At 40.8% G+C, this 121,896-nt stretch overlaps 6 protein-coding genes and 1 long non-coding RNA gene across 10 annotated transcripts; 3 read left to right on the forward strand and 4 right to left on the reverse strand.

Annotated features, from left to right (window-relative positions):
* Positions 1-16,075: 16,075 nt before the first annotated feature.
* Positions 16,076-19,512, reverse strand: irf2bp2b (interferon regulatory factor 2 binding protein 2b). Of its 3 annotated transcripts, none has more exons than XM_058401536.1 (3): positions 19,208-19,512; positions 17,784-18,938; positions 16,076-17,357 (listed from the first exon to the last, which is right to left on the reverse strand). In XM_058401536.1, the coding sequence occupies exons 2-3, from the start codon at positions 18,553-18,555 to the stop codon at positions 16,573-16,575; spliced, it is 1,557 nt and encodes a 518-aa protein (XP_058257519.1). In that variant the 5' UTR covers positions 18,556-18,938; positions 19,208-19,512; the 3' UTR covers positions 16,076-16,572. The 3 variants fall into 3 exon arrangements, with proteins under 3 accessions (XP_058257519.1, XP_058257517.1, XP_058257516.1); XM_058401534.1 differs by having other exon boundaries at positions 17,784-19,001; XM_058401533.1 differs by having other exon boundaries at positions 17,784-19,512.
* Positions 19,513-41,005: 21,493 nt separating this feature from the next.
* LOC131360797 (uncharacterized) lies at positions 41,006-52,414 on the forward strand. The gene is made up of 3 exons (XR_009205912.1): positions 41,006-41,191; positions 48,446-48,537; positions 49,160-52,414. It is a non-coding gene; the product is annotated as an uncharacterized LOC131360797 (long non-coding RNA).
* An 8,296-nt stretch (positions 52,415-60,710) lies between these two features.
* Positions 60,711-64,345, reverse strand: si:dkey-56d12.4 (uncharacterized protein LOC799220 homolog). Of its 2 annotated transcripts, none has more exons than XM_058401531.1 (2): positions 63,803-64,345; positions 60,711-62,475 (listed from the first exon to the last, which is right to left on the reverse strand). In XM_058401531.1, exons 1-2 carry the CDS (start codon positions 64,152-64,154, stop codon positions 61,217-61,219), a joined length of 1,611 nt encoding a protein of 536 aa, XP_058257514.1. In that variant the 5' UTR covers positions 64,155-64,345; the 3' UTR covers positions 60,711-61,216. The 2 variants fall into 2 exon arrangements, with proteins under 2 accessions (XP_058257514.1, XP_058257513.1); XM_058401530.1 differs by having other exon boundaries at positions 63,797-64,345.
* Positions 64,346-64,484: 139 nt separating this feature from the next.
* tomm20b (translocase of outer mitochondrial membrane 20b) lies at positions 64,485-72,527 on the forward strand. The gene is made up of 5 exons (XM_058401539.1): positions 64,485-64,734; positions 67,789-67,835; positions 67,946-68,027; positions 69,992-70,134; positions 70,956-72,527. Exons 1-5 carry the CDS (start codon positions 64,611-64,613, stop codon positions 70,998-71,000), a joined length of 441 nt encoding a protein of 146 aa, XP_058257522.1. The 5' UTR covers positions 64,485-64,610; the 3' UTR covers positions 71,001-72,527.
* Positions 71,268-80,426, reverse strand: rbm34 (RNA binding motif protein 34). The gene is made up of 11 exons (XM_058401537.1): positions 80,180-80,426; positions 79,299-79,455; positions 77,114-77,229; positions 76,821-77,031; positions 76,666-76,725; positions 76,542-76,585; positions 76,382-76,465; positions 75,261-75,324; positions 75,114-75,156; positions 73,090-73,208; positions 71,268-72,988 (listed from the first exon to the last, which is right to left on the reverse strand). Exons 1-11 carry the CDS (start codon positions 80,203-80,205, stop codon positions 72,605-72,607), a joined length of 1,308 nt encoding a protein of 435 aa, XP_058257520.1. The 5' UTR covers positions 80,206-80,426; the 3' UTR covers positions 71,268-72,604.
* Positions 80,427-80,551: 125 nt separating this feature from the next.
* On the forward strand, positions 80,552-89,825 carry tbce (tubulin folding cofactor E). Its single transcript, XM_058401532.1, has 17 exons — positions 80,552-80,707; positions 81,833-81,965; positions 82,281-82,365; positions 83,026-83,202; positions 83,334-83,419; positions 84,434-84,533; positions 85,220-85,322; positions 85,461-85,537; positions 85,699-85,791; positions 85,904-85,968; positions 86,991-87,055; positions 87,149-87,301; positions 87,592-87,745; positions 87,873-87,941; positions 88,030-88,089; positions 88,166-88,257; positions 89,104-89,825. Exons 2-17 carry the CDS (start codon positions 81,839-81,841, stop codon positions 89,197-89,199), a joined length of 1,602 nt encoding a protein of 533 aa, XP_058257515.1. The 5' UTR covers positions 80,552-80,707; positions 81,833-81,838; the 3' UTR covers positions 89,200-89,825.
* Positions 89,826-91,469: 1,644 nt separating this feature from the next.
* nid1a (nidogen 1a) lies at positions 91,470-121,676 on the reverse strand. Its single transcript, XM_058401528.1, has 20 exons — positions 121,377-121,676; positions 112,133-112,435; positions 111,744-111,973; positions 111,199-111,638; positions 110,935-111,072; positions 110,593-110,844; positions 109,140-109,340; positions 108,793-109,023; positions 105,606-105,743; positions 102,854-102,982; positions 102,548-102,691; positions 101,003-101,128; positions 98,536-98,760; positions 97,981-98,141; positions 96,098-96,224; positions 95,254-95,425; positions 94,913-95,070; positions 94,705-94,828; positions 93,930-94,042; positions 91,470-93,384 (listed from the first exon to the last, which is right to left on the reverse strand). Exons 1-20 carry the CDS (start codon positions 121,584-121,586, stop codon positions 93,263-93,265), a joined length of 3,744 nt encoding a protein of 1,247 aa, XP_058257511.1. The 5' UTR covers positions 121,587-121,676; the 3' UTR covers positions 91,470-93,262.
* Positions 121,677-121,896: the final 220 nt, after the last annotated feature.

Consider the following 121,896-nt stretch of genomic DNA (forward strand, 5'->3'; position numbering starts at 1 on the left):
TTAAACTCTTTCTTAATTACAGAATCAAGCCAGAGTTGAAATATTTTTGTTGATCGAACATTAGTTGAGGTGATGTAGGGCTTCTAAATTGGCGGAAGAATTGGTGGCAGAAACCCAGAAACCAGGGGACTGTAGCAGAAAGATGTATGAGCTAAGATCTCTCTCTCTCTCTCTCTCTCTACCTGTTATCTCTCCTCAAACATTTCATCATGAAAAGCCCTGGATTTCCAACATTAATCCTCTTTGTAGCTTCAAAAAGCCATAATGAGAAGTTGAGGCCTCTCCTCCCTCCTTTTCATTACAGTAATGGTGGCAGAAGGCTACGTGCTCTGCTTGTGTCTCGGGTAGGTGACGTCGGCTTGGCAACCACGTTTCCACTCTGAAAATCACAGCCACCCAATGAAGAGGTCTTTCTGTCTGTTGACTAGGATGTTAATTATACAGCACATTAGGCGTGGGGAGAGAGATCAGGCTTATATACTGATACAGAGTGAAATGGAGTTGAATTACTGGAAAATTATAATCCAGTAGAGCAGACCTATTCAACAAGTAGCTCAGTGTTAGTTTACTAGCTAGCTAAGGTGCAGTTGACCTACATTATATAACGCTGCACCGTTTTCTAATGGATGTTGTTTTGTTGTTTTATTGGTTAAACCTTAGCAACAGGTTCTTTTTGTAATAACTTACTTTGCTTACTAACTTACTTTTACTTATTTTGGAAAGTATTCGACACAGGGTTATTTAAATTAACAGTGGAGAAATGGAAGGACAGACAGACAGACAGACAGACAGACAGACAGACAGACAGACAGACAGACAGACAGATAGATAGATAGATAGATAGATAGATAGATAGATAGATAGATAGATAGATAGATAGATAGATAGATAGATAGATAGATCAAGCAAACAACCCAAGACGTGAGGCAAGATCAGAGTCAGGACCAGGCAATCGACAGTATAATATATGTAATAATAAAATGTATAATAATGTATAAATAGAGATACACACAACAAAAACAATAAGCTGATAAACATATAGTTATATAGATAGATAGATAGATAGATAGATAGATAGATAGATAGATAGATAGATAGATAGATAGATAGATAGATAGATAGATAGATAGATAGATAGATAGATAGATACTTTATTGATCCCGGAGGAAATTCAAGAATCATGCAAAGTACGTTTATGAATGATTCCCTGAGCAAATATTTTTGACTTGGCCCAACTGTTGAAAAGTTGAATCAAGTTGAGGCATAACTGATTCTATATCATAAATTTCAGTGTAGTATCTGTTCAAACAAAAGTAGATTCGTGTACAGGCTGGGGGGGGGGGAGTTGAAGTAAGAATTATCCCATTCATGGGAACTGATTACATAAATGAATGCCACAGAAGGGAGGGGTAGCATGAGTATCAGTGCAACAATAAATTTTCCCTTCTTACATGCAGACACATGCAGGCTGGAGTGTGTGTGTACACACGCACACAACGACACACACTCTGATCAATCACAGGATGGGAGTTTAACAACATTGCGAGATTCCTCCCACTTCCCCTTTCAGTTCTGCTGGGAATGACATCATGGTTGAGGAAACGACGCAGTTGTGTTTTGTTTTGTATTAAATCTGGCTTTGCTCTCTCATAGAGGACAAATGACAAGTCATCTTCAACATGACATCTATCTATCTATCTCTATCTATCTATCTATCTATCTATCTATCTATCTATCTATCTATCTATCTATCTATCTATCTATCTATCTATGTCTATTGATGCATGTGGCAATAATTTTGGAGCTATAATATATGTGTATATATATATATATATATATATATATATATATATATATATATATATATATATTGGCACCCTACAAAAGAATGGGAAACCATGATTCTGCCCAATACCAAACAAGTCCAGAAACTACTTACCTTTCCATTAATAATACATATTACTCATTACCTCTCTCGAAATATGTGTGTGGAAAAAATGATTGACATCTCAAACGTAATTAACTGCAAACAAATCCTTTGGGGACAAAAATGACCATGTTGTTTCCCTAGAGTATAAACATGTGGTTGATCACACGCAAAATCCTTTGTCATTCATCAACTACAAGAGAAAAAGACTGTACTATATCCCTTTTTGTGTCAAATATTTTTTAAAAATCATGTTTTATTTCATTTATATATTAATTTTTGATACTTCTGAGCAGGCTGTGTATATTACAGATGAGATAAAGAGAAGAGACCCATTTCGAAGATGTATTCTGGCATTTGTATTGTTTTAAAGGTGTTTTATTTTTAAGTCTATATAATGTACTGTGTGTGTGTGTGTGTGTCTGCACTCAGACACATGAGGGCTGCTGAGCTGGCAGACAGACAGTTTTTCCTGTTAGAACACGACAGGATGTTTCCAGGAACCCAGATCTCCCCCACTTCCCCCCTCTCTCTGTCTCCGTCTCTCTTTCTTTCCATGAGTCTCTGTCAAAACTCAGCTAGCTTTAGCCAGGTGAAACGTTCCTCCAAAGCGTCTGACTGCCAAACACTGCAGGGAGCGGGAGAGGAGCAGATCTGTGTGTGCTCAGGACATACTGCACATACAGAGGAAAAGATTTGGAATATAAACAAACTTAAGGCAGTAAAGCGTCTGGGATGCAGAAAGGAGAGGAACAGACACTGATGTAATTGAAGGATATTGTATCCACTGAAGCATCATAACATTAATGAAGATTGTGTGTGTGTATACGTGTGTGGATGTGTGTGAAAAGGGCAAGTCACTGATCCTTCATGTCAAGGCCAGTGCTAAACACTGCCCACTCCACTGCTTAGTCAACGCATTGCCTGTAGCTGTGGTCCAGAGTCTCGTCTCGAGTTTCCCCTGCTTCTGCCTCGCCCTCGGGTTCAGGTCACAAGTCTCAAAGTCGAATGAAGCGTCCCTGATGGCTTCAGCAGACGCCGGGACACCTGATCCACTTCTATAAATCACCGCCTTCTGGGGAAATGAAGTGGTCCAGTGAGCCCGAGCTCAGCTTGTGAAATGTGACGCTGCGCCGGAGCCCGCACACTCGGGTCAGATGCCACAGCACTCTGACAGGCCCACAACAGCTAAATATAACGCACTCACCAAGGACACTGGGTAATGAGAACAGAGCCAGTGCATTTCTGAACACCTCCCATACACATTTCCAACAATAACAAGTCCCTTTGGGACAAAAAGGAGATATATACATCTCAGTCAGTCGCCTTAAAACAATAACCAGGCTTAGGTGTAGCTTAAGGATGTAGAGCGTTCATGTATACATGGAAGGAGAAATAAAGTAGGGTCAATCCTAGTGAAATGAAATCAATCAGATTTTAGATGTGAATCATAGACTGTCATATAATCAATGATCACCAGGTGAATATTAAAATCGGATCACTGTTGAATCCACGTCAGGGATTCGCAGGGATGACGGATGCAAGCGCAGAATTTTTTGTGTAAAAGCGAGATTCTAAACTAAAACAGCTAAACATATAGCAACAAACATTACAGTCTGATGTGTGACATGTGCAGTGTGACATACACTATATTGCCAAAAGTATTTGCTCACCTGCCTTGACTCACATATGAACTTAAGTGACATCCCATTCTTAATCCATAGGGTTCAATATGACGTCGGTCCACCCTTTGCAGCTATAACAGCTTCAATTCTTCTGGGAAGACTGTCCACAAGGTTTAGGAGTGTGTTTATGGGAATTTTTGACCATTCTTCCAGAAGCGCATTTGTGAGGTCACACACTGATGTTGGACGAGAAGGTCTGGCTCTCAGTCTCCACTCTAATTCATCCCAAAGGTGTTCTATCAGGTTGAGGTCAGGACTCTGTGCAGGCCAGTCAAGTTCATCCACACCAGACTCTGTCATCCATGTCTTTATGGACCTTGCTTTGGTCACTGGTGCACAGTCATGTTGGAAGAGGAAGGGGCCAGCTCCAAACTGTTCCCACAAAGTTGGGAGCATGGAATTGTCCAAAATGTCTTGGTATGCTGAAGCATTCAGAGTTCCTTTCACTGGAACTAAGGGGCCAAGCCCAGCTTCTGAAAAACAACCCCACACCATAATCCCCCCTCCACCAAACTTTACACTTGGCACAATGCAGTCAGACAAGTACCGTTCTCCTGGCAACCGCCAAACCCAGACTCGTCCATCAGATTGCCAGATGGAGAAGCGCGATTCGTCACTCCAGAGAACGCGTCTCCACTGCTCTAGAGTCCAGTGGCGGCGTGCTTTACACCACTGCATCCGACGCTTTGCATTGCACTTGGTGATGTATGGCTTGGATGCAGCTGCTCGGCCATGGAAACCCATTCCATGAAGCTCTCTGCACACTGTTCTTGAGCTAATCTGAAGGCCACATGAAGTTTGGAGGTCTGTAGCGATTGACTCTGCAGAAAGTTGGCGACCTCTTCGCACTATGCACCTCAGCATCCGCTGACCCCGCTCCGTCAGTTTACGTGGCCTACCACTTCGTGGCTGAGTTGCTGTCGTTCCCAAACACTTCCACGTTCTTATAATACAGCTGACAGTTGACTGTGGAATATTTAGGAGTGAGGAAATTTCACGACTGGATTTGTTGCACAGGTGGCATCCTATCACAGTTCCACGCTGGAATTCACTGAGCTCCTGAGAGCGACCCATTCTTTCACAAATGTTTGTAAAAACAGTCTGCATGCCTAGGTGCTTGATTTTATACACCTGTGGCCATGGAAGTGATTGGAACACCTGATTCTGATTATTTGGATGGGTGAGCGAATACTTTTGGCAATATAGTGTATGATTCATGTTACATACAGGGGCTAATGGGTAACGTAGTCAAGAGAAAATTCGGCATAACTGTGACACATACAGAAAGAGCAGTCTGATTAAAGACTGCTTGCTGGTGTATAAAACTGTTCAAAACTGTTATATATATATTTATGACACATAAATCCATCACCATGTATGGACATTTGGAATAAAATTTGCTGAGGCTGGCATAATCGAAACAAATACTCCAGCATATTTTTTTCACCTGTACTGAGAAAAACAAAAGAAAATAAATTATATCATAATATAATTCCATGGTCAGTTATTGGTCAGTCAAAAAAAAAAATGTTTATGTACATCACATTTTTGTAGAACGCTTTCAGGATTGATTTTGTCAGAAGTATTTGAAAATGAAACTCTGCATTCTCCTATCAGCAATTTGTCTTTTCTGAAAGGGAACTTTTCAGCTGGAAGAAATTGTGGTTATATTTTACCAACCCAGTCAGCAAGCATAGTCCTTCCTTGGAAATGCCTTCATTTCTGCCTGACGCTGTGTTATTACCACAAAAAGGGAAAGCACTAGGAACGAGAATCACTTTTACTAAGAATTAATATTGCTCAAATGTTGGAAAGTTGGATAAATCTACGCAAGGACGTGTTTTAGTTCCATTGCACGACGTTTATACCTAATGGTCGTCTGTTCTTCTTACCCAAATACAGACAAATTTGAAATAGGAAATTCCTATTTTTGGTCATCACACGTGCTACAGATGCAGTAGAACGAAATCTGTTTTGAGAATAGCTGGAATATGCCTAACTATTAATAGTTAAAAACAAGTAAGGCAGTTAAATAATCGTTTGGTGAGCTAACACCCTGAGCTAATTTTATGAACTTGTTGCGTAGGTCTCTCAAATGTCATAAGTAATATAAAGATATTCAGCAGAAATTCAGCACAGGCTCAGAACATGTTTTGCATGTAAACATGGCCACTGGCTCAAGTTCAAAATATCAAGCTCTTCCCAACCATGAACATTTTGTGACACTCTTACGCCAACATAACTAAGGTGAAGCATCCTGATAGACAGCTCTTAAAATACCAGCACACTCCGTGACTCTATTTGAAGCCGAGTGCTTCAGACCGGCTCTAAAGGCCACGGGGATAACAGATGTGATGATGTGCTTCTAAACCCTTCCTCGATATCTGACACCGCGGAGCAGAGCAGACATTACGGCAACGCCAAACTGACCACTCAGACTACAGTGTTGAACTAAAGATGGGTATTATTTCCAGCAGGGACTGCTCAGTGCTAAGGGATATGTCATGATGGGTTTAGTGACGTTGGTGTGACATCCTGCTTACAGTGACAGTTCATGCCCGTGTCCTTGATAGGGAAGTAAGTAAATCTTGCACGATTAAACTGTACGTGTGTGTGTGTGGAGCCAAAATAGCATTTCCAAACCTTAAGGCAGGGGGTAGTAGTGGTGGTGGTGGTGGTGGTGGTAGTGCAGCGGTAGTGGGGGTTGGATAGCCCCTAGCTTCTAGCTCCAAAACACTCACACAAACATAATACCCTCATCCCTGCAGCTATATTTAACCTCATTCCACACTAGAACATACCACCCACATCTCCCTCCACATAGGGAAGCACATTGGCCTTCCTTATCACTCCGCAGTAACTGACACATAAGCCAGAGGTTCACATGCTGCTACGAGGGCAGGCATTCTTTTCCTAATGTCACCGTCACACCGTCATCACCGGCTTATATTTCTGCCCTCGGTATGCTGCAGATGTCACACCCAATTATTCTGAGGCAATGAATTCAGTCATTGTGTTGTGGATGTTTTTTTTTTTTTTAATGATCCTAATTACCTTGTGAGAAGACTCCTCCCTCTACATAACAGGGTTTTATGGGCTTTGTCAAGGCAGGAGGACGGATTAAAAAAGAAAGAAAGAAAGAAAGAAAGAAAGAAAGAAAGAAAGAAAGAAAGAAAGAAAGAAAGAAAGAAAGAAAGAAAGAAAGAAAGAAAGAAAGAAAAAAAAACACACGCCTTCCTCATGCCTGTTCTATAATTTGAACCTGCCATTCACAACGCTGTCTTGTTCCTGCCCTGCCCAGTGTGTGGGTACATGTGTACGTGAGTAAGAGTGCTGGCTCACAGCTACATTCCTGCACTGACAACGCTGTCATTCCGTCAATATCTGGCATTCCGAAATCTCAGCGGATCAGACAGCTAAACTTTCCAGAAGCAGGTGCTACCAAAACTTCTGTAAGCTATCCACCCTGAAACCGTGCCAGTTATGAAAATATCTCAATAACACTCACACGCACGCACACACACACACACACACACAAGTACACTCATAATCTCATACACTCAGAGACTCTCTCTTGCTCTTGGCAGGGTGCCTGCTGGATTTCAACGTTCCCTTGTGCAGAAATGCCCCCTCCCATTCCAGCATATCCTGCTTGGCTTGGCCAACAACTTTCCATGCAGCATGACACCGGATCGTTTTCTTCCCACACACTCCTGCCCGCCTGCTAGCAGGGGGGAGGAGAAACCTTGCTTTTTCTACCAGTACTATTACTGAATCCCAGATGTGCGCACAAACAAAGAGAAGGGGGGGGGGATTCACATGTTCCCTGTACCCTTCGTCAGCAGTATGTTATTAACATTTCTCTTTGTTTGGGAACATGAGAGGAGGCGCGCACCACGTGTTTCGGGACTCGGTCCAGCACATTCTTCTGAGAAATAGTCAGTCTGTATGCGGCTGGATGTGGACAGGATGTTAGACACACCACATTTTTCATGCATAGCTTTGTTCCAAGTCTGGGTTTGGAGTGAAATAAGGAATGGTGAATTGAGACTTTTGTATTATTCGCTCAAATTAAAGCCGATTAAAGCTCATGAAAAATAAAACTGTAGTGTTACCAGTATGTAGCATCCAAATAAGGAATGAACGATAGATGGAAACAGAATAATACTACAACGCTTAGCACACCATGCCTAAGTATATGAAGCCCAGAAAGAAAAGAAAAGAGGAGGAGTGAGCGAAACAGAGACACTGTTTGATCTTTTGGGATACAGCAAGCACATTATTCACCGTGGCACGGTTATATAACACGGGTGATGACTGAGTTATGAGTCTGTGCTGCGAACTCAGTCACTTTATCTGTTATCCCTTTTTCCTCGTCTCTCTTTCTTCTCCTTCTTCCTTTCTCTCGAACCACTGTGCAGCGTTGAATAGCACAGTGCTCTAACTGGAGGACATGTTTTCCATGGCTAAACGAGGAGAGGCTCATATTTGTACTGTATGTGGTTGCGTGCCAGGAAAATCATCCAACTCTAATTGCTCCCAGATCGAAACTGTGGAAAACAGGCCAGCTTTGCGGAGCCAACATGAAGGAGGCAAAGAAATCTCCGCTTGCAAATGTGCAGAGACAGAAAACGTGTCAAGTTGAGACTTGTCGGAAATGCAGTTGGCAACAATACTCTGGGCTGGCAGCATTGAGCTGAAGAACGAACTGTAATAAAGCCAAAAGGCTGGCCGCAGCTGCAGCTGGTTGGGTTCATGTCAAAACCTGACGTTCTCTCCTGTCTGCCTTTGTGCTGTGTGCAGAGAAGCCGCCTTTTTTCCTTTATCACATCAGCTCATCAGCTGATCCCAATCCCTTCTCTCCCTCAGCAATGGCTGTCTTGCACACAAAAGCCTCTTCTGTCTGCTCCCCCCCCTTCTCCTCCCCTCTCCACCCCCCGTCCTCTCTCTCCCTCGCTCCCTTCTTTTTTTTTTCTGTCGAGATCTGTTTTTGTGCTCTTTTGTTTTTGTTCCTCTTCGCCTCGTCTCGTTTTTCTCTCCCTCCCTTTGCCGCTGCTTACTGCTCGCTCCAGTTTTTTTTTTTTTTCAGCACATTTGACAGCGATCCAGCACCTGAAAGAAAACATTCCGATGATGGCGAGCGCTAGCTGTCTCGTTTTTCACGTTGAGGACAAAAAAAGGAATGCTCATTTCCATTTCTGAGAAAGAAAGAAAGAAAGAAAGAAAGAAAGAAAGAAAGAAAGAAAGAAAGAAAGAGAAGAAAAGAAAAGAAAAAAGAAAGTGTGGGTGTGGAAGAAAAAAAAGACAGAGACTGTACTTTGTGATGATTTCATCCATCATATGAATTGCAGCCTACTGCGATTCCTGCAGGCCCCTTTTTGACACTGCACGCTAAAAATAGAGCAGTGTGGCTCCGTGGCAGGACGAGAGGGCATTAATCATGCAAGAGAAGAATACATTCCTCTGGTTACTTCTCAATCAGCCTCTCTCTACCCTCCCCTGCTCTGGAAACCCTCAGGACTCCATCAGAAGGAAAGGAGGGGGTAAGAAACGGGTTCTTATGTCTGCCAGTCTGAGATTGCAAAAAGAGAAATCAATCAAACAACGGTCACACGTTTCACAGCAAACGGATCAAACTGTGCCGAGCTGACCTTCACGAGTGAGGCCTGTTTCTCAGAAGTGAGCGTGTAAGTGGTTGTGAAGGCCGGAGGAAACAAGGTCCCTTCCCCGCCTGGGATAACAAGGGTGCTGGGCTTCATCTGTGTCCTATTAAACTGAACATTTGGATCCCCGTGAGATCAAAGATGGAGCCTGTGGGGTCCGGACAGAGAGATAGATATGAAGGCTTCAATTGAGATCAGCTGTTGCATGCCTATTGCACTAGCTAGAGAGAAAGAGAGAGAGAGAGATTGCACAGTTTTTGAAATATATATGAAGATGATCCCATAGACCTGCAGGGCATGAATGAATGTTGAATACAAACAGAGAAAACCCAGCCTTTCTTCTTGAAAGACTAGAAACTCATCCCTAAAAATCGATAGTTAAGAGCTCTGGTTAGAGATAAGACACTATAATAAGACACAGGGGCATAACTGCATCGCTGTCTTCAATAAACTGTCTCTTTTATGGTAGTAAATTTCTAAAGGCTACTTTTGCACATAAAGGACAAAAGGTAATTCAAACCAGATGCAACTGTGTTTTAATTAAAGGTTTCTTTATAGGACAGTTTGGCCAAGGGCTCAATCTGACCAGGACTCTCAAGGAGGAACAATGCCACTAATGTTAGAAACCTCATGACTCCAACCAAAATAGCACTAACCATAAATCCCGTTCTGCATTCCTTTCTTTTTTTTGGTTTTAGAAAAAGCCCTTGTCCTTGTTCCCAATCAGCAGTGACCTGCTTTTGCCTTTATGTTACAGCTTTCCATTAGCCTACTGCCTGTTGGAGAGAAAGGGAGCAAAACAGAGAACTAAAGAAAGACTAATGACAGGGGAGTGAAAATAGATAGTCACCTAAATAAGGTGTCATGCAGAGTTATATATAGAGAGCTCTGCTGCGAGTGAGAAAGTGCAAAAGTGAGAAAAAAGGGAGCGCGCGAGAGAGAGAGAGGGAGAGAGAGAGAGAGAGAGAGAGAGAGAGAGAAAGAGAGAGAAAGCAATTCTCTTTCTTTATAGACTCGTAGAATTAACGTCTTAATCAGTCCTGAATTATCATCTTAATCAGCCTCCAGCCCATCCCTCTGTCTCTTGCTTTCTTTCTCACCAAAAGCTGATTACATTCATTCTCCATTCCAACTCATTTGACATGTATACAGCCTCCCCCATCCACGTTCTTAATCTCTTTTCCCCTCTGGCTTCACCTGACATGTATTCATGTCACACATGTGCGCTCACAGCACAACACACCTTTGGCCTAGAGGCCTTGCAATACTGCTACAATGGTGTGTTTCACCTTCTGTAAAGCAGAAACACGCCTTGTATTTGTATTCTTCTTTTAATGAAACAGTGTTTGAACCCTTTTGAACCTAGCTAGTGGTTCACTGAAAGGGTTGAGCTTGATAAGATTGTGCTGAACGCCTATTCACCCTTCTCAGCTTAAGCATATGCCTTGAGCCTCTCCATATGGACAGTGGACTTTGCCTCCATAACAACCCATTTATATCACAGGCAGCTGCCTTTGTTGACCAATGTCCAGAGGCTATTCCATGCCTGGCTTGGAGTTTGTGTTCTTACCGAGTGATCAGCAAGGTCAAAAGTCGAGTGGTTGTGTCAATAGGCCTTGTGTGAAATGGTAAAACGAGCTAGAAAATTGGGTTTCGAGACATCCAAAGCTAATTAATTCACTCGCTTCCCTTTCACTAACAATGGAGTGCCATTGTGTGGCTTAAAATAACATGAATTTGTTTTGAGTCCACCGGTTAAAGATCTCTCTAAAGAAAGACTTGATCGTTCAGTAGCAATTCTTTCGAGGTCTTTATAAAGGTCTACATATGAGAAGAGGGCTCCATTTTGAGAGACTGATTTCCACAGCAGGCGCAGAAACGTGGTAAGTGGCATGAAAGCCAATTTATAAACAACAAATAAAGTTCAGTCTTGAAACTGCTCTTAAAAGATCAGGAAGATCAAGTCATTTGATGAAAACAGAAATGCATGAGAATTTTAGACAGCCTCCATGTTTTTATTTTTCCTTTTAAAAAGATCTGAAGATGTAATTAAAAAATGTATGTTTAATAGTTCTATTTTAATAGACCGACGTAGGCAGATGGGTCAAAACATGGAAATGGCTGTGACATCCAATTTATAAAGCGACGTATCAAAAAATATCAATCCTGAATCAGTTCCTAAAAAAATTACAAGTCGATTTGATCCTGAGTGTCGATAGCTATGCTTAATTTTCAACCACTTCAAACCACACCTTGTCTTGTCCTGCCGATTTAAAAAGCAAATCTTATGAGGGAAAAATCTGAAAAACAAAGCAATGAAAAAGCCTAGGCAGGAAAAGCACTCCAAGCAAATAGTAAGAAAGTGGGATAGTTTGTGAGTTTGTTCATGCCAAAGCTGACCATTTACAGAGGCTTCAAACTGCCAAACCACCACACCCATGGCGGCACAGAAAAGAGGCAGCCAGAGTGCAAAGGACCGCTCTGCTTTTGAAAAACACAAGAGATTGTGCAACAGTTGTCAAACAGAACCCACAGAAAGGCCTGTTACACATTAACAAATGAGGTCAAGAAGCAGTTCCTCTGCTCCCCCCTCCCACCCACATCTTCCCTTCTCTTCTCTCATACTTGATCCTTTGGTCTGTGCTTCCTCCCACCCATTCCTCCCCCATGTAGCAAAAACTCGTGCTGGGTGGGATATTTCATTACAAAGCATTCATTTTACACATCTAAGAAAGACCCTGTAAGTCCCCACTCGCAGTATGATGGAAAGCCCTGCGCCACGTGCACCAGAAAACCCCATCATAAAAGCCTTTCAAAAAAAAAAAAAAAAAGCACTCATACAAAGAGTCAGAAAGGATGCAAGGGATCCACTTTGAAGAGCAAATCTCTAAAATCAGGCTTCCTGAAATGGGAGACTGTTTTCAAAATTACTTCCAGAGAAATGAGACTGGATTTAAAATTGTTCACGGGGAAGAATTTCACCGCTGAGTCCAAAAAAAAAAAAACTTAGCCCATATTCTGAAGTATGGGGAGGTTTTTTTTTTTTCTTCTTCTTCTTCTATTTTTTGAAAATGATTAATTAGGACTTTTATCCCAAAGACAGCTCACAGGGGAACATGGGGAAGTGAGCATGGAACTGTGTCAATTTGGTGTGAAGAAGAAGAAGAAGAAGAAGAAGAAGAAGAAGAAGAAGAAGAAAAAAAAAAAGGACAACCACCATAACCATGATTACATGGGCTGGGAGATGTGTGACTAAAAAGAACATTTTATGAAGAAGAAACTCAACACTTGAAGGGAAGCTCTAGTTAATTATGTATTGTTTTTCCCTCTGGACTTTTTGTTAAGAAGTTCACTTCAGCTTGTGTCTATTTCACATCTGATTTTTTTTTTTTTTTTATCATCGGCTTTGACTAGGACTTAGAACTCTTTCAAGCTGATTTATTTATTTGCAAAGACATTTATTTCTTATGTCTTTGTTTCAGCCATCCAAACTCTTAACAGTTACTCTCCAGAACAACACACACACACACCACATGATGATAAAGGCTCTTTTTTATCTCAGTACCTTAAACCTTTCGAGTATATACTTTAATTCCTTACTCTATCCATTTATAAATCATATTATAATCCCTTTACTCTTAAAACACTGATTATCGCAGATTTGCCCAAATCCAACATCACTTCTGTTTGACACTAATAAAGGGCCATTCCCCGAGCCTGGTTCCCCCACGTCTGCTAACTGACGTGGCACCTCCATATTCCCTCCTGTGTTTACCCATGCAACAGGTAACCAGGCAACGGAGGCCCCCTTTTACGACACACACCAGCTTGGCGAGGGTGTGATCTCTATATTTGGTGCGACATAAAAACCTTTCCTCCAGATAAAGGCTTCCAGTCAACAGGATGCATGTTCCTTTCTTGGTGCTGCCGTGTCTGTGATTGATGGCAGGAGGGCTTCGCCTGTTTTCTGTCTAATTATAGTCAGTGCAACTGCTGGATATGTCTGCCCCCCACTCCCCCCACTGTTTGCCTCTTACCCCAGCCCTCTGCCTGTCTCCCATTCCTTCCTCGCTACCTTTTACATTCCCTGCTTTCTTTTTTCCCCTTGGAATAGCAAAGGCTCTGGAATGTGAGCTGGGCTGTTTGCCCTGCAACTCCCCCCACCCCTTCAGTTCCCCCCCTTTTAGCCCCTCCTGTCTGTGTATGTGTGTGTGCATGTGTGCATATGTGTGTGTGCTGCTGCATAAAGCAGACAGTAAGACCCTTACAGGATTTCCACAGATCCCCAAGGCAGACTAGCTTAAAAGTGCTGACGTGGCAAACACACATCTCTGGCTTGTCCAGGCCATGCAGGCCCACGGCGTACTTGTTGACCTTCGGAGTTGGGTTTGAATCTGAAACCTCCAATCGGAGCAGTCTGTTCCAAACCCAAAGCGAAACAGTCTCTCAGACCACCCCTACATGCTTGAACAGAAAAATGTCTGAAGTACACGTCAGGGCTTACTCACAGCTGCACATAGTCTACAACAACAGCAGTGCACTTCAAACACAGATCAGGTTTTTGAACATTAGTAAATTAACGTGCATGCACACTCAGATATAGGGGCACTAAACTGTAGCTGCTCTTGCTGCCTTCAGTATGTCTCCTCTACCTAGAAATGTCATGTAGTGAACGTTTCAAGCTTTGAAATGAATTCCACCTTAAAACGTTTCTTAAAGATATTCTATTTCCATATTTCTGGGTAGAAGTGTTATATTAAGTACACAGTATATACCACTGAGGGTTCCACCTCATCGACACAGAACTAAGTGTTATACACTATTAATATAAAACAGATTGATTTTTATTACCTGACAGTTAAATGTGGGGTTACAGGCATGTCACTATAATAATAATATATAGTCTAATGACTATGACGGCTAATCACAACATCTAATATGTATGATCATAATAGCACTAATGTAAGTATTAGGGCAGTAAATAATTTGTTTATGACTGTGAATTGAATCCAAATGTCCTGTTTTAGAAATACGAGTTTGCAATAAAAGCAGGACGCGTTGATGTCAACCTGTTTTGACTGAAGCTTTACATCTGTGACAGGGGGAAAGAGAGGAAAAGTCACAGCCTATAAAGCCTGATGGCTCAAAAAACAACAGCAAAAAAAATGCACGCGCCTATGCAATTGTATATAAAGAAATGAAAGGAAAAAAAATACAAGGGCCGTTTTTTCCCGCTCTACAAATTTTCTATATATATATATATATTATTTAGACTCGACACTAAACGGATAGGGGTGGGACGGCTGTGTAAACAAAACACTTTCACGTCGAGTTTCGGTGTGACGGAAGAACATAAACAAGTCTGACAACACACGAGCACGAGCGCGGACGCGCACACGTCACCGCCCGGTCAGCTCAGAACGCGCGCGGGTGTGAACAGTGCGCGCGGTGCACGTCGGGAAGTGGCAGTCTGGCCATGTTCACTAAATACTAAAAACATTAGTGAAATATTATTCATAGTATCAAAGATGTCTGTGTATTTATAACTGATTTAATTAAACGGAAGAATGTAATACGTACAGCACGGATTTTGGAAGTGGTTTTGCTGTTTGTTTTATTTTAAAACATTACTGTAAATTCTTTTCCTTCAAATGAACAAGACAAGATTTGGAAAATAAGCTCTGTAGTCTGTTCATTTATAAGTATTAAGACTGTATTTGTCATTAATATGATGTACTTTAATACGGGTATTATAACCTGAATAAGTCATATAGGTATTATAATTATTATTTATGGATCCTTTTTAGGATATGTGAATGCCAGAAGAAAACAAGAAGAAGGTAGTTACCAGGCTGGGTTATGAAAGGGTTAAGTGCAGTCTTGCTGCTCCGCTGAATGGCAAGTGCATGTGAATTCTGGGCGGAACAGAGGCCTCCATTCACTTCTGTAAGCTTAGTGTGTGCAATCAGCCTTAACAGTAGCAGGCGTGTTGGCCTCCAAGGAGCCCCAGACTGAGGAGACGGAGGACGGTGACTCAGGAATTCCACCGTAGGGGGCGAAAACCACGTGGTCAGGGAACATTTCATTAGGGCTCAAAACTATGGTGCGGGGCCACACTCTCCTAACGTGGCTAAAATTGTTCAGAAGTCAAATAACTGCTCCAGACTTGGTCAAGAAGCAGCTTCGGACTTGACCTTCTCATTTACTCACTCCTAGCAGTAGACTCCAGGTTTGTATACACAAGCTAGAAACTTAAACATTAAATGGACGAGAATTATTAAAAAGTTCAAACAAAATCCCCGACATTTACTGAACGTTAGAGATGTCATGTCTATGGCATGGTGATATTGTTGAGGTTTGGTTTACCGAAAAAGGCCAAAGGAAAGAGTGTTTACGAGCCCCGAACATATGGCAAGTGGGAGTAAAAATAGACATCTAGAGGGTCAGATTGCATGCCGCATTAAGGTACTCCACACGAGTTAAAAAAAAAAAAATGTTAAATACAATTCACAACCAGATAACACAGTCTGAAAATATCCGGTCTTACCAACTGAGGTATTCTTGAGAAGTTAATTAGTTAATAAGGCCCATATTAAAGCACTGGATTGTCAGCACATACACAGCAAGTAATATCACGTTTCTCCCTTTGTCTCATCTGCTCTTCTTTTCTCTCAATCCCCCCCCCCCAGTCCCATTTTCTTTGCACGGGTTGTTGCATCATCCCTCTACAGTGTGATTCACGGGAGGAAGAGACTGCCTCAAAAATAATGGACAAGAAGCAGAGCATGGACACTTTAGGCTGTTATTACAAGGTCAAAAATTGTATTTGGCAATTTTAAACAAGTGCATACAAGTTACATCTAGAAGCATTTCAGTTTGCCAAGTGCTCATAGAGTAGTTTTAGTCACATTCTATGTTTAAACATGGACTGCCACCAGTTCTAATAGTACACTGATAATTGGCGTTGAACAACAACTGAAAAAGGGAGGGGGGGGGGGGGTGAAAGTAGTCTGTTAGAATGTGTACATACCTTTTCATCTTCAAAAAATATAGAAACAATGTATTCAAAAAAGGGAAAATCAAAAAAATTTATACAGCCATGTTTATGAAGTGTACACTTCCCTTGAGTCCATATGTACATGTCCGATAATTTCTGTTTGGATGGTATGCAATTTGATTTATTTATAGTCATCTGAAATTGTGTATGTGTGTGTGTGCCATTTGTTGTTTTTGAATGTTTTGCAAGAAAAAACAAACGTAACAAAAAAAAAGAGGAAAACAGAATAGTCTGGAAAAATCAAGGGTCTCTCTCCTTTTTTACTTTCACGTCTCCAGCCAAGATGGTCGCTATTTCCCCCTGCATGAATGCCCAGGGCACGTTGGAGCCCACCAGTGGGCATTTCTCACCGCTGGGGCAGTACACTTCACCCGTGGCACCCTGCTGTTTGATGCTCTCACGTGAGCAGGGGAAGCAGAACTTGTGTGACGGCACTGATGGGCACTGCACGAAATGTGTGTCCTCAAGCCGCTCGTGACACAAGGTGCAGCACAGGGGAACGCTGCCAGGAGGCACCGACGAGTCCGGAATGCTCTGTGGGTGACCACCCTGAGGGTCTACTACACCTGGGACATGGCTGGCACCTGTGCCCGCAGCAGCCGTGCCTGCCACCCCTGGGCCCATCACGTCCCTTTGGGTGAGCCGCCGTTGGCCGGCTGAGGAAGGAGAGAGCGGGCTGCCGCTGTTCCTCCTTGCTGTAGTGGAGTGCACCTGGTTGGCGTCTTTAGGCGAGCCGGTGCCCGCGCTGCCTGCGTTGTCCGCTGCCTGGATGAGGGCAGCCATGGGAGACTGGCCGTTCTGCACAGCCAAAGCAGCCTCAGGCGGTGTGGTGCGTGGGTGTGGAGAGATGGTGGAAGGAGGTCCAGTGGTATAGCCTGGCAGAGCTGCAGAAGGCAGCTTTGGCACTTCAGATGTGCAGGAAGACCAAGGCAACCCGTCGCCGTTCAGCTTTGTGCCTGCACCCTCACCCTCGGGCTCCGGGGAGGCTTTCCTCTTCATGCTGCTTCGAGGTTGCTTGCCTCGATCTGTAAAGGGAGGGGGAGGATTGGAAGGGTTGGGGTGGGGAAGTGGTTTAAACAGTTAGAAAGGAAGGAAAAAACAGACATTAGGCAAAAAATGGAGTCCTTTCATTCTTCAAAAACTCTAAGCATGACCTGTTGTTGGCACTGTTTGACAATTTCTTTGACGCACAAAAACAGCCATGCCATATAAAGACAGCAAGAGACAAATGTGCACTGAACTTTCCAAATCAGAAGTCATTTCCAAGCAATTCTTTTCACATGATTTTTTAATACAAATGGTAATATAACAAGCCTAAATGTGTATTTTTCAGAGTTCAGAGCTAATTTAATCGATTACTTTCACATAAACTTGTGTAGTATTGAGTGAAGAGTGAATCTGAAGTGCTTAGGTGAAAAATGTTGATTTTTAAACAATGCCTATATTTGTACCTGTTTTTGAAGAAGCTGAAGTCTCGTAGCCCATCCGATGCTGCATGGCGTGCTCCTTTTTGAACCTGCCGTCCAGAGTATGCAGGGCCATAAGGTCGCGGACCGTCTTGCCTTTGCCCATCCAGTCGTCGCGCTTGTGACTCTCGCCCAGGTCAGACACGCTATCCGGTCGGTGTTTGTCCTTCGCGTCGTCCGACCGCTTCCCGTGATCGACCGTTAACGCGCCCGGGATCCCCATGGGAGGTGGCCGTCCGTTGAGCGCGTTCCCAGGCAGAGACCCGTTAGCGGTCACCAAAGGCACGAGGCTCGGTGGGACCGCGCTCGCCCTGCGTGGATTGGGGCTCTGGCGGTTCAGCTCCGGTGGCTCGTCTGGTTTGGGGAATCCATTCGGAACGGGGAGGCCGTTCGCCTGCCTGGCACCGGGCTGATACTCGGGCCCGAGGCGAGGCGGTCTGTCCGAAGAGAGGGAGTAGCGGTCCAGGGTCTGCGGCGGCGGCGCCCGCGAGCCACCGTCTCCAGCCGCGTGGTTCACAGACTGAATGTCCTTGGCCGACTTGCCTGCTCCAGGCGACCTGCCTTCCTGGAAGCCGTGAGCCCTCTTCAGCTGCCGCGCGGTCTCGATCACAAACTCGATGCGATCAGCGCCCTCGTAGTTTACGCACCCCCTGCACACTGGCTCCGTGAAATCCCAAATCATCGCCCACGGCATGCGGGGCAAGTCGCACAGATAGCACGACTGCCTGCGCGAGGCAGCAACCGCCGCGGAGGACATGACTTTGGGGAAGGAAGAAGAAAAGAACGAATATGACTAATTCTCCAAACACCCGTCTGTTGTTTTGTTTTTTTAGTTCTGTTAACGGGGGAAAAAAATGCAGAAAAAATCGTTGTAGTTTCCCGCACCAGTCCGTCGGCGACAAAAACAGCGAAGTTTACACTCCGAAGTTCATGGCAGTGCGTGCTTTACTACAGCGCGCCTCTATCTATCTCGCGCACTACTACTCAGCCAGCCAGCTCTGTGTGGCGCGATGACGTCACTAAAGTTCAGCTTCCAGCGTTTCAGCTCCGATTCTATTTACTTCGATTCTTCGACAACCGCCTCCTGCGCATGCGCCGCGTTTCCCCCTCGCCCTCGGCGCTCCAGCTGGGCTGTTGGATCTGAAACCACATTTGTTTCCAACGTCTAGATGTGTTTTCTCAGTACTATTTGCCTTCTTATTTCTGTTGATTCACAGGAACGTAATATTTACACTACAAAGAGGAAGTCAGAGCATCTATTTTTCAGCAGCGTGCAATAGTACACTACTATAAAAGAAAAAATCTAAATAATATCATCATATATTTTAATGAATGAGACTACAAAACAATGCCACTTTTCCATAGCGTACACAAAGGAGAACAAATCTAAACGTGCGTTTTATACTTACATTAGATCTTACAGGCTGTAGTAAAATATTGTCAAAATCATCACTAAACCGTTTTGCGCATTGTTATGCAATCCACACATCTTGGCTTGGATCGTGCAAACGACAGCGCTGTTAAAACTTGCACCACTGACCCGTAAGCCAAAAATATTGCCTAGAGCGCCAGCCCATAATTCCGCATTCCGGTCGCCCTGGCAACGCGGGTGACCGACTTTATGTCTGAGCTGCAGCGCACATTTTAAGTGCGGTAATATTTAACTCCTCGCTTTAATATACACACAAGCTGTTAGATCATGTAAACCACCGTGCACCAAACAGACAATTAGCAGTGTGTCATTTCTGATGTATTTTGGTTATGATCGCATAAAACCTCCCCTTCCTTCTTGAGGGGATGCATGCTCTGTTGCCAGATTGGGGTTTTGTGCACCTTTTTTTCTAAAAAATAAATAAACAAACTCCAGGTCTGTGTATCAGACAGCAGTACTTAAATTGTATACTCGGTCATTATAAATGATATAATTTAGTTCAAATATAAACGTCATGGACACTTAATCCGCGCACTGAACCGAAAACCTGGCAACCCTGAGAGCATGTGACAGCAACGTGGGTAATGCATTTAGCTTCAGGGAAGTGGACTTTGTTCAGACTTGAAGCTGATCAGATTGACTCATGTAGACCAAGCCCATGTGATTCAGCAAAGCTACCACTGGCACGCATTCAGGTTTAGCACAAAGTGGAAAGCCCCATGTCAAAGACAAGTCTAACCATGTGCGCTTCCTTATTGTTGTTTTTATGAGCACCCAGGCGTGAATCATAGCTTTAACCAGCCCCAGACACATAGTTTCTAATGGGAACAGATATGTGACGGGTGAGCCATAAAGCGTCCGGTTTGAGGAATCACTTTGATTTGAGTAAAGGATTATTAAATGCCATTTAAAAGGAAAAAAGAAACTTCTTTAGATGAATGATGACGGCTAAAGCTTTTGTAGCCAATTGACAAAGAGCTTTTCCTTTTACCCTCACTAACTCTTACTCACTCAGAATGCTGAACAAAGCAAACAAGAAACAATTTAAGAACCAGTTCCATCAATTAAAATTTATTTTATTAATTTAATAAGGTTTAGTCAGATTAATAAATTCTGTCCTCGGCTGAGTGAGTACTTCGGTGCAATGGTGCAGTGCTTCACATATCCAGGGTCTCTGGCTTGAACCGGAGTTCACAAAACTTTAAGTTTAACATGTTGTCCCTGTGTCTGTGTGGGTTTCCTCACCCATGTCCCCAAAACATGCCAGCTATGCAAAAGTGCATGGTGTTCTATCAGGGGATGTGTTTCTGGAATTGGCACCAAATCCACCGCAACCCTGACCAGAATAAAGCTGTGAATGAATATAGTAATCCTTCGCTAGCTACAGCTGTCTAGCAAATCCCATCGGATGGGATAAAGCCAAAGGTGACAGCTATTTTTGACTATATTTGATGCCATATTTGCTGTACCAACTTTCTACTCATGGTGACTCCATCACCGTGTCAAAACGTCTTGAAATGTTTTCTTAAAATGTTTTGAGATGAAACAAGGGAACCTTCAATCGAAATAGAATAGTCTAGTTCATTTAAAGCACTTGTAACAATTTGAGTGAACAGCTTAGGGTTTTACATTGATATTGATATATATTTCAGATGTTTTTAGTTTTTCACCATTTTTCACATGACTCTTTATTCCCAAAATTCTAACAATTACCCAGACAACCCAGGAAGCTATACTTACTAAAATTTTTCCCATTGTCTCCCAATTTGGTTATTTTCCAAATCCCAGCTACTCAGGAGTGGTGATGCAAGTGCTTCCTTGTATAACATGTAAAACCAGCCACCTGTTGTGTCAAGTCAAGTCAAGATTGACTGCATCATCATGATTTGAGCTCACAGTCCTCCAATGTGGCAGCACTGGAGAGCCCATGTATATATTTGTTTTAATGTTTACATAGGATTTCATTAGTTAAATTGTATTAGACGTGAGTCAACTTGCTCATCACTCACTTAAGTAAAAGGGAAACAATAGATTGTCTGATGGATGGATGGACAGATGGATGGATAGATAGAGATGTGTTTATGTAAAGATTCCATATGATATTCAGTACTTGTGAAGCGCCAAGACATTTTTTTGCTACATCAATACTTTTTTTGGAGTTGATACTTTGTGTAATTACACTGTAATTTTAGTCGCATTAGTCATATTAGTAATTTTAGCAATTTTCCTACACACGTGAGGGAGATGGTGTAATTTCTGAATTGCAGGTGGTGCACATACCTCAGCATGACGCGTGCAGTTCAGGTCTCAGTGACAACCTTGTTTGCTATTTGGGAAGACGTAACATGGCCTCGTAAAAATTTGCAATTTGAACCTGTCAGTGTTGCAAGAAAGCGCACGTTGTTGGTATTGCTTTATTTAATCTACTCATGATCCATGTAATCAACAGTTCAGCTCATGATTTTCCTGACATGATTAATCAATGTTAGGCTACCTTTTGTATTGCACAATGAACTGCAGTCAGCCAATGACTAGGAACTTGTCTAAAGCTGTAAAAACTGGAATGTTCCAAACATTCATTTAACCGTGAATGATGTTGAAGCGTCTTCGCAATTAGCAGATGAGCTACGGTCTTGGGATGCAATTGTGACATGTTTTGTCAGCATTAGCTGGATACCTGGGTGCTAGTCTGGGATGGTTTTTGTCTTGTTTTTGCTGTCACCTTCTATAAAAGCTTTGGCTAATTGGTCATAAGCTGAATTGTTAGCTGCAGTCTTAGCTAGGTTATGCTCAGCATCGGCTTGTTTCCCAGCAGCCTAGCAACATTGTGCACATGACTTTCTTGAACATTTAGTTTATTGTGTGTGGGTGTGTGTGTTTGCCGCATTTACAAGCTACACCTAAAAGCAAAAACAGCACACATGACTTCATTTGAATGAGGAAGCGAGATGTTAATCAGACGTCATCAAACAGCTCACCACCAGCTCTTTTCTGGCTACACAGCAATGTGCCACTTTCTCCAGACCTCAGATATTTACCCATGCCATCTCGAAATTACAATATTAATTAACGTTGAAATCGATCAGCATCTAGACATTAATCATATAGAGGAGTTCTATTATCTATTGTCTTGTCAGCTTTTGGTGTTTTATGAGGCAAAGCAGATTTCGCATCGACATTAGTCAGTAATTCGGATCAGATCTGCCTCTTACATAAGCATTTTCGCTGCTCTCATTTCAGCCCCAGCTGACTAAACGAAGCTGCAGCTCTCTGTAGAGTAGAATTACGACATGCAGTTCACTTCCGCCTCAAATGCACTAGTCAGCAGCGACACACACACACACACACACATGGCCACGTCGCTGAACAGTGTGTTCCGTTTCTGTACAGCCGCAGGCAAAACAGTCAAATAAAGCGACAGACTACATGTTTTGCATACTGTACAAAGTACACTCTGCTCACGGCCAACATTTTGTGGCAAATGCCAAGGACTCTTTTTTTGTGAAACAAATATCTGTAGCAGAGATACAAAGAATGCTTTATTGCTATTTGTAAGTAAATACTTTGGAAATTGGGGGTGGAGTACTATCAAGGGTTCAAAAGATCATTACAAGAAAACAGTTAAAAATAGATCAAATTAAAAACAAAAAGATTATTAAGAATGAAGTGAAACTGGATAAACCTCACAATATCAACAATATCAAATATACATATTCAGGAGCTTAAGAACGACAGAAACACTATCACTAATAATAATAATACTATAATGTTATAATACAAAAATAATCTAGGACCGAGTAGTGTGATGCAACCAAGCAGAAAGAGTTCCTGTTACCTCCCTGAAGTTGATTTATTGTTCTATTCCTCTTATGCCACAGCTATTTAAAGAAGCCTACGATTTATTAACGAACAACACGTCACAATGGTCACATTTGATTTTGTGAATTGTCAGCAAAACAAGTTAGTTCCTCTTATGACTTGATGTTTTAACAGCTATTAGCAGTCATTCCCTCAGTAGCCTCGGCTTGTCATCTTACCAGGGAAGAAGAAAGTACAAAGCCCCCTGTCCTGAAGACTCTCATGTGGCAGAAAACCTTCTGACTTTCGACTGAAAGTGCTGACACTGGAGATTCCTTCCATAAATATGAATAAACCATTCCTTATTTGAATCACAGCCAGTACTATGGTGAGAGCTGTGGTTCTGGAAAATGAATCAATGAATCTTCTGACTAATCACATTTAAGAATTTTCACACCATAGTGTCTGTCAATTATATGGTATTATACGTATAATGTTATATATTGTAGCATAGTATAGTATAGAATTAAATCCTGACACAGTTTCCTGACACTCTGCACAGTAAACATGCCACATTAGCCACCGGCATGCACAGTAGCGCACAATGCATACTAGTTCACTATAGTGATTCAAGCACATATTTGCTTACACCCACAATTCTGCTTAGTGAAGTCCTTTATGGTGGCTTTGCCCTAGTATAATGCCATTGAGTCTACAAGGGTAAACCCCTAGTCAGATGGTTAGATACGGCTGCTCAGTAGTGTGGGGACATCCCTAACCCATGACAGATTTGTTTCGAGTAAACTTACCTCAACCATTATGCGTCTCAGTCATGGAAGCTGTTGTTCTATTTATGACTATTTTCACTCTGTTAAAGAACTAGGTACAAGCCAGTCTTGTACACATGAGGAGATTAAGACAGCTCTGGCTGAGACATTACTTCCCTTTCTTTTCTGAAAGAATAAAGTCAGTTCACTTCAAAATATATATATGTGTGTGTATATATATATATATATATATATATATATATATATATATATATATATATATATATGTATATTTTTTTTTTATATATATATATTATATGTAATTATATAGATTTTTTTTTTTTACAAGGGGCGTGGCCGATATTGTAACGGTAAAGGCGATCATCTTGAATTTGCTGATGATTGTTGTTGTACTTGAATGAGCAGCTCGAACGCCCTTCTGTTCCACCAAAAATAAAAACAGGGCACTCCACAAAAAGGAAAAGCAGTGCAGTGGTTTGAATGAACACTTAATTCAAGGTTCCATGCTTTACCATGCGCCGGCCCCCTTAGGAAGCTTCCTGGAATTGTTGGCCAGACAAACAGTTTGCACACACACGGCCCGACGAGCCGCCCGACTATCTGGCTTAGCTGATTCACATGGGAGGAAGTCCACCAGTCCACTACTGGGCAGGGTGGGGTTATAGTGGTGTTAGGAAACGGTCAGGTGATCACAGCCAGTCTGTCTATATCCGCTTCCAAGTATGAATGAAGACCTAACGTTGATTAGTTTAATGCCAGCCACATCCACGTGCTGTTTACTCCACTTCTGTTCACCATATGTTTATTGGATTGTAATGCAGCACCAGATTGCTCCTCCCAGCTGCCTGCTTGCTGCTTACACATGTATCGGTTTTAAAGACCACATTCTGAGGCTTTTTTTTTGAGAGAGAGAGCCTTCCTGGAATAAGATGCAATCTGAAATGAGTAATCTGATCTGAGCAGGCGTAACGTGGGACTACAGGAAGCAGGTATAGCGCCTGCACTGTTTCACTCTTTCTCTTTGCCGACTCGGGACGACTCACGCTGCTTTTTCTTTAATAATTGAACAAATAGCTTTGTAGTGCATGCCTTTGATGTGTTCGAGCCATTTAATTTTTAATGACACACATCTTTAATTAAGAATTCTGAACATGACACACAGCTTTGATGTTCCAGAGGCTGAAAAGCAGCTCGCAAGTTGTCTGAAGTGTCTGCTGCAAATGACTCAACAGCAGTATGGCAACATACAAGCCCATCTATGACATGATGTCATTTTTAGAAGTGATCAAGCAAAAGCTAAACAAACATGCCACACACTCTCCAGCGAGCTGCCAGCGGTGGTGCAGACCCGCGTACGAACATTATATTAAAGAGCTAAGAAGTAAATCTAGACACAGATACGAGTGATGTAATCTTTCGGAGAGCCCTTCTTGCCCAGCATGAGTCACTTTTCTCATCGGCCTACTCCTTCCACCGGAAAGCGTCGCTATGGCAACCACAGCCTTATCAGGATAGCCTGTGTGACTAACCGCTTCCTGTTTACAACATTATGATTGCTTTCCGCGTTCAGCTCTGCAGACCTCCAGCAAAGTAGCACACACACACACACACACAAACACTACTGCTAGAGTGTCAGGCAACAACACCAGGGGTCTTTTCCACAGAGCATAAAAAATAAAGTGCAACATCCTGCTACATACTTAACCATATGAAGCCCTTGTCCAGCTAATGGACCTAGTTTTATTTACTCACTCAAAGCAAAAATCCACAAGGCAGAGTGTGTGATTTAAGGTGATTGGAAAGCATGCGCCACATTTCAGCCTGGCTGGCTCCAGCTGCTGAGTGGGCAAGCACTAAATCGCAGCGTCACCTCCACTCTAGGGCACCGAAGGACAGAGCTGAGTGAAATACTCTTCTCCCAGCGAGCAGCACAGGGAGAATATATGACTATTGGCAGATCACGACACCCTGTAAACAGATCAATGCAGAGAAGAAATGGATGTCGAACCCAAACAGGAGCATCTGGTTTGCAAGAAGAAATCTATGTAGCTGTAGAGTTAGTCTGTGTGTTTCTGTTCGTTGTGATGCATGCAACAAGGTAGTGGTATCGAGCTGCACTAATCAACAGAAAGGTTGAGTTCAAATCATAGGACTGCCTCTTAGCCACTGCTGGGCCTTGAACAAGAACCTTTACCTGTAAATGCGCTAGGTTTGGATTGGACTTGGATACATATTTACATAATAAATACCGAATAAAATTGAAGAAACCTTTCCACATTAAAGCAAAACTAATTAAAATTAGTTTGTTTTGAATTAACGAAACTGAGATGGTGACTAGGATTAAGGCTGAAAAGATTACGTGGGAGAAAGGAAAATCTGACAAACAACCCGATCAGAAGAAGCAACAGTGCTTCTACAGCCAACAGCCATGCAGCCCTGCAAGATGCCTCTCGAGAGGAAGAGACAGGGGATCTTTTGATTATTATCTTGAGGTTATTATTCAACGCAGCATACAACAAAAAAATAAAAAATATTAAAAAAACATCATAATATTGTATAGTAGTAGCAGATTTCCCTTTTATTAGGGGCATGGATGAGCCTGGCATTTTTCAAAACAGTGGCCTCAGAAAAAGACTAGGAGAGGCACACCCAAAAGTCTGGAATAGGCACGCCCAAAAACACCCCCCCAACACACACACACACACACAGAGCATTTAGGAGATGAAAAGAGCCAGATATAAAATGGTGCACTTTGTGGAGGAACGAGCGTTGAATAGCTTTCCACTCGAGACTGAAGAGGAGGAGGTGATGTCACATAAAATCTCTCTCTCTCTCTCTCTCTCTCTCTTTCCCAATCCTCTTTGCAGGCCTGGAAAGGAGAGCGGCAAGCTGCCAAGGCAAAGGCTGCTGGGAAAGGGTGGATGCTGCCAAGCGGGGCCTCAGTCGCCGGCGTCAGAAGCACACATCTTTGTTCTCTGAGACCTGGTGTTCTGCCACGGGCCTCATTTCAGCCTCCGCATTATGGCTGCCCTGGACATGGGCCAGACTACTGAGAGCTCGCTACCTCTCCCACTTTTTTGCTCTCTCTGTTTTTCCATCTCTCTCTCTCTCTCTCTCTCTCTCTCTCTTCTGCTCTCCCTTATTCATCAGGCCATTTACGGCTCGCTGCCAAACATTCTGCTGTTGCCATGGCAGCCTGGAGAGCGGAACGTTGGAGAAGTGCCGCAAAAGCAAGTCTTTCCTGGATCCAGATGTGCCACATCTGCAGGCACTGGAAGAGCAGACAGCAATAGCTAGGAAAAAAAAAAAAATAATAATAATAATAAAAAACATCATCCGTTGCAAAATCCTCTAAGGTCGAAATGAGAAAATGAGAGGATAGGATAGTGTGGGTTTTTTTAGGAAGAGTGTACTGTGGGACTGTAAACACTGTAGTGGGTTTTGCCTTGAGCAACACATTTATTCTAGGATTGTGAGAAGGTTGTTTCCAGCTCCAGTCGGAAGGCAGCTAGCGAGGTAGGCAGCAGGCTCCTTAGATAATGGCTGTCCTATTCATAAACAAGTGCTTTATTTGGGTCAAACGTAATGCATCTTTCTATGAAGCACTCCATCCAAGGCAGCTGTTCCAAATATAAATAAATAAATTGTTTGTCACATTAGCTTGCTAACATATTTGTGCCAGACGTTGCTCACTAGCTTACTTGAAAGCTTGCATGATAATTAGCTTTCAAAAAACTAGCTACTGTATGAACTGTGGTGTAATGTGATGTGAAGAAAAACAGAGGATCTGTTTTCAGGTGAATTCTCAAGTAATAGCGAATAACTAAGTATCAAACACTGTGCAGGCTAATAGTCATCATACACAATAACAATTTCTAGGTAAAATGCTGAGCAGTGAGAAACAGGAACAGCTATTGAGCCAATCGCCTCTAGAATGAAATGCAGCTATAGTAAGTAGTAAGCCTTTTTTCTTATTTTCTTGAAAATATTAAAGGAAAAGTGAAACCGATGATGACTTCGGATTTGAATGTTTCTGACACATAATAATTTTCCCCGACACATAACGCCCTCTCAACTGCAAGCTCAGAGCTTCGGGGAGCAAAATGGTAAAGTCATCAACAAAACCTCAGTTCAACTGCCATTTTTTTCTTCTTTCTTCTCCCCTCCCCTTTCTTTCTCTTTCTTTGTCTCTCGCCCCTCATAACTGCTGTCTCTGAGCTTGATTGTTTCCCCACAGGTTCCCTGCCATCTCAGCTGCTTGCAATACAGGTAACTGACATGAGCAGTTTTCACATGGCCTCCAAAAATAACACAGGCACAGCAACGCTCTCTGTGACGTAACTAAGCCCCAGAGCAAGACCCGGCAAATAATGACAGCTTATGTAACGTCCAGACAGCCCTGTGTCTCTCTCTTTCTGTCTCCTTCTGACATCAAATGCTGCCATGCCATAATTTATTGCAATTCCCTGCTTGTTTAAGAGGATGGACTGTTCAGCAAGAGTCTGTTCAGCAACAGTGAGAGGCTTAAAGATTCTTTTTTAAGATATGAAAACATCACTTGTCTCTGTCCACCATATCAATATTGCATGAGACTCTAAACTCTGAGGATAGGCTCAGTAGGCATGCGCCAGAAATAAATTTTCATCCTGCAATAATTGCCTTCTCTGATCGCCTTCCAGTAATAGCACATTATCAGATACGTGTTATAGCACAGCCATGTGCCAACAATTACAACATTTATCTCTTTACGGTTACATTCAGTGTTGTGGAATGTCCTAGAAACAAGCTAGTTATAATGTAGCAGCTATAAATAGACGTTCTATGTTTGGATGAAAAAATGTAGCCTGTCTTGTTAGCAAGAAGCTAGAAAGTACACAGTGGCTATTGTCCTGAAGACTGACACTGGAGAGTCTTTCTATGAATTTTAAATAAAGACCACACAATGACAATATTGTGAAGTATCTGCGTATGCTGTGTAATCTAGCCAATAATCAGCAAATTACAGACTATAATTTTTAGACCAGGATGCTGGATTTTTTTTTTTTTTTTGAAAAATAATTCTGAAAAACTACTAACACAACCGCATACTGAAACTTCCTGAAACATTTCATGCTCAGTGTTGTCTTAGTTTGAAGTTTCTCTCTACCCGTGTTACTCTTTGTGGTTTGGATGAAATTCTTGTGAAAACAAGCCCCCCCTTTACGAGTACTCGTGTTAAGAAAACCTCGGCGATACATCACTCATGAATCAACTTCTCGTTTCCAAGCATCTGGAGCCATTTCCTGGCTTCCTTTTGCTCCTGTCATTGGGCCCAGATGAAGCTCCGCCTGCCGTGCCGTACAATGTGACCGCAGCAATTTCCCCTGCTCTTTATCAGGCCTGACATTGATAACAGATGGAAAGATTCTTACCATGTTCTTTCTCTCATCCCCCAAACATTTGCATGTATTATCGCTATTTCATCTGCCTTCCCTTTTCCTCTCACCATGATCTGCAGCACGAATAGAACTCGCTTTCGGTTTTTAAGCTTTGAAACTGCCGTGACCTGGAGCAGGAGCTAATTGAGTTCTCATATTACATCATGTAACATGGACTTTGATGGAATGACGGTGCAAAATTTGCAGTTCCTCCTTTGTGATCTGTAAATAGATTAGTTAACAGCGTAGCTCACTAACATTCGAGTTCTCGTAGGGACACCAGCTGGCAGTGAGTACGGCACGTCTAAAGGTGCTTACGGAGAAGAGCTCAGGTTGTGGTGTATTGGAGGACATCTGAGTGGCAGCCAGTGAGAACGGAGACCTGGATAAGCCGAGCAGGAAGGCAGTTGGGCCTGTCAGTCTGTAGCCTTCTTCTTTAGCAGTAGCCACCTGGCCGTGTCAGTGCTATCTAACCCTCTCTGTGCGTTCTGCTTTATCTGCTAAAGCTCTGCGTGTGGCTCCAAAGTCCACTGTGTCTTAGTTGTTCAGATATCATCACCAAATACAAGCTTAAACTCTTGAATGATCCAGAAATACATTATTTTTAAAGCAAAAATAAATGATATGAAATTCATGCGTACACACACACACACATACACACACACACACATACAGAATGTTCTGTTTGCTCTTGGAAATATGTGATGTCATACATCATTGTTCAAATGTGGACATTGGTAATGGTCACATACTAATAACTAATATTGACTCATTTATTGCAATATTACATTATATTATATTGTTATTACACATCACTATCACTGATGTTAAATGTTGAATAATTTTCTATATAATTTTCCATAACTGCAACAGCTGTGCCATAATATAAGTCTAACAGGACATGGATCTTAAAAAACAACAACGACAACAACAACAACAACAGAAAATCCTTCTTTCTGTAAGGAGCTTTCTGTAAGGAGACATTTCGTTAATTTATTTAATTTCAGAGAGTCACCAGAGACAGAGTTTTGTAACAGTCATATATAAAGCTGTAACTGGAAAGTACTGAAAAGTCTTTCCGGTTTCTTGGTAACATGACAAGCCGCATTTTCTGAGGCTTATTACCTTCGCGAGAGAAAGAGAGAGGAAACAAAAGAGGCTGGTCAGGGAATGACTATTTATAGCTGCTATAATGCAGGGGACATCAAGAACTAACCTGCTGTTCCTCTACGATAAATGTAACTCTAAATGGATAGAAAAAAAACACTGTAGTTTCTTAAAGAACATAAACTCTAACAAACTGTTGTGTTATAAGAAGAAGAATGGCTGTAATTCAGTACATGTTTTATTACTAGCTTACTGTTTACTCTCCCTGGAACTAGAATCTTGTAACTTCATACCTCTCCTACTAGACTGTAGTTACTGTATAATTCATAGCAGTTACTCATTAATACGGTCTAACTGAATAATAAACTTTTAATAAGAGTTAAAGGGATTACTAATAAGACGAGCAGTTTGTGGTTTATGACGAAATGAAGAATGACGTCAGAAAACCAGAGCAAATCTGGAGTTACTGTATGAAATATAAACAGCTCTCAGGCCCAATTGTAATCCTCTTTTCACTAACTATTGGAGTTTCCTAGTCAGCCATTATCTAATGCTCTTTCACACACACAGACAGACACAAACACACACACACACAGAGGCAAGAATGGGGAGCAAAGTACACTAGGTGCCCTTGACGAGACAGATAAGCTGGAGTAATATGATTACACGTCCTGCATTGTGCAACCCGTGACTCACGGCTCTACTTACAGCCGTGACGAGGTCAGTCTGCCCAGGGTGAAGGGATTGTTGTTTGCGGGTCAGTGTGTGTGTGTGTGTACGTGCGGATACGTAAAAGGGCGGGTGTGCTTAGCATACAGGAGATGACCTTTCGTCACAGAGTTATGCTGAACTAGCTGGAAAGCACTTGCAAACAAACAGAACAGGTTTGCATTTCCATTACTAGGCAAAAAAAATGACAGTAATCACACATGCTGGATAGGGAAATGAAAGCGTTAGGCATAATCTCCTTTTCAGCGTTTAGTAAGCGTCCACGTAAACAAAAAGATTAGAGTTCGGTCTTGGCTGCAGCTCTTAGTATCCCAGCAACCCTGAAAGAAGTGAAGATTAATTTGCTGATAGGATCTTTCTGTTCCACAGATTCCACCATGTGAATGCTGCAAAATACGTCACCGCAAAGGCCATGGAGGTTGATCGTGCCAACCAAGTGCTGTGCCCAGTCTTACCACACCAGCTCAGTCTCTAACCAGCTAGCTGGACCATGAACGATTAGCGCTATCTTCAACGGATCTCACTAACCTTTCCTCATAGTGCTGTTAAACATTAAACTCGGCTTATCGCTGTTTCTGGGTAGACTGACTTTAACTACAGTGTTGAGCCTTGTGTCAGATATTTATCAGAGTGGCACTTTGAATAGCCTCCCAGGCTGTGCAAATTGCTTCTTTTCCATCTGTCCTCTTAGGGCTGCTGGACATCACAGTGCGTGTGTGCATGTTACAAACTAGGAAGTAGTTGAGCTTGACAAAAGCTCTATGTGTGTGTGTGTGTGTTTGTGCATATGTTTCACAATGATCAGATCTACCCTTCTGAACAATCAGCCTAGCTAAGCAGGCTTACGGTCACTCTCAGTTGGTCACATGTCCTCTCTGTAAACACTCTGACCCAATTTTAAATAAGACCCGCCCTTATTTGTTTGTGGTCAATGCAATGAGATCAGCCCTTATTTGTACGCAGGCAATGCTATGACAACATGACTGGATTATCTACATGACTGTTTCGGGTGACAATGAAGTCCACGTGATGATGTGTCGCAACACTGGCTGTTATGGTTTTGCAATAAGGAATATGACTAAGCCAGAATTTTATTATTGTCTGGCTAAACGGCTCATAGGTTCCACAGAGTCTGGATTAGAAATATGCTTGGATCTTTCTTTTATAGCTTTTTACACTGTGTACTTTATTACATTATACTCATACTTACTGGAAAGCGCTTAGTTATTCATCTTTAAGATTATTGTTCTAATTAACATTCATTAAGTACTGGATGTAGGTACGGAGGAATGAAAGCCTGGATTTGTCATTATGGAAGTTTAAATGGTTAATATGTATTTAATTATAAGGTTAATATATAGATAAATAGACTTAGATATAGATATATAGATATAATTTATGTTAATATTTTTATATATATATAATTGAAAATAATATATTATTGTTTTATTATATATTAGTATTATTATATTTATTATTATTTGGAAAATAATACATAATACATGTAATAATACATTACATATGCCGATTATAGAAACACATAAAACACACGCAGCATGGCTTCTTCTTCCTTAAACCCAGAACAGTATGTTTTGGAATCCAGAGTAACATTCCTCATGTCCAGAAAACCACATCCGAAACGCCTGAGCGCTTCAGAAACTCTAGCTTCATTTTTCCAATTTTTGTGTGTCAAGCACAGACTGTTTTTCTCCCATTACTTGCCCCCCTGCTGTACCTATTATTCCAGCAAATAGTGTGTTTATTGTTGTCTGGAATAAAGTTGTGAGACTAATGTGAGATTACTGGAGTTGGATGATTATGATTGTGTTATAGAGGTAAATGAAATTATAATATTTGACTTGGAACACATGCGTAGAGTCTCAGGCAGCGTTCGCTGACTGAAAGAGCTAAAAGCTGTTTGTGTAAGAGAGAGAGAGAGAGAGAGAACATAAGCCTGTACAGGAGTGTGAATGAATGGCGAGAGCAGGTCAAACAAATGAGCTGTGTGGCCTTATCACAGACGGGAGGGGGGGTAACAGCTAGCGGCCTCGCTGACTCTGCAATTCTGCTTGGCTTATTTCAATCAGTCTATTTAAATAGAACCATGCCGTGCAAGTACACACACACAAAATAGCCCAGAGGTGCGTCAGAACTTTCACAGCTGACTGACTTGAAATATGCCTCACAGGAAACTTAGCATGGGGGAAAACCCAGACAGAGATGAGAGATGAGAGTGAGTATCTCTAAAAGTCAGAGGTAACCTCAATGTGTATGAGCACAATTGTGTTTAAGAGAGTGCTTATGAGCAAAAAATCCCTCACCCCCTTTCTGCCAAAATAGCACAGCCTACCAGTTTGCAAGTCAAAGTTCATATGAGCAGACAGCCCCTCCCTCTTCCTCCCCCTCTGGTTAATATTTGAGGTTAGTAGAGGCATGTGTCCAGATGTCTCCTTTCAACCAACTGGATTCATTTTTCACTTTTATCTGACCTAGATTAGAGCAGGAGTGAAGTCCCCTAACCCTGCCCCCTCCTCCCAACGGCCCTTGAGAGGAGGCGGGGTGACAGATAGGGGAATGAGATACAGTAGAAGCCTTTCCAAAAGCCCTCATAAGCCGAATGAACACTTCCTTCCAGTAAACTTTATTTGACTGATTCCCAGAGTGTTTCACGTCGTCACTGCAGCATAAAATGTAAGGCTCACGTCTAATCTGGAGTCCCTTTCCGCCCTGTTCCACTGCAGTAACCGAGACTGTGCTCCCGCTACGTTTAACCAAGGTCATGATCAGTGTGTTTACCTCATATAAGGGAACTCAGCTTGTTTTTTTCCCCTGACAGATCCAATTCAATTCTACTCAACAGCTCAGTTAGGTAGCAGGCAGGTATTAGCAAAGAATCCCAGAAAAAAACAAATGACAAAAGGAGATTAGAGAACTGAAACAGAAATAATCGCAAAGAAGTTACATAAAAAAACAGACAAATGACAAACTGGGTGCTGTGTGTGTGTGTGTGTGTGTGTGTGTAATCATGGTGTAACCCATGGACATTCATTTTCCAGAAGTATCATTCATTCATCTTCAGTAATTGCATTATCCTGGTCAGGGACATAATCCTATCCCTGGAGTGCGTCAGGAACACACCCTGCATGGCACGCTGGTCCATTACAAGGCATCATGTACACACATTCACACATTTGTTCCACACCAGAAGCAATTTAGCATTTAGCCAGTATACTGTACCTCTTGGAATGTTTTCAAGAGGTGGGAGAAACCAAAGAACCTGGAGGAAAATCCCACACGGATACAGAATCAACAAGTGAAACAAACGCTCCACAGTCCTGACCTCAGGATCGTACCAGGAGCTCCGGGGCTGTGAGCTAGTAATGCTACACACTGTTTGCTTAGCATAATTACAGTGTTGTAGTCATTTTTATAAGGCCTTTTCTTACACATTTAACAACAAACCTGAGAGAACTGTTAATATTCTGGACAGTTTGGGGTTGTTTCCACTGGCAGTATGTCTTTACATTGTCTTTACACATTAGTGCTCGCTAGCAAATCACTGGCCTCAGTCATCAGTTACCTAGCAACAGGGTTGTCACAACTTAAACCACCAAGTGAACTATATGTTCTTCTTATTTATTAAGATTTTTAAGATTTTTTTTTTTTTAGTTTTTTTAAGTTAAAACAATAACAATAGTTCACGATTTACCTCGTGATTCTCGTCATGCAAATTAACGAGAGATTAAAGTGATCAGATAAATATCACTTTTGCCACATGCTCAAAAGTTGTCCTTATTGTGCTTCATTTTCAGTTAAAATACTTCTCAGAGAAACAGGAAACTCTAAAAAAAAAATGCATCTATCCAGACAGCTAACGCCAGAATGAGACATGCTTTTATTAGCACTAGTCATTATACATAAGTTCTGTTGTACATAAGCTATAAATATACAAATTTATCCCCCGGTCTGTCAAGTGGAGCAGAGTGAACTGGTATTTTCTGTAAAACACAAGTCTGAGGAGGTGACATAAACATGTGGGTATGGATTTAGTGTTATTAGCATTCTGTTAGCACTTTCACAAATTAAATGGCTGAAAGTGACAGATGGTTTCAGTTGTCTTAAAATAAGAGACTGAAAATGAAGAAGTGATGAACAGGATGCCGTCTGAAACCATGAAAGAGAAGAAAAAAAAAAGCAGAAAAATATAGAGATGAGGTAAGGCTGGAAAAGATTAGCTTTAATGTCTGTATCTGCATCATCATTCAAAGAAAACGGAAGCAAGTAGATGCATTTCTGATTAAAAAAAAAGAGAGAGAGAGCGAAAATATCGATTGAGTGATCATGGGATTTTTTTCTCTCTCTTCTTCTTTCTCTTGTTCTTCTTCTTCTCCTTCTTCTGTCTTTCCTTTTGTCTTTCTGCACCCTGTGATGACCGAGATGTCTCGGCATGGACGTGGCATAGCTGAGGTCACCCATCTGCCCTGCACATAAAGGGCCTTTCAGCCTGCGCAACCATGCTTATCAGAAGGAAATGGCCGTCAGCCTCTCACATGAGCCTACACAGCTCCGATACCGTCTGCAAATCTCTTTTTTTCCTCTTCATTCTGCGTGTTCTTTCTTCGCGCACCCCACCTTGCTCTTTGCTTTGCTCTATGAACAATGCCGCTTCTCTCCGTTCAAAGTGAACCTGATATGGTCCTGAGCGGGCAGGCCTCTCACCTATGGGTGGAAGCAACCGGATCTTGTGAGAGAAGAGGACTCACGGCTTCACAGCGGATTGAATGACCGACATATTCAGTACCTCTGTGAGATGGAGGGAGAGAGATGTGTGTGAGTGAGCCGTACGAGATAAAGAGAGAATTGCGAGGTGTGACTGTATGCATGTGTGTGTGTGAAAGAGAGAGATGGTGTTGTTTTACAGTCCTCTGGAGGTCACAATAAGCCGAAAGAGACACAAGATGAACACAGTGAGGACTTTCTGAACAAATACTAGCACACATACTCGATCTAAAACAAGCTCCGCCCACTCGCTCAAGTGTTCACTTTTGAAATAAACTTGCTTATGTGGTTTATTACACGTTATGAAAATGAACATGATTTCACAGTACACCTGAACATGGTGTGATGTTACTGGGAAGCCATCTTGGATAAACACAAGACAATTTGTTTCATAGCCGGAATTTGGAATATTAAGTTTAATATTCAAATATTTATGGATGTTATTATGTGGCTTAATTATTGTCTGAAGCAAGAATCCAAACTTTTATGAAAATCATAAAACGACAAAATGGACTATCCGGTCTGGTTCAGGTTTATTTGTATCGCACCTCTATCTGAAGTGATACTTTAAATAGAAATGGTCACAGAGTAGTACTTATGTAGTTTAAAAGAAAGCTTCTTGTCTTGCTTTAATGATCAAGCCAGAGGTGACAATGGCAAGGAAAACTCAGTGAGATGGCATAGCATGAGAGAAACCTATGATTCAAAAGGGTTAGAACATGAGGTGACACCAGACAGAAAGATTATAACTCATTATCCTTCTACAACTGAATACTATAAAGTCAATAGTATACAATTATCATGTAAAGTCAATGGCTAAGTGTGTTCAGTTTGAGGTTTGAAAGGATGTTCAGGTTGAGATTGTGCTTTATGTTTACAATAGCACTCTATCCAGATAAAGAGCACAAAGCCTGAGACTTGGCAGTTTTCCAGGCATCTTTTAGGATATCCAACATTAGACTCGTAGCCACAATGCAAACACCAAACATGTCTTGGCTGATAAACTAGATTCGGGTTAGAAAACGGTGTGAATAGGATTTTTCACGGAACTATTCTGAAAGCGTCTGAAATATTCATAGAGCCCTAACACTTCTGAAATAGTATCTTGTTGCATCTCTGTGCCATGTGGGTGGATGGATGTTAGAAAGCACTGGAGTGAGTGTTTGGAGTTTATTTGTCTCCCCATGTCTTTCTCACTCACTCTCTCTCTCTCTCGCACTCTCTCTCTCTTTCTTTCTTTCTTTCTCTCTGCTGCATGGAGTAGAGAACTGGCATTTCAGTCACGCAAAGGTGAAGGCTCGGTCAGCTCGTCTGTAGAGGAGAATTTCACGCGTGCCTGTCAGCCAGTTATTCAGCACCTCGGTGTCAAACACTACAGATCTTCCACTCCTCTAAATCCTCTTTCTCACTCACACACACACACACACATCCACACACTTTCTAACAGGTACACGAAACATCGCCATCTTGTACACAGAGTCAGCGCTTCAAAGGCTCATCAGGGTCGACTTCAGTTTGGCCCGTCATGGCGTGCGGCCTGCTACGCTGATGCTGAAACCAATCTAGGCCTGATGTCACTCACATCAGAACAATAAGAGCAGGTAAAATTTAGACGGAGAGAACAGAGGAAGGACGGCCATGGGCTTGTTTACGTTTTAGAGAGGCAACAATGCGAGATCATGTTATTGAGCCAAGTGAGGCGAGAGGAAACAGGGCCAGGCCTGTAGTCATACACACACACACACACACATAAATGCAGTAGGTCAGATGGTGAAGGGAGTGGCTGACAATGCTCAGTGGGATGAGATGGTGTGTGATAACAGATAGAGATAGAAAGAGAGAGAGAGAGAGAGAGAGAGAGAGAGATTCACACTGCCATTCCCATCTGCTGTTGCTCTGTAGGGCCTCCGGCACTTTCCATTCAGTCTGCTGAATCTGAGCCATACCATTCTGCCCTGCTCCAGTGCACACAGAGATACTGTACAAACAGACACAAACACACATTTCTACCAGGTTGAAAAAGGATTTAAGCTTGTTTTTAAAAATGGATAAAATAGTGGGTGCAAATTGGAGCGTGCCCAAATGCATCAGAATCCACAAATAGCTAAAAATATTTATAAAAGAAATTATTTGTTTTTGTGAAAAAAGCAAATCAAGTTTGTACAAGTAATTTGTAAAGTAGAGTGAAAGCATGAGAAAAGTTTACAGTTGCTGAATGATAAACATGTCCATCTTCTGTATGTGTCTTGTTTCCAGATTTTTGACCCTATCTTTATGCTGAAGTGACTTCAGTCAGTCAGTCAGGTGGTAAATTTGATTTATCGTAAGGACAATATTGACTATCCATCCATCCATCCATTTACTGTAGCACTTATCCTCCTAGGGTCACAAGGAACCTAGAGTTTATCCCAGGGGATTCTGGGCACACCCTAGATGAGGTGAACCAACCCATCACATGGCACACACTCACACACACATTCACAGATAATTTAGACATGCCAGTCAGCCTGTAACACATGTCTTTGGACTGGGGGAGGAATCTGAAATACCCAGAGGAAACCCCCCAAAGCAGAGTGAGAACATGTAGACTCCACACACACACACACACACACACACAGATAAGGCTTAAAATCGAATCCCCAACACTAAGCACTCTAAAGTTTAAAGACATGCATGTGATTATATATACAGTGGATACTCATACTGGCCACTTTAATAAGAACGCCTGTACATCTGCTTATTCATGCAGTTATAGTATCAGCCAATCATGTCGCAGCAGCACAAAGCATAAAATCATATAGATACAGACCAAGAGCTTCAGTTTATGTTCACATGAAACAGCAGAAAGGGGAAAAATGTGACTATGGTGTAATGATTGTCTGTGCCAGACAGTCTGGTTTGAGTGTATCCAAAACTGCTGGGATTTTCACATACACTCATCTCTAGAGTTTATACAAAGAGTAGAACAGAGTGGTAGACAAAATAAAAAAATATCCAGAGAACAGGCGGTCTGAGGCTATAGTAATCTCAGGTTTAAAACTGGGTGGTAAAAGCAGATTATGCTTTTCTGCTCATTACGGTTGTAAATAGTGGCAGCCTTCATGTCAGCACTATCCAGTCTGATCGTCCTCCTCTGACCTCACTGACTCTCCTGTGTAAACTCAAGAGACGGTTGTGTGCGCAAATCCCAGGAGATCAGCAGTTTCTGAAATACTCAAACCAGCCAGTCTGGCTCAGACAATCATGACACAGGCGTTCCTGAGTTATACATCACTTAAAAATATAGCTTGCCTGGCTTTGACGTCAAATATTCCTAGAACAATAAGTCTGGTAAACATTCAACTAGCCTTGTGTTAGCTAGATTGCTAGTGAACATGGATACCTGTTTTAAATAGCTTGCAAGTGACTAGTTCCTTAATGTCAGATAGCTAGTGCTGAAACGATACGTATGAACAACCTTAGTTTACTGTTAAACTCAATAATTATACACTTGTTTGTGCAGCTGAAACCAATAATGATTACTAGCAAGCTAGCTAACATAGTAGCCCTACATTCACGCTAGCAAGTGACAGGTGACTGTTTTTGTTTTTTTTTATTACGTATAAGTGTGGAACAAAGCCATGAATTCAGCATCAAGTGTCAACGTGACAGTGTGACAGCTGAAATTTGATATTCTAAAAATTAAAGAACTGAGATTTTCTAAATTCTTAGCACATTACACACGATGAGGTAAAGCAACAACTGTGTCTTGAGCCGTTCCTGGAACACGTCCTATGGTGCATGTGGTCCGATGTTTCTTCAGTTCCCCACTCACAACCTTAGCTCCTACCTTCAATTATATATATTTTTTTTATATAATTATTATTATTATTATTGTATAAAATTTTAATTTAGATTTATCCCTAATGTACGAGCCACAGGCAACACTGGCGAAGAAAAACTGCCTGAGACAATATAAGAAAGAAACTGAACCTTGAGAGGAACCTTGGTTTCATCTTATCCCATCGTATAGAACCTCTTACTAGATGAAGACATTAGGGCAAAAAATAAATAAATCTTGGAAGGAGATCACTGATGCCTCTGGTAAGTGTACATAGCTAGTATAGTTAGCCTGCTTTTTTTTTTTTTTCCAATAAAGCTAGTGCGGCATGTAAAATGTAAATCAAACAACCATTGTCCAAACAGATCAGTGCAATATTTAACTTGTGTTTAACTAGTGAGCTCCAGGCCATATATAGCTGCTACTATTCATCATCAATCATGTAAAAAAAAAAAAAGAGCCAGCCAATGCTTGACCACAAACGGCAACAGTAGCAGTTGCTGCATGCCCACACTACAAGTGACATAAGCAACATGTTCGTTGCATTTGACGCTAGTATTTCACATTAGTTTTTTTGTACTTACTGTATGTACTGACACTACAGAAGTGCTAAGACTGATAAATGTATTCTCATGCATATCTAGTGCACTACACTGTTGGTTCACTAGCAAGCTGCAAATTAGTTTCTTACACACTCATTAAGACTCAAAAACAACAGCACGCTTCACTCTATTTATGAAACTTTAAACCATCTGGACCTTTTTTTGGGCTTCATGTATTAGCATTAAGTGCAGTACACAATGCAGTTGCCATGAGCACTCAGCCAAACAGGCTTTATATTAAAACTAGAATGAATTTCCTGGTTACGTAATTGCATCATTTCACCAGATTATCTGGTGATGAGATGAGGATGGGTTCCTCTTGAGTTTTCTTCCTCATGACCTCTCATGAAGGTTTTTCTTTGCCTTCATTCCGGTGCCTCTGGCTTGCTCATTAGGAATAAATCAACATTTAAAATTCATACTCTGAATTAATATTTCTGTAACGCTGATTGCATACAATTTTTTGCTGTTGATAAAGGCGTACACACATATGCACCCGCGCACCCGCACTGTCAGTGTAATACAAAATGCAGGATACAACGCCGCACATATGCTCAGTGCTCTACAGAGGATCAGACAGATACAGACCTGCTGACACAAGCAAACACTGCAGCCTGGCTGAATGGATGATTACTCATGGAAAAGAAAACTCCCCTCTGCCTTTCTCTGACCTAACCACTGATGCACGTAACATATTTTCCTGTTAGAAGCTCAGTCAGTCAACACCCCCCTTAACACACACACACACACACACACACACTGGTCAGACACTACATTTTTGTGCCTCCTGTTTGGGCCTTTCACTGTAGTCTGACAAGTTTCTCTCATACACATCAGATTCACACACAGACACAGACACGCACACACAGTTCTCCAGAACCACCCCATTCCTTCTCTTTTGCGCACTTCTGAGGCTAATAGGTAAGGAATGCTTTTTGTTTATCTCTATAGCCTTGAGGCTGTGTGAGTTGACATGGGCTGGTCTACTATTACAGCAAAGTCTCTGCCATTGCTGTGTTTATATCTACATATGCAAACAATTGGCTCGTCCATGCTGAAAAAGGAAAGTGATGACTTCAAGTGATGGGTGCGTTTCTCTCTCCAATGAAGCACGTCCGTCCTGCGGCCTGCGTACTTTCCGACCATCAGAGAGCTCCTGTGTAAACAAACGACACCGAGCTATCATCGTGTTTAAGGCAAAAGTCACCAGCGTCACAGTGGAAAAAGCAATACACAAAGGACAGTGATGCCAGCAATGAGTCATTTCCAGCTCTGCTTAACGTCCCTAGACAATGCCTCTGAGTGTCGATGTCCAACTGTGTTCAGTTGTTTTTGCACTAATCATCTAGTCTCATCAGCACTGCTTGACCGAATGAGCATGCTGAATTGTCATCAGTGGCTTGCAAAGAGCAAGAATCTGTGACAATTATTAAAGACGTTTTAGAAAGTCACCATGCCAGAATGGGTAGAATTGCTGCCTTACAGTTTAATGATCCCTAGGTCAATCCTGAATCCGGGTTACTGTCTGTGTGGGGAAATGTTTTTTACATTCTTCCAATGGCCATGTGGTTTTCCTCAAGGTCCTCTGTTTTCCTCATATCTATGGAGACAGGGTGATAACTCTAAATCAGATATAGCTAGAAGAAGCCTTATTTTTGGCACATATACATTACAGCACAGTGAATTTTTTTTTTCGCATATCCCAGCTTTGGAATATGGGGTCCAAGTGCATGGACAGCCATGGTACAGCACCCATGGAGCAGGGAGAGTTAAGGGCCTTGCTCAAGGGCCCACCAATGGCAATGCTGGGGCTTGAACCCTGATTCCCCAATCAACAACCGAGAGCCTTATACACTTGAGCTACCAATGAGAGCGGATGTGGATGTGTCTGCATGGTGGCCTAGGAATTACAGGCTTCCGATTCAGTGTGTATTCCCACCTCACACCCAGTGTAGACTGACTGACTGACTGACTGACTGACTGAATGAATGAATGATTAAGACTTTCTGTGGTCAAAGTGTAGCTAGGCTTTATTTATTTGCAGGAAGTGCACAGAAGTCATTATGTACAAACAATTTTTTTTATCATGACAACTACAGTTATGAATGTATTTCCTTTCACGCAATTATAGAAGTAAATGAATGTCATTCACAGTGTGTTCAAAGGCAACATTTGACACTAGTGGTGAAGCCCAAGAGATGAGGTTTAACCCTGATTCTAAACTGCAAAGCCAATAATGAAAGTATGATACATGCCAAAGTTTCACTTAATGTGCATCAAGAAAACCAGTGACATCATGTTCCCCTGACCCTCATTTCCTGGTCCAGATGTCTAACATATGTGTTGTGTTCCTCAGCCACCCATTTCTGACCTCAAATCATCCATATCTGAAATGAGTCAGTCATGGATGGCCTTCAGCGCTGCCAAAACTCCCGTCAGCTCCAGATTTGATCAGGTTTTTTGAAATGAATAGCGAGACACTCCCTGGCTTTCGTCAGTGAAGCGATCCATTGGTTGTGGTCAGATGGTGCGACACGCCCAAGCAACTGCGCCTCATCTCCATTCTGGAAATAAGATCTGGCTTCTTTGTCATTTGTTTCCAACTGGGCTCTGGCAAAAGGGAACATGGAGGCACTATTTTTGGCAAAAAAGTCATTTAGATAAATTGTTACAATCAACCTGAAGCCCTGGTTATTCATCATGCTTATGCACTTATGTCACATTTATTGAGTCACCACAAATGCACAATGAGCAATGTGAATTTCCAAAACCTTTGTGTGCTTGTGTGTGTCCTTGTTTCTTAAAAATTCCCGGGAGCTCTATTTGGGACATCTGGGCCTCTCTGGGAGCCTTGACTCCTCGCCCGGATTTCCCAGAATCCTCTGCTACTCCGCAGGCTACCTGGCGTGCCTACTGAGCGACAGGATTAAGAGCCTGAAATCTTCCGGACGACTAGGGAGAAATTGTTGCCTGGAGGTTTTTTAAATCACTCAGTCATGAATCAGGGCTTCCGCAGATTTTTTACTGAGTCAAGTAAAAAGGAGTGCCTAAAAAACCAGTGTGCTCAATCAGGAGGGGTGTTTTTCATCATTATTTTGCACGTCCTTGCTCTGAGATCATTTTCATCAGCTAAGGGAATTTCTATGGGGTTCTGCTGTACCTCTGTTCGGGGAGTGTGAACATATCGCTAGCTAGCAACTTCCTGTTAGCCACTAACCTCATGGGGGTCTGACTTGCTTGTAATTATTACTCAAATGTAATTAAATGCAATTGTCACTGGAGTAATTCTGTAGTGAATACAGGTAGGACATATGGTTCCTGAATGATGGTGTAGATTGTATGTGAATCATGCATATGCTAAGATGCAGGTGAGTGACAAGCTGATCTCCAGCTGCTATTTCAGTGCCGGTGGTGTGAATGCCATTGCCTTACTCGTGCTTTGGATTATGGCTGGGGTTTCAAAAACCAAATACGACCAGCCTTGCAGAAAGAAACACCCAAAGCTCCTCCTCCATCTACTTCTTTCCTAAACTCCGCCATGGGTTTTTCTAATGTTAGTAATGCTCTGAGTCTTCTCTCTCTCTCTCTCTCTCTCTCTCTGCCTTTGAACTGTGATGGAAAAAAGGGAGGGGAAAAAAACACTTCATCCTGTGGGAACAGCTGTGACCCATCATCTGTGCAAGTCCAGCCTCCTTTTCCTCTCGCCTGGAAATAGTGCTCTTAATGGATCCACCACTCCAAGCCTGTACTTGTGTGTGTCTGTGTGTATCATTGTGGATGTGGACAACAGCCAGTTTTAGAGGGGAAGAGGAGGGTAACAAATGTGCCCCTGGGTTACTGGAACCCTCGAGGCGTTCCCTAGGATGCGAGGAAGCATGTTCTAAAAGGAGATTGCTTGCATGTAGAGACCCGACACACTCGACCTCAAAAAAGCGAAACCCTTAAAGTCTAAAAGACACCGCCGCATCCCTCCCGATATAGCCAGGCGTCATTGTTGATGAGTGCCAGACTGGAAAATGAAAGGCAAGACGAGGCCATGGAGTGCTATCTGAGTATAGAAGCTGGAGCGTGGTTAATGGAAAACCAACGTGACGGTCAAACAGCTGAATTTGCTTTAGCAACCAAACAGCAACTATAGCTCATACACTGCGCGCCTTGCTATCAGAAACCTGAGCTGTGACAGACCATGATGGCGAAAATATTTGGCGGAAAATTAGTGTCAAATTCAGCCTCGTATCAAAGAGACAGAATAAAACAGGAACGAGAGACAGAGAGAGAGAGGGAGAGAGAAAGAGAGAGAGAGAATTATTCTTTGTGATCTTCCCTCCCCTGCCTGGCTGTGACGTGACTTGCTCCCATCATAGTGAGAGGCTTGTTGTTGACAACAGCTCCTAAAACACATTAGAGACACTCAGCAGACACTCAGCAGACAAACATTTTTCCCTCTCACACACGCACACATGCCCTGAAGCCTCTGACAATCATGGCCTAGTACCTCCCCACCTCTCTCTCTCTTTTTCTCTCTCTCTCTCTCTCTTTTGTGTGAGTGTGTGTGAGTCTTGCATCATGTGGGGTGGAGTGCTCAGAGGGAATGTGAGTCAGGGCTGGAGCCAGAGGAACAACGACTCAGCCGCTGAGAGGAGAGACGCAAGGGAGGAGATTAACACGCAACCATTTTCACAGCAACAGCCTGCTCTCACATGCCTGCTGTGCCAAACATAACCTTTAGACTAGAATTAGGGGTGAAAAGACTTTGCAGTTTCTATTTGTTTTTTCTTTTGGAGCAACTTTAACATACAGTGTCATCTTGGATTATTGGCACTCTTTTAAATTATTGTTGTAACTACTTTCTTTAAATTATAGTAAAAAAAAATATTAAAATGCTAATGAATATTTCAAATAGAAAAAATAATTAATTAATTAAATGATGTTCATTTGCTCTCAGGACCATATCCTGTATCTCTGGGGTATAAATATAAGCTTTACACATGTAAAATCTCATAGGAAAAAAACACAGAACTCTGAAAAGATGGTTGTTGACCTGCACAAGACAGGTCAATAATATTTAAAAAAAAAAAATAATAATAATAATAATAATAATAATAATAATAATAATAATAATAATAATAATAATTATTATTATTATAATAATAATAATAATAATAATAATAATAATAATAATAATATAAAACACATATAAAGTAATATAATTCAATTGTAGCCAAAAGTTTCACATGTCTGAAACAGCTGGAAATTTGCCCAGTATGGGACCCATGAGTGCACTGTGTAGGAGGGGAAAAAGCCCAAAGGTCACAGTTTTAAAATTGCACAGTCTAGTTGATTACTGTGGTTAAAAAAGTTTCAAAATCAATTCTTTAAATGCCAGTTTCATAACAACAAGCTGTTTAGAAGTAAGGCAAGAAAGACGCCCTTCCTGACTCGTAGAACCAAACATCATTAGAACCAAAATGTGTTGTTCAGCTGACACCCAAAACTCCAAGGATCCTGCACATTATCAGCATGTTGGACAATAAAAAGGGACAGGATTCTGTTAACTGCTAGAATAATTTAGCACAAAAATGGTTGCCTCTGCCAGGAGGTTTAGAAATGGCCATAGAGGAAGCTTTTCAGATGATGTACTGAAAAATAATTCCACTGGACTGGAGATCCTTAAACGTGTGCAAACTCTGAAAGAGTTGGAAATGTTCTGCATGTTAATGCGGAACCAAGATGCCTAATGTGTTGGGAAAAACAAACAAAAATACAGTATCTTAGAGCACAAAGTGTCTTCTCATTTTTAGGAAGGGTGTCAATAATTCTGGAAGACAATACTAACGACTTTACCACAATCAGGGCAAGCTCGCTTGTGCAATCCTGCACTGACTGAGCCAATGAAGCAAACCATGAATGACAAATTAGAGCTGCTTCCGATAAGGAAAAGGTCTTACTAGGTTAAACAAATGTTACACAAGAGCACAATGAATACCCGTTCATTCTCGTTAAAGCTGTTTGGGCAAAGTCTCTGCAGGCCACCAGTGCACAGCTAGAAATTAATACAGCTCTGCATTCCAATGAAGGCATAGCCGAGCCAGCCAAGTGCATGTCCTTTTCAGGGCCAGGCTTAATCTTCCTGTCCTTGGTGGACTGGCAGCTCAGGCTTTAGGTGAATGCAGGGTCACGGCAGCCTCGCTCACTCCAACCGCTGCAGAATTTTTTACTCGCTTGCCAACGGTCCTCCCACACTTAACTCCTTCAGCGTTTCCCAGAAGGCACTGCAGGCACTTTCTTTGTCATGGCTTTGATTTCCATGCTAAACCGCAGTAATCTGGTCAGAAAGCCTCTCGTATTCCATTGGTAAAGTTTTTTTTTCTGGATCCAAACATTACAATTACCTTTGACTGTGACCGTGTATGATTGTGTAACGTCTGACTATGAACTTGCACGTTGATACGCAGTAAAAAGAGATACTAATCGTGTTATATGGGTGTGTTAGAACTTGACTTCAGAGAGCCCTGAGGGCATTTTTCACTGCTGCTAAACCCTTAATAACATTTGGCTTCGTTCCAGACAACAGTCGTCAGGGAAGAAAAGAGAGTGCACAGAGAGATTTATGACAGGTCAGAGCTTCAGGCGTTGTTGTGACACATAACCTAAGAACGTACCTATGCACACTGTAACCAGTTAAAAGCTTGCTATCTAATCCCTGAAGGAGTAAACAATAAAACACAACATGCTTTTGCAATCCGGTTCCCAAGAGTTACAACACAACCTGGCCTGGCTTGATAAGAGCTAGTCACCATGGGAAAAAAAAAAGAACCAGCTCTGACGAATGCGTGGCCTGAGCTGGGATATGTAGACATGTGACAATCTGATTGGTCACCGGGGGCATTTCTGAGAAAGACCAAGGGGAGGAGGAGGAGGAGGAGGAGGGGGTGGTGTCCTGCTCAAGGCTGGCTCTGTGTGCATGTGCAGTGCAAAGGTCGAAGGTCATGGTAATAAATCTGGAGACGAAAGCAGCGATCCAAACAGTCAGCTGGTGGGAGAGTGGTGGGACTCGGCTGTATAGCCAGCTGATTTATTGCACAGAAGGGCAAGGAACATTCTGCCAGCCTTGCTCATGGCAGCCATTTTAGAACAACAGACAGCCAAGTCTGAGAGCGGGTCAAACATCTGAAAAAAAAGAAGAAACGGCTTTTAAAACGGCTTTTAAATCTGACTGATTTGTGAAATCCAGCTTAGCGTAGGCGAAAAATAAACTAGCTCGCTAGCTTGTAAAATGGAAATTTCCCTCACATTTCTAAAAATATTTGGCACACACACATATCTGTTGTAAAATCTATCAACTGCCGAAACACAGGCCGAGCTGGTCAAGCTGGTAGATCGTCTTCTTTCCGATAGCAAGTGCTGGTATAAAGGTTACCGAAATAATGGGGTAGACGTTGTTGACGCATCGTGATTTTCGGAAAATAACAGCAGGGTGATTAGAAAGTTTCAGTTATGTATTTCTTTCGACAAGTAACATGGAAAAATGAAATGCAAAGTAAAATAGCAGCTGGTAATAGACGCTCTACCAAAGTGACCACCTGTTTTTTGGCAGCTGGAAGCTAAAAACACACCAGCAACATCCAATCATGATTTCGAACATATTCAGCATAGACAACAGTAACAATTCTCAACAAACAAAGGATTCAGACTATGTTTCGATATCTCCAGGACCAGGTACTTTCCTCCCCTGACGTGCCTTCGTGATAACATTGCACTGAATGATGAGCAAAATCTCAAACTGAATTCGAATAAGATTTCGCTGGAAATCTGTTCCAACTGGAAATCCTAAACGAAATCATATTTGAGCTGCTCGTATTGTTTCTGGCAGACTTTGACCTGATCTCACACAAGCAGTTAACATTTCACTTGTAAAGTCAGAGTTAAAAGCAGCTTTACAAGCATTTCCCTTTTCCTGTTTGTGTGCTTAGTGTGTCTCTGGTGTTGTTAATCAGTAAATTATTCTATGGACTTCGTTCTACAACGTCAAAGGACAAGAGATTAATGGAGGCCGGAGGCTTTTGAGTGGGTGTAACTTTATCTGAGGCGGCGTGACGTGCTGTTTCTTTCCCCCGTGTTGAACAGGCAAGGTCAGCCATTTTGTGCCCTTTGTTTGCTCTGTTTACATTACAGCACATTCCTACGGGCATGACTAAGAGGGCGCCGGCAGTAAAGAAAAGTGATGATGAAACGCTTTCAGGAATCCTCCCGAATTGCTTCATCAGGTTAAGCAACTTCTGCTTTTGTTTCCTCAACAGAAAAATGCAGTTGCTCTGTTTGTTTGGTTTTTTTTTTAGCATGTTACTCAAGGAAACCAAGTAACTCGATGCTATCTGGACACGTCAAAGCACGCTCTGCTGAGGACTATTGTGTGCTGTTGGAGAGAGAGAGATGGTATCATCTATAGATGGACGGAAGTGACCTGGCTGGTTTCTACACCTCACAATGGCAGTTGTCCTAATTCATAATAGTAACTAAAAAGCCCTGCCTTATAACTAAAAAAAATGATCATAAATCTGTATGTGGATTCTATATTATAACTAAAGCTGCTGTTACAGAGATCCAGATATTAATCTGTATAATGTTATTAAATGAAATATGAAGATACGCTGCAGTCTGTGATGTTAGCTTCTGACCTCCAGCAATCTACTAAAGATAAACAAAAAGTCTTTCATTTTTTATCAATATTCATTTAGAAAAACGACTGTTGTTGACCAATTTGGACTACACCGTTTATTATGAAACAAATCACTTGAATTCTCTGAATCAGATGTGGGAATAACATTCGTTTTTGTGTGTGTTTGTGTGTGTGTGTGTGTGTGTGCGTGTGTGTGTGTGTTAAATCAGATCATGGCTTTGTGAGCGTTTGATGTGGCAGATCGCCAGTCCTCACACACCAGAAGAGCCCCGCCCACCGACCTTCACACACCCACGTTCCTAACCCTGCCGTTGCCTGGAAACGCTGTGTTGCTATGCCGACAGAACACATACGCGGAAGTGTTTTTTTTTTTGTGTGTGTGTGTGTCTAATTGTCAGAGAGCGGGAAACGTTCCCAGCCTAGCCTTTTGATCTACAGCATGGTCCTGACAGGCTGAGCTGTGCAAATGTGTGTGTGTGTGTAATAACGTGCATGCTCTTTACACATCACTTATCAATCTGCACTACTCCACTGCAACGCAACGCAATGCATCAATAAGCCCATGAAACAAACACAACTGCGACACATCACGCTGTCAGATTAGGATTTAGGCAACTGCTTTATTTAGCTGGAAACTGGAGCGTGTGCAAAGAAGTCAGTCAGTGCGCCAATACTTCTTCTTTCTTCTTTCTCTATAAACTTCCTGCTTGAATTTCCTTTAAATGTTTGATTGTAGACTTCAGTCGAAAACCAGTGCTGGGGATGTTTCCAGTTTTGTGAGTGGTTTCTGGTAGCTTGGATGCTGATAAACATATAAAGCAAACAAACAAACAAATAAATCTCATTATAAGACAATTATATAACAAAAATAAAGCTTACTTGCCATATATCTAGGCATTTTTACCCATTGTAAGCAAGTGTTTGAAATAGTTCTGTCCCGTTAGCCAGAACTTTGTTTCTTTTTCTTGCTAATTCAGACAGGGAAGCACATTCTGTTATTGCTAACCTTTGGTCAAAATGAGCTAAACAGACTCCAGTTTATTACATGATCTTAACTAGCTGACGAATTTCTTAGTAAGTTAGTTTTCTATGAAGATTTGCTAGGTATTTCCATACACTGGCTAGACAACAAGCTAACTGCTGAATATATTACATATGCTTAGCTAGCTGATAACATTCACAATGTGTTAGTATGTTAGTTTTTGATGTGAATGTTGGTTAGTTATTGCTAAACATTAGCTAGCCAACCAACATTAGCTTACCAGCCAAGTAGCTGTAGTTCAAGTCTTGTTTTTTTTTGCTAATTCCCAGTCAAGCAGCTTCACAGTTCTTTTTACAAAAAGGTAGGAAAATCCCAACTCATCTCTTAGTTTAAGAGCCCACAATAAATTGCATGATCTTAGCTAGCTAATGTGTTTGTTAGTTATCTCTCATAGTGAACGTTTGCTAGTTATTTTTAAACATTAGCTGCAAGCTCGCTACGGACATATATGACAGCAGCTGTAGATCAGGTCATGTTGTTTGCTAACAGTATTATTAATAGTTATTTCTAGACGTGAGCTAAATAACAAGCTAAGCTACCAGATGGCCTTAGCTTCTAGTCTTGATTGCTAATTCAGCCCATAGAAATCTTCACAGCTGATTCTTCCCTTCACTTGCTTCTAGCTTTACAGAATTTCTACACATATTCTGAGGTAGAAAATAATAATTTTTGTTATTATGTTATTGAAATATTACTTTGTGTGAAACTGTGTAAGTTAAGGGCATATGCTAGCTTCCATTTACATTAGCTAACAACAAGCTAGCTGCTGAAAGCTGTCAATGGTTATAGATTGGAGAGTGTAGAAGAGGCGTGTACATGTCTGTTACTGAGGTAATGGATGTATAGTTTAGTCAGGTCTTTCGAGTGCTTGGCACTGGTTAGTGAACTCTTACACAAGCAAAACAAAGCATTTCTATTTTAAACCCTTCTTTTGTGGGGAGTCATATCAGACGCTGCAGAAGTAGCGCCACTGATGCGTTCACCAGCAGTGTCTCGGTTTCATTTTTGAGAGCTGCACGTTAACACGTTAAAGATGTCCTCTCTAAGAGTCCTCTTTAGACACTTTGCGTTTTGTGAGGACTTTACAAAACTTGCTTTACTTATTATTTATCACTTATTACCCCCAACACACACAAACACACAGACATACACACACACACACACACACACCCTCCCCCATCCTCCTCCTCCTCTCCTTTCCATCACATTGGAAAAACAAACCCGGTTACAGTCAGACGCTTCAAAGCCCTGCATGTTGCAGATAAAGACATCAAAGGGTTTCTTTCAGATGCAAATTGGTGCGCTGCGCTCACGGGTTTGAAAGTAAACATGTTTCAGCATCATCACAATTATTCATCAGCGCAGCACTTTCACAATGAGACAGAGGATTATGGGAGGAGAGGGAACAGCACTCGCTGGCTGAAGTGGCTGGATCCGGTTTGCAGTATGGAGATGATCCTGGAAAGTCCCATTGACACTTATGCAAAAATACTTTAGAATACATTATACAACAGAGCTGATGAATTCTCAAATCTGATTGGTCGAGAAAGCGTGCTTGTTAATATGCCTGTTCTAACATAACAGCGATTGTATGGACTATAGATATATTAGATATAGCTTTGCTCACTGATATTCCACAATATTAAATGCTAATTTCATTTGAAGTCATGAATAAATAAAATACTGATATAAGAGGAATAAAATGGTTTGCTGTAATTGGAAAATAATAATAATGACAGCACCTCGTCTCTGTTTATTTTCCCTTAACAGCATGCAGTGTTGTGTTTTAGTTCTTAGACAATTGATACATCATTTATCATTACTTATCTGTTTAGGTAAGTCAAGCTGACATTATGCTTCATTACAGAAAGTGAGACAAGATTTAAAGCCTACTGCTACATTAAGCCAGCGAATAGCAGCAGTGTCTGAATCAGCGTACAGCATTGGCATTTCTCTCAAGCTCAAGTTGGCACATGGTGGAGCTGCTTAGGCAGCCTTTTTTCTGCAATGTGCTGGAGACCGTGGCATCTGTCGCCCGTCTCGTATGACAGGGTGGAGGACTCGTGGCCGGCCAGGCTCTCTGTAACTCGGCCCGGCTGCAGGGGTATCAACTGGTTTGCCCTTTTAGCGTCCTCACGTTGGCTCTGTTTCCCTTGTTACCATCACTAGCAGCTGACGCTCCGGAGCTGGGGCGGGTGTGTAGGAAGGGTGCTGGTTGGGTGTATTTTAAGATTTAAGGTTTGTATTTTTAGGACAGCTGTAGCCTACGACATTCATCACATTCCCAGGTGGATGAAAATAAACAAACAAAGCCCGGGTTACTGAAGGAAGCAGCTGGTGAGGATGGGTAGACTCTTAAAGGCACACACTGGCAGGCCCCTAAGTGTTGATGACTCGTCATAAAAATGGCTGCTCCTTCTCCAGTGCAGGCTTATTATTAGAGCTGTAATGGTTGTGCAGATACTGTGCTGAATGTGACCCTGTACAAGGCTAAAGAGATACTAAGGTACAATTAATCCAATTGATAAAACGTACTCTATAGTCTAAATAACGTGTCACATCTGTTTATCGTGTGTTGTTCTATTCACCGTGAAAAAAAGTTTCTAAGACTAATTCCTCTCCTGCCCTGAAAGTGTTGCATCAGCATGCGGCCCAGGCTCACGTGGTGTTGCTGCTTGTCCGTGACCTTGGCTGAGCACCTGGAGAGATTGTATTAAAAAAAATGGCAAGGCCTACAGCTGCCTCCTGTCACTGCGCCTTCGACCTCCTTCTCTTCTTTATCACTACACAAATAACACAATTCACACCTGTGTCATATCAATGGCTGTCAATAGCGGTGGGGAAAGACGGGCGCCAGATGTTGAGCTGCCCCTGGCATGGGTGGGAGGATTGCGTTGAAAGCACTAAAAGATCATTCAGCAGAGGCCGAATGGCAAATTGAAGTATGTGTGTGTGTGGGGGGGGGAATGGTGTGCTTTTCTCTGTGTTCAGAGTATTTGGGTAGGGCAGGGAAAGAGAACTGAAAAAAGGGGTGGGATTACATCATCAGAGGACTCGTCTCTTTCACTGGGAGTTGCCCAGCCCCCGGCCATGTAAACAGGAAACGAGAACAGCCAGATGATGAATGTGTGGAAGGAGAGGGGAAAAAAGACCAGCGCCTTTCATCATTTGAGTATTTCCTGAGGCGAGCTTCAGGCAGGGAGTGAGGGGGAAAAAAGAAGGAAGACAGAGCGACTGAGGGAGAGAGAGAGAGAGAGAGAGAGAATGAGGGGAGTCAAAGTAAGTGCAACTAAACTGGAAATGTTTTCCAAAAGCTTGCGTTCCCAAACTTGCTCAGAAAACATGGCCTCAGGCTCGTGCCAACGTATTCATGTGAGTCTTGACCTGAAACAAAGGCTTCAAAGCCTTGGAACACAATATGCAGGCAGAGGAATTTGGCACAAAACACATCCTGCATACTTCTGCAGTATCATACAGGCTGCTGCAAAACTCTTAAAGAGTCAGCGTCAGTTTGAGAACAAATACATTTTATTTTTCCTGGCTATATACAGTATATTATCCTAATATCAGTGTAGCTTTTTACAAACCACTGCTATATTTCTCAAAAATAATTGCCAGCTCCGTGATTGGACCACCTTTCACATTTTCGATCTAATAAAAACAAGTGTGTACATTTGGAAACCGCTTCCCCTGTCCATGGGAGACCTTGAGCCCCTGCTCCATCTCCAAGCAACCCCCTCATCTCCAGTTTCACAGGCTGAAGGCCGCGGTGATGGGAAACTCCGCTGCAGCCGGCTAATCCCCTGCCGATGTGTCTGCAGAGGCTCTGCGAGTCACTGCAGGAAAGTGATGGAGTGTAAAGCTAATCCTGCTCACACTGTTTTAAGGCCGTTGATCGTCGAAAGAAGCCTCATGCTGGATGGTGCCCAACCTGGGGCATGCATCTGCCAGATTTTTGTGTGCTGCGACAGAGTAGCACATTCCGGGCCAGATCCACACTAATCATGCCTCAGCCCATTTTTTAAAACCAACGACAAGATAAAAGAATGGTTTTCTCCATTAATGACTATTCGTGGGTCTTTAATCATTGGATTTAAGCAATCCCGATATAATTTGAAGGGAGTTCAAAAGGCTTAATTGGTATGCTCGGATGTGCCCACACGTGATCAATGCCTGTCTCTTCTCAAAGGCTTTAATCAGATCCATTGCAGGCGGAGGCTACATGCCGAGCATCAATCCCGGGCCATCTGCAGCACCACTGACCCTTGCCAAGCCGCTCGGGTTGATGTGCCTGGCTGGCCAATGCTAATGGCAGGAACACACAAGGACCGAAGAGAAGGCGGCCGAACAGGTGCAGATCGACTCGACACTCCTCTCCCGTCTATCTGATAACACCATGTGAATTTTGTATACCTCAAAGCCCGGACCAAATCTCTGGCTATGAGAGCTCTGTAAAATGCATCATGTTGGTGTGCATCCAACAAATATAAAGACACATCCCGCAGGAACCTATGCAGAAAATAAAAACGGGCTGATTTATAGGTGAGCAGAACCACAGCCTTTATTATTCAAGGAAAAAATGATGTGTGGTCATAGCAAACTAGCAATATTTAACGTTTTATTTTGCAACATATGATACTGTAAGTAGCTGGTTATATTATCGGCTCACGTAGGAACAGGAAGCAAATGGGAATTTTTGACCTGACTGCTATCCATAAAAGACTTTAATTACTTCGATTAGTCTTGCCGCTTTTGCTATTACAAAGCGCCGTTATCTTATCAGTTGTTGTTTTTAAACCTTGACCACGCTGTTCTTTAAGATGTTCTTTATGCATGCTTGGAAGAGTGTAGGTTAGTGCAGCAGCTACCCCTACTGAAAGAAGACAGCCTGTGTCCACCTTGTCAAATGAGCTCTGTCCCAACAAGGCAAGCTGTGAATGCAAGTGAAAAGAAAAAAAGCACTCTGGCAAACACACACATGCATACACACACACTGTTGGGAGGAATAAGCATTTGTGTTTTCACCTCCCATGACCTGCACCACTGAAAGCTGTGATTTGAGTTGGGGAGTGTAGAGTTTGCTCAGAGAGAGAGTGAGATCCACTGTTTACTGACCGTGAAAACCACTGTCGCCAAGCGTGGGGCCGGCAGCTGGAACACAGCAGCCTAATGGGCTCCCCAGGCCAAGAACACGCCAGCACTAGGGGAAAAAAACCCTTACACACTCTCTCTCCCTCTTAAACTTTTTCTCCATTTCCTAGCTTAAAGCAGCTTTGCAAGCAACCCACACGACCCCGTTCCAGGTTCCACTACGTGTTCCTCCTTGAAAACACATCGGATGACATCGTTTTTGGAAGCCAAACGAGTCACTCCAAGTTCATGGAAAATACAGAGTCTGCTTGCCACAAGGGCTTTAGCTGGACGTTCCTGGGCAGTGACTCAAAAAAGTGGTGTATATTGTTCCAGCCGTAAGAACGAGGGGGATTTTTTCAGTTCCTGTCTCCTGGAGCAGATCCATTGCTTCACTGAGCCTGCCAAAGTTCACATAAAGCAGCTGCAGCCTGGGTAAAAAATAATTACACTTCTGTTTGCCCTGAAGAGGAGGGAGTGTGTGCGTGTGTGTGTGTGTATGTGTGTGTGCATGTGGGTGGGTGGGGCGTCTCCTTCTCCAAACCTCCCCAACTAAACCATTCATACAGGAATCACGTGGCAGCCACAACCACAGCCTGATATTTATTGTCATGTGATGTTTGACAGGCGTGTCTGCTCCTCTGCTGCTCTACTTGCTCTTCCCACATGGTAACACACGCAGCCATTTTTTTTCCTTCCCACTCCAGAGTGTCTTCTGATGCTGTGTGGCAGTTCGGCGAGTGGACGAGACGGCTGAGTTCCGCCCGGCCGATTTGCAGCACGGCAGTGTGGAAGATTACAAAGCGAAAGATAATTGCATCAGCCTCGAAGAAGCAAGACAAGGCGGCAAGCCAGGTTACTGCCGAAAGTGCTGACTCAGCACTCCTCTGCATAAATAACACTCTCTCTGTTCAGCTGCAGCTGCTCTCACTGTCCACTCAGTCAATACTTCAGAAAATAACACACATTTACAGTGTGGCATAATCACATTACACATATCACAGCAGCACATTCTGGACATACAATTCACTGTGGGGTTTCCCCTATTGATCCCAACAAGACTCTTTTATTGCCTTTGCACTTACTTGACTTGGAGATCCCTGTGATCTACACCACACACACACACGCACACACACACACACACAGCAAATACAGGAACTGGTAATTTGAAAGTCGGCAAATGTGTCTGGAATGTGCGTTACTCAAACACACCCGCTATTCTGACTCAGGGAGTTATTAGTTTTCTGGAAGGGAGGGAGTTGGTGAAGTCAGGGCATGTAAAAACAACTTCCAGGAACAGTGTGGTCATAAACCAGTGGTTAAACTGCAGGACTGCTGTGATGTCTGGCTACGAGGACAGACGCCCCGGAAAGAGAGACACTTGGCTCACACTAAGATTGTGATGTGATAAGCTGCTATCAGATCGAGTAACACACACGAAAACAAATTATTCCTTTCATAACTCACACAAACAGGTCCAGTGTTCCACATGAGCTACTGCTGAAGTCTGCTAGTGTAAATGAAGATGGATGTTGTACAGCTTTTATAGTAAACACATGGTAATGCTGCTTGTTAGCAAAAAGAAAACAACAACAAAAGATCTAGCGAGCAGGACTTGCTTATTTCATTCCTTTTCATTTCTCAGAGGGTTTGCTATTCTATGGATTCTTCTAAACGCTCCATTTTTCTTAAAATACCACAAAAAATGTTTATTTCACTGTTTTTAGGACTTATAGTAGTCCAGTTTTAAAAAAACAAATCCAAGGAGCAGCTTACAGTGCGTTTTGGTTAGCCAGTAATTAGCATTTAGCATCTCAATATTTACCTGAGGAAATGAAATTAGCATATCGCTAACAGAATCTAAATACTTCAACAATTATAGCTCAAAGTCTAATGATGATTAATGTATATTAGCATGCTAGAATACTGTCAATGCACATACTAACATACTAATATCATTGTATACTAGCACAAAGTTTTTGTAGACCAGCTAGCATGTTATCACATTCGCACACCTTTTAACCATCACCTTATACCAGCGGAGCAGCAGTTGTTTGCTCCTCCGTTTGCATTTATACATCTTGCTAGCTAGCATGTTAGCTAACTGTTAACCAGAATACTTGCATCACAAACATAATAACCCTGTAACATCACACTGGCAAATTAGCATATCATCCTATTAGCGTTCTTCTTAGTATTCATACACTAACATATCAGCACATTAGCTTGCTTGTGTTTGAGTAGCAAGTTATGTCTATATTACCATATTTGTAAAATTCCCCACTAGCATGTTAGCATAGTGTAGGCCAGCATACTAACGCTCTAGTACATTAGCACATGAGCATTACTGTATAATACCTTACTTGCAATCTTGCACACTGGTATTCATGTGCACTATCATGTTATGTACTCTCTAAACACAAACACACAAGTGTAGTTCCACACTAGCTTAATTACAATCCTGTTTGCTAGAATACTAGCATGGTTGCTGACCAGTTCAATAGTACAATATCATATCACTGCAACAGTGGGCTTAAATACTAGTACACCAACATATCTGCATGCTAGGATACTAGCACACTAGCATGCCTAGTTGGAGACTAGCACACTAACCTGCATGCCCACTACCATACTTACTTGCTGCTATGCTTTTAAACTAGTACATTTGAATACTAGCATTTTAGCATTCTTGCACACTACAATGCTTTTTATGGACTTGAATATATCCATACTTTAAAACTAGTATACTTGTATACACTATATCATTGAATTCAGGTGTTGGGCTCGGTCTTTGAGTTCCAGTGAAAGGAACTCTTAATTCTTCAGCATACCAAGACATTTTGGACAATTTCATGCTCCCAACTTTCTGGGAACAGTTTGGAGCTGGCCCCTTCCTCTTCCAACATGACTGTGCACCAGTGCACAAAGCAAGGTCCATAAAGACATGGATGAGCGAGTTTGGTGTGGAGGAACATGACTGGCCTGCACAGAGTCCTGACCTCAACCTGATAGAACACCTTCAGGATGAATTAGAGCGGAGACTGTGAGCCTGCGTCTAGTGTGCTTCTTGTATAATAGCACATTATCATGTTCGCACATTACCTTACTTGCATATTATCATTCTTTTAAACAAGTATACTTCAATTATATTAGTACACTAGTAGAATGCTTGCCATACTTGTATACTACCAAAGTCTAAACTAAGCATGCGTGTAAACTTGCATACTTCACTCCTTGGGGTGGGGTTGCAGTGGTGGCTCAAGTGGTTAAGGCTCTGGGTTGTTCACTGGAAGGTCAGAGCTCAAGCCGCAGCCCCACCAAGCTGCCACCGCTGGGCCCCCAAGCAAGTCCCCAGCTCTACCTGCTTCAGGGGTCTGCATCATGATCGACTCCAACCTCCAAATATTAGATTAGATTATATTTGATTCAACTTTATTGTCATTGCACATGGGTACAAGGCAACAAAATGCAATTAGCATCTAACCAGAAGTGCAAAGCAGTTGTGAAATTTAATCATATTTCAAAGCTGGGATATGAAGAAAGAAGTTCACTGTGCTGTAATGTATATGTGACAAAAATAAAGGCTTCCTCTTCTTCATGTACACTAGCAGAATCAACATGTTTGCACGCTACCATGTTTTTAAACTAGCAAACTTATACACTAGAACATTTGCACGCTCGCACTCTAGCGTGCTTTTACACTAGCATGGTGTCACACTAGCTACTGCTGCAGAATGGAACGAACTCAGCTGACATCCTTTCATTCTTTTTGACAGTACTGTTAGATCTTTTGCCAGAAAATGCCTCCTGCTGCCCCAGCTCTGATTGTAAAGCTCATACCAGCACACTCGAATCTTTCTATCTTTGTAGGTAGCCATATGGTTGTTAAACATGTAGGAGTCCACTTCACAGCCTGCACGGACCAATCAGAATCGTCCAGCAGCTAATGCAGACAGCGACACGAGCAGTGAGATGGAGCGTACTTAGTGATGCTGAAAAGAAAAGAGTTTGTCAGCTGCCCATATGGCTGCATCAAAAAAATCTTTCTCTCTCTACTGTTTAGATCTGAAATGAATATTCAGATACTTTCTATTTAAAAAGGATATCAATAGTTTATGTGCAGAGAGCTTGTTAAATAGATACACAAAACAGATCCAGTATTAGCCTTCCTGTATGCCAGCTGGAAGAGTGCAAATGCCCTACACACCCCTAAGCAGCTCCCCATAGAAAACATGTGGTTAATGACGACATGCAGTCAGTCAGCCATCCCTTTAATAAAGGATGACCACAACAGCTGCACACACACACACACACACACACGTGCTTATGGAAGCTGGTGGTGCTGGGTTGGGCTCTGTCTCAATAACACACAACTGATGCTCACTGCTCCTAATTAGCACTTCTGTTTAGAACAACAACTCTGTGCTACAACTGGAGTTATAAAATGTTAAAAATTGTTTTTTGTCATTAAAAACCACATCCTTGGACACACACTTTGCTTGATATTATTCCCATCCTTGCCTACACTATCATATTATTTTGTACTATTGTTATGACTAGTTGAATCAGATTGTGAAAGACACCAAGGTTAAGCCGTTGTGGTTAATTCACCGTGGATTACTACTGCCATCCAGTGGCGACGTTGAGAATTACACCCAAGAATACGCTTCAAAAGTATTGGCAGCCTTCAGTAAAATTAGGCAACTTTAATATTCAAAAAATATAACCAATAGAATAAGTGATACTTTGATCTCAAATATAAAAAGACTTGGTATAAGTTTATTTTTATTACAGATTAATATTTTTTGGAGAATCCCAGCATCTTACTAGTGTGCACTTCACAAAATTTGTTGACATACACTATATTGCCAAAAGTTTTGGGACACCCCTCCAAATCATTGAATTCGGGTGTTGTTTTTCAGGGGTTTGGACTCGGCCTCTTAGTTCCAGTGAAAGGAACTCTTAATGCTTCAGCATACCAAGACATTTTGGACAATTTCATGCTCCCAACTTTCCGGGAACAGTTTGGGGATGACCCCTTCCTGTTCCAACATGACTGCGTACCAGTGCACAAAACAAGGTCCATAAAGACATGGATGAGCGAGTTTTGGTGTGGAGGAACTTGACTGGCCTGCACAGAGTCCTGACCTCAACCCGACAGAACACCTTTGGGATGAATTAAAGCAGAGACTGCGAGCCATTCTAAAACTGGGACGTCTGCCTTTACATGCACATGGATGTAATATGGAGTTTGCCCGCCCTTTGCAGCTATAACAGCATCAACTCTTCTGGGAAGGCATTCCACAAGGTTTAAGAGTGTGTTTATGGGAATTTTTGACCATTCCATAGAAGCACATTTGTGAGGTCAGGCACTGATGATGGACGAGATGGTCTGGTTCACAGTCTCCGCTTTAATTCATCCCAAAGGTGTTCTATCAGGTTGAGGTCAGGACTCTGTGCAGGCCAGTCAAGTTCCTCCACACCAAACTCGCTCATCCATGTCTTTATGGACCTTGCTTTGTGCACTTGATACTTTATATATATATATATATATATAGCAGTGAATTACTGAACTTTCTACAAACAAATCATTTCCAGCAATTCAGCATCAATCTTTATTTTAACATTCAACCAGCACAACACATCAACTTTCAGATCAAATGCTGCTTATTTCCTGCAGCGGCATATCCTACACAAGGTCCTGGGAAACCTGGAGTCTATCCCGGGGGAGTTGGGGCACAAAGCAGGGGACACACAGAAAGTAAGTGTGAGGAAAACATGCTATCCATCCCTTTACCTTTCCTTTCACAGAAACTTCTAGAAAGCAACAAACACCAAGAACTTGCACAACGATTAAACTTGCTTTACTAGTTATTATTCTGGCCATAGTTTAGGTAACAAGTACATTATGACTACTAGTTAAGACCAATAAATAGATCTGATGCTCCACAAAACAGCCTTAAAGCATGTTTTAATGTTAAAACATTAACATAAAAAAGTTGTAATGGTTTCTGTATTAAAGACACAAACACATTATTATATACAGACCTGAAATATACAGAGAATTTCATTAGTGAAATTGTACCCAAGCTGTTTAATCTGTAGGAACTACAGAAGGAGAAATATTGCACAAAGCACAACAAACTGTGACCATTTTATCGAGAGTGCTGGTCTGTCCTTCATCTGTTGTGTTGCACAGAGAAACTGGAACAGTGCTTTGCAAAATCATGTACTTGTTCCTGATCAGGTTAATGACCCTCTCCACGTGGCTCTGGACGGCAACAAGTCCGCTTGTTTCGTCCAGCTTAAGTGGCTGTAGTTGCTGATCAGTTTTAATGAATGCTTGTATGTTCAAATCAGAAGGGTGCAAACCCACAACGTCTTTAATATTAAAACCCTTTCCAGTTAGTATTACATCTCCAGGTGACAGTTTGTCCAGATAGCCACATCTTTCAGTTAAGGACTTGTCACTTGTCAGCCCTCCCAAGCCCTTTGATACGAATGATACCACCCCCTGTGGTGTGATGGATATTAAATATTTAACCGTGTCGTGATTCCTGTACTGAGAGAACCACTGATCGTTGGCTGTCATGCTTTTTGGTTTCTCTATAAACATTTCCAAACGATTAATAATGGAGGTGCAATCGTTAAACGTAGCTCTAAAACACTTCGGCAGATTAATCCGAATTTGTTCTTTGCCCGGCCAAACGATTAATCTGAACGAAAGTCTTTCGTACATCACACCCAAAGTGGCGTTAAAGACTTCGGCGACGGTCGACTGCGACACCCCGAACACGTGGGAAAAAAAACCTACCGGTAAATTCAATCTCATGCGCATTACAGTTATTAAAAAACACTGGAAATTTGTCAAGCCTGAACCGGCTTTGAGGAACTTTGAGACTAAAGAGAAGACGATCATGAATTTTGTGTAAGATGCCAGACCGGTGAGTTCCTGCACCAGTTCATCGTTATTCCTGAAAGTCTCTTGTGTGAATGAGAGGCTGTGGACTTTCTCTTTGAGCCGAGTGATCTCTGCCCTGAGTGCTGCACATTCGGCGGTTAGTGTTTTCACTGTAGCTTGGCACACTTTGCTGGTACAAGGTGTGATTGTTTGGAGAGAGTGTAGATTAGCCATGTAGATGTGTTCAGCGCTCTGCTCCTGTTCCAGGGATGTGGCATTGCTCTCTTCAGTGCTCAGGGTAGGAGTCTCATCTTCATCACAGGTCCTCTTTCTTTTAAGTGCCAGAGTTAGCTCACAACTCTTTTGTGGGTTGTCTGTGTTTCTTTGAGGCTGTTCAGCTGAAGTGTGTGCAGACGAAGATGCCACAAAATCGGCGCTCCTGGGAGTCTCATCTGGGGGAAAGAATTTATAGTATTTAACAGGTAAGAATAGCAAGACAGTACCATATATGCATTAGTTGTGATACAGCTAAGACTTAGTTAAAGATGCATTAACTGTTAATCATTTTTAACCACACCCATTCCCTCCTATGTACACAAATGGTCAGGTGTCTACATAATCCCGAACCCTGTTCACACCTGACATTAACATGTGCCCTGAGTGAAGGAATCACAATTGGTCAGGGTAAAAAAAATGTGTGAAAGGACTCATGTCTTACAGATGCACGGTGATCCAATCACTCAAACCACATTCAGCGGCGGTTTAGGACAGGGGTCCCCAACCACTGCGCCATGGACTGGTACCGGGCCGTAGATCATTTGGTACCGGGCCGCCAAGAAACAATAAACTTATAATTTTATATATATAACTTAAAATTATATGTATTTTATTTTTAAAAATTGTCACTTCCGTCCGCGCCTCACTCCCGCATTTGACGCAGCCACGGGTTTTTTCCGTACATCAGTAATGCTGAGTTCACACTGCACGATTTTATTTCCATTTCCTTATCACTTCTCACATATGTTTAGTTGTGAATCGTAGTTTTCGGACCAGACAGAGTTGTTTGCGGTTCTTCCAATCCAGTGTGAAAGCTCCTGTCGTCAATCCATCGTGCAATGTGAACACAGCAGCGACTGAATGCTACGCTAGATAGTCGTGCAGTGTGAACATAACAGTGATCCGATGACTTTCAAAAATCGTGCAGTGTGAACTCGGCATAAATCTAGCTGTTCCAGCATGATAATGCCTTTGTGCATAAACTCAGCTCTGTGAAGACGTGGGGATGTGCTAGCTTAGTGGTGAAGGTATTGGACTACTGATTAGAATGTTGTGAGTTCAAATCCCAGGTCCACACTGCTGGGCCCCTGAGCAAGGCCCTTAACCCTCAATTGCTTAGTCGTATAAAATTAGAAAAAGTCACTCTGGATAACGGCGTGTCCCAAATGTTTGGAGTGGAAGAACTCAAATGTCCTTTTCAGAGACCTGACCTCAAACCCACTGAACACCTTTGGGATGAAGCGGAACACTGAACACTGGAACACCTCCTCACCTGACATCACCTGTGTCTGATCTCATTAATGCTCTCCACTCCATTTTTCTCCACTTGCTAAATGTCGATATCGCCATGTCCAGTCTTTTGCTAGCAGCAACCCTGCAGCTACCTGTGTGTAACTGTTCCTAAACTACCTGCTGTTTAGAGACACTGGACACCACGAGGCTTCTAGTTCATCTCATGAATATTTAATTCCGCACATGCGCAGTAGTGCGTCTTACCGTTACCTGTTGATATTTTCTTATCAGCACACTGCGTCGGAGAGTCTGGTGGAGCATCGTAGCCCAGCCACTTCTCTGGATACGGATGCTCCTTCGTAGGTCTTCTGTCCACAAAATGAAAAGAGCAAACGTACGGTCGCTTCGGTGCTTTCTCAAGATTCAGAGCTTTTAGCCAAAGCTGTCGAGCCCGTTCATTACACGGAGGCGGGTGGAGATTGTACGGCGCCTCACACCCACATTCAGCCCTCGTGCGCGGTTTATGGTCGAAACACACTTGCTCTAAGAAACGCTTTCGCTTGTACCAGTTATTATGGCAACCCCTGACCGAACAAATGATTCCAGTCTTCCGCGAGTTCATAATTGTCCGCGGTACGAGACGTTAAAGGGGCAGTTTCTTCGAATAACCTGCTGGATACGAGCTAGCGAGCCGATAACGGATAACAACCGGAAATGCCTTACCGGAAGTGTTACACAAAAAAACCCTCGCCAAATCCCAAGTCTTTCCAGACACCACAAAATGTCCAAAAGCCGCACACATTAATAAAGTCATTGTACACGGGTGACGCGCACGCGACAATTATCTTCTCGAATCTTCTCGGATCTGTCGTTTGCTGTGTTTTTGTATTTTCTTATGAACAGGCACTCTTACGGACGACTTGGCTGTGAAGCCATATGGCGCGCCTGCTGCCCGGGGTCCTTCCTCTCCTCGTCTACTCGAGGGTCATGTACCGAATTGCATAGCAACCTTCCCTCTTAAAGAATAAAGCCGTGTTTTAAAGTAGGCGCATTTAATCTGTATATTAGTTGAAGAGAGATGATGGGCGGCAGGACGAGTGCGATAGCGGCCGGAGTCGGCGCGGCGCTTTTCGTCGGTTACTGTATTTATTTCGACAGAAAGCGAAGGAGCGACCCAAACTTCAAGAGCAAGCTGAGAGAACGTGAGTACCGGGGGGCTGAGCTCCAAATAACCCTGCTTTCAGACCTGAAGGTCACTAGGTACTTAAGGGAAGCTGTTCTTTTGTCCCCTGTTTAGTGAGGCGGTATAGCAGGCAGTGTGAGGATTCAGTCAGTGTTTCCTTATGAGAAGGTGTTTATTTCATCAGGAGCGGCCTCATGGCCTTCTCATTCAAAATGTATATGGTTCATGATAAAGGTGGTGCAGATAAACACTGGAAATGAGCTCTGATTCAGTGCACTTTATTTGGATAGCGCCTTTTATACAATGGACATCGTCTCACAGCAGCTTTACAAAAGTAGAGAAAGGAGAAAAGACATTAATCGATTGAATTATTCAACTGTTTTATCCCTAATGCGGCGACGGTGGCAAGGGAAAAAACTCCCAGTGATGATATGAGGAAGAAACCTTGAGCGGAACCAGGCTCAGGAGGGAACCTCATCCTCATTTGGGTGACACTGGACAGTAAATAATGTCCTATCTACAACAGCAATCAAGGGCCCATGAGGAACTGTTAGGTCAGTGACAGCTAGATAGCTAGACAGATAGATAGAAAGGTAGGCAGCTAGATAGATAGACAGACAGATAGATAGATAGATAGATAGATAGATAGATAGATAGATAGATAGATAGATACTTTATTCATCCCAAAGGGAAATTTACAGCTTCCAGCAGTATCCACAAACACAGGTAATAGATAAAATAAGAAGGAATATAACATAAAATACCTGAATTTAAAGGTACAAAACAAAAAATATAACAAATAACAAAATATTACACAATTTAACAAAATATTGCAAAAAAAAGAGTACTAAATACAGAGATTTAGGAAATAAATACAGAGATTTAAGGAATACAAGATAAGTAATGTGCAAAAAACAAGAGTTTAAAGGTACAGATCTAGACCGAGTTTATGTGCAAAAACTGTGTTTGATCCCTTTGAAGAGTTCTGTAATCCCAGTGTATTGAAGAGTTCTGTAATCCCAGTGTATTGAAGAGTTCTGTAATCCCAGTGTATTGAAGAGTTCTGTAATCCCAGTGTATTGAAGAGTTCTGTAATCCCAGTGTATTGAAGAGTTCTGTAATCCCAGTGTATTGAAGAGTTCTGTAATCCCAGTGTATTGAAGAGTTCTGTAATCCCAGTGTATTGAAGAGTTCTGTAATCCCAGTGTATTGAAGAGTTCTGTAATCCCAGTGTATTGAAGAGTTCTGTAATCCCAGTGTATTGAAGAGTTCTGTAATCCCAGTGTATTGAAGAGTTCTGTAATCCCAGTGTATTGAAGAGTTCTGTAATCCCAGTGTATTGAAGAGTTCTGTAATCCCAGTGTATTGAAGAGTTCTGTAATCCCAGTGTATTGAAGAGTTCTGTAATCCCAGTGTATTGAAGAGTTCTGTAATCCCAGTGTATTGAAGAGTTCTGTACAAACTGGAGTGTATTGTGTGTAGTTTATTGTACAGTCCAGGACAGAGAGTAGTGTCAGCAGTAGATGTAATGTGTAATGTGACTGTAACTGATTAATGTCCTATCTACAAGAGCTATCAAGGGCCCACAAGGAACTGTTAGGTCAATGTAGTTCCTGAGTTCATTATGGACACTGATTCCTTGCCATCACAAGCTAACAGATCATGCCGTTATAGGCTTATAGCTAAATCCGAAATATTTCTATATCAATTAGCAATGGCTTCTACATCCTATGATGTGTTTAATTACAGCTATTTAGGATTCAGACAGAGTGGCTCTCTTGGTCACTGTGGTGTTTATATATTATCTTGGCTGGGTCAGTGATTCTCAGCCTCTGTGTCGCTGTTTTAAATCGCGTAGTGATTTATTAGGGGCTTAGAAATAATAGTGATCGATGAGTTATATTAAATGGAAATCAGACAGTCGTGTACAATAAGCAGTGTTTCTATAACTGAGGGTTTTTTTCCCCAAATTAAACCTCTGTCTCTGCTTCAGGCTCATTTCAACAGATTTCATTCTTATTCCTTGTGACAATTCCAGCTGTTGAGCCTTTTCTCCCCTTCATGTTTAGCTAATTGTCCTCCTCTTCAATTTATCCAGAGTAATATTGAATGAGTTAAGAAGTATTCAAGTAATAGTATTTATTTGTGTGTGGTCAGGATTTGGGGATCAGTGTGGGAGACTGCGGAGAGAAACCTCTCACGATGGAGTGAATGAATGAATAAACTATTCTTAAATTTTAAGATTTAATCTTAATGCTTACATTTTATTTCCAATTCAACTCGTAGATTTGTACAGATCACTAATCTGACATCTTATGCTAACTTCTACTATTTAATTGTTATGATGTTGTTTTTTAAGTATATTTTATTGCTGATATTTTTATTTTTCAGCTGTCCAATTTCAGTTGCCCGACTTCAGCTTTTGTTCATCTCTCTGCTGTGTCTAATTTTTTAGTTATATTTATTAAGCTGTATACCACAAAACCCCAAAACCCTCTTCCTTTTTGATGGTGAGATTTAAGCCTATTGTCCTTTACAAGACAGATCCCTTATTCTACAGAATATTACTACATACTAGATTATTAAAGGATCAGATTGGATTATTATATTATTTTGCACGTGTGTGGTTAGGAATTATTTCTTGACATTGTTTGTTTTTTTACAGGCTGATCAAGCCTGTAAATTACAATCAATACCTCGAACAAACGCTTTGTCGTTTTTGCTTTTGTTAACGATCTCTTTCCCATACCTTTCTATCTGTAGTGGTTTAACTGGTTTATCCATTTACATTTTAGCAAATAGAGCCAATTCAGTTTGTTGAAAATATCACAAGCTGGTGCAATAAGTGAGAGAGGTGGATTAAACCTGTTACACCTTCATTATAATTTGAGTGCAAAAGTTTGCGTTCCCTTTGGATACAGTGCTAAAGAAAAAAATTGATTTAATCCAAGCATTTGTTGTGGAAAGGGTTCGAATTTCACTTGATTATAACAAGTGACACCATGGTGTAATCTCGGTCCATTGTAAATGAATCTTCAGCTGAACGAGAGCTAACAGAATTTGTCACTTCCAGGAAGGAGGAAGCAGAAAGTAGCACAGGAGAAAGCAGGACTCTCACGGGTAAGGAATAATATCCCAAGCTCCTGAAACTCAAATCTGTTCAAGACTTGTTCTGTTAAAGACAGGATAATAAACAGGAAGGAGCCTAAACTTGTTGTGCTTGCATGCAGCTACCCGATTTGAAGGACGCTGAAGCTGTTCAGAAGTTCTTCCTGGAAGAGATTCAGCTGGGAGAAGAGCTGCTGGCGCAGGGTGAGATTCAGACCCAGTCTCCAGGCTGGATTTGTCTCTTATAACATGCGTCACACAGAGCAATGAACACCGCAACACAGAGCTGAGTTTATGTACTAATGCTGCCATGCCTTCACATTTGCTTTAGTTGGAAGTCTTTCCAGTCCCCCACTAAGATGCTGGTGCCTCAGAGGCAAGAAGGTTGTTGCTTTTGTTGAACGCAGTGTCACACAATGCAGCTTAGATAATAAACCGTTTCTGTGTCATTAGAATTAGATCAATAATCATTTAATCAGACAACACAGATGCCAAAAATGATATCCAGTTATCAGATCCAGTATTGTGTCCAATTTGTTTTGTGTTTATTGAAATTGTCTAGTCACTTCTTTAAAAGAAGCCTGGTTTATCTTTTCTGTTATGTTTGTTGTGCCTTAGTGAGTTGAGGGGTTTGGCATGGTGGCTTAGTGTTTAGCACCTTCACAACTCTGGGGTTGGGGCTTTCATTTCGGGATCTGTTCTGTGTGTGTGTGTGCAACTGCAATAAAATACAGTAAGCATCTAACCAGAAGTGCAAAGCAGTAAGGTGAATATGACAGAATATGTGTGAATATACAGACTATATACACTGATCAGGCAAAACATTATGACCACCTGCCTAATATTGATGTTGGCCCCCCCTTTTGCTGACAAAACAGCCCTGACCCATCGAGGCATGGACTCCACTAGATCCCTTAGGTGTGCTGTGGTATCTGGCACCAAGATGTTAGCAGCAGATCCTTTATGCCCTGTATGTTGCCAATTGAAGTCCAACTTACAGGACTTAGTGCACTTAAGATACTTTTGATAGATACTGAACACTGCAGACCAGGAACACCTCAAGAGCTGCAGTTTTGGAGATGCTCTGATCCAGTCGTCTAGCCATCACAATTTGGCCCTTTGTCAAACTCGCTCAAATCCTTACGCTTGTCCATTTTTCCTGCTTCTAACACATCAACTTTGAGGACAGAATATTCACTTGCTGCCTAATATATCCCACCCACTAACAGGTGCCATGATGAGGAGATAATCAGTGTTATTCACTTCACCTCTCAGTGTTCATAATGTTATGCCTGATTGTTGTATTTATATAATGAATTTTATAGAGAATAAATACAGTGATTGTATAACAACAGTTTTAAGGGGTTTGTCAGTATGAAGGAGAAGATATAATCAGTGGGTGATTTATGCATTGAAGAGTTCAGTAAGGAGACCGGAGTGTGTGTGTGTGTGTGTGTGTGTGTGTGTGTGTGGCATGTTCTCCCTGTATTTTGAGTTTCCTCAGGGTACTCATTTTTCACCCTCTTTCCAAAGATGCGTCACCTGATTGGCATCGCTAAATTGTGCATTGTGTGTGAATGTGAGTGTCTGTCTGTGGCTTGTGTTCGATGGCTTCGCACCTTATTCCTTGTGCCCCAAGTCCCCTGGGATAGACGCCAGGCTCATTGTGATCCTGTGTAGGATAAGCAGTATAGAAAATGCCATTAATATTGTTGCATGTAGGCAGCACAGAGCTAAACACATAACACTTCATAAAAATCAAGCATTTTCTTAATTGTTGAAATTCAGTAGTTCTTCAGAGAAAACAAAGTTTTCTGCTCTTCTGTTAAACTCAAACTGATGTCCTTTCATTAGAAAATTGAATGACGTTCTGTGCTGCATCAGTGAAGGCCAGACTGAAGCAGGACCGCATGCTCGTCGTCATAGTTACTTTTCAACAGGTTTTCTTAGAGCCTTGATTACATTTTTGTCAGGATGTACATGTACAAGGCGTTCTGGTACAAAGAGTTCTGTACATCTGCCAGCCAAAAGCAAACCAATGTTTTTCGTGCTATTTAAGATTCAGATCATTAGATAAAACAGTGATTAGATCAGAACCCATATATTTAAAGTGCTGTATCTCTCTATCTCTATATATCACTCATTCTGGTATTGTCTGTGTTTTCTAGGAGACTATGAGAAAGGAGTGGACCACCTGACCAATGCTATAGCAGTGTGTGGTCAGCCTCAGCAGCTGCTCCAGGTGTTGCAGCAGACTCTGCCTCCGCCCGTCTTCCAGATGCTGCTCACCAAACTGCCCACCATCAGCCAGGTGAACAACCTTGCTCGTCTCTTCCTGTCTCACATTCTGACCCTGATTTATTAAGAAGTGTAGAAGAATCCTAAATGTCAACAGGTGTATAGGTGCTTTTTAGAAATAACCATACCAAGACCTCACCACAAATTTTCTGCATTTTTCATTCACGAAATCTTAACATCATGAACACAAAAGCAAACAAATTAACAATTTTCATTGTGCTCATTTAATGCTGTCGTTTCTATAGCAACAACTAACATAAATGGATTAACTAGATGACCGTTTATAGCGTCTGTGACGTGAGTGGCAACAGGAGTGTTGTTTAATAAAAAAATATCTAAGGCAAATTGATGCACAAGATTAATAAAACACTTCAGCTGCTGTTGCTGTTATTAAAGAAATCTTGCAAGCAAGAATGTACGAGCCCCCAGCCGAGGATCTTGGGTAATCACAGTTGTGCTGACATTCAGTATAACCACACGAGTGTGTGATTATTGTTGTTCTACAACAGTCTATAAACAAGATTAAGTGACATTTTGGGCCCAATGAAAAATTTCATAAGCATAATTTTCATAGTTTTAGTCATTTTAGTAGATTTATCACATAAGATTTCTAAACAGGGCCACGGTGTTCAGTTTGTACTCCACCTCTATTAAGCAGAACGTTTTTATCCACCTGAAGCCGAACCCGCTGCAGTTTGCTGAAGTGTTCAGGGTTATGGGACTTGCTCATAGATTCAGAGATTTGACTTTTGCTAATCTTTACCACCATTTACCTCTAAAAGTAAGCATTGCATCAACTTTACCATAATAAATGCTCCTTTTCTGTCTTGGCAGCGCATCGTCAGTGCACAGAGCTTGAGCGACGACGACATCGAATAAAGACGAGGCCCTTTTTAAAGCCGTGATCCTCCCGCAGTGTGCAGCCTTCTCTCAGCAGTTTCACTCCTCCATGTTTAAATCACTGTTTCTTTCTATCCATTGTGCAAAATAGCCACCAAACAACCCTCATAAAAAAATATGAAAAGATTATACAAGCCTGTAAATTTTACCATCAGATATTGGAAATGTCTTACAGTGTTTTGGTAACATTTAACTGTATTTTATCAGATTTAGAGGTTTGTGCTGTCTGCACACAGCCGGTGTTGGTTTTTCATTTTTTTTTTGAATGTTGTATAAACTGAGAAAAACGAAACCCGATCTTCTGATTTCTTTATTAGGGAAGGGGAAAAAAAACCCCACCCAAGTCAGCAAATATGCAACGCACATTCATAAGCTACCGTGTCACGGACGACGTTTACACGACCCGAGTCCGTCCCGTAATCCCCTTTCTACTACCAAGCTAACTCTTCTGAAGACTTCATCGTTAACTGATGAAGTATGTGTAGGATAAATCCCAAACGTATGGTCGGTAGAGTTAGCAAAGCTCAGAACGCTGGACTATTCCTCAATCATGTTTGCATTCATGTGGGAGAAAAAAAAAAAAAAGAAGAAAGAAGGCAGGGGAGTAGAGGTGTGTGTGTGTGTCTGGACTGTGGTTTTTAACTAATGGGAGTGGGTCTCAACCTCAACTAGTCAGGCAGTGGTGCAGTGCTCATATTTTACCATACGTTTACCATCATCTCCAAGTTTGTCTTCAATATCTTCTTTATCCTTGTGGTTTATTTCATTATGTTTTAGGGAAATTGACCCAGCTAAGTTAAGCTCAAACAGGATGTGATGATTAAAAATGTCTGCCGGGGCGAGCAGCAATGAGACAACTAACTGGGACAAACATTCCTTGAAAACTTGGAAATTTCTTTTCAACCCACAAGTCATCGAGTTTAAAAGAAAAATTGGCTTCTTTACAGGAGTTAACCATAGTATTTACTTTGGATTAATCAGCATAGACACATGCTGGTTAAATCTGTAACACTGACCACACAGTTCACTCTCTGTGGAGAAAGTTAATAGATCATATAAACTCAAAGTTGGCTGGATTGTTGCTCACAAAACATACTCCAGCTACTGTGTGGTTTTTCCCAGCTCAAAAAAATAGTGAGGGGATTTAACCTAAAAAAAAAAAAAAAAAAAAACCCAAACCTAACCCACCCACACACACACACCTCTAGACGAACTACAGAGCTCAATTGATTTGCTAGGAATCTAGCACTGAGCTCAACACTATTTAAATTAACTCTATTTGTGAATCTCTAGAGTTCTACAGTGAATTAACTGAGTTTTGTAGTACAGACTTACGTCTTCAGAGCAAGATTTTTATTCATCTATTTTTTTTTTTGTACACTGTAAGCTTTCTGTATGACTTATCTGATACTGCAGTACATTTGAAGGTGTTTGTGTTTGCTTTTATTGAGAACATTAATATGATGGAATCTTTTTTTTAACCAATAAACAAATGGATGAATCTGATGGGAGTCTCTGCAGTTACCTTTCAGTCTAACTCATCTCAATGAAACAACATTTAAAAAACAAACAAAAAAAAAGAATTAAATGTGAACAGATTTAGACTTTTTCTTTGGTTTGAACTTTTTTCGCAGTCCTTTGCCCTTTTTGGAAACGGGATCTGCCATATTTCCGGTGAAGGAGGTTGATGTTTTGTTGCCCATCCCAGGATGTTTCTTGAAGGGCTTTCCAGTGGGTTTGCCGCGTTCAGCACGCTTGGGTCCTTTAAAGTTTCCAGACTGTGGTCCTCTCTGCCTCGCTGCATTTCGCCCGTGTTGCCCTTTGGCTCCTTTTCCTGCTGGGCCTCTTCCTCTCCTCTCATTCTCGTTTTTCACCTTCTCCTTCTTCACCGAGCGCTTCACCCTGATCTTCCGGTCGAGTAGCTGAGAACCGTTCAGCTTCAGCGCTAACATGACGGCGTCTGTGTTCTAAAACGAGAGGAAGCGCAGTGCATTCACTCGGTGTAGCCTTGTTATTAAAGTTATAGAATGATGTGTAGGGGATTACATCTTTATCATGATGCACTCACCTCAAAGAGAATATAACCAAAGCCTTTTCCCACTCCAGTATTTCGGTCCCTCACTAATCGCACAGCCTCGACTTTACCACACTCCTCAAAGTGCTGGCGCAAAGACAGTTCCATTATATCTGTGAGGAACAATGAGGAAAGTGGTAAAGAACAGCGTTGTAAAGGTAAGTTTGAATACCTGAGGGAATGATACACTGATGTATGCTGAGTAAAACCTGGGATCTTATGAAACAGAGGTCTCTAAATTTGTAAAATGTTCGGAATCAAACCAACAGCCTGTAAGTTTTAAGATGAAAAAACAAAAACAGGTTTAATCAGTTAAAATGAAAGTTTAATTTGGCCTCCAGTTCACCAGGAAAGGAGGCGTGGCCTCACTGCCTGTCAATCCACACTGAAGGAGTGGTCTCACTGCCTGTCAATCCACACTGAAGGAGTGGTCTCACTGCCTGCCAATCCACACTGAAGGAGTGGTCTCACTGCCTGCCAATCCACACTGAAGGAGTGGTCTCACTGCCTGTCAATCTACACTGAAGGAGGCATGGCCTTAGAGCTTGTCAATCCACACTGAAGGAGTGGTCTCACTACCAGTCAATCTACCCTAAAGGAGGCATGGCCTCACTGCCTATCAATCCAAACTAAAGGAGGCATGGCCTCACTGCCTGTTAATCCACACTAAAGGAGGCGTGGCCTCACTGCCTGTCAATCCAAACTAAAGGAGGCATGGCCTCACTGCCTGTCAATCCAAACTAAAGGAGGCGTGGCCTCACTGCCTGTCAATCCACACTGAAGAAGGAGTGGTCCCACTGCCTGTCAATCCAAACTAAGGCTCTGTCCACACGAACGCAGGTATTTTTAAAACCACAGTTTTTTTTTTTATGCAGTTTGGTCGTTCGTCCACATGCAAACGCAGCATCAGGTCACTGAAACCGAACATTTTTGAAAAGTTTTTCAAAAACTCCGGTTTCAGTGTTATCATGTAGACAGTGAAACCGGAGATTTTTGGCTTGTGAACAGATTGGACTGAAGATTTCCAGCCCAACTACAGCTTAAAACTCGCCAATTTCAAAAAATACCAGCCCAGAATGCATACTGTTATAACTAATACAATAACAAACAGTTATAACAGTTAATAACTTTGTGATATCAGCTTAACGAGTAGAACAATTACAACAGCCCGCTAATCAAGACTGAAGTCTGACTGGACAGGACCCTCCTGAACCTTATTGGCTAAACTGAACCGTATAATTAAAACGTCAACATTACATATTACACTTTATTTATTTGTTTGAATAGAAAATTAACAAATATGTTTATAGTCAAAAATAAAAACTCGCCAGTTGCATCAAAAACCAATCCAGATTTTATCAACATACCCAATGCACTTTTTCCCAGTGAGACATGACCAAAAGAAGCCCAATTGGGCGGAAACCCGCCCAATCTGGCAACACTGTTTGTGAAGTCGGCGTCTCAGGCTTCTGACTGGCCAACATGGCTTAACGGTTGAGATTATATCGCCACCTGTTGGTTTTGAATGCTCTTGACAGCGCTTCATACCGCGTTTTCATGTGGACGAGATTTTTTTAAAAAACGGAGGAAAAACTCAGTTTTTAAAAATACCCGTGTACATGTGGACTAGGCCTAAATGAGATATGGGCTCAAAGCCTGTCAATTTACACGAAAGGAGGCATGGCATGTCAATCCACACTGAAGAAGGAGTGGTCTCACTGCCTGTCAATCCACATTGAAGGAAGAGTAGCCTCACTGCCTGTCAACCAACACAAAAGGAGGTGTGGCCTCACTGCAAATAAACTGAAATGCAGTAATGCAAATTTAGCAAATTTATACAGAGTGTTATTCCTCTATGTAACCCATGTTTGTAACAAACCACCTCTAATTATTCACATACAATCATCATGGATGTAGCACACAAACATTTCTATTACCCAGCTAGTGATCATACATAAACAAAAATGAAGAAGACAACAAAAAAAGAAATATTTGTGTGTTTGCAAGCGGACACTAACCATAGGGGAGGTTACCCACAAAGATAGACTTCTTATGGTCATGCTAAAGGACAAGAGGAAAAAAAAACACCAAGCATTAATGAACATTTATTCCAAGTGACATTGTCCGACAGCAAGTTTCAAAGTGTAGCTTTCTATGATACTCACTGATCCGTGCTGGGAAACTCGATCCACTCTGATGTAAATGTCTTTCTTGATCTCCATTCCATTCCTACAACACACGAGTTACAGGTTTACAGCAGATCTTACACACACATAACATATCTGCAAAGATGTAAGTAAGTAATAAAACATTGTGCCATGATGGGGTGCTGAGATGCCCTGAAGTGTCTTATTCCTCTTACACCACAGCCACTTGCCAATGTTAATATTTTTTAGTAAATAAAGACTGACATATTGTGTACTCGTTATCTGTTTAGAGTTACATTTAACTATGTGGAGATTTTGTTCTGTCTCACCCCACAAATGTTAAATAATCTCCTTATAGAAAATAGTCATATATACAACTCCATGTTTTTCTTTGTTAAATTACAACATTTTATTCAGATTATTAGACTAATGCTACGTTCACACATACAGTGATTTTATTGCTGCAAGTCTGCTAAGAATTTGACAGCGTGCCTACTACTGTCATGGCGTGTCAGTGGAAGTTCTTAAGGCGAAAATTTGTATTGTGATATGAATCTTCCCATAAGAAATGCAGATAATCCGTCCCAGCCACCCAAAAATATTACCAATATTGCAATTTCAAACACTATAATCATATTTTTGCATAGCATTCCATGTTAAGGGTCCTCACAGGAAGATGTGCCACCAAGCTTGGGCTAAAAATAGAACAGATCGCCCATGCCACCAATCTGTCAACAAAAAAACACGCGAAAAATCACGTAGCTTTTGAACGCATGCCGAAGGCAACGTTGGTATTGTGGGTTGACTCTTTCGAAACGGCTTTCGCTGACTGTAAACTCGCTTCAGTTGGCTTCGCTTGGTTTCCACTAGTGGACGTACGCACATCTTAGCCGGCATTCGGTTCAGTTCGCCGTTTTGTATGCTGAAAATGCTTTGTTTGCCGATGTAAATTGCTTGCTAAATTTTAATTCTTAAGGCGAAAATTCATAAGGGAGGGCATTCGTATGCCGAGGTTCCACTGTACTACTGTCAGAGCTGCTGTGACAGAAAACACCTTCTGACCAATCAGAATTGAGAATTTAGTAGAGCTGTGGTATAATTTATATATACAGCTGCTTATTAATTCCAGACTATGTGACCTTTGTAAGGCGTTTGCTGCCCCGTCCTCCTCCTTGAACACCACATAGGCATTGATGCTTGCTTGTTTGGCGTCGACTTGGCGTCTAAAAACAAACACATGAAGGCCATCAGATTGAAATGTAAACAAATCCAATTCTGTGTGTGCATTACAACACATACCGGATGGTAGCGAGCCTGCGGGACATTGTTGGATCTTCCCGAAGCTGGAAGAAACCACAATCAGAAATCTACTACATATGACAGAGTCATCTGGCTTTTAGTAGAAAGTGATGGGAAAACCTACGACTGAGCGGAATCGCACTGACTCGATGGTTCCCAGATCCTTGAAGATCTTTTTCAAATCCTGCAGGGAAAAAAAAAGCAAATTGTTAATAAAACAAGCCATAATAATTTGAGATGTTTGACTTGTAAAACATCCAGCAACAATAATTCAGTCACCTTCTTTGTGCAGTTAACAGGCAGGTTGCCAACAAACACGGTTCTTTTCAGTTTAATTCTCTCTTCAGCTTTGTTCCAGGTAACTTTACGCCGTTTTGCTGTTAGCGCCTCTTCTAGTTCTCCATCATCGTTTGTTTCTGGAGCTTTGCGCTTTGCTTTCTTTGGACGTTTTTCCTCTTCGGCGTCGTCTGCATTTTTTAAAGCCTCTTCTCTGGAAATTGACACAAATGATTAATTTACAGCCGTTTAAACCAGATTCCCAAACCAAGAGCAACGACAGCAAGGTCATGAACCTGTCCTCCAACTTCTGTTCAGCTGCTGTTTTTTGTTTCGTCTTCTTCTGTTTCACCGCTTCTCCGCTGCCTGGCACACGGACTGCTTCCTGTTTAACAGAACTGGCCTTTGTCTCCTGCAGAGATATGAAAGCATCAAGAGATAATAATAATAATAATAATAATAATAATAATAATAATAATAATAATAATAATAATAATAATAATAATAATAAGGATCATATGACTATATCATCAACATTATGATGAATTAGGCCTGGAGACAATTTCTCAGACACTGTTGGTATTGTTTTAGCTTTTTATAATTTTTTAGTTTTTAATAATTACAGACTGAATGAAAGCAGCAGAATTGGCATATTTTAATTAATTAAAAGTACATTTCTTTTTACTTTTCTCTGTTAGGTTTTTGTTTTTTGTAGGCATTAAATAAAAGTATAATCAAACTCTGTTCTTAATTTTTTACACGATTAATGCAGAACAACTCTTTTGCTGGCAGTTTGTCAGCTAAATTATATATAATGATGCACGTTGTGTGTTGTAGTAACGTCCTCATGTATAGTGACGTGATATTATACCCACCTGTAATAGCTACTCATCAAAACTACACGTCTATGCTGGCCACAGAGTTTATATATTCACATAATCTCAATTATTTGAGCTGATCAGGAATTTGTGAGGTCATTATGTAACATTAACCCCTTTGAAAGTATTGGAACAGCAAGGCCAAGCCTTTTCTTGAAAATATTTGCGTTTGGGATGAAATGATACTTTTGGAGGGGATATACACGTGACTAGGAAAATGTCTGATGTTGCTATGGCTGCAAAAACAGTCAAAAATGATATTATAAAAATGCTTAAAGTTATGAAGAAACCGTAAATGCATTTCAGCAAAATTATGTTTTTAATTTCCTTTTTAACATTACCTCTCCTATTATTCTGGAAAGTTTTCCAGAGTTAAGCAGGTTTTCTTACGATCTGATTAAGTTTTCAGAGAGCTACACGCCTTCCATCTAATCAGTTCAGTGTGTAATCAGACACCAGCTGTTAACAGATCCGTGATGCTCCTGCACCACCACATCATCCAAACAGAGAAGAGTGCTTACACACTGTACACATGACAGCGAACATCTGTACAGAAGTTTTTAAAGGGTTTTGTTTACCCAGTAGAAAAATAAGGCACTTTAGCAAACTGCACAGAAGGCTCCGATTTAATCAGTGACTGAATAATGAAAACATTTCTGAGGGACTTTTTCACATGTCTGTATTACACACGTCTCACAGACTCCTCAGGCTGATTAATCTGGTCATTACAATGACAGCTACAGCTGGTATAAAGCCTTGTTTTGGATTCACAGCTGCCATGATAATTAATATAGTTTTCAATCAGAAATTAACTATAGGTGTAGCGGCCATAATTGATGAATTTCTTCCTATTTTCTTTCATACTTTTTTATTACAGATGTCACCCTGAGAGTCTTTCAGTCTGGCAAGATTTTTCAAAAATAGATTTGAAAAGATTTTGTAACAGATATTTTTTCCTAAAGAACATCCTTTATTGCCCATTAAACTACTGCGTGTGTATGTATGCATTATTCAGTCCCCTCAGGAATTTTGTTTATTATTACTGACAAAATTGCTTGATTTTGCTGAAAAAAATTAGTTTTTTGTTATTGTTTTTTTTTTACTTTTTTGAGGAAAACTTAAACTGATTAAACTGTGAGTACGGGAGTACAGGAACTCCTACCAGTGAAGACACATATGTAATTACTTTTTTTACTGATATATGTACTCATGTATCCGACACATAAATTGAAGAGGGTTTTGGTTGAATGCATGTTGTGATGACGTTACATGATGCACCTTGGCCTGAATTCCAAAAACTTCTTCGATCACTAAGTTCTATAGGGACTGGTTACAGATTGAATTGACACCCCATGACCCTGTTATTTCATAGAGGAGTATACCGCTCCTACAGTATCTGTCAGCATGTGTAGCTTGACAGACACCTGCTTTAAGCACATTAAGCATGATGGTTTAGTATGAACTCATTTATTAGACAAAGACATCAATGTTGATGTTGAAGTTCAACAGCAAATGTCCCTGCTCTGTTTTTATTTAGTATTATACTAAAAGTAGTGGAGTTTTATCAGTATTGTGCTAATGGATGCCATTCTTGGATACTCACTTTAGGTGCTGGAACGAAGACCAGTGTATTCTTTTTAGCTGCAACTGAGAACAGCGAAGACAGAGTCCCTGGTGTGGTTTTATCTGCAGTCAGGCTGTCTGACACCAGGCCGACAACATAACCCTTCTGCTCAGTAGCATCGGCAACCACCCCCTTGCTGTAAGAGAGGAAAAATAATCAGGAGAAAATATACACAAAATGCATTACTTAACCCAAACAGCTTCGTCGTCAAGCTATTGGCATATTAGATTGTAGTCTAGCCTTCTCATTTAATATCTCAAATATCCATTACAGTCATATACAGGTGTCCATCACGAGCATATGTAAAGCATCCGATAACACTACAAGTAAGCAGCTGGATTTTGACACAGCAGACTATTGGGCTGAATCCCACATGGCCTCCTGCTACCCCTGTATACTGGATAAAGCAGAAAGTATGAATCAGTCTGTTTAATAACCAAATGCTACAGGTTCTGAACATTTTAGTGTTTTCCCAAATTGAACACACACACACTTCCTTATAGAAAAGGCTGTTAGTTATTTGATTAGTTACATGAGTCAAGGGAAATAGTAGAATGTTCTGGACAGGTTTTTTTTTTTTTTAAGACTACGGTTGGGTACATGTGCACTATGGACGATTCAAGCCAAAAAAACAACTGTGGGATAACCAGATTTAGATTCTACACGTTATAATAGATAGAAATAGTAGGCTTATTATACCCGTTAATGTATTTTCACACAAAACTGAAATAATGCTCAAGTCTTTCCACATAGAAGTAAACAATTACACCCAGATTATGATCTGAAACTGTACTATTATAAAAAAACGACAGATTTATTTGGAGTCTGGATGGGAATGAGTAAAGATCAGTGTTCCCAACCTCCTTGCAGCGTGCTTCTTCTTCATGCTTTCTTCCCGAGTTCTTTCAGAGCTACTTGGACATTAACGTTTAACATGCAACGTTGAGTGAAATGATTTATAAACACATATCTAGTTAACAAAGTGAGAAAATCGTTCGCCCTTTACTTTTTTTGTCACGCCAATAAAACTCATAAAACCAGACCGCTTTCTCGCTGCACTCCACCAAAACACGTTTCCACGCGCGTGCCAGCTATCCTTTCCGTCGGAAAACAATAGCCTAAACTCTACGTTCCGAGGCTCTGTTAATTAAGCACGGATTAAGACTTAGATCAGATGTATTAAAAATAAACATCTAACTACGAAAATAAACATTAAAACAAGGTAGTTGTTTGGTTTGGGCATAAATAAAGAAACCATTACAGCGTATAGTAGTTCCGACGTGGGTGTGTGTGATGACGGACCGTCATTTTGTGTGCACCATGTTGCGTTTGTACGTGTTGGAAGAGAAACGTCAAAGCGTTAAAACACAGAAAGAAACCGATTCAAGGTATGACCTCTTTTGCTTTCTCTAGTGTAATATGTATATAAATATACACTCTCGGGTGTAGTTTGATAGACAGCTTAATAAACAAACCTGGTGTTAAAGTAGTTGTTAGCAGGTTAGCTGCTCTACTGGACCCATCGAGCTTGGAATCAGTGTAAAAATAGCGATGAAGTAGCGTGATGCTGCACTTCTCTGTTTTGTTAAACCTACAGCGTTTTATTAATTAACTTTAATACTGCAGCTCTGACAGTAGTTCCGGCAGTAAGGCGAATCACTGGCTTATATTAACGCGCAAATGCTAATACATTATCGTTTCTATAGTAACAGTTTATACAGGGACTTGTAAGGCGGAGTCTGCTGCGCTCTGTAAACTAAACCTATACGAGTCCCAGCAGAGGATTCTTCAGGCTACACGTTTTTCTTATAAATATAGAGAGAATAAAAAGAGAGGAATAACACGAGTGCTAGCAGAAACTAACTGGTTTAATGAATGTTCAACAACATAAGCGCATGAGAACTAGATAGTGGTTGGCAAATGGAACGTGACTGGCCTGCACCTGACCTCAGCCTGATAGAACACCTTTGGGATGAATTAAAGTGGAGACTGTGAGCCAGGCCTTCTCGTCCACCGTCATTGCCTGACCTCACAAATGTCCTTCTAGAGGAATAGTCAGAATTCCCATAAACACACTCCTAAACTTTGTAAAGCCTTCCCAGAAGAGTTGCAGCTGTTATAGCTGCAAAGAGCGGGTCAACTCCATATTACATTCATGTGCATGTAAAGGCAGACGTCCCAGTTTTGGAATGGCTCGCAGTCTCAGTTCTAATTCATCCCTAAGGTGTTCTATCGGGTTGAGATCAGGACTCTGTGAAGTTCCTCCACACCAAACTCACTTTGTGCACTGGTGTGCAGTCATGTTGGAACAGGAAGGGGTCATCCCCGAACTGTTCCCACAAAGTTGGGAGCATGAAATTGTCGAAAGTGTCTTGGTATGCTGAAGCATTAAAAGTTCCTTTCACTGGAACTAAGGGGCCAAGCCCAACCACCTGAAAAACAAAACCTGAATTCAATGATTTGGAGGGGTGTCCCAAAACTTTTGGCCATATAGCGTTTTTTGTGCTGTGTAGTGTGCGATGAGGATTCAAGAGCAGGATCGGCGTACAATGGAGCAGTTACCTGAGGACGCTGTGGGAAGACGGGTGTTGTGTGATGGAGAACGGGCTATGGTGCGATATATCGGGACAGTTCCACCTACCGCAGGTGAGCATTCAGCTTTGTACACTATTTCAAGAGCTGATAGTTACTTCCCTACTTTACTTGTATTTTCTTATATCTCTTAACTGCTTAGTTACAGGTTTTGTTATGATTTGTGCTCATAGTGTAATGTAACAACATTCACATTGTTATGATTCACTCAGGGAATCATTCTCTAGAACCACATACAGTGTGTTACAGAAATGTGCATCACATAACCAGCAGCATTTTTTTTTTGTTGTATTGAATTTGCAGTTGGACTCAGGTTGTTATGATGAATAACACTTTTTGATTCACTTCTGTGTTTTTTTGTAATTGAAGGACTGTGGCTTGGTGTGGAGTGGGACAATCCAGAGAGAGGCAAACATGACGGAAGCTATGAAGGAGTTCAATACTTCGCATGCAGGTAATGATCATAATGGACATGTTCAAGCCAGAAGTTTATATAAAAATATAAATGGAAAACTTAGAGTTCTGATTTTTACATCTCCTTCTGCCACCTCACTGTATCATGATCCTGTGTGGATCAGTAGCTATGAGAACAGTGTAAGACCTTCAAAGCTTCGAATTGTTTAAAATAAATCAGGAATATTCTGTCACTGAATGCTGAAAATGCTGAAAGTTGGTACACAAGTGCAGCTTCAACACTAAATAAAACCTGAATTGCAAAAGTGCATTTATAGATTGAGAGAATTCTAATGTATATTCTACTGTAAATATTTACAAATATTTACAAAAATTGCACATATTCACAAAAAACACATTTTACACTTACATGTAGTCACCTATCGTGAGTTTATTTACATTTTATTTTATCAAAATAGCTTAAATAAAAATAAATGTTGTGGTTTCACAGATTTGGGGGTGAATGTTTATGTAGGTGCAACTTTATTTTTCTTTTGTTAACTATGTTTTCTATCTTTTCCTCCGATTTAGTAGTATGGACTATTTTGTGTGTCAGTTGTCTTGTCATTTAGTTAGATTACTTAAAAATAAGAGAGCGTTAGAAGGATTCTAGCTGATGGCACTGCTGACACTCGGTTTGTGGTGTTCTCTGTCTCACAAGTCACCCAACAGGTGGCTCATTTGTGCGAGCTAAAAAAGTCAACTTTGGAGTGGACTACCTGTCTGCAGTAAAGCAGCGCTATGAGGTGGAGCTGGATGAGGCCATTGGAGAGGAAGTAACAATTTCTACCAAGACCGTGAATATGGTCGGCTTTGAGTCCATTCTAGAAAAGCAGCGGTGAGTAACATGATGCATGTGAGAGTACAGTGATGTATGGAAGGGGACCACGCTCTGTACTTCATTCAGACTGATCAAAATTATGAGATTTTTTTTTTCTATCAGTGTTTTGGGATTTTATTTTTTTACAGGATGGAGAATCTAACAGAGATCGCTCTCATCGATTGTGAAGTATCAGGTCCAGGGCCTGAAAATGAAATCAGGAAACACACACCCAGTATCCTTTTTGAGGATCAGTAAATAAAAATAAACAGGTAGAGTTTGCACTGAGTTGCATTATGATGTGTGCTTGAAGTGTGTGCACGTGATGCTGTGTGTGCTTGGTGGTGATGTGTGTGCTTGGTGGTGATGTGTGTACACGTGATGATGTGTGTGCTTGGTGGCGATGTGTGCACGTGATGATGTGTGTGCTTGGTGGTGATGTGTGTACACGTGATGATGTGTGTGCTTGGTGGCGATGTATGCACGTGATGATGTGTGTGCTTGGTGGTGATGTGTGTGCACGTGATGATGTGTGTGCTTGGTGGTGATGTGTGTACACGTGATGATGTGTGTGCTTGGTGGTGATGTGTGTGCTTGGTGGTGATGTGTGTACACGTGATGATGTGTGTGCTTGGTGGTGATGTGTGTACACGTGATGATGTGTGTGCTTGGTGGTGATGTGTGTACACGTGATGATGTGTGTGCTTGGTGGTGATGTGTGTACACGTGATGTGTGTGCTTGATGTGTGTACACGTGATGTGTGTGTGCTTGGTGGTGATGTGTGTACACGTGATGTGTGTGCTTGATGTGTGTACACGTGATGATGTGTGTGCTTGGTGGTGATGTGTGTACACGTGATGTGTGTGCTTGATGTGTGTACACGTGGTGATGTGTGTGCTTGGTGGTGATGTGTGTACACGTGATGTGTGTGCTTGATGTGTGTACACGTGATGATGTGTGTGCTTGGTGGTGATGTGTGTACACGTGATGTGTGTGCTTGATGTGTGTACACGTGATGATGTGTGTGCTTGGTGGTGATGTGTGTACACGTGATGTGTGTGCTTGATGTGTGTACACGTGGTGATGTGTGTGCTTGGTGGTGATGTGTGTACACGTGATGTGTGTGCTTGATGTGTGTACACGTGATGATGTGTGTGCTTGGTGGTGATGTGTACACGTGATGATGTGTGTGCTTGATGTGTGTGCACGTGTGTGGGGGAGGCATGTTTCTTTAACACAGCTTCTTAGATGCAGTTTCTCTGGATCTCTCGGGAAATCTTCTGAGCTCGTGGGAGGTTGTGGCAGCAATTACAGAGCAGCTAGAGAAACTGCAGGAACTCTGCCTCAGGTAGGCATCTGCCCAGCCATCCATCTATTTTTGGGAATCCATCTTTCCTACCTTCCATACATCCAATCATTCATCTATTAATTACACCCATCTATATTATGTCCTTCTGCCCATTTATCCATCCATGCATCCATCCATCCATCTGCCCATCCATTCATCCATTTATTACATTAATCCATCCATCCCTCCAATACAACTATTCATTAAATTACTTGCATCCATTAATTATTTACATGCATCCATTTTGTCTATCCATCCATCCTTTCATTCATCCATCCATTCATTACATACTTATCTAACCATTACAGCCATTAAATCCATTACACACATCCAGTCCATCCATTAGTTCATTCCTTTAATTCCATCCATCAGTCTATCCACTTATTAATTCCATCCACCCAAATTATATCCATCCATCTGTCTTTTACTTACATCACTTATATCCCTCCATCGATCCCTCCATCCATCCATCCATCCATCCCAATTATATCAATCCATCCATGTATTCATCCATCCATCCGTCCATCCATGTGTCCATCCATGTGTCCATCCATCCATCATAATTATTGCCCTTATTTACGTTTTCAGTGTATTTCTCCACTAGTGCATGTTCTCAGTAGCTCCATCTTCCTCATTACAGGTTTATAACCTCTAAGCTTTCTGACACTCTTCTTTATATTTTATAGCCAAAATAGGCTAAGGATTTCCTCAAACCCATCTAACATGAGCTACGCCTTCTCCCATCTAAGAGTCCTGATGCTTAACAGCTGTGCTGTCACCTGGTCTCAGGTAGGACACACACACACACACACACACATACACCCCTGTTCACTGGTATCATTGTTTCATCTTTCTCCAAATGCACACCCCATATTTACTCATACTAGACCTTTTATTGACCCTTTGCTCCTCTCATGTTCTTGGCAGGTGCTCCAGTGCGCCCCCATGTGGCCACAACTAGAAGAACTTTTTCTCAACGATAACAATATAACTGAACTAAAAAGGTTAGGCACTGCTAATTAGTCTATAATTTATATTATTTTATTGGCCTGCTTTACAGCATACTGCATAATATATTTATTATTTATGTACTTAGAACCTTTCCATTTTATAATTGATTCTATCAGTTCTGTACTAAATTAAAAGGTATTAATGTTTTTTTTAGGCCTGTAGATGTGCTGCAAGATTTGAAGGTTCTTGATTTGTCCAACAACAGTTTAGTGCAGGAAAGTGTACTACAATTATCACAGCTATCCAGGTAGTGTATACATTTAACTAACATAAAATTATAAAATACTTTTTAGCCTGACAGCACATTGATAAGTATTACATGTTTTTCTTTGTTGTTTTTGTTAAAATTGTCCTTTCAGGTTGGAGACGCTGAACCTCTGCAGCACAGGATTGTCTGTCATTCAGTTCAGTGACACGTTACCAGGTAATTTTTTATGCTAAATGAAAATGGAGGATAGTTAGATTCAGTGAAAAGAACTTTTAATTCTTCATCATACCAAGACATTTTGGACAATTTCATGCTCCCAACTTTGTGGGAACAGTTTGGGGATGACCCCTTCCTGTTCCAACATGACTGCACACCAGTGCACAAAGCAAGGCCCATAAAGACATGGATGAGCGAGTTTGGTGTGGAGGAACTTGACTGGACTGGAACTTGACGGAGACTGTGAGCCTTTCCAAAACTGGGACATCTGCACATGAATTTAATACGGAGTTGGTGCACCCTTTGCAGCTATAAAAGCTTTAACTCTTCTGGGGAGGCTTTCCACAAGGTTTAGGAGTGTGTTTATGGGATTTTTTGACCGTTCCTCTAGAAGCGCATTTGTGAGGTCAGGCACTGATGCTGGATAAGAAGGACTGGCTCACAGTCTCCGCTCTAATTCATCTCAAAGATGTTCTGTCAGGTTGAGGTCAGGACTCTGTGAAACTTTTCCACAACAAACTCTCTCATCCATGTCTTTATGGACCTTGCTTTGTGCACTGGTGTGCAGTCATGTTGGAACAGGAAGGGGTCATCCCCAAACTGTTCCCGCAAAGTTAGGAGCATGAAATTGTCCAAAATGTCTTGGTATGCTGAAGAATTAAGATTTCCTTTTACAGGATCTAAGGGGCCAAGCCCAAACCCCTGAAAAACAACCCCTGAACTTGATGATTTGGAGTGGTGTTTTCTGTTTCAGTGAAATTCAGCTTAATGCTGGCATCCAGTAAATAATTGCATAGTTACATTTTGTAATGTGTCACTTAAAAGGTGCAGCATGTTATTAAATAAAAGCTGTTAAATCCTTGCATGGAAATTCACAGATTGTCAGTTTGGTCTATGTTTCCAAAAAAAAAACCTCAATGAAATTGTAATTCCCTTTGCATGCAGAAGAGGGCTCTAAAATGATAAATGACCCCTTCAGATATTTATATCAGTAATAAACAATTAAATATTATGTGTTTTAGGCACCAAGACGTCAGCATTCCCTGCACTGAAGGTTCTCATACTTGATGATAATAACATTTTGGAGGTAGGATTCATTAGTAAAAGAAGAAATAAGTAAACCAGTGTAAAAGTGATGCATGTAGCCTAAATGGCTTCGTTCTGTCATCTGACCTCTCAGTGGGCCGTCATTAATGAGCTGGAGAAGCTGAAGTCTTTGGTGCATTTGTCCTGTAAACGAAACCCCCTGGTGGATCTGGAGAAGGATCTGGAGACGACTCGGCAGTTCCTCATCGCGCGCATCAGCCAGCTGGAGATAGTCAACAGGAGTCAGGTGAGTGTTTCAGAAAGCCTTTAAATAAAAAGAAAGCATCAGTAGTGTGTGAACACAGACAGGCCATAGATGTGTATTCAGCTCTGGATTAGTTTCCTTTAATAGCTTGGCTCTGACGGAAGTACTGGCTGTAAGTCAAGTCATATGACTATTTAATGCCCACATTGTAAGATGTTATGGTTTCTATAGTAACAGCTCATTCATAGGGACTTGGTATGGTGAATCAAAGAGAAGGCTTTAGAGTGTATTAAATGCCTAGCACACCTTATGCTGGGTGTTTTGTGCCTCAGGTGCTGCCGAAGGAGAGAAGAGATGCTGAGCTGGATTACTGTAAGAAGTTTGGTCGTGCTTGGCTGCAGGCTGGAGGCCACAGTGACCCACAACTCAACCGACCCAGTGCAGAGTTTATAGCACAGCATCCTCGTTACCTGACGCTGATCCAGAGTGAGTTGGCAGTCCTGCTAATTCATAATAAACCTCTTTTATACCATCTTAAATGCCACACTTCTGTTAACTGATGAGTGAGGTAGTTGCAATTAATAGCGCCCTAATACTGTTACACGTTTCTCAGAATATGGGGCACCTGGGGAAGGCGAGCTAAAGGAGCAGAAACCTTTTGCTCTGAAAGACCAGTTGTTGAGTGAGTTACTACGTCATTCATAGCCGTATCTGAAAAAAAAAAATCTCTTTATCTCATCTCATCGTTTTTGTTTGTTGTCTCTTATCAGCAATTACATTCGAGTGTCCTGAAGACACAGACAGGAAACCCATACAGAAGAAGCTTCCAGGTAAGAAGGTCTAGAAGCTCGATGTTTCTGAACAAATTGAATACATTGATGTGACTTCTGTTGCTTTTTTTTCCAGACACTATGATTGTTCAGAAGGTGAAGGGACTGCTGTATAGATTATTAAAACTACCAGGTGCCGAGCTACACCTCAGCTACACCAACTCTAAGGTAATAGTCTGCATTCACACAAGCCCCTGATTTTCAGAGCCTAAATAACCTGTGCTAATTAGTGTGTTTAAAAATTGAACATGTTTGGATGATTTCCTAAATAGTAATTATGTAAACGAGCTTTAACCTGCTCTAAGTCTTCCAGGATATCGGTAGATTTTGTTAATAATGTAGTAATATAAATAGGTAATCATTTTCAGGGGGACAAATCACGAAGGTATACTTTAGATAGATTTTCTTATTTAAAAATTCACTGTTCCTAAAGCTTTCACGCTCTGGCTCTGTGGCTTTTTTGTTTCTGAAATGTATTGATTTATTTCTATTTGATTTTTCTGGAATAATGAAATAGATAATAAATAAATAAATAATAAATAAACAAATACATATTTAGATTGCTTCATAAGATATGAAGCAATATTTTAGTGATATATCCAAATTAAAATAATTTATATAATTATATATAAAAATATATATATATATATATATATGGAAATAAATCTAGAAAAAATGTAAATTTTACAGAATATTTAAAAATATTTACTTATATAATGTTTTATATTTCTATTTAAAATATAATAAAATGAAAAAACACAATATAAAATGTTATATTTAAAAAAAAAAAGCAATTATAAATCATATAGTGTACAGAAAAGAGAAGACTACTGGGCAAAACATTATTAAAAATATGTTATTAAGACAAAAATGTTATTTTTGTGTTATTTTAATCAGACTTTGCATTTAAATAATAAATATGATTCCTACTGGGAGCTCATCAGAGAGCAGTATTTGAGTCTCTCTCTCTCTCTCTCTCTCTCTCTCTCTCTCTCTCTCTCTCTCCTTATGTAGATTGCAGGTAAAGAGATCAAGCTCGACAATGACCTGAAGTCACTGGGGTTCTTCTCTGTAGAAGACGGGGACAGGATCCTGGTACGCTGGTCCTGAGGATGCAGTGGACTCTGGGTGATGTTTGTCACCTGCTATAACACGCTAATACAGAACACTGCACAACATGAGCTTCTGCCCTCATCTCTCTTATGAAATATGTTATGCCTTGATTTTAGGTCCTGCAGAGATGTTGTAGAAAGGAATCGGTGTTTTCCTGGAAAACATGCTGTGTTTCCATAATTAAATATCAAAATGCAGCTTTCCATGGCAGCGGGCTTCGAAGCAGTAGAGTGTGTTTCTCTAAAATGCTTCAGTTCATGTGAGATGTGGTACGTTGTTAATTATATAACTTTAGTCAATAGCTGGACACCAAACCAAAAAGACTTAACAGCAGCCAGTTATCAGGATGGAGATCACTAGGTCTGTCAGCTTCTTCCTATACCTTTTAAGTTTTTTTAGTTGATTTATTGCTGCTCTGTTCTCTTCCTTCCTCTTTTCCATTCACTCTTTCTCACTGGCCCTGTCCCCACATTTCACAACCTTTATATGACCGTTCCCCATACTGTACACTCATTCACTATAACTATTTCAGCACTCTGTGAACATTTCACCGAATATTACACCTCTCTAAACCGGACCCTGAAATAGCAAAGCTAATGGAGGAATAAAAGACTTCAAAAAGATCAACCTTGTCTGAGGAAATAATTGCATTCTGTGGAACGGAAATAGAAACAACTACACACAGTTGCCAGATCTCAACACTAGATGGCACTAACGACAAATAACTGTTGTAGTGAATAAGAAAGTTTAGCTTGAGCAATAATTTATTTTAATGTGAAGTTAAATCACTAGCAGTTTCAGCAGTATGTAAGTGACATTATTCTGATTAAAAGCGTGGCTAAAACCCAGTAATGCTGGTCATAAATATTAGATTTTAGCCTTCCATATACTATCATCAACAGCTAAACAATTAGGGTTGTGTATTACATTATAGAGCTGTCTTCAGTGACTCAATTTTAGGTCTATAGCCAGGTATTTCAATAGACACATTCACAAAGCAGCTTAACAGAAATTAATCAATTCAAGATATAAATATTACATTTATAACTCTGGAAAGGGATGTGGTAGCTTAATGGATAAGGTGTTGGATTACTGATCAGAAGATTGTGAGTTTAAATTCCAGGTCTGCCACGATGCCACTGCTGGGCCCCTGAGCAAGGCCCTTAATTGCTCAATTGTATTAAAATAATGTTTAAGTCGCCCTGGATAAGGGCGTCTGCCAAATGCTGTGAATGTAAATGACACGATAAGAAGAAGAAACCTTCAGAGGAATCCACCAGGAGATCCATTCTCATCTGGGTGATACTGCAAAGTGTGTTTGTGAATTGTTTCTCTTCTAGAACTTCACTATATGGTCAAAAAGTACAATTATGTAAGCAGGTAAGTCATTCTAGTTATAGCATGAAGTCTGTTTTAAGAAGTCTATGTTAAAGTAAGCAACTGAGGTAAAAAGAGTAATGTAGGAGCAATCCAGAAAGAGATTAAATCTATTAGATGCTGTCTAATCTGATGCAACTATTACTAATTAAAGAAAGAAATCATTTCCTGCCTAGTATCGTTGTGTATTTTTCTCACCATTGGCGGTGCTGTTGCATTTGGTTCTATATAAAATAATTAAAATAAGGCATCAGGATCTGATATTAAACCTTATACTGAGGTCTTGAAATGAAACAGGTAGCAGCTTAGCCTGTTTATTCCAGCCACTCCTATCTTTAGTTACATTAAAAACAACTGATTTTAGAAATGCCTTCATTTTATTGAAACACCACTTAGCACTAGAGAAGCATGGAATATAAATACACAGTAATTAAAAAATTAGTACTGATGGTGTTATGGTACAGACGATTCAGTGTGTTCTTGCTGGTTTTCCATTTTGTGTGTGTTTGTGTGTGGGTAAGCCAGGATGCGTTCTTGTACTGAGAGGAAGTTCAGTCCCATGGGTTGTAGTGTACATTCATATGTGGCAGGCTGAGCAGAAACATATGGCCTGGGCTGAGTTATAGTTCTTGGATGGATAAGGAGTCGAAGCAATGCAGCTGTGCTATACACGCTGCTTTTCAACACATCTGCAGTACACATAAAGTAGGACTGGAAGGCACACCGTTCATGTTCCAGCAGCTGCCAGTCATCAAACACACTCCCTTCCTCCTGTTCCACATGGTTCTCACGATATTACACATGTTGTCATCACGGTCACTGGCACAGACCTTTAAGTCATGTAATCAAGATAATAATAAAAGAAAAAAAATGAATACAACACACTCCAGTCTTTTTTAAAAAAAAATGGTTGATTTTTTTATTAGACAGCTGGATGAATTGGAAATGATCCCATGTTTTCCACCTCCTCTCCCCAGCTGCATAATCAACATGTACATGGCAACTTTATCTAATGCAGAACTGGCGAGTGTGTGAAGCCCTGTATGGCGGATGAGGTCAGGAAGGCCAATACACTCTCCAGCAGTGCTCGATCCAGATGGACAGCACCTCGGCATCTAGCTTAAAGCTTGTAAACGTGAACATCTTTAAATAGTTCAACAATAACAAAATGAACACGGTTTCCCATTTACTGCAAGTGTAGTCAATAACCGAAGACATGTCCGGTATCTAAATACTCTGAGGCTAATGAATATTATCAGGTTTACTGCTATCAGTAAACAATGTGCAACAAAGTCTCAGTCATGATGCACTTTTTTACTTTTCTTTCTTTTTGTTTTTAAATATAAAGACTCTATCTTGCTCAATAAAGATGAGAGTGTATACATGTTGGTTTTCCGGTGGCACAAATAGCCAATCAAATTTCAGCCTGCAAGATCCTGAAGCTTGTGTCCAGACAAGTGTACAAAGACACCAGACAGATCGTGAGCTGTGGGTGGAGTCTGATACATTTTTTTTTTTTACAATACATTTTTCTGGACACAAGTTTCAGGATCGTAAAAGTTGCAAGCTGATTAGTTCTGCCTTAAGAATAAGAATATAGTTAATGGATTGGCAAAAGGTGTCTAAATTCCATTATCGAGTTATTAAAGCGTTTCATTTGAAGCAGGAAGGTCTGCTGTCATCTTCCATCGTCTAATTGGGCTCTTTCTGTGAAGTAGGCTGTTCTTCACCAGGGTAGCTGTAGTTGTAGTTTCTTTACAAATTGTTAAGAGTAATAGAAATCGAGCTTGTATGTGATTAGAAACATGTCATGGCTGATGGCTACACATGGCTGATGGAAGATGGGGGTTTAGGGAAAGTGTGTAAATTTCATTTTTTTTTCCATTTCTTTAACCTGAAATATGTTTTTTTATTTTAAAATAGTGACTCTATATCTAACATTTACTTTACAATTAAAAAGTGGAACATAAGTTGTAGCTATTATATTGATGTATGTAAATAATTCATATAATGAGAATCGCATACTATAATTAACTCACCCCTTCCACCCCCACACCCCATATACAATCGTATAAACACAGAAAAAAAAAACAAAAAGAAAAAGAAAATCAAACGTGGCATATACTTGCTGGCTAAAATGATGAAGGTGTATGGCTATATTTTGTTTCCAAATGACTTTCACACACGATGATGTCACTACAGTTATTGCCACATAACCAGGTAACAGGACACTATTTGAAATTATAAAGATTTTAATAATTGAACAATCAACAAGACCTTCGATGCAAAATGGACCAGTTTTGACCTTCTTGCCCCGGCTCATGGACCCCTGAACGTCCCTTTTTAGTCACAGTTTGAAAAGCACCATATTCTCTCCTTCATTCTCCTGCAGTCCATCCCAACTCTCTGTGGTCTGTTCTTCTCATTTCATCCTGAGATCTCCTCCTCCTCCAGTTTATACTGGACTCATATCCATGTCTAACTTTATTTATTCCTCTTTCACACATTACTACATCACATCTGCAGCGTCCCAGGACTTTAATGATGGGGGCGGGGTTTAGCGGCTGATAAGAAACAGATCGTCTCTCCATAATTACAATAGACAATGGTTTATTTTTCCCCTTGAATCTTGTGTCACACGTGTTGCTTAGTCCCGTCTCGGTGACACTTGCATACCCTTCATTCAAGCTCTCTCGGTGCACGTGGGGTCCCGGGCGTCAGGGCAGCGGCAGGTGAAGCCGCCCGGCCGAGGCAGACACAAGTGTGAGCATCCGCCGTTATTGCTCGAGCAGTAGTTTCTTTCAGCTGAAAAGTGCAATCATGGAATTAACGAGTGTACGGATTAGGTGGGTCAAAAATAGTGTCACATTATTATGTAGGGAGTACAACACAGCAAGACGTGATATTATAGGATAATTATCAATGTTTAACGCATCTAGAAGTATTTATTTTTCCTCTGACATGACAGCCGGATGTGTTATAAACGGATGTGTTGTTATTTAACAAAAGCGAATACATAATGATAATTTCACATTTATGGCAGGAGACTATCAGGAATTTAACTACCAATAAAAAAACTATACTATAAAACTAAACAGAAACTATAAATATCTTTCACGAATAAATGAAAAATAATCACTGACAAACTGCTGTTTTATAAGAGGAAAAAAACACTTTAAATACACATGTTGGTATTTCTAGCTGGTAACAGCAATACTTCTGCTTTTTGATTTATATATTGTGATTTATGGAGCATCGTTAAAATAAAAACTGGATCAGTGTTTGAAAGAAAATGCCACTTGTGGCTTAGAGAGTCAGTTTCTCATTAATTAAAACTGAAAAATCCAAACCTTGAGGGCATTGTGGGTACGAGGTGGCGATGCCATACAAGCGTGATCTCTTCTGAGGCAGGAACTCGTCCACCTCTTTCCCTGCCACATGGTCCACAGATACCACAGCTTGCCTAGAAAGGCAACATCGACACACACAAACATTCAGCCGTGACCATATAAAGCAGCATTAACTGAGCAGTCGAGGTGGAGGGACACTGATCTGGGGGTTAAAGGTTAAGTGAAGCAGCACATTCCAGTGCGAGCAAACAGAATTCCATAGAGGTCGGCACTGACATGAGAGCCACCATTCAGACGCGGCTGATCGTTTCATTTGTTCGGCGCAGTCGTGCCGGCAAAACGGTACGTTATCACTGGACATCTAATAAGGATTTGCTTTAAAAAAAAAGAGAAAAAAACAACTATTGATTTTGAGAATTCTCTTCTGAAAAATTCTGCATCTCAGAGAAAAGGTCATAATCAGACATACAGGAAATGCTTAAATGTTTAACAGTAACAGCTCTACACCATAGGGTTGTGAGCTGTAGTAAGTTTTAGTGTTTAAACACTTTTGGATATCCAGTTACTGGAAAATATGCTGGTAAAAGTAACTCACCCGCATGTCAGGCTGCATCACACCACTGTGCCATTGATTATTTCTCTTTAACAGCATGCCCCATTGTGATTATGTATTACTAATTACCATAGTCATTTCATTTCATTTCATTTTGCTGATATTCCGCAGATATTCAAGAAAAATGAAAACAAAAAAAAGGGTCTTTTTGTGCATCTGTACCTTCTCCAGTCTGTATAGTAAAGGTTTCTTCCATAGGAGACAATGTCGAAGGGGTACTGCAGTCCCTCCACCACCTTTCTCCTCACCCGAGTGTACGGGTTAATGCACTCCACCTTACGAGTCCCTGCAATATACATACTCGCATTATTCCCAGTCATTTATTAAAGATTATGTCTGGTTAAATAAAAATCTAATTAAAATCACCAACCAGCGTCTGCCCAGCACAGCTGCCTGGTATGAGGATCATAGGACAGTCCATTGGGAAGTTCTAGATCATCTTTCACAAGTACAGTCCTGTCTGTACCGTCCATGTTGGACATCTCGATCTTAGGGCTGTCTCTGTTCCAGTCTGCCCAGTATAGACGACTGTGAGAAGGAATGGGAAGAAAGGAACAAGAGCTCTTTTAATAAGATTTAGTCATTCACTTTGCTAGTCAGTAGAAATCATGAATCATGAAATGCTTTTCTTGTTAAATTGTAGCGAATGGTTAGGATATTACGACACAGCATCTGTTTCACATGTTTCAGGCATTTGAACTCGGCACCTACCCATTGACCGGGTCAGCGATGATGGCCCTGGGGTTTACGAGGTCAGTGTCAAAGAGCACACGTCGATGCTGTCCGTCTAGCCTAGACACCTCGATCCGGTCATGAGTGGAGTCTGTCCAGTACATGTTTCGGGACAGGTGGTCGATCGCTATTCCTTCAGGACTTCCTAAATCTGTTAACATGAAATGAGAGAACATGTCTTCAGGGGTATCTATAGCTTCCATACCAACTAATTAAAGTGCTTGATTTGAACATATACGTCTATAAGAGGCTGAAGTGCTCTCTTGTTGGTCACATATACGAAAAAACAAATATTACTGTCCTGTAATGTATATCTCTGCTTGTTAGGAAGTCGTGGTTAAGGGCCTTGTTCCTAGTCCTAATAATGGTGTGTTGGTGGTGCTGTGGCCCAATAAAGTAAAAGTGGGCAGTGGTGGCTCAAGTGGTTAAGGCTCTGGGTTTTTGCTCCGAGGATTAAGGTGCAAATCTCCCCCAGCACCAACAAGCTCCACTGTTGGGCAATTGAGCAAGGCCCTTTACCCTCTCTGTTCCAGGGACACTGTATCATAGCTGCCCCTGCGCTCTGACCCCAACTTCCTCAGCTGGGACATGAAAAGAATTCCACTGTGCTGTAATGTATGTGTGGGAGATATAATAAAGGCTTCATGTCCTCAGTTCTCTTCTTCTTCTTGAAGTTAAAAATTTCTCCATGGTAGAGAATATGAATTCGTAATTTAACAGCGGGGGTGAGGTCACTGCCTGAAATGTCATGTTTCTGGAATGAACTTGAATGAATTTGCTTTATTCAAATGACTCGTGAGTTGAATGTGAATAAATCAGTGACCTTCTGTGATGACGGCCGTGGGCTCGCCTCCCTGAACGCTGGCTTTGCTGATAGATGGCTGTGTGATATCACTCCAGTACACCATCTTCTCCAGGCAATCGTACGCCACGGCGATCACCACCTTATCCTGCACAACACATCAGTATTAAGAGCGTACAAGTATGATGATATTTAACATCATTACGTCAAAACACACCTTTGGTTAATCCAAAGGCTTTGTTATAAGGGGTAAATTATGTAATTTGCTTCTTTAACTTTATAAGAAAAATAAATAAATCCTGTCCTGCATGGCTATTGTGGGGTGACCGCAGAATAGCTAGTCTGTGTGAAAGGAATTTAAGGCATTCCAGAGTGGGAGTTAGAAATTCACTGGCATTTTGGTCAGCCATTAAAAGACAAAATCTGCCAAATGACTCAGCTGGGCAGTTATAGATATACAAAGAATCTAGTGAGATAAATATGGATTTCTTTTTAAACTTGGTTTCATGAAACCAAAAACAACAATGTTGCAATAATAGAGGTCAGATTTGTACAGGAAGTGAAGAACTGAAGAGAAACATATACGCAATGCCCAGAATGTGGCCAGTTCCACTGCTGCGGTGTCATTTGTTTTGTGTATAAAACATTTAAAAACAGGTATAATGTCCTTCACAGCAATCTAGATGCATATTTCAGGTGAATAAATTAAAACCAGCAAATTACAGCATTTTGCCATGTTCATCCTTTAAGATCAACAACATTCACTTAGTCATGTCATCTAAGTTCACTTCTGTGTAATATTTGGAATATTATAATAAAATATAACATAATATGAAATTATAAGACATGTCACATATGCAAACAGAAGTTACATCACCTGAATTTCCCGAAGATCAAGAAAATAAGAAACTGTGATATTGAGATAATGCCTGATGAGGCCACTTTGAAAGTACAACCCTGTGACCCCAACATTTTAGCTAAATAATTAGAATGACCTTAACGTCCATGTGCCATTAGCATGGGAGAAAAAATTACTGTGTTGCTGGAGATGGGTTAAGATGTTTTTAATTGGTCAAATGTTTGTCAAATTTCAAGATTTGCTGCACGTTCAGAGCACTTACACAGACATAGTTCACACTGCAGTCTGTAATTTTTAGACTCCTTTACTTGCATTGCAATTGCAATGAACAACATCAAGTTTTCTCTTCCTGCATGCTGACCCCACACCCTTCTATTGAAAGACATGCCTCGGGTGTTTCCTTAAAGGAAAACAGGCAGGGCTGAGCCGCTTCTGCTTCAACATGCGGTGGAAAAAATAGACACTTAAAGGAATAAACTTATGGAGCGTTTGAGGTGTGGCCATGAAGAGTGTAACCTGAGCCCAGGATTTAATAAGATGTGGGAATGTCACACATCTATCTATCTATCTATCTATCTATCTATCTATCTATCTATCTATCTATCTATCTATCTATCTATCTATCTATCTATCTATCTATCTATCTATCTATCTATCTATCCAGCTGACATTACAATCTGCCTTTAATGAGAACGTTCCCTGAAATGCACACTAATTTCAGTAACTTCCTTTGAATTTTGCTTAAATTGATTCCCCAAATATCACATAAACTACCAATTACCCCGTCCCCCATTTCTGTTTTGCTCTACAGACACTGTGTGATGGAGACAGCAGGGCTATATGTGTATGCAATGGGGAAAAGCCCCATTCAATTCTGTTCTCGTTTATGTCACATGAATATCACATCATAGGACCACATAAAAAAATGACCCGGGTGTGATTTCAATCCTGAAAAAAATTTGATCTGTGTCACATTATGGCAGAAAATTGGATTTCTGTCACTTCAGGAAACCCCAATAAATTCTTAAAGCTGTGGGAAACTCACTGGTAGATGCAGCATTGTCTTAGTCTCCTCTTTGTTCATGTTGTTGCCATCCAGTGGGATGTGATCAATTTTGCCATTCTGGGCAAACAGAAGATTAGCTCCTGGAGGTGGTGGTCTAACATCTGGCCTGGTGGTGGGGCCAACTGGGACATGATCCGTACCTAGATGCGGGCAACAAAATGATGAACGTGCTGTATGACAAAAATTTTACATACTGTACATCCTGTGCTTCACTACTTGTCCCGCAGAAATGAAACATGACAGTATTACAAGCTCTTTTCTAATGTCATAAGCACATGTAATATATGTATATGTGTGAGCGTGTGTAAATCATCTAAAAATATTTTCATGACCATCAATAAAATAAGTAATGCACACTGAGGATACAGAAATTAAAAATATTAACAAATCCACGGTTCCATGGATGACTTTGACTGCTTTGGTTTGCCTTGATGAGACATCACAATATTTGAAGACACTGAACTTTTATAACAGAGAATCAAGTTTGTGTGTGTGTGTGTGTGTGTGTGTGTGCGTGTCCATGTCTGTGCTCACATGTGGGTCTACTTCCTGGTCCAGTTCGGGTTCCAGCAATCTCCTGGCCACTGGGGTACACACACCAGCACTGGCCGATGCTGTCGTGGCACTGCATAGGCATATACTCTCCATTGTGGTCACATGTGGGGATATACTGTCCCACTGATGGGCGTGGCCGGAAGAAATATCCACCGGAAGCCATGGCTGTCTCTCTGTGTTTCTCGCATGCAGTCTTCTCACGCACTAAAACACACACACATGAAAAGGCGCATTAGGGAAATAAATAAGCAGTGGGAAAATGGTGAGCAGACACAATGACAGAATTAGTCAAGCAGATGAGTAAGATCGCATGAAGAAATGTGCAGACACTTCATTATACCCGACTCGCTATTCCAGACTCTCTGTGGTACACCATGTACCAGTCACAACACAACCATTCCCCTAACATTCTGCCATAATTATGCACACATGATCACACACATCCTACTCCTAACAGTTTACAAAGGCCAGAGAAATATGTGGAAAATCAACACAGACAAGGGTAAAAAGAAATACTGTACATGCAGGAGACCCGAGACTACAGCAGCACAAGACCGAACGCAAAAAGGAAAACAGAAAAGAATAAATTACTCTTGCTTGAAGAGTCATAAAAAAGACGGAAACCTCAGGCAAAGGAGGTAATTGTCAAGGCGGCATTGTGGAAATACCAGCCCTGAGAACAGAACAAAACAAGTCCCAGAGCAAATGAGGAGTTTTGTGTCAGAACATAGCAACAACTCCTGGGGTTTTTTTAGTTGTTGTATAAATCACCCATGCATAAAAACAAAAACATATATATATATATATATATATATATATATATATATATATATACATATACATACATACATATATACACTGATCAGCCATGATGAGGAGATTCACTTATTCACTTCAGTGTCAGTGGTCATAATGTTATGCCTGATCAGATTATATATACATATATGGAATTTATATATGGTTTAATGGATTTTAATAGGTTAATGTTCAAGGTATTAACCAGTTATAATATACAGATAAATTCCATGAGAGAGCAAAAATCAATCAAACCCTTCCCTGTACAATAAGAGAAGGTGGGACCAGTCTAGCATGGTGAAGCATTTAATTCTTTAAAAGCAACAACTGCTGATTGTTTTTCAGCACAGAGATCTTTTTTTTTGTAAAAGATTTTTTTTTTTTTGCAGATGCCCTTACATTTTTTCATTTATACAACAGAGCAGCTGAAGGTTAAGGGCCTTGCTCAAGGGCCCAGCAGTGGCAGATTGGCAATGCTGGGAGTTGAACTTATGACCTTCCAGTCAGTAGTCTAACATTTTCAGCACTGAACTCCCTTTGCCCTAGGGTGTGTTTTGATCATTGACTGCATAGTATGACAGGTCTGCTTGAAAAACAGTGAAAAACAATACAGTTTGTGTAGTATTTTTCTACTTTTTTATCCAATTCTGTCAAATTCTACATAGATAATCATTTATATACACTATTTCATATGCCACAATGGAGACATATGGAGCTGTGATTCGCTCTTCCAAATTAAATGACATTTATTCAGGCTTTTTCAGATGTGTGTATGTTATGGTTGTGGGGATGTGATAGCTTAGTGCTTGAGGTGTTTGGCTATTGATCGGAAGGATTGTGAGTTTGAATCCCAGGTCCACCAAGCTGCCACTGCTGTGCCCTTGATCAAAGCCCTTAACACTCAATTGCTCAGTTGTATAAAATGTAAGTCGCTCTGGATAAGGGCATCTGCCAAATGCCAGAAATGTATATGTATTTTGTTGTTTTGCAGCAGGGCATTACGGTAAATCACTGTGTTTTCTGACCGGCGGAAGTAAACCTCCACAGGCTATACACAGATCATCAGAAGGGTTAAACTGATACTATATGAGCAAGTCCAAAAGTGAACTGATGTAACAGGACAACAGTCACGATGTTGGTAAACATCTCAGTTCCAGGAGGACATGACACATTCAAGCATTTTCCAGAACAGCTGCACACATAACTGTGAGAACTGGTGGAAAATCACTGATATTGGGAAAGAAATGTTATCATCAACTGATGATACTTACAGTGACCCAGAAACACAGTAAGAGGAAACCAAGTGAAACCAATTCCAGATCAGTAAAGAAGCAGGAAGGCAGCCTATATTCCCTCCAGGCTTTGGTGTGGTCTCATATCACCAGATGCACAGAGTCTCACTGTCTGCCATTTTACACAACCGGCAATTATTTACGGATGTTTGTCCATGATGTTATCTTTCTAACTGAATTGTAACTGTATGCGCTTATACTTATCCTGAGAATTCCTGTTTAGGTTTTTTTATTTTCCTTCAGGAAATATTATACAAGACTCTCTCACTCTCTCTGTCTCTCTCTCTCTCTCTCTCTCCATCTCTCTCTGTCTCTCTCTCTCTCTCTCTCTCTCTTTCTCTCACACACACCATTCCTACCTGATTCAGATGTGCAGGTGAAGCCATCACCGTAGAAACCTGGATTGCACTGACAGGTAAAAGAGCCCTGTGTGTTGTGACAGACGGCGTCTCTATGGCAACGGGAAGTTTGGCACTCGTCAATATCTGAAAAGCACAGCGAGAGAAAAGAAAAGCAATTAAAGTCTGTATAAACAATGCATACGATTCCAGACGTAAACACTTCACTGCAGCATCGCTTTTATTTCCTGGTCAATTGAAACGCCACATGCAATACACAGACCATCAGAGGACATCTGTTAAAACATCCCTGAGCTCGCATTACATTCCCAGGGGTTTACACAGGAATTTCATTTTGTAACAGAGTTTGTGTAGTCCATGCAGACTCTCTGCTCTACAGAGTTGTGATTTCACCACGGATGTGAGACGATTTCATGTCCAAAAGCAGTTTTACTACAGCATCGAGTGCAGAAATGAGGGAAGGAAAGGGGGATGTGGAGGGGAAGAAAAAAAAAACACAGAGCACAGCTGTGGGGCCTGGGGTCGAAGCATTTCCTTTCCCACTGGAGCGTGGGTGCATACCATATAAAGCCCTGAAAGCTTCAGGACCATGTATTACTGCACTGATAAGGACACATATTTCCTACAACTGGCTTAAAAGGAGGCTTAAAAGTCCACTACAAAGAACTGCTTTCATTTAATATTTATTATATGCATGGATTATATTTATTTTCTAGCTCTTCCCTGCACTATTTCCTGTTCTCCACGTCACTCTGCTTAACATATCAATGCCAAGTTTGTGTCTCTAACACAGTTAAAATATCGAAACTGTACAGAGTATTCCCGTGGAACCAAAACACAGAGCTGTGTGTCTCTATTGCAGGAAGGCACCCACAGGGAACGGCTGGGAACCATGTTTTGTCATACAGTCTGTGATTTTTAGCTCCATTTCACTTAAATTAATTCCCTAAAAATGTATTTTTTTTTCAATTTCGACTGTGTGTGTATAGAGCTTTTAACAACAGATGTTGTCTCAAAGCAGCTTTACAGAAATTAAGAATAAAAATTCAATGCATATTTAGCCTCAATAAGCAAGTCTGAGGCAACAACGGCAAGGAAAAACTCTGAGATGATACGAGGAACAAACCTTAAAAGGAACCGGACTCAGAGGGAAACGCATCCATATCTGGGTGAGAGTGAGTGTAAATAATGTCCTTTCTACAACTGTACATAATCAAGCAAATTTGTGCAATCAGGAGCCACTTATAAATCAGCGTAATTTCTGAATTCATTATAGATTTAATCCTGATTCCTTTATGCCTGAGCTATCACGTGTTCAGTGAAGGAAACTAACCGAGTTCATCATAAAAAAAAACCTTTTTGTTTTGTAATATTTAGGCTGAATTTAACTACCCTCTTCTTGTTGCTTGTTTCCATTGCAGAGAGCGTGATTAATTATTTAAAGGTATGCGCCCTACTTTTTTATCAGCAAGTTGTTGAAGTAAAACTTTACATCAAGCACACATATTGCACACAGGTGTTGCATATCGCGAGCAGACAACCTACCCTGGCACGCTCTGCCATCTCCCGTGAAGCCAGGCAGACAGGAGCAGATGTACTCAGATCTGCCAGTGTAGCTGCAGCGGGCGCGTTCAGCGATGTCACAGTCGTGTGTCCCCCTCTGACAGTGATCGATGTCGTGGTGCGCTCCTACAACGGAAAAAACACAGACGCGCTGTTTCAGACAGGAATGAGCAAGTTACGTCCTGTCTAGCTTCTTTAAGTAGCCTTCAGATTTCCTGTAGTTGTTTGGAAAATGAGAAAACACACACACACACACACAGAGTGACACAAACATTTTGCTGCACTTACGGACACAGGTGCGGCCATCGGCGCCGAACTGGAAGCCGTCTATACACTCGCAGCGGAAAGTCCCAGGATGATTATTACAGATGGTGTGAGGGCCACAGATCTGTGGAGTCTCGGCGCATTCATCAATATCTAAGAGATAAGGAAGATTAGCGGTAACTATTTTAATTGGAACACTATTTTAACTCCCCCAAAATACAAAAGTACACTCCATTCTCACAGTAACGCTCCCTTAAGATTTGCATAACATGGGAAGCAAAATACAATCCTAAAATCCAAAAGTTCCATTCAGATATTCATCATAAAGCATAATATTCATTACCTACTACCAATTCTGTGGTAACTACAGTGTAACTATTATACAAGGTATGTAGTTAGAAGACAGCGAACGAATATCGGACCAGATTAACGAACAATATTCTGCCATTAAGATAAATGTGTGTGAAGGCTGAAATAACAGACATCCTGTTTTTCTAGCCATCTATTTGTTTTTGCCACAGTTAGCTTGAAAGGTAATTTATGAAGGACACAAGGGACAAAAAGGGGGGGGGGGAGTTCAAATGGAAAAAACACATGCTATGATAAAGATCAGCTTTTTACATTAATGTTCCAACAACCTCCTTCACCCTTGGAGTCCAGGAAACACCCAGCACAGGGCCTGTCGTGTCCACAACAACTGACCTGAATACGTTCTGGGCATTAATTCCACGCCATGGTGTTTACTTTATATTTTTAGATGGATGTTGGCACTAATAGATCATTTCCGTGTATTCAGTAAGGACACAGCAGGAAAACTGAACAACAACAAAATAAAGCACAGGATTGAATAAGGGATCCAGGAACTGCATCTCCAACCTCCCTGCTTCAGATCAGTCTAATTATACTTTGTGATGAACGTTTTAAATGATTTAAAATATGAAGGCTGACTGTAACAACAGCTGAAGCAAAAATACCCTACACATCCTCTTCTGTCATAAGCCACACCCCCACTGTTCCCCACCCCTAACTGTGCCCCACCCTTCTGACTGTGCTCCTCCTCCCTCTGTTTTTCCCTGTGGAAACCTCTACCTGCAGTAATTCATAACACGACATCGTACCTGAGGATGTATGTAGGAATTTGTATTTAGTTGAAAGAAAGAAAGAAAGAAAGAAAGAAAGAAAGAAAAACAGCAAGCAAGCAAGCAAGCAAGAAAGAAAGACAACAAGCAAGCAAGAAAGAAAGGATGAAAGAAAGAAAGAAAGAAAGAAAGAAAGAAAGAAAGACAGCAAGCAAGAAAGAAAGAAAGAAAGAAAGAAAGAAAGAAAGAAAGAAAGAAAGAAAGAAAAGACAGCAAGCAAGCAAGCAAGAAAGAAAAGACAGCAAGCAAGCAAGCAAGCAAGCAAGAAAGAAAGAAAGAAAGAAAGAAAGAAAGAAAGAAAGAAAGAAAGAAAGAAAGAAAGAAAAACAGCAAGCAAGCAAGCAAGAAAGACAACAAGCAAGCAAGAAAGAAAGAAAGAAAGAAAGAAAGAAAGAAAGAAAGAAAGAAAGACAGCAAGAAAGAAAGAAAGAAAGAAAGAAAGAAAGAAAGAAAGAAAGAAAGAAAGAAAGAAAGAAAGAAAGAAAAACAGCAAGCAAGCAAGAAAGAAAGAAAGAAAGAAAGACAACAATCAAGCAAGAAAGAAAGAAAGACAGCAATCAAGCAAGAAAGAAAGAAAGAAAGAAAGACAACAATCAAGCAAGAAAGAAAGAAAGAAAGAAAGACAACAATCAAGCAAGAAAGAAAGAAAGACAGCAATCAAGCAAGAAAGAAAGAAAGAAAGAAAGACAACAATCAAGCAAGAAAGAAAGAAAGACAGCAATCAAGCAAGAAAGAAAGAAAGAAAGACAACAATCAAGCAAGAAAGAAAGAAAGACAGCAATCAAGCAAGAAAGAAAGAAAGAAAGAAAGACAACAATCAAGCAAGAAAGAAAGAAAGAAAGAAAGACAGCAATCAAGCAAGAAAGAAAGAAAGAAAGAAAGAAAGAAAGAAAGAAAGAAAGAAAGAAAGAAAGAAAGAAAACAAGCAAGAAAGAAAGATAGAAAGAAAGACAGACAACAGAATTGAAAGCTTGATATCTAAACCTAGACATACTCTAGCATCAGTGGCATATAAGAGCTATTTGTTTGGATGAATGCTGGTGCCAATAGATTTGGTACGAATCTGGACATACAAAGAAACTAATAAAAGCAACATGAGATGTCAGTGTGACCCTGACCTGCGATGAAGCAGTTACTGAGAGCGAATGAATGAATGAACCAAAAACAAACAAGTCGAATATTTCTAGCTTGATGCCAGCTCCTTTTCCGTTAACAGCTGTGTGATCTGTATACTGTACTCTTTTAGTTGTCATCACCTTCCCATCATCCTACGGCATTTCGCGTGACCGTAGCTGATTTAAATTTAGCTTCAGATGCTTTATTCTTTAGCCGGAAATTAGACATCGGAAATTAAATTCAACACGTTTGAACGGAAACCTGTTTAGACTACATATTATTCTATATTTTAATGAGTACACTAGTCTAGGTTATATTTTCAGAGAGATTTCCTCCAGACATTTTCTCTCGGTTGGTAAGAAACATACGAGTTGCTTAAACTCTTACACAGTTTACAAAATGTAATGTACAACACAAACCAGTTGGTTTTGTCATATTTATAAATCACAGTGATTTGTAGGAAAGCCAGAAATGCTTGTTGGTTATATGTTAGATGTGAAATGTCACATCATGAGGCTCACCGTAGCACGTGCGTCCATCTCCTGTGAAGCCTGTAGCGCACTGGCATGTGAAATGGTTTCCCTCTCCAGGGTGGCAGGCTGCGTTGGTGTCGCATCCATGTCTTCCAGTATAACACGGGTTCTGCTGTGGGGTTCCACCTGAAAATAAAACGCATCATTGTTTCAAGCCAGTCTGACATGGCATGATGACGTTACCAATATGCTATATTAGAAAACAGTAACGTGGTTCATTCCACAACATTTGACCTGCCTTTTATCCACATCAATTTTAATGGAAATATCGTAGAGTATGGTAAGAATAGCAATGTTAAATGTGTTTAGAAATATATTTATTGAGTAATTCTGTCACTGTGCTCATTGGTGCTGTATTTCTGTTATTCCTGGGAGATATTAGGCTGGGCAATATTACAAGAAATTGTTTAAAATACACACACACACACACACACACACACGTGCACCTACTATTTGCACTATTTGCTATAGATGGCAATGTTCCTATTTAACTTCTTTCTGGGCAGAGTAAACGGGCACATGACCATTTTTTACCAGGAAAATTGAAGATTTGGAAGCTGGTGTGTTTCAAAAAGCATTTAAATGGCTTTGTGTCCATGTAGGAAAGTGAAAATAGATCATTACATGAATAAACGCAGTTGAAACTAAGAAAGATATGACCACCAATAAAGATCACTTAAGATGCAGCAATTTTACTCGAATAAACCTGAACATATGTAACTATTAAAATTTACTCCACATTTCAATGTCTGTATTTTCCCCAAATTGTTTGTAAGCATCCAAAGAACAAATACAGTTATAAAAAAACGTTTTATTTCTGCTTTAAACAGTACTCCAGATTGCTTTACAAAATACACACTGCCATCAGAAGATTCTCAGCAGTTAAATAAAAGCCAAATGTCTTGACTGGATGAAAGTTCTGCATTTCTTTCGGGGTATATTTAATAAAGTTACTCTAACAAGCACAGGTTGCATAAAGTTACTAAAAGTAAATAAATGTGCCCACTCGAGTGATTTAAGGCTGCAGTCAGTTATACTGGTTCTAGTTGTCATTAGATTAGCTAAATAAATAGTAGGTTAGGGCTCAATTTAACTTTGGTCGATGTTAATCATGCTTGAAGCAGCTGACTTCACATAGCAGGTAAGAAACCAAGTTATATGATGAAAGCAAAACAACAATTAAATAAAAAACCACACACTTCCTAAACCACGGCCATGTGTACAGCAGCTTTGCAATAAGTTAAGCACTAAGGCCAGCCATTCTTGTGCTTCTGTAGATTTTCACTAGAGTAGTAGAAACAGGATTTAAATATTCACTGTTTTATCCTGGTTCTTATTTATAGCCTAATGGTGAACCTCTCACCACTACCTGACCTCTAAAACGGCACATTTACAAGGTCTGATGTTTAGGAGGTGTTAGCTAGAGGAGTGTTTGTGTCGATCCCTGGATGAGCTGATCTCAATCCTCGTATTACATCTAAAGTAAACCCTGAACTTTTCTTGTAAAATAGCAGAAAATATCAAAATAATAGACTTTAACATCAGGACTTGCTCTTTAATTCTTACTTGCTACACCATCAGTGTGAGATAATGTCAAATCAAACTGTTTTTATCTTTACATCCTCCTCGAGCTCAGCTCTGATTCTGAATCCTTTACTGTATATTTACTATTTGATGAATATGTTATCCACATCTACCTACAAAAACTCAACCACTTGTATTTGTTATTTATTTACTTTTGATTGAAATCCCATTTTCACTCTAAAGTCTTACTCACATCGCATCCTCAAACAAATCCTGCTGTTTAAACATCACCAGGCTAGCCGACTCCCCGGTGGTGAGAGCAGACATGTCGCTGGGCTGAGAGACAGCTGCTCATTAGCGTTTGAAGTGAGAGCTCGGCCTGACAGGAAGCACTTCACAGATGTTTGTCCTTCTCTAGCTGTAAACTCCAGCTGAGCCAGGCCTGCTTACATAACCTGCCCCACACCCAGAAACTTACCCCTATAGTGTCTTGAGCTCACCCACCTACACACACGCACACACAAACCCAGATGTATCCAATACTTACATATGTCTGTTGTATATAAATGTAAATGGGAGTGAAATACACACACACACACACACACAATATAGCCTGGTCTTTTTTCTGTTTTTCTTCAAACATCTCTGTGGTGACAGTCTCAAATTTCTGTATTTGGCTGTAAAGGAACGAGACCTGATGCGGTGTTGTGCTGTTGTATTTCATCAACAAGGTTCTACATGTGAATTCTGAAATGCTTTTCTGCTCACCATGGTCGTAAAGAGTGGTGATTAGTGTTAAGGTAGTCTTCCTATGAGCTCGAACCAGGCTGGCCGTCCTCCTCCCACCTGGCTCAACAACACGGCACAGCAATTGCACCGCGATGCCCTAAGCCCTCAGTTTTTCTGCGACAAAACACCTATAGTTCCAGTTTTACCTCCGACTGTTACAAAACACTGATGCTAGAGTCTCCTTCCAAAAACACTTATTAAACATCTCCGCACAGAACACTGCACCATATTATATGATTTAAGTACATTTTTAAAAATTATATTTACACTAAGTGCTCAGTGTATATTAGAACGAACGCATTAAAATAAACCTCGCAGCTGATACGGCCGTTTTATGATTGAGAATTCAAGGGCTTTGAGGTGTAATGCGATTTAACTAGAGTAGATTATTAAATATTTTCTAAGAAAACTTTTAAAAAAAAAACCCAAATTTGTTTTTTCCACACAACTAATTCTATTTTCAAAGTAAATGGTGATATCAAACCCATTCCTGCTCTCTGAAATGCCCCATGTGCTTGTTTATAGTGATCTAAAATTTGATTTGTTATCTTTAACCACTAAAATTCTGTGTAAGGTTATTCTACAGAGTTAAAAAACAAATGTCTCACACTGACAGCCAACAAGTCCTGATTCATTTTATATCAGACTTGCGGCCATGAAGTAATTCATTTGTTTTACTGATGGAAAATGTCTGATAAGCTGGTGGAATAGATTATTTTGACAAACTTTGACAAGCCTAATGAAGCTCCAAAACACTCCTCAGCACCAGCAATGATCAAACTGGAAATATGAGCATTTTTCTTGGACAGGAAACCTGTTATAATCCTTCACTCCTCTAGAATATGACAATATAGCTACTTACTGATGGGGCCGACCTTGTTGCTCATGGCATAGCGGATGAGCTGGTTGGCCGAGTCGTACATGACGAACACCTGTTCCACGCTGAGCTGCTGGCTGGGTGGCACAGAGCGAATGGATTCACCATGCTGGCAGCTTTGGAACGTGATCCTCTGCCTCCATAGGTAGCTCAGGGTCTTGACAGGACCATTAAGGGGGCTTACTGTGTATTCCCGTGTAGAGGAGGATGTGATCACTGAAGTGTGAAAAGAGCAAGGAGGAGAGGATACAAACGCATTACTTCATGCATTCTTCAAATTTCTGCCGCTGAATTGAGAAAATCAGGGCACATGCTGTAAAAGTCTGACTCACGGTTGCTAGCGTATTGGTAGATCTCGACGTAGGGGTCAATTTGAACAGTGGCACCAGGAGAGACTTCTGGGATCCTCCCATCCAGCTGAGTGCTCACCACAAGGTGGTCATGCTCGTCGATTCCTTTGAACTCCTGGATGATTGTGAGTTTCTCTCCACCCGGCTGAAAGATCACCTCGGCCTGGCGAGTGAAAACCCCTCCTGTGGACAGAGGAACAGGGAGGGACAAGAGAAGCCAGAAGATCAGAGATATCAGAGGTATAACTTAAGGCATGACCTCAGACATGTGCTTTTACTTTGAAGAAGCCAGGTTTTGATAGATGAGGAGACAGCTGGAAGCATTTTGAAGGCTTTTTGCTTGGGAATAGGGAATGAAATAAACTCACAGGCACCTTGATAAACAGCATTTAGGAATGCAGAGAATTTGAAGCAGCGCCTCTCAATCTTTTCTGCCATTTTTATAGTCTGTTTTATCAGAATCCATTCTGCATAGGTATGCTGTTGAATCTTGGCAAATTGATAAGTATAAACTACTGAAAATATTTTGTTTCCAAATTACTTGCCGAAGGGGCTGAATAGAAATAACACAAAACAAAAAAAGTGGCCTTAACACAGAACCTTGTGGGGCACCGTACTGTCCATTAAAACCGACCAACTGGTCTATTAAACAATACTAAAACAGGAAAAATATCACAGCTCTAAAATCTCGCCACATAATACTCCCATTAATATGTAAGCATGTTTGGACGTATCCATAAAAGCAAGCAATTATACCATTTGGGCTAGATGATATTCTAAGCTATATTTATGTTACGGCATCACCTTAAATCACATTAAATAATCTCTTAAATGATTTTAAGCATGTAAGGGAAATGAGGCAGTGGAGATAATGCTAGAAAATTTAAACAGACTAAAGCAATAATTATATACTGGGAGTCTGTGGGAGCAGAGGACTATAAATTTAGTACTATAAATTCAGGAAAATAATGGAAGAAACGTTATCATAGACACAGTTTAAGTAAGCTACTTGTTTTATGTATTACTTATTATATAAAAACGTTATTCAAAAAGCATTAACTTATTGTCTTTGATGTCTTGTAGCAATACATTTCAATCAGAGCTTCAACAGTAACAGTCTAATAAAAAAAAGTAAAAAAATATATACATATTCAACGTTATCTGCCCAAGCCCCTGGTGGGTTCAATTCCCGGACAGGGAACTAATCCAGCAACTGATGGATTAACTCTCAGTGCCGTTCCCAAGCCTGGATAAAATGGGAGGGTTGCGTCAGGAAGGGCATCCGGTGTAAAACCTGTGCCAAATCAAATATACGGACCAAAATGATCCACTATGGTGACCCCAAACAGGAAGCAGCCAAAAGAACAACAACAATGTAATCCGCCCAAACATTTGAGTTACATAGACTTATTTACATCATATGGTATTCTCTTACCAATAATACTGAAGCCGTTCTCATATCCTGGCTGCTCCAGAGCAAAAGCCCAGCCTATGACCCCTCCGAGAGAGGAGAGAGGCTGCAGGGAGTGACCGATGGTGGCTGGGATGCTGCTGATGGCTACGTAAGCTCGTCCGTCATTCACTACTACATACGAGTGCAAGTCATTGTTAGAGAACTCGACCGGGGAACTTGAGCTGCCGATGTAGATTCTGCCATTCACTTTCCCATTCATCCTCTGCGGTTTGCCTGTCAATCGAGCAACAAAGTTTTGTCAGTGTGGCTCGAATTAATCTGATGGAAATGAGTAAAAGTAAATTCATGCTGAGATGAGCGTACCCTCAGCGACACAATCCTTCCCGTCACCGTAAAAGCCAGGCCTGCAGTGGCAGCAGTAACCTGTTTCATAATCTCGGCAATCTGCAAAACTAGAGCACTTATGTCTGTTGTTGGCGCACTTCTCATAATAAGAAAACACTGCAAATGAAGAAATAAGAAGAATAAGTCTCAAATATAAAATGCGAAAAACTTTAATTACGTTACTGCGTTCAGTATACAGTAGGATTGCTAGCATTTAGCAGCTTTTGTTAGTTAATATCTTACCATTAACATTTATATCTTCATCTGGGTCTTCCAAAACCACCACCTGCGGGTTGTTTGGCCTGGGCCCTCGAGGTAACGGGTAGACGCCGTGAGGGTTGTTATGCAGAGAAGGATTGTTGTGGTATGTCAGATGAGACTCATCTCTGTTGACAGTCTCTTCCAGTATTTCTAAGGTTGTTTCTGGTGCATGTGACTCTGGTGGGATGTTTTCTGGTATGCTTATTTCAGGTGGGGTTGTTTCTGCTACATAAAATGGATCCTCTGTGAACTCACCCCTTCCAGAGTAATTTGGCTCTGCGTTTTCAGTGGCTTCATGGTTAAACACACTCGGTGTTTCTACAGTTTTTACGGTGGTGACACGACCAGGTTGAATATTAGTGAAAAAGTAAGAGGAGCCAATCTTGTAAACCCATACACCAGGGGTGCCAGAATTTGTTAATCTGAGGAGGAGGAGGAGAATAAGAGTAAGCTCACGTACTTCATGTATCTCAAGTACAGTCTTGTTTTACCTCAGAACCGTGAAACGTCTCAGGATTAACACTTACTTTGTGAGTTGTCTTATGTCAGTGTTCTCGACGTTAGTGGGGATGCGATAATAAGGGCCCTGTGAAGTTGAGAACCAGCCATGGATCTGACCCTGGCTGAAACCAGCCTCAATGGCCTGACTTTCACCCCCTAAAGGAGTGGTGAAGTAATGCATGTCATCTTTTGGGTAGAGTAGGATAGCAAAGGTGTGCGATTCTGTAGATGCTAAGACAAGCTGGAAAGTGTTTCCCTGCAAAAATAGAAATAAACTTTATTTATTTAAATACAGAAACAAAATGAATTGCAGAGCATGAATAAAGACAGGTAGCTTAATGCATTTTTCTAGAGCTTAGAAAAGAACTGTCTAAATTAACAGTGTTCAATCATCCTTCAGTGGAAAGGCACTTGCTTTTTTAGGAGATCCGTCTCCTCTTTCTGGTGCTTCCTGAGCTGCTACGTTCTCCCAGGTCACAACAAAGGCATGATTCAGCTCAAGCCTGCTGTCTTCTGGAAAAGCCTTGCTGATCTGGTCACCAATACTCTGCAATAATTCAGGACTGGTGTCCTGCCTGAAGTAGACTTTTCCAACTCCATCGCTAGTGTCAAGGTCCCCGAGGAAAGCTGCGATAATGCCAAAGCTAGCGGGCATCTTACCCAGATACTCTGACTGAGCTGGAGGGTTAGCCACAGAGACAAAGCCATTGGTGTTGACCTGCCAAGGAAAGATAATACGTGACTCAGTCAAAACTACAGCTTTAGAATGAGACAAAACAACTGAAGATAAGATAAAAGTTCAAAAACACCATCTGGCACATTATAGGGACTGAGAGTTATGCTAAAAATGTAGGTCATTCTCTTCTTCATTCCACTGAAGAAATGTGCGGAAGAGCCAACTTATTAGATTTAAGCATGGCCTGGTCTTTTACACAGGACACTTTGCAGATCTCAAGCAGAAGCTTTAATCTTCTTGAAGTCTTCATTATATAAAACCTCAAATTAAAGTACAGAAATACAGTTGCCTGAATCCAAAATCAGCATTACATCAAAATAAGAGGTCAGGTTTCCATGTAAAGGAAAAAATGATATTGAATTCAATTTTGTTGGATTTTTCTCGAAAAGTAAAGAACAGTCTCATCATGAAATAGGGAACTGCTAAAGACATCATGACTCTGGACTTATAGGAATAGCATAAACATTTGCTTGTATTGAGATAAACACCCATGATGCAGGGGTTTTATCTAATGCTATAAAATAGTCACAGTTGCCTGTGTGTGTGTGTATGTGTGTGTGATGTTATTAAAAAATACAGGCCTTATACGGCGTTTTACAATTTATACGGACTGAGAGCTATGCTAACAAATGTGCATCATTCTCTTTAATTCACTGACAGAACAAATGTGCGGAACACTTATTTCACTCACCACAGCAATGATGAATTCTTGAATCTGTTCGTCAGATATGATCTGATATTTCTGCTAGTCATTCAAAATACGCCATTCTTTAATTAATTGTAACTTGGCAACTTACTGCGGTCTCAAAAGAATTAACGCATTATCTAACACATGGAGGGTAACATCCCTCCACTTCACGTCAAGCTGCGCCATACCCTTCTGTCATTCATTATTTTCTTATAACAGTAGCATTTATTAACTTTATTAGTTTAGTAGCTGTAGGTATTATTTGTTTATAACCTGACAATTTCCACAACACCAGAGCTTGCCTCAGATAAATACACTGTTGGGTCTGGCACCACTGTACAATGTAGGTACGCATCAAGACTATTCTCCTTTCTGTCACCTATAGGTGGTGAAATGAACTCCCCCTAACAACAGTTGAAGACGTAACTTTTCTCGAAATCCTTGAACTAGCACTTACTTTAGCTTATCTTTAAAAATGTTGTTTGTCTGCGAGTAAAGTAAACAGTTTTAGACTGATGGTATTATTAGCGTGCAAGCTAGCTACCCAGTATTAATGTATACACTGATAGAGACTTTAAAAACACTTTGTATAGCAGCCTCCTGTAAATGTAAATATAAATGTATGACAAAGAAAATGTTAACCATGTGAAGGGTTTTACTAAACAAAGCATTCATTTAAGTAACACAAACAGAAGAAATACTGTAGTTACAAGAGACAGGAATTACAACAACATTTACACCTACAGGTTTGGCAACAACCAGAATCTAAGAATCATATGTGGATAAATCTTTTATTAATTGTGTGCTTTTTTATTTATTTATTGTTAAAAGTAGTGTTATTGGTTTTATGGTATTGTATGGAACTTTCATACAGATGAATGACAACAGTCTGATTTCCCTACCTAGTGCACAGTACACTTAAATTGCATTTACATCAGTCTGGAATACCATTTATTTTACTACCATTCATTTTAATATTAGATTTAAGCATGGCCTGATCTTTTACACAGGACACTCCTCAGAAATCAAGCAGAAGCTTTAATCTTGTTAAAACTGAAGTTCAGAAATACAGTTCCCTCAATCCAGAAATCAACTTTACATTATAAAAAAAAGAGGCCAGTTCATTGAAAAGCATAAACTGGTATTAAATTCAATTTTGCTAGAAAGTAAAGAGCGGTCTCATCATGAAATAGGATACTGCTGAAGACGTCATGACTCTTGACTTATAGGAGCAGCATAAACATTTGCTTGTATTGAGATAAACACCCACGATGCAGAAATTTATCTGATGCCATAAAACAGTCACGGTTGCCTGTGTGTGTGATCTTAGTGAAAACTACAGGCCTTATAAGGTGTTTTACAATTTTCCTGTTTACATTACTGCCTGTGTGAAATGTGTACGCTGTGTACATATGCTGAGGAACACCACAGGGAACTCTGTTTGTCTCTACCATTGCAGTTCATTATTGCAGTTCATTGTACAAAAACATCATAAAATGCTGTTCTTTCTTTTAACACATCCTCAGGGCTCCAATTACTGCAATGTTCAGTTATAAGGGCATGGGTAAAATAAAGGGGAGAAAAACACAGCTTTTAAAAGTTGAATCCTCAAATCTGATTGGTCACTACATGTTGATTTTTTTTCAGGCTAATATAAACGGATTAAAATGATCTGTTATTTAACACAGAAAACCGTATATCCATTGATTTTCTGTAAGAAGACGTCTATTTAATGTTCATGGAAGGATTCCCTGAAGTGTCATGGTATCAGACCAGTCTGTTCATCAAACATTTTCTGCCAGAGGGAAGTGTTTAGGATGGAGTACACTGGGTTTTATCATCACTTTGTAACAAGCTGTGTGTATTTGTCTTACTTCAAGAGTATGTGAGTGAATGAATGTTTATAACTGCTATAACATGATAAAATTGATCAAAGGAAATTTGGAAGTCTTTTCCTTCACAGCATTAATTATATCTGGATGTATACATGCATCAATTTTTAATGAATTAAAATGATCTGACAAATCGCTGTGGTACAAGAGGAATAAAACACTTCACAGAAACAAGGAAACCTTCACAGTATATCCTCCATTAGAACTTGTCTGACCTTTGAGGTACAGCTTGATAATCACATATACAATGTGTAAAAAACCTCCATTTCAGCACAAAGCCTTCAATCCTGCTGCTACCTCAATCTAAAGTGATCTTGATTATAGACTGAAGGCCTAATAAACCTTGGCGTGACAGGAGTCTTCTGTCTTCAGGAGGTCTTTCATGTCTGTGACATGCCTCAATGACAATAGCAGCTGATGAAAGACATTTGACTTAACAGCCACCTCTAGAGTGGATCTGGTTCACCTGGAAAATGAAATATGTTGAGGAAGTTGCGTTTCGTGCAATTTTAGTGAAGTGACTCGCAGGACCGATACTAACTAAAGGCTAAACACACTTTTAAACAGAAAGACAATGGAAATATCCTGCCGGATCAGCCTAGTGACGCAGAACTAATGTGAGGAGTGCTGGTCTTCACTGAGCTATAAACATGAAAAGGAAAAATATGTAAGGAATCCAAAAGGCTTTCTATATTACGAAGCTAAAAAGACCAACATCAGTCTCAGTTTCTTAAAGTTCCTCTGACATTTAATCTGCAGGTCAGTATATATTTATTATATTCGATTTATTTATTAATATATTTATTAATCCATATACTACACAAGGCAATATCCAACATTATAACACAGTGCTGATGAATGCTTGATTTTGAAATCTTAGTTCCATATTAACACGTTTCCAGTATCATGTAACTCATTTAGTTCAGATGCTCCACATAATCTATAATAAATAAATAAAAAAAGAAGCCTGTATAATTGATATGTATGGAGACGTGTATTTATCAGTGAAGGAAGGAGTCTCCAGTGTGAGTGCATTAATGATTATTTTTCTGCAGTAGGAATGTTTTCAGTGTAAAGGGCTTTGAGGTTTCTTTGTAACATAAAAAGCTGCATTTTTTATCTTATTAACATCATGACATGTCTATTTGTAGCTGCTATAATGCAAGTGATAACAGGAACAATCTTTTTAAACAGATACAAATGTGATGTGATGTTGATCAAAAACTATAGCTGTAATTAATGGTGGTATAAGAGGAATAAAACATGTGCTATAATTAGCAGATAATCAGCTTCAGGGTGGTACGTTCACCCTGCTGTTGATAAGCATGTCCTGTCATGTTTTCCCTGCATAACTACTCTGAATGCAGTCCTGAACGTTTAGTTCTGTCGTTATCCTCGCAATGAGAGGAATTCAACCCCGAGCCGTCTAATCAAACCCCCACCCCTCCCTGCCCTGTGGGGGAGGTGGACCCATGAACCTGCAGGCCGATATCAAAAGCCAGCTGAAGGGGTCGGGTGCACAGGAACTCGCTGATGCAACATGACCTCGACCTGAGCAAGCAGAGAACGGCGTTGAGAAAAGAAAGGAGAGGTTTTGTGCTGAGGGAGCACGACTGTGTGAACGGCAGGGGGAAATGAACCCAAGTCAACAAACCACTAACACACAGCAAACTCTAAACCCACTGCTTAATTCTCATTAAACACTTCCCATTGATATTCACGCTGTCTGTGCTATGTGTAATCACTCCGGCAAATAAATTCAAGTTCCTAACTCATGCCGGTATCATGCAGGTAAGCCTCTTATAGAAGGGATTTTCATTTTGATTGGACACCTCGACCCGGCCGGGCCTCGGCTACGCAAACACTCTTTGATGAAAGTAAGCACCCCTCAACTGAACAGGAAGAAGTACTTAAAGCAAACTAAACACTGCCCTAAAAGAAGGGTGGAAGAGTATAGTGTCACCTTTCTGCCAACAACTAAAGCACTTCAGGTCCAACAGAGCATCTAAAATCTTTAAAGATCTTCCATTCAGAAGGAGAGCTCAAATCCTCTAACTTCAACTTAATGAATATAGTGCATTTTGTTTTTAAAAAATGTCAGGTTTACATCATATAAAAGGTCGTAAAATGAAAAGACAAAGGAAATGGAGCACACTAAATGGAAAGTAAAATCAATGAAATGAAACCAAAAACAATATTCAGCTCTTCTCATGTTTAATGCACCTGAAATGCCTTAATGAAATCTGCAGTCATTTTGAAAAACTGCAAGCTCCTCTGAATATCACGTCATTTACTAATATGTCTTTGTGCTTATATCTTTGAGCGATTGACTACAGCAAAACCAAAACTTTGTGTGAGAAGAACAGCATTACTCTCTCTAGCCAATCACCGGCATGGTCAGTGTCGTTGGTGGCTTCACGTTTTTTGGAGGAACTCTGTGCTACACTGACAAAAAAAAGCTGGTTGGGTTTTCTTAATTCAAATGCATACATGTGACTGAAAACTAGACAGAATATTTTCTCTTAAATCTGACTGCCCATATATTCAATTTCTTTTTTCAGTACAAGATTCACTCTTCCTGGTCAGTTGCTGTAATGTTGTGGGGCAGAACAATCTAGTGGGTGGGAACTAGCAACGTCCAACTCCAGGGGGAGCAAATGGGGCAAAAATGCTAACATTTTTAACCATAAACATGGATTATTGTTAAAATCAAACACAGCATATTGACAGTGTTTAAGGCTGAATTTATCTCCAAATTGCCTTGGGCTGGGAGCATTACAGGAACTATATTTCAGTGTAAATGATCTGCAGGGGTGAGACTACAAACGAGTCAATCTTTATCATTTCAATCTTACTTCATGTTAATCACAGACTTCCTTTAAATTTCCTGAACCGTTTAGGTTCTATGAATGAAAACACAATATTCATGAATTGCTCACTGTTACATTTTGTTGTGTACTGTATGCTCTACACACAAGCCTCCATGCTCATTCTGAAGTTTTCTTGAGCCTGTGAGAGACACATCTAAACCTCATTTACACCACACATTCTAAGTGCTTAACCCGCTTGACCAGTTACTAGTAATGCTGCACAGTCTATATCCATTTGCTCCTGAACGATGCAGTGATCTGTTTGAATTTCTGAGCCAGAATGTCTTAGCCACCAACTGGGGAAAGAAAAGGGTCCAAGAGAGAATAACTAGTGCTGCTGTTTTAGTGGGAAAGGCTGGCTTTCCTCTCACCCGGACGCTAGCCAATCTGTGAGCTCATGTATACCAAAGAGGTGAGCGGTTTCACGTGTCCCAGTGAAAGTACATTAGGCTTCGTTCTTGCAAATTGGTGAAGGGGTGGAAAAATCAGTAGCCTGCACACGTGGGACAAGCAGATTTGCGTCCAAATAATTAGTCATTTATTTGGCTGAGGGACAAGAAGCTTCAACAAGCAGAAAAGGAAGAAATCTCTTGCTAATTAACTTAGAACATAATAATGTAGCTAATATTTAGAATTAATGTGTCTACCCGAGGTGTCTATTTAATATACACATCCGCTGAGGCGTGCTTACTGGAAGAACAATTGTAATTTGTTACATTTATTAGCGTTCATGGATAACTATTTTTTTTAGAATCAGAAAAACAGAGGAAACATCACAAAGATGTCACAGAACTCTTCTATTCACCTCACAGGTAAACATATTAAGCATCATAAGATCTTGAATATATTTCAGATGTAATGTAACCTAAGACAAGTTTGTATCCAGAAACACTGGCCAACAAGTTACTGACTTTTTGCTGATCAGGCAGACACAGTGTGCTACATTAAAAACACTTGCAACCTTACATTCGCAACCCTTTTAGAACTGAAAAGAATTAGCTAGTGGGATTCGAAATGGACATTTATGTATCATGTAGCCTATTAACTGTGTTTCCAAAGGCAACAGGAATGAAAATCTGATCCCAGTTCAGTTAATCCTAAATCTCTTAATGAATCAAATATGGATCTTTTTGCTTCATACACAAAACTCACCACAGATTCTGAAATCCATAAACACATCATAAGATCACCATGAGCCCATGAGCAAGGAATTCCAGCCAATATCAGGCCATATGGAATATTTTATTTAAAAGAGTTGTGTCAACAAAGTGGGCGAAAAAAGGCTAGACAGCCGGAAGAAAGACTCGACAGCGCACTGAATCAGAGGTTAAAAGAGATGTTCAGATAACAAGGACATGAATTTGTTTATGTGAAGGATTTCTAAATCCACTTAGAGACGATTAGCCCTTAAGTGTTACTGTCTGAGGGTCTATGTAAAAGTAAGCAAAGGTGAATGAGTCGTGCTTAACTCCCAGCTGAGACGAGCTGATTCACACAATCAGGTTTTCCACACAGGGGACCAACAAAGGAGGTGGATGGGAGCTTGTCACAAGCTGTCTCTGTGCCTTTAGCCCAAACAATAGCGAGGTCACAAAGAGAAAAAGAGATAATTAAGAGTGTGGAGAGGGGTGGGTAATGTTCATGTATTCACTCCAGGAGAAAACAGAAGAGTAGATGAAGCATTGTGAAATGCTGAGAGAACGGGATTGTTCAGATAAGAATCAAACAGCAGTCAGCGGTCAATGAACGGGTCTGAGGTCCTAAAGCCATCTTCGTTAGGGCTCATGGGAGAATGAACAAAAACCAAAAGAAAAAAAAAACAAAACAGTCATTTCCTTTCAAATTATACATACTAAAATAATTTCTTCAAATGTGAGAATGCAACCAAGTAAAATATAATACAGCGTCATACCAGAGTCATTAAACCTAATATAAATACTGCAGTGATTTACTTTGGTTGTTACTTTCTAAGTGGTGGGTTGAACAACTTCAGACACACAATGAACAGAGGAAAAAGGGAAGGCTGGGGAGAAAGCCCCATCCCATGAAATCCTCGGAATCCAGAACAAACAGCCTCAGCTGTGCTAAAATTCACTGTCATGACTGCCTATGAAATGGATTGGCACTGAGAATAAATATTTAGTCCCTTTTTGTTGTAATATTTACATTTTCATGAGAGGAAGAGAGAGAGAGAGAGTTGTATAATGGCGTGCAAGTACGTCATTCCACAAAGGGAAGAGATTACAGATGCCTTATGATGCATGTACTAGACGATATTTGATCCATGAACATCTGGAGCTGAGAACGCCGGAGAAAGAAGCGATTTGAAAGATCCTGTGTGTGACCACAGAGCACATTCATTCCTTTGATCAATACACATGTGAAAGTATTTAAGAGCAACAGATTCCAGTGTGGATATCACTGTTTAACACAGAGAGACAAAAGAGCTCTGAATGGTGTTTTCTGAATAGTGGCACAACAGATCAGTTCATCAGATCCGCTTAACGACACCATCCTTTCCATAAAGCAGCAAATCTGTGGATGGAGTCTGGATTTCTTTTTCTTTTGACCAAATACATGTACAGAGATGTCTAAGGTACTAATACAGACATAAAACTCTTAAATATTTGTAGTGAGTATGCATAACAAATAAAGTCCCGCTGCATGTCCTCAGATCCCACAGCCCTCTGATCACTGAAGCATATTTTATAGCCTTTGTGTAAACGTGTGTGTGCGTGTCTGTGTCCGAGGCCTGGACCCAGGGGCCTCACAGGACCATAATCACTCAGTCCAAGCCAGTTCTGACCTGGTATTTTGGCTATTAGGCTTTGGGAACAGAATCTCTCTGACACCTTTGAGATTTACTGATGTGTTAAGTGGGACCATGAGTAAAGTGTAAAATTAAAGCTTCAGCATATGATTTTTATGCTAGTTTTAAAAATGATCGAATTATCAAAGTGCACAACATGACCGGGTCAAAGTATACAGAACATTTGTTTTGGCTCTTGTGTAAAGTTTGTCAAATGTCACAATGCTCATCTAGTTATAAACCATCAAAATGCTTTGGCTTTCCAAGAAGTGTGCACATTATATTATTTACCAGGCCCCTCTCTCTCTCTCAGTGTTTTTTTTTTTTTCAATATAACATTTTACCTGCAGAACTGAAAACAGTTACTGCTTACATCATCATCAACATCAACAACAACAACAACAACAACAACTATAATCAATATATGTCGTCACAGTAACATTGGCAGTAGCACCAATACTTTTCTGATTAGAATTTAATGCTTAATTGTATGTTTAATTTTACATTTTATATATTTAAAGACAGATCTAATTAGAAAATACTAAATAGATAGAATTAACTAGTTTATTTGATAAATAATAGATGAAAGTGAATTGATGGAGTGCATGAATGCAATAAAAAAAGAAAAGGGAAAAAATAAATAAATAAATAAATAAAAACTCACGTAAACTTCATCAAACTGCTGATCGAAGAAGTAGACACTTTGGTCTAAGTGGACTGTCTGAGTCTCATCAGAACCGGACTGCAGAGTCTGATCCCCGAACTGAACTCCGTATTGGAAAAGGTCGCTTCGGCTCGCGCAGTTTACCGACACCGAGCCTGCGATGAAGAGCAGCTTCAGTCCGATCCACACAGCGCGCGCACAGGACGCCATCACTACAAGTCTACACACACGCACGCACGCGCACACACACACACACACTCACTCCAAATCGCTTTTCACCTAACGGACTCTGGGACCGGACGAAAGTTCACGCGCGGAGTAGTGGATCGTCAGAGGAGAGAGTAGGCGGTGCTACAGGTGGGCGAGGTCAAAAGCATTCCCATGGGAACACTAGCGACGGAATTCAGGGCGGTGTCCGAGAATTAAAACTAATTTGCAATGAAAGTAAAACCAGGAGAGTTCATCTGGAGAGTTGGGGTTTAATTAACTTAAGTCATTAAGTTAAAAGTAAAAAAGGCTT

Source organism: Hemibagrus wyckioides, linkage group LG10 (genome assembly GCF_019097595.1).
Source record: "Hemibagrus wyckioides isolate EC202008001 linkage group LG10, SWU_Hwy_1.0, whole genome shotgun sequence".
Lineage (NCBI taxonomy): Eukaryota > Metazoa > Chordata > Actinopteri > Siluriformes > Bagridae > Hemibagrus > Hemibagrus wyckioides.

What these genes read in the sequence shown, in the direction of transcription:
- si:dkey-56d12.4 (XM_058401530.1), bottom strand. Translation starts at nt 64,154, where the DNA reads ATGAACTCGCGGAAGACTGGAATCATTTGTTCGGTCAGGGGTTGCCAT. An exon ending in GAAAATATCAACAGGTAACG is followed by an intron (nt 62,476 to 63,796) that starts GTAAGACGCACT and finishes TCTTTCCCCCAG; the next exon opens with ATGAGACTCCCAGGAGCGCC.
- irf2bp2b (XM_058401536.1), bottom strand. Translation starts at nt 18,555, where the DNA reads ATGTCCTCCGCGGCGGTTGCTGCCTCGCGCAGGCAGTCGTGCTATCTG. An exon ending in TTCAGCTTCTTCAAAAACAG is followed by an intron (nt 17,358 to 17,783) that starts GTACAAATATAG and finishes CTCCCTTTACAG; the next exon opens with ATCGAGGCAAGCAACCTCGA.
- nid1a (XM_058401528.1), bottom strand. Translation starts at nt 121,586, where the DNA reads ATGGCGTCCTGTGCGCGCGCTGTGTGGATCGGACTGAAGCTGCTCTTC. An exon ending in GAGACGGATCTCCTAAAAAA is followed by an intron (nt 111,974 to 112,132) that starts GCAAGTGCCTTT and finishes CTATTTTTGCAG; the next exon opens with GGAAACACTTTCCAGCTTGT. An exon ending in CAACAAGGTCGGCCCCATCA is followed by an intron (nt 105,744 to 108,792) that starts GTAAGTAGCTAT and finishes TTTTATTTTCAG; the next exon opens with GTGGAACCCCACAGCAGAAC.
- rbm34 (XM_058401537.1), bottom strand. Translation starts at nt 80,205, where the DNA reads ATGAAGAAGAAGCACGCTGCAAGGAG. An exon ending in GCAGCAAACGCCTTACAAAG is followed by an intron (nt 75,325 to 76,381) that starts GTCACATAGTCT and finishes CGTGTGTTGTAG; the next exon opens with GAATGGAATGGAGATCAAGA. An exon ending in TTGGTTATATTCTCTTTGAG is followed by an intron (nt 72,989 to 73,089) that starts GTGAGTGCATCA and finishes CTCTCGTTTTAG; the next exon opens with AACACAGACGCCGTCATGTT.
- tomm20b (XM_058401539.1), top strand. Translation starts at nt 64,611, where the DNA reads ATGATGGGCGGCAGGACGAGTGCGATAGCGGCCGGAGTCGGCGCGGCG. An exon ending in CAAGAGCAAGCTGAGAGAAC is followed by an intron (nt 64,735 to 67,788) that starts GTGAGTACCGGG and finishes TGTCACTTCCAG; the next exon opens with GAAGGAGGAAGCAGAAAGTA. An exon ending in AGAAGAGCTGCTGGCGCAGG is followed by an intron (nt 68,028 to 69,991) that starts GTGAGATTCAGA and finishes TGTGTTTTCTAG; the next exon opens with GAGACTATGAGAAAGGAGTG.
- tbce (XM_058401532.1), top strand. Translation starts at nt 81,839, where the DNA reads ATGAGGATTCAAGAGCAGGATCGGCGTACAATGGAGCAGTTACCTGAG. An exon ending in CATACAGAAGAAGCTTCCAG is followed by an intron (nt 88,090 to 88,165) that starts GTAAGAAGGTCT and finishes TTTTTTTTCCAG; the next exon opens with ACACTATGATTGTTCAGAAG. An exon ending in TCAGCTACACCAACTCTAAG is followed by an intron (nt 88,258 to 89,103) that starts GTAATAGTCTGC and finishes CTCCTTATGTAG; the next exon opens with ATTGCAGGTAAAGAGATCAA.